Source organism: Scyliorhinus torazame, chromosome 7 (genome assembly GCF_047496885.1).
Source record: "Scyliorhinus torazame isolate Kashiwa2021f chromosome 7, sScyTor2.1, whole genome shotgun sequence".
NCBI lineage: Eukaryota > Metazoa > Chordata > Chondrichthyes > Carcharhiniformes > Scyliorhinidae > Scyliorhinus > Scyliorhinus torazame.
In genome coordinates, this window is record NC_092713.1 from 200,033,700 (window position 1) to 200,155,595 (window position 121,896).

Here is a 121,896-nt window from a genome sequence, read left to right on the forward strand (position 1 = left end):
CAATTTGTTGAAGGAGTCCTAATAATTTGTTGAGAAGCGAAATGTGTTCTCCCTCAGTGTCCGTCTGCAGTAGGAAGGCATCTACATACTGGACAAGGCAATCGGGTCGGGCAAATTTGGCTAAACCATTCGCCAGCTGTCAGTGGAAAATGGAGGGGGAGTTGTGGAAGCCTTGTGGAAGGCACGTCCACGTGTAGTGCTGTCCCTGGAAGGTGAAAGCAAATTTATATTGGCACGCTTTATCCAATGGAAAGGACCAAAAGCCATTGCTAATGTCCAACACCGAAAGAAAATTTGACTGGAGTCCCTGTTTTAGCATGGACTCGTGGCTACGTTGGGGGCTGCTTCTGGGGTTACTTTGTTTAGTTCCTGGTAATCGATGGTCAGTCACCATGACACATTGGGTTTCCTGACGGGCCAAATTGGGGCATTGTTCATTGAGGCTACTGAACGGAGTACGCCTTGGTCAAGCAGACTCTGGATAACTTTTGAGATTTCTCCCTCTGCTTCTTGGGGAGACTGTACTGCTTTTGGGGTCTGGGGTCGGGACCTGTAATGTTCACCAAGCCAGCGATCTTGCCACAGTCGTGCTTGTGCTGGGCACAAGCTGCTTTGTGTCGCTGCAAAACGTCTCTAACCCCTCTGTCCTGACTAACGGATCGAGGGTCGAACCAGAAGTCTCCTACTGCGCTAATTCTGTTTTCGGAGTCTCCAACTGTGAGCGTGGTGGAGGCTCGTGCTGTCTTTGCCATTCTCCACACACATTTGTTTACAGGGTCGAACAATAGATTGTGGGAGCTCATAAAATCTATACCTAAAATGTGTTCGGCTGACTGGAGTAGATCGACTAGAACTACGGGGTGTTTAGTTTTAATGTTCCCTATCTGAATTGCTACAGGGGCTGTGATGTATCACTGCTGCAAATGCCCTGTAAAACCGCTGAGAGTAATGGTGCCTGTGTTGGGCCATGTGTCTCGTTGAAACATTGTGGAGGAGTTGAGCGTGTTCCAAAGAAATTCTACGGGTGTCCCCGGACTGTGCCTGCCACTACCAGTCTTCCGGACTTGTCCCAAAGGGTGTCGCAGACCCAAGTTGGGGAGTCCGAACACTGTCAATTGGTGCCGTTCATATCTGCGTTATCGGAATGGGCGCTCGTACTATGAATTTGTGGGCATCACGGTAGCATTGTGGATAGCACAATTGCTTCACAGCTCCAGGGTCCCAGGTTCGATTCCCTGCTGGGTCGCTGTCTGTGCGGAGTCTGCATATCCTCCCCGTGTGTGCATGGGTTTCCTCCGGGTGCTCCGGTTTCCTCCCACAGTCCAAAGATGTGCAGGTTAGCTGGATTGGCCATGATAAATTACCCTTAGTGTCCAAAATTGCCCTTAGTGTTGGGTGGGGTTACTGGGTTATGGGGATAGGGTGGAGGTGTTGACCTTGGGTAGGGTGCTCTTTCCAAGAGCCGGTGCAGACTCGATGGGATGAATGGCCTCCTTCTGCACTGTAAATTCCATGATAATCTATGAATTGGCTTGGCCCTATTCTTATTCATGGTGCCTGCCTGCTGGTTGCCTTGCTGCTTCTGGGGCGCATTGCACTCTCGTGCGTAGTGTCCTAATTGTTGGCAATTGTAAAATTCTTGGGATTTAGGCTGCTGTGGGCTGTTTCTTCCCTCGTTTACCCATACGGGGTTCTGGTGCGTCCTAACTGGATGCATGTTAGTATCTGCCTGCTCTTCCTCTACTTTACTGTAGGCTGAGTTTCCCTGAACGGACTGTTCCCAAGCTCGGGACAATCTCTTTAGTACCCATTTCACATTGTGGGCCTCGTCTGAGGGGTCGTAATTTGCACAAGCTCTCTGTCCTGCTTCTGTCGCATGAGAGACTAGGATTCAAGTCCATTTGGCCATATTGTCTGGGGTCAAATGGGCGTGGGCTAACTCTCCAAATACCGCTGTGAAATTAATCCACAGACGTCCAGCAAACGCTGTGCGGTGCTCTGTCTTTTTCTGCCTACATTTGTTTCGGCCTTCTACGGCATCTCCTTTGTTGTAGCTGATCGCATCTAGGATCGCTGCATGCATTTCTTAGAGGGTGCCGCGTCCTACATTTTGTGGGTCGGGAAGGGCTGCCACGACTGAGGGGTCGAGGCTCAAAAATGAGAGTTTCACCTGCTCCTTTTCATCCAGGCCATACATGGTCGCCTGTTGTTTTACTCTTGCGGAATAATGGTGTGGGTCCGATGTGGGTAGGAACGGCGTTATTTTATCGCACGCGTCCCTTCATTGAGTGACGGTTAATGGGGTGTGATGTGTTGGGTACTCTGCTACACAGACGAACCAACACGGTTGTGAATGGTACAACTCAGTTTTATTACTAACATTTATATACAGTGGTTAACTGGTTACTGAGGTGCGATCATAACCCTGGAATCTGTGGACCTATTCCTAATACTATTTTGTAGTGGCACTCAGCACATGGTGGATGTCTGAGTGGCTTGTAATGAGCCCTGTGCCCTGAGCTGTCTCCTGCTGGAATGCCCAGGAAGTGTCGTGTTCCCTGTTTTGTACTGCGTATGCTCTTGCCTGTGATTGGCTGTGGTGTTGTATGTGTGTTGATTGGTCCGTTGATCTGTCCATCAATATGTATGTATGTTTGTGCTATGATGTTTACCTGAATATCATGACATCCCCCTTTTTTACAAGAACATGTGCCTATGTGGTTATAAATAGAGATGTGTACTGAATGCAGCTGAATGTGTGTGTGTGCAATATCTACAGCATGTACATGGGGCTAAACTATATACAAGGGGCGATGTCGGGTGCGACATAACAATGAGGTTGTACCATAAACAAAGAACGGGGAAATGTTGAACGACAAAAACGAACTCCTGTAACGACAAGGAAGAACAGAAACATATTAACACAGTGGTATCATGAGTTCAATGTACAAACAGGCTCATAAGTCCAGTCTAGTAGGTGGGCGACGAATTCGGGTTGACCGTTAGGGTGGCACACCATTCATCACCCGGATTGACAGTGTTCACTTGCAACGGCTGGTGGATCCTGGCTGGAGACATCCGGTTCCCATCAATGACCGCAACACGGAAGGCGTCCCGGTCGTCTGTGTCACTGGTCTGGATATCGTCTGGGCATGACTCGTAGTAAGGAGGCTGAATGGTCCGCACGTCCCTGCGAGGTCGTTGGAATTGGGGAACATTGGCAGGTTGAGCTGCTCGACAGCAGGCAGCGTAGTGGCCCATCTTGCCACAGCGGAGGCATTGTCGGTTTCTTGCGGGACATTGTCGCTTTAAATGTGCGGCTCCGCAGTTGCCGCACGTCGTGACATCATGACGTTCGTTGTGCCACTGTGCATGCGCAGTTCGGGCTTGCATCGAGTGCGCCTTCGCATCACGTCCCTCTGTGTCGACGTCGTTTTTGGCGCGCACAAACGCGGGAGGCCTCAAAAAGCGCGCAAAATGGCCGCCCTCGTCCGGGCCACGGGCCTGGAGGAACTCAATCGCCTGGACCCGTTCGGCCTCGTAGGACGACTGCCTCGCCGATCCGGCCGCGTAGGACCCCTGCCGCGCCGATTCGGCCGCCTGAATTTGTGAGTAGCGGCTAGTCACGTTTTCATGCAGGACACAGGCTTCGATTGCAGAGGCTAGGGTGAGGCCTTTAATTTTTAAGAGCTGCTGGCGTAGGGTGCCCGAGGTGACCCCAAAAATGATCTGGTCCCGAATCATGGAATCGGAGGTGGTGTCGTAACCGTAGGACTGTGCGAGGATACGGAGATGCGTAAGGAAGGATTGAAAGGGCTTATCCTTACCCTGCAGGCGCTGCTGGAAGAGATACCTCTCGAAACTCTCGGAGACCTCGACGTTGACGTGTTGGTCGAGTTTGAGAAGGACCGTCTTGTACTTGGTCTTGTCCTCACCTTCCGCGAATACCAGGGAGTTGCAGACATGGATTGTGTGTTGACCTGCCGTGGAGAGGAGGATGGCGATCTTTCTGGTGTCCGAAGCGCTCTCCTTTTCGTTGGCTTCCAGGAAGAGCTGGAAGTGCTGTTTGAACAGCTTCCAATTGACGCCGAGGTTTCCAGCGACTTGTAGCGGCTGTGGCGTGCTGACGGTGTCCATGGCACAGGATGGCAGATTCCGGAGGATTCGTAGGTAGGTCCCACAGTTACTCCTGGTACTATGATGTGTTGGGTACTCTGCTACACAGACGAATCAACACGGTTGCGAATGGTACAACTCAGTTTTATTACTAACATTTAAATACAGTGGTAAACTGGTTACTGAGGTTCGATCATAACCCGGGAATCTGTGGACCTATTCCGAATACTATTTTGTAGTGGCACTCAGCACATGGTGGATGTCTGAGTGGCTTGCTATGAGCACTGTGCCCTGAGCTGTCTCCTGCTGGAATGCCCAGGAAGTGTCGTGTTCCCTGTTTTATACTGTGTATGCTCTTGCTTGTGATTGGCTGTGGTATTGTGTGTGTGTTGATTGGTCCGTTGATCTGTCCATCAGTATGTATGCATGTTTGTGCTATGATAATATCATGACAGGGTGGTGTGGTGTGCAGAAAATCTGGGTCTCCATCTGTTGTGGCCATGCGCTGTGTGGTGACAGGGTTCATAGGGTTGTGTTCTGCCTGTGCAGTCAGGGGTTGGGGTGTTTTCCTTTTCTGTGGTTTGTTCTGTGTACATGTTCCATGTACATATCTATGGGCAGTCTCATTTAACTCCTGCCAATCGGGGCAATTTCCTTGGTCTAATTAGGATCCAAACGTGTTCTGGAATCCATTTTGTACAGAAAGCAGAGATTGCAGGTCTACAATTTGCTTTCGGCATTTGGCGTGATCTACCGAGCTCTGCCTTTGTTCCGTCGTGGAACTGTGACGTGCTCGTAGGGTTGCTTTTAAATCGTTACATTGTTTCTGTAACTGCTCGACTTGGTGTTCTGCTTCTTCTCTTACCAACACCGCGTGTTGCGTGTCTTGGTAGGCCTCAACATATTGCCACTGAAAGCTGCTTAAATGGGCGAGACAAGATTGGTGTGCCTGTTTGACATCAGCCATCTCCTTGTCGTTCGCCGCTAACTGCTCTCTCAGTTCCCTGTTAACTTTCTCATACTCACTCACGTCTCCCTCACTATTCTTATCTCTCTCTTCAATCTCTCTGCGGAGCGTCCTCACGACCTCCTCTGTGTCTCGCAATTATGCCAAGCAGGACACGATTGCCATTGGCTTACGAGCTTTCCCTAAGCTCTGCTTATGGATATCTGTCAGGTTCTCCCACCAAGTATACCCGAAATGTCCGGGACCTGTTTCATCATTTGCACAAAATTCACTCCCTTTCCCTTTGAGATATTTTCTGATTTCCTCTTTCCATACGGGACACTGTCCTTATCTACTGGTTGCTGAGACCTCGAATTCCTGGGGGTTCATAAGGCGTTCCCTTGCCTTCATTGCCATTTCTATCGCTATCTCTGGGGTTTCTACCGAATTTCGAACAGGTGGGAATAAAGTGGTGATGTAAACACGGGTACAGCTTACGCTATTTTCCGGTCTACAAAACTCCCGACAGTTTTACGCAACATAATCTTTCAGGTTTACCTTATATCCCTTGTAAGTACGCATGCAAATAACACACTTCCGAATCTTGGAGGTTTGATCGTTATTGGTCTTACGCTTGTGGTTTGTCTTTTTCCAATTGGATTCTAATTCAAATTTGTGTTGTCTCGGAGTGACAAAGTCACTTCTAAGTTGAGTCCCGTCAGATGTCGCCAGTAATGTTGCTCTGTTTATCTGGTTATAAATATGCCGGTCACGTGGTCGCCTTTCTTAATCCTAATTATGTTTTTCAGAGTTGCCAGGTATCTCGATACCGCCACAAGGCTCAACCCGAATACCGATCAAAGTGCCAATATACCAGTCAATACTATGTATTTACACACACAGTAAGATCTACTCATGCACAACAGTACTACAAACTAAACTATCTCTAACGCTAACGCCTATGCTTAACTTCGGGTGCCCACTTAGTCAGTGGAACAATGGCCGTTGTTCAGATCTGAGGCTGTTGGTTCGAAGAGAAACAGGAGAACAGCTAAGGTCGTCCGTCTGGTAGCGAGCGTTGACCTTGAACTTACTTGCTTCTGGTGATGCTGGTGGATGGGTCTCTCCGCCTGAGAGCCAAATCCAAGGGAGCGAATCTCTCGTGGGGGTTCCTTCTTATACTTGGAGGGGCTTCGCGCGCTTTAAGCCGGGCCTTAAACTTGGTCCCAATTAATTGGGCAGCTTCTCGATCATTGTTATCGATCTTGACCAATAAAGGGGTGGGTGCCCTGATGGCTGGGTGTGTCTTAGGTGGCCGTTGGCCTTGCTTTGTTTGTGTCTTTCTGGCGCCGGGATATCTGTAACAGTATCAACTACCTGAGTGTTAGTCCTTTGTTCCTCAGAGATGGGCCATCAATATGCTAATCGACGCAGAGTTTCGATTCCGTCTGGTAACTGCTTCCCAAATATACATTCAGGCACTGTGCCTGCTTGTTGTCTAGCATTGTCCATTGATGCACGATCAATTACACAAAGACGAGAGTTGAATGCAACTGAGGCTTTATTACACTAAGATGTGTGGCCTCCTACAGCAGCTGCCGAAATGCTGCTGTATGGGGAGCACACATATTTATAGTCTGCCTACTGGGCGGAGCCAGCAGGCAGGGAACGATCCCCTTGCCTGTAGTACAGGGCTTTACCACAAATCACCTAATCTATACATCAGTGGTGACTACCACATTAACCGCCTGTTAAAATTGAGTCCGGCGGGTGTGGTGCGAAACTATAGACAAGTACATGTTTTAACTACAGAGAAAAATGGAGTCCCGATCAAGTTACATTTTCAGTCGGTCCGGAGCCTTGATCTGCCGTTGGGAGCGCCGCAGTGGTGGTGGCGACTTCGGTGTCGGTCTGGCCCTCGGTGACTCCGGGAGCGTGCCGAAATCCTCGTCATCCTCGGGCGTGGGCAGGGGGAGGACGGATTGTCCTGGGGTGGGGGCTGCGGTGGGGTGCGCCGGGGACGGGGAGGGTTTGTGCTGGGCCGGAGGGGTGTGTGTGTGTGGAACCAGCTGGCGCCAGGTCCCTGAAGGAGACAGTATCTCGGCGGCCGTCGGGGTATGCTACGCAGGCGTACTGCGGGTTGGCGTGGAGTAGCTGTACCCTTTCAACCAACGGGTCCGCCTTGTGCTTATGGAGGAGTATGCTCCTGGAACTGCAAGCCAAGTTGGGAGCGACACCCCGGAGGTGGACTTCCTGGGGAAGGCAAAGAGACGTTCATGGGGTGTGCCATTAGTCGCAGTGCATCGGAGCGACCGAATGGAGTGCAGTGCGTCAGGGAGGACCTCCTGCCAGCGGGAGGCCGGGAGATTTCTGACCGTAGGGCCAGCTGGACAGCCCTCCAGACCGTCCCATTCTCCCTCTCCACCTGCCCGTTTCCCCGGGGGGTTTTGCTGGACATCCTGCTCGAGGCGATACCTTTGTTGAGCAGGAACTGACACAGCTCATCGCTCATGAATGAGGATCCCGGCGGGGAAGCCGAACACAGCAAAGATGGTGTTGAGGGCTTTGATGACGGTGGCAGACGTCATATCAGGGCATGGGATGGCGAAGGGGAATCTGGAGTACTCATCGACCACACTGAGGAAATACGTGTTACGGTCGGTGGAGGGGAGGGGCCCTTTGAAGTCCACGCTGAGGCGTTCAAAGGGGCGGGAGGCCTTCACCAGGCGCACACGGTCTGGCCGGTAGAAATGCAGTTTGCACTCTGCACAGACCTGGCAGTCCCTGGTGATTGCCCTGACTTCCTCAACGGAGTAGGGCAGATTGCGGGCCTTGATGAAGTTGTACAAACGTGTGATTCCCGGGTGACAAAGGTTGTCGTGCAGAGTCCAGATTATCTACACATCCTTCCCCAGACACATCATCCACCAGGTCCTTCTCTTTGGTGAATACTCATTCAGTACCTCGCCCATTTCCTCTGGTTCCCCACATAGATTACCCCCCCCCCCCCTCCCTGTCCTTCAGTGGCCCAATCCTTTCTCTGGCTACCCTCTTTATACACATGTAAAAAGCCTTGGGATTTTCCTTAATCCTGTTTGCCAATGACATTTTGTGACCCGTTTTAGCCCTCCTGACTCCTTGCTTAAGTTCCTTCCTACTTTCCTTATATGTCTCATGGACTTTGTCTGGTCCCAGCCTTCTAGCCCTTCCACATGCTTCCTTTTTCTTTTGGACTAGCCTCACAATATCCCTCATTATCCAATGTTCCCGAAACTTGCTATACTTACTCTTCATCCTCACAGGAACATGCCGTTCCTGAATTCCTATCAACTGACATTTGAAAGCCTCTAACATGCCAGATGTACCCTCTAACACCTGTCCCCAATCTAGATCGTTCAGTTCCTGCCCCATATTGTTAGAATTAGTGTTCCCCCAATGTAGAACCTCCACCCGACGATGACTCTTATCTTTATCCAACAGTACCTTAAAACGTACTGAATAATGGTCACTATTTCCGAACTGCTCCCCGACTGAAACTCCGACCAGCTGGCCGGGCTCATTTCCCAATAACAGATCCAGTACGGCCACTTCCCTAATTGGACTATCGACATATTGTTTCAAGAAGCCCTCCTGAATGCTCCTCACAAACTCTGGCCACCCAAGCCTCTAGTACTAAGTGAGTCCCAGTCAATTTAGGTGAAGTTAAAATCACCCACCACAACAATCCTGTTACTTTTACACCTTTCAAAAACCTGCCCACATATCTGCTCCTCTATCTCCTGCTGGCTGTTGGGAGGCCTGTAGTAAACCTCCAACATTGTGACTGCACCCTTCCTATTCCTGAGCTTTACCCATATTGCCTCAATGTATGAGCCCTCTGAGGTGTACTCCCGCAGTACAGCTGTGACATTCTCCTTAACCAGTCGTGCATCTCCCCCACCCCTTTCACATCCCCCTCTATCCCACCTGAAACTACTAAATCCTGGAATGTTTGGCTGCCAATCCTGTCCCTCCCTTCACTATTTTTTTTTTAACAGTCAATAAATGGAAATGTTTTATTTTTGACAAGTTATGATTAAAATGTTTGGGTAAATTGGTCCAATTCTTTCTCAAAAGCTATTCCGCTTAGTACATTTCATTCCGATAACCATCTGATTGATATTTCAACTATCTTATCCTCGTTACTTTCTTTTTTTTTTAAACGCATTTTATTCAAACTTGTATCAAAGTAGGTTACAGCAAATAAACACCCCGGGAAACATTCTTCCCAACAGTCAACCATTCAGTTTGTACAGATTTTTCTCCTTTTCACCAACCTGGGGTTACCCCATCTCTGGATCTGTAAAGATTTAATCACCTGCTAATGCTCGTATTCCAAGCATTGTCTGGCATCTTTGAATCTGTCTATATATATGTTTCTGGAACATACCTCTTCATTCACCTGAGGAAGGAGCAGCGCTCCGAAAGCTAGTGACATCGAAACAAACCTGTTGGACTTTAACCTGGTGTTGTAAGACTGCTTACTGTACTCACCCCAGTCCAACGCCGGCATCTCCATATCCTGGCTAAGACCGCGAACACTCCCGCCCAGAATCTTCTCAATTTTTCACAACCCCAAAACATGTACGCATGTTTCGCTGGCCCCCGCCCACACCTCTCACACTCATCTGCTACCCCCTGAAAGAACCCACTCATTCTCACCCGAGTCATATGCACCCTGTGCACCACCTTAAACTGTATCAGGTTCATTCTTGCACAAGAGGAGGTCCCATTTACCCTTCGCAGTGCCTCACTCCATACTCCCCAATTGATCTCCATTCCCAATGTTGTGTTATGTACTCTGGGATAACACAGGCTGCATCTTTGACCAAAAGATCTCCAGACTTTGAAGTAAGTTCAATGTGATTTATTGAACCATTAGCACAGTTTCTCTCTGAGTTTGACTCTCCTGCTAATCTTGCTATAGTAACTCAGTCTAACTAACCAGTCTGCTCTAAGCCACGTGGTGGGTGTGATGCTTCTGATCTGCCCCTGTCCTACTCTCTAAGTGTCGCCTGTGGAAAGAGACAGAGCATGTGTGCCCTGTCCTTATATATGGGTTGTGTAATGCCCCCTTGTGGTAGTGTCATCTCTGGGTGTCTGTAGAAGGCTGGTATTTCTAATACAACTAGTATAGGTAAAAGATAGCTGTTTAGCATAAATATTAAGCCCCAGTTTTAAATACCCATTTAAAATGAGAATTTCAGCACCTTTTAAATGACTTTCGAGCTGCCTGCCTAAGCAAGAAGATAATGTCTTTGATTCTCTGAAAGCTTCAAATTGTCTACGAATTGCCTTTTAAATGACTATCAAATTGTAATCAATAGAAGACAAATAAAACAATTCTTATTGGCACCTGAGAAGTTTTAACTGTAAATTTCTACTGAGTTCCAGTAATCGCAAGGTGCTGCTGGTAACCGACTAGTAGGAATACTATAAATTCCTTCAACTTGGCGCAGTCGAATATTAGGAATCTAACAACTTGGCGTGGTCATGCAGGAGGGGAGCAGTGCTGATACGACCTTCGGAGGAGGCCCAGGTGACGACGGAAAGCTTCGAAGATAATCAGAGGAGGTCCGGAACCTTCGGGAAACTTCAGAGATAATCGGGGGAGGCCCAGAAGACAGCCGGAACCCACGGCTAGACTAGGGTAAGAAATATATTTTTCACCCATTAAAAGTCTTAAAGCCGCACCAATCAGTGCTTCGACCCCTGAAAAGAACATTTTTATAGACTGTGTTAAATCAATCAGGTGCCAGTCGTTGAGACTAACATAGACGTGGGTGGAAGATTAGTCACTGCAGTCAGCGATCAAGGAAAATTTATGGCTGATCCAAATCAAAGTGTAGATTCAGAGTCTTTAGCAGGCAGAAAATTACTCCCCTCTACATCCAAGGGGGGTGCTGGAATACCAGATGTTTCTGTTGAAGATATGTTGGGGGATTGTAGATCTTTCATTCGTAGACAATTTGACCTATGTGAAACCTCAAAAAAAATTGAATCAAAGTATGATATTCCCAAAGTACAGTGGTCCTTCGATAATATCAAGAGAGCATGGGGAAAATGCACACAATTACACGGTGCAGAACGTGTAAAGTGGTCCCTGGTAATTACGGGACAGATACGCAGTCAGCAAGAGATCATTATTAAAAATAAAAGTGATAATGAGTATAGGTCCACTAAAGACCAACTAATTGCAGTTGTTGAAGAATTGCAAGATGCAAAATCCAAACTTGAGCATTATGATGAAATTAAAACAGAATTGCGAGATGCAAAATCCAAACTTGAGCATTATGATGAAATTAGAACAGATTTGCAAAACAAAACCTCTGAACTCCAGCAGTTATCTTTTCAAATAGCAGAATTCCAAATTCAAGTTTTTAAAGTGGAGTCAGAATACCAACAGTTGCAATTAAAAACTGAGCGAATTGAACTTGAAAATTGCAAGTTAATCGAAGAAAGATGTGTTTTAGAAAGAGATATAAACAACGCCACTGAACCCTGCAAACTTTCTGTGCAGAAATTTGAACAGACAGCACAAACTCAGAAAGCAGCCCAAGCACCCCACCTAATGGCACAATCGGCAATTGCACAGCCGAGATCAAGTGTCAAGAATAAATCAGTTCCTTTGTCCGATGAATCAGACGAAGATTTTGGGCGAGATTCTCCACTCCAGTGCCGGTTGGGAGAATCGCCTGGGCCGTCAAAATTTCCCGGGACGCCGGTCCGACGCCATCCCGCGATTCTCCCAAGTGGCGGGAACGGCCTGGTTGAGTTTCGCGGGCTGCAGGCCGGAGAATCGCCGGAGACACCCAAAATGGCGATTCTCCGGCACCCCCGCTATTCTCAGGCCCGGATGGGCCAAGCGGCCAGGCCAAAACGGCGGGTTCCCCCCGGCGCCGTCCACACCTGGTCGCTGCCGTCGTGAATGGTGCGTGAATGCTGGGGGGGGGGGGGCGACCTGCGGGGGGAGCGAGGGGGGATCCTGCACCGGGGGTACCTCAAATGTGGGGTGGCCCGCGATCGGTGCCCACCAATCGTCTGGCCGTCCTCTCTGAAGGTGGACCTCCTTCCTTCCGTAACCCCGCAAGATTCGTCAGACATCTTCTTGCGGGGCGGACTTAGAGAGGACGGCAACCACGCATGCGCGGGTTGGCGCCGGCCAACCCGCGCATGCGCGGATGACGCCCATTATGCGGTGCTGGCCGCATCATCTATGCGGCGCCGCCTTTATGCGGGCGACAGGGCCTGGCGCGTGTAGATGACGCGGCCCCGATCCTGGCCCATTGTCAGGGCCTGAATCGGTCGGGATTGGGGCCGTTTCGCGCCGTCGTGAACCTCGGCGGCGTTCACGACGGCGCGGCCACTTCGGCGTGGGAGTGGAGAATCCCGCCCAGTGTTCCTACAATGCAAAATACTAAATTAATTCGACTAGCCCCTTTAATACACAAACGGGTTAGAGTTGGAAGCAAAAAAATAGAAGAAGACGGTGAAACTATCACTAGAAACATATTTGACCACCAATGGATTCATGAACCATCAGATCCCTCAAAAATTGACGAATGGCCAAAAGATCTTCCACACCCTAAAAAAGGTGGTATGACCACATGGGATGGAATTCACAGATTACAAGCCATTTACAGTCTCCACCCATTTGATGGAGTACAAATTCTGACTATCATACTAGGTACTCATGTAATTTCAACCCTTAGAAATGAAGTAGAAGTTGCCCTTGGAGACAATTTGCAATATTTAGAAGCTGGTTGGCGAGCAGTCAAGAATTGGCTATTAAAATTTTGTCTCCCAAGGACCAATTGGTCTAAGATCACATCTTGCATTCCAAAAAATAATGAAGATATTCAGGATTTTGAGGAAAGATTTTTACGTACATAGATGGAATATTCAGGGCTGACACTCGACCAGGAAAATGACACATGGGATGCAAGCACTTTAAGTCCATTAAAAACGGCTTTTATAGTCGGTGTTAAACCTGAAGTTTCTGCTACCTTGAATTTGGTTTTACCAGCTTGGGCCACAGCTGGCACATACCAAGACATAGTTGACCGATGCATTCAGATAGATCGTGGTTTGCACAATCAGGCAACTTTTAACACTGCAGCTGTTCAAATGCAGCCTATTGCTCAAATCCAGCCCATGTTACCTGCTGCTCCAGCGGCGGCTGTTGCAGCACCTGCAGGAATATCAGCAGTAACTACAATTTCACCACCAGTGCCAGGGCAAACATGTACCCTTGCTCCATTAAAATCATGTGAGAAAATAGCACAATGTCTTTTCTGTGGTAGAGTAGGACACTGGGTGGCAAAATGCTATCATAAACAACGGATGGATTCGAGAGATGATAATGAAGTAGACAATGTTCACTACAATACATTTCCGCCTCGTGGTCAACCATGTAATGCGTACCAACAAAGCACACGCAGTACGGCTTCTGGTCAGTACCATTGGCTAAGCAACTACAACCATGGTTTGCTTTTACAGTTAATCAGCAACACTATCACAATAGCCCAACTGTTTAACACATGGCTCTACAGAATCATCTCAGGCAACTGCCTGTTCGGCCTTCCATCATTATCCAGTATGAAGATGATATTCTGATAACCTCCATCAATAAAGATGATCATGACAAAGACTTATGGGTGGTCTTGAACCACCTCAGTACTAATAGTCAGAAAGCTAGCTTTGCCAAAGCACAAATTGCCCAGAAAGAAGCTGTTTACTTGGGACAGAAAATTTCCAAAGGCGAAAGGGAACTTACTCAGAACAGAACGGCTGCCATCAAAGCAGCTAAAGAAACCTCAACGTATCGCTAAAAAGTTGCCAAGAACTGTCAACTTAAGAAAACTGTCATTATTCTGAATGTTGCTTTATTAATGTTAAGAAATTAGCATATCTTGTTAGCTTTGTTTCCTTTAACAGAATCGACAAATTCAATTACAGAAAACCAAGATACAACGCAAGATTGGTTCAGTTATATATTTAATAAGTTATTGTGTTTGATATTTTAAAATAAATGTTTAAAATTAGCCTGGAAATTAAAACTTCAAACAATGTGGAAGCTGGTTTTAAAAAAACAACAACTCTGATTAAAAGCAAATCTATATTCCAAAAGAACAGATCGTTCAAAGACATTTGATAACGGGAATTTGGCAGCAATCCAACTTTTACTCCCAGCCCATTTGAGTGACAAATATTTTTTTAAAGTTTAGAGATGCAAATGGCATCATTCCAAGCTATAGTCCCCATTTTGTCTCTGCAAGAAAATTAACCCTTTCAACAAGCTTTTGTGTATAATCCAGAAGATGTCAAAGACTTTACAATTCACATCCAATACAAAGTTTCATTGTTATTCATTTATTGGTGAATTATTATTAATAATTTATTAATAAATTACATAATCAATTTTGATAATCATTTTACCATTTATTACTAGATCATATGTTCAACTTTTTATTGTATAATCATTTTATTTGTATACATGAAGTTATTATTAATTGTTTATTGCTGAATTATGTAATCAAGATATCAATTTTCAATCAGTATATCAATGTTAAGATCTGTAAAATGTTAACCGTAGTTTTACAAAATCGAATGGCACTTGACTATGTGCTAGCTGAAAAAGGTGGCACCTGCGCCCTGATTGGTGCAGAATGTTGCACTTTCATTCCCGATAACTCTAAAGAAGTTAAAGATTTGGCATTACATATCCAAAAAGAAATCAAAAAACTTGATCAAAAAATTTATCTCTCTCTGGGATAAAATTTGCGGGTGGCTTGGACACACTGGAATGTCCACAATAAGAATAATCCTATTCTCCTGTGTGGCTGTATTCATCATTTACATAACATACCAATGTGCTAAGTGCATAAAAAAACTGTTCGCTAAATGCAGGGGACCAACTATCAGAACGATTCAATCTAACCCAACTGTACCCCCAATTGATGAATTTGAGCTGAAATACTATTATTGAAATGTTACTGATCAATCAACTATCTGACTGTATTATTAACATATTGTATAATTTATTAATACTGAATCAGTAGGATCAAATTTGATTAATTTATTAATTATAATAATTATTTTGAAATGCCTGTTGCTATGCTAAGTGTCCATTCTATTGTCTAAAACTGCAATGACAATATGAATGAGTCATTCTTTGCGATTTTACCTATCCTATCGCATTAATGATGTCTTTTATCTTATTCTGATATATCTCACTTAATCTTTCGATTTATCAAAGGGCCGACTGTAGAAGCCAGGTATTTCTAATACAACTAGTATAGGTAAAAGACAGCTGTTTAAGCATAAATATTAAGCCCCAGTTTTAAATACCCATTTAAAATGAGCACCCATAACCTCAGGTCATGACAAAACACATAGCTTCAACAGAGGCACAAAAAGGCCTGACACATGCATAAACTAATTGGAGATAAAGACAACATTTTCACTAAGATATTTTGAAAGACAGTTTGACATTAAGAAATGAGCTGTACCAGTAATCAGATCAAGGACGAAGCAGGCACCATAGCAACATGAAGGCACCATTCTTCACAATGCAGATAACAACTAAGTCAGCAGCAGAATATCGCATTTCATAACATGCACAAGTATTCAAACATGAAACAATTAAAATTAATGTTGCTCATTGAAGATGGACGGCTTGCCGTCAAATCAAATGTGTTTGAGTCTAACCCAAACCAATTAGGATTATATTGGGGTGTGATTAGATCACTTAAAACAGATATGAAAGGGTACAACTGAAAACGTTTCGCCCCACCATTTTGTAGTGTTTAGTGTGTTTCTGTAGGAGTGTTTAGTGTTTTTGGAGTGTTTTGGGAGTGCTTTGGAGTGTTTTGTTTTAGTGTTTTGTGTTAGGGAGTGTGTTTTAGTATTGTGTTTTCAGTGTTCTGAGTTGGAGTTTAGTTTTAGATTAGCTCTCTCTCTCTTTTTCATAATTCATTTCCAGATTTTGACCTTTTAAATGACTTTCGAGCTGCCTGCCTAAGCAAGAAGATAATGTCTTTGATTCTTCTGAAAGCTTCAAATTGTCTACAAATTGCCTTTTAAATGACTTTCAAATTGTAATCAATAGAAGACAAATAAAACAATTCTTATTGGCACCTGAGAAGATTTAACTGCAAATTTCTACTGAGTCCCAGTAATCGCAAGGTGCTGCTGGTAACCGAATAGTAGGAATACTATAAATGTCTTCAACTCGGATCAGTCGAATACTAGAGATCTAACTTGGCGTAGTGTAATATTAGGAATCTTTCAGTGTCTTGACTGCCCATTGGCCGTGTCCTATTCAAATTAGCTGTATGTCTGCATGTCATGATGTCTCTAGTGTTTACCTAGTTCTGGTGTAATTCCATTAACCCCTTGTGTATTCACAGTGATGCTTATCACCACATGTCCCCATTTTTCGTGTTACATATTTTCTGTACAGTGTTGAAGAAAAATTGAACAAAAACAGGTAAATAAGTAATGACATGTACAAGTTATGATGACTGTGATGACGATACAAGATCAAAGAATAGTTATGATGACATTGAGGATTATGCAATACCAAATAATAGTTATGATAACGTTGAGGATTATACAACACCAAATAATAGTTATGAGTCCAAAGTTCATTAATTTACACGGTCGAGTGGCTTTCTTGTGCTGTTTTGGAAGTGTCGATGTTGATGTTGTAATTCCCTTGTGAACGCCGTCAGTGTCCTGGTGTTTACGTAATCAAGAAGTTATCAGGAGGTATTCAAATGGTCAAATCACTTCAGTGTCTGAGATGGACTCTTTCTTTTTTTATGCTTGTGGTAGCAATTCTTGATGACATCTTTCCTGAAAGCTGGTTTGCTTGTCCGTAATGTAGGAAACGTGAATTGGTAAGATGTGTTGACATGCCATGGTACGTTTGCACTCTCGACATTGTTCTGAGCTGAGCAGTAACATTGTCCTTCATGGGCAGAGTTGTACCATGTCGTACCAGTTGTTGTTCTATTGTTGTTGTGTTTGTTGCCTCTGGTACGCTTCTTGTTGTTGTCTTTGTTGTTGTTTTTGTAGGTTTTGTTGTTGTGTTCGTTGCGCTCAATGACCACACCAAGTGGAGAATTCGAGTCCTTCACAAAGTTACTTGTGTCAGTGTCCTTTGTGGCATCTGCTGTTTCATTGAGCGTGCCGTCTCTGATTCCTCGGTGTTCCCCGTCTGGAGCCATGTCCGGTTCACTAGAATCATCTTTGGCTTGTCGATGCTCCCCGTCTGGAGCCCTTTCTGGTTCACCTGAATCACCTTTGGTTTCTTGTGCTCCCCGTCTATAGTCATTTCAGGTTCTTGTGGAGAGGCTCGAGTAGATGAGGTTTGAATTAACGTGGTGTCACTGGAGTCACTAGTAGCCTCACTTTGATTGTCGAGTGCCTCAGTATATATTAGCTGAGATCTGTCAGTCTCGCTGAGATGTCGCACATCTTGTATGGAAATTGTGAAGTCTTTGTCACTTGTCGCACATACAGTGGGTAGACCTTCAGTGTCTTCTTGTCGGTTAGATGAGCTGGGTAGATTGTCAGAGTCTTCTTCTGGTGGTTCAAATAATCTGGGTAGATTGCCATAGTCTTTTTGTTGTTCACGTGAGCGTGGTTGACTGTCATAGTCGGCTTGCTGTGCACTTGTGCGTGGCAGACTTGCATTGTCTGCTGCTGGTTGCTCAGATAAAGTTGCTGGACCTTCATGGTCTTGTTCATGCAAGGACTGCACTCTGGAGTCTTGCGTTGCTTCCATCATGGAGTCTGTCAACGAGCTCGCTGTGGAGGCTTGTACCGCTCTCGATCTCTTGGCGTCAGGACGCAGCAGAATCCTGTACTCATGGGTTGGAATGTCGTCTATGCTGGGCTGATGATCCTCAAATCCGAAGAACTCGTCCATGACTGTGTCGGATGCTTCAATGTACAACACATCTCATTGCAGTTCGGATTTGGTACTGAGGTCGCCATGTCCAATGATGAAATCATCGTCTGAGTCGTAGTCTTCGAGGACTAAATCATCTCTTAGGGTGGTGCGAACTGCTTGTTGCAGGGTTCTGCGGAGGTTACTTTCAGCTATTGGTCGAAGTTCAGGCATTGTGCTGTCGTTCCAGGTGAAAGAATTGTGTTTTCTGGCTTTAAAATTTTTTTCCACTATTTTCGGACATTTCCCCTTTAAGGGGCGTCTGACGTCATGACGCTTGTGACGTAGAGCGTAGGAATGGATTGCGCATGCGCAGATCACTTTTCCTTCACTGTGCACTCTTTTCGCAACACTGTTTCGCCGGTTCGAGTCTTCTCAGGAACTGCGCATGTGCGGCTCCTTGCGCAAGATAGCTGCCAATCAAAATTGCAGTTTGTTTCTGTTGCAAGCCTACCTTTGCCTCGTGGTGAGTATAGGTGCCAGTTTTACCGATTTCTGTTGTTTCACCTCGCAGTAGTTTTCAAACTTGTCCAAGACTGTCTGGAAGTCTCTCTTGTCCTGTCCTTTGGAGTACTTGAAGGAGCTGAAGATTTCTGTTGCACTTTCACCCGCAATGGTGAGTAGAAGATCTTTCTTCTCAGCATCGGCCACGCCATCTAGGTCGGATGCTACCATGTAAATCTCAAATCTCTGTTTGAATGCACGCCAGTTGGCACTGAGATTACCGTGATACCTGAGCTGCTGAGGAACCGGAATCTCGACCATCTTGCCTGGGTGCTGTTGCTGGTAGTCACGGATCTTAAGAACAAAGAAAATTACAGTACAGGAGCAGGCCCTTCGGCCCTCCCAGCCTGCGCCGAGTTGCTGAGTTGAACTATATAGATTCAACAGGCACTACTGGTACCATGTTGTGTTATTTATTCTGGGATAACACATGCTGCAACTCGATGCAACTTTGACCAAAAGATCTCCAGACTTTGAAGTAAGTTCAATGTGATTTATTGAACCATTAGCACAGTTCTCTACGAGTTTGACTCTCCTGCTAATCTTGCAATAGTAAGTCAGTCTAACTAACCAGTCTGCTCTAAACCAAGTGGTGGGTGTGATGCTTCTGATCAGCCCCTGTCCTACTCTCTAAGTGTTGCCTGTGGAAAGAGACAGAGCATGTGTGCCTTGTCCTTATATATGGGTCGTGTAATGCCCCCTTGTGGTAGTGTCACCTCTGGCTGTCTTGACTGCCCATTGGCCGTGTCCTATTCTATAAATTCATTAGCTGTATGTCTGCATGTCATGACATCTCTGGTGCTCCCTCTAGTGTTTACTTAGTCATAGTGTATTTACATGAACCCCTTGTGTATTTACAGTGATGCATATCCCCACACCCAACTCCGTTTCCCATTTCTCCTTGATCTTCACCACCCGCTCGCCTCCCTGCTCCCCAAGCCATTTATATATATCCCCAATTCTTCCCTCCCCTTCCACATCCGGAAGCAGCAGTCGCTCCAGCAGGGTGTATGCCAGAAATCTAGGGAACCCCTTCCAGACATTTCGTGCAAAGTCCCCAACCTGTAGATACCTGAACTCACTACCCCTCGGCAGCTCTACACTCTCCCTTAGCTCCTCCAGACTGGCGAACCCTTCCTCCAAATACAAATCCATCACCTTGACCAGCCCCACCTCACTCCACCTCCTGTATACACTATCCGTCCGTCCCCAGGCTAAAACCCATGATTCTCGCACAGCGGTGTGAGCACCGACATTTCTTCCACCCTAAAATGCCTCCTCAGCTGATTCCATATTTTCACCGTGGACTGCACCACTGAGCTCCCTGAATACCTACTCGGAGCCATTGGCAATGCTGCCGTCACCATAGCCCTCAAACTAGAGCCCTTACAAGATTCCTCCTCCATCCTAACCCACTCTACCCCTTCTCCTTCCCACCTCCGCCGCACCTTGTCCACATTCGCCGCCCAATAGTAATGAAGCAAATTTGGCAACGCCAACCCCCCCTGCTGCCTCTGCCTCTGTAGTAGGGTCCTCCCCACCCTCAGCACCTTCCCCGCCCATACAAAGTCAGAGATGATTGTGTCCAATTTCCGAAAAAAGGCCATTGGTATAAAGATCGGGAGAGCCTGAAAGATAAACAAGAAGCTCGGCAGAATATTCATTTTCATCACTTGGACCCTCCCCGCCAATGTTCAGTGCAGTGTATCCCACCTCTTAAGATCCTCCCTGGCCTCCTCCACCAGCTTCGTTAAGTTCCACTTATGTAGCCCTGTCCATTCCCTCGCTACCTGAATCCCCAAGTACCTAAACCTATCCCTCGCTATCGTAAATGGCATCCCCCCAAATTAGCCCGCTGTGCCAGCTCATTCACCGGGAATAGCTTGCTTTTCTCTACATTCAGCTTGTATCCCGAGAACCCTCCAAACTTCCCCAACAGGCCCATAATCCTTCCCATACTCTCCAACGGATCAGAAACATACAGCAAGAGGTCATCGGCATAGAGAGTCACCCGATGCTCCCTCTGTCCCCTCATTATCCCCTGCCATTCTGCCGACCCCCTGAGAGCCAATGCCAATGGCTCTATGGCCAGCGCAAACAGCAGCGGTGACAGCGGGCACCCCTGCCTCGTACCCCTGTGTAAGTCAAAGCATTGTGAGCTCATATCATTCGTCCTCACCCTCGCTCTTGGCGCCACATACAGCAACCGCACCCATGCCACAAATCTCAGCCCAAACCCAAACCGTCCCAAAACTTCAAACAAGTACCGCCACTCCACCCAATCAAATGCTTTCTCCGCGTCCATGGACACTGTTTTGTTATGCTCTTGTCGTAGCATAAGCTGCTTCCTTGATGTGCACTCTGACAAAGGAATGTTCAGACTTGGAGATAGCTTCAACACATTTATTACTGTTAACAATTCTCCTACTTGGATTCAACAGTACTGTTAATCCTGCTATTAGCTACTCAGACTGACTAACCAGTCTGCTACAATCCATGTGGTGGGAGTGATGTGTTTCAATCAACCCTGTGTCTGTACTCACTGAGAGTCTCCACTGGAAAGAGGAAGATCATGTGTGCAGTGTCCTTATTTATGGGTTGGTGTACTGCCCCCTTGTGGTAGTGTCACCTCTGTGTGTATCGTGAATTCCCATTTGTCGTGTCCTATCTTACTGACCTATTGGTTGACTGTCTGTGTGTCATGTCTCTGGTGTTCCCTCTAGTGTCTAGCTATGTGTAGTGTATGTACATTAACCCTTTGTGTACTTGCAGTGATGCATATCACCACATCCCCCCTTTTTTCATGTTACATATTTTCTGTACAGTGTTAAAGAAAATTGAACAAACTAGGTAGATGAGTGATACTCTGTACAAGTTATGATAACAGTGATCATTAAACAGTAAGTCCAAATCATATGCATAAGTCCAAAGTTCATGAATTATTATGGTCGAGTCGCTTTCTTGTTTGGTTGGTGAGTTGGTGATGTTGATGGTGGCATTGCATTGTAAATGTCATCAGTGTCCCTGTGCTGAAGGAACCAAGAAGTGGTCACATCACTTTGTTGTCGGATTTGGACTCTTTTTTTTCCCCCAATGCTTGTGGCGGTAATTCTTGATGGCATCTGTCCTGAAAGCCAGGTTGCCTGTTGGTAGTGCAGCAAACGTGAATTGGTAAGATGCATCGTCCTGCCATGGTATGTCATTGTACTGAGCTGAGCAGTAACAGTGTCCCTCATTTGCAGAGTGGTACCATGTCATACCAGTCGTAATTCCATTGGTGTTGTTGTTGTCGTGCTTGTTGTCGACCTTGTTGCCTCTGGTACGCTTCTGGATGTTGTCTTTGATGTTATTGTTGTGGTGGTTGGTTTTGTTGCCGTGTTTGCTGCGTTCAAGGACCACACTCTGTGGATAATATGAGTCCGTCACACAGTTACTCGTGTTAGCGTGCTTTGTGGCATCTACTGTCTCCTTGAGCGTGCCGTCACTGCGTTCGTGGTGCTCCCCATCTGGAGTCATGTCCGGCTTACTTGAATCAGCTTTGGCTTGTGGATGCTCCCCGTCTGGAGTCTGGTCTGTTTCACCTGAGTCAGTTTTGGTTTGTCGATGCTCCCCGTCTGGAGCCCTTTCTGGTTCACCTGAATCAGCTTTGGTTTCTTGATGCTCCCCGCTCGGAGTCACTGCAGGATCACTTGAGTCAGCTGAGATTTCTTGATGCTCCCCGTCCGGAGTCATTTCAGGTTCACTTGCATCTTCTGGGTTTTCGAGATGCTCCACGTCCGGAGTCAAAACATTCAGGAATGCATTTACTTGTGGAAAGGCTCGAGCGAATGAGGGTTGAAGTAACGTGGTGTCACCGGAGTCATCAGTACTCTCACTGTGATTGTCGAGTGCCTCGGTACATTCTAGCTGAGGTCTGTCACGTTGCACATCTGGTATGGGAAGTGGGATGCCGTCGTCACTTGTCGCACATACAGTGGATAGCGCCTCAGTGTCTTCTTGTCATTCACTTGAGCTGGGTAGACTGTCAGAGTCTTCTTTCTGGTGGCTCAAATAATCTGGGTGGACTGTCATAGTCTGCTTGCTGTACACTTGAGCATGGTAGACTGTCAGAGTCTTCTTGTTCACTGGAGCGTGGTAGACTGTCATAGTCTTTCTGTTGTTCACTTGAGCGTGTCAGACTTGCATTGTCTGCAGCTGGTTGCTCAGAGGAGGTTGCTAGACCCTCATGGTCTTGTTCATGCAAGGACTGCGCTTTGGAGTCTTGCATTGCTTCTATCGTGGAGGCTGTCCACGAGCTCGCTGTGGAGGCTTGTATCACTCCCTCTGTGGAGTCTTGCAGTGTTCCTTGTGTGGAATCGTGAATTGGTCTCTCTGTGGAAACTGTCATCACTTCTTGGCCATGCAAGGACTGCGCTCTGGAGTCTTGCGTTGCTTCTATCGTGGAGTCTGTCCACGAGCTCGCTGTGGAGTCTTTCATCGCTTTCTGTGTGGAAGCTGGGACCCTTTGTGGTGCGTGGGCCACGCTCTGTGTGGTGCCGGGGACCCTTTGCGGTGCATGGACCACTCTCTGTGTGGCAGCAGGCCGCTCTCTGTGGGCTTGTACCGCTCTCTGTCTCTTGGTGTCAGGCCGCAGCATAATCCTGCACTCACGAGTCGGGATGTCATATATGCTGGGCTGAAGATCCTCAAATCCGAAGAACCCGTCGTCGGGGTCGTCACTGTGCAACACGTCTAGTTGCAGTTCGGATTTGGTACTGGGGTAGCCTCCCAAGGTGAAAGCTTTGTCTGAGTCGTTGTCTTCCAAGACCATATCATCACGATTTGTGTCGGAGCTGGCATTGGGCTCGCAATGTCCAAAGAAGAATTCAAGGTCTGAGTTACAGTCTTTAAGGACTGTATCATCTCTTTGGGTGGTGCTAACTTCTTGTTGCAAGGTTCTGCGGAGGTTACTTTCAGCTACTGGTCGAATTTCAGGCATTGTGCTGTCATTCCAGGTGAAAGAAACTGTTTTTGAGGCGTAAAATGTTTTTTTCCGTGTTTTGGGACATTTCCCATTTAAGTGGGAGTGGTCCGGGGCCTCTGACGTCATGGTGCTTGTGACGTAGAGCGTAGGAAGCTATTGCGCGTGCGCAGTTTGCTGGTCCTGTACTTGGGGCGTTTTTCGCAATTGCGCGTGCGCGACTTCTCGCGCATGCGCACACGGACCTTCCCGTTCTTCACGCAACTGCGCATGTGCAGCACCTTTTCCAAGATGGCTGCAATTCAAAACTGCCATTCGTTGCTGCAAGCCTACCTCGCGGTGAGTTTTGGCGCCTCTTTTACCTTTGTTCCTTGTATTTTCCTCACAGAATTCTTGGAATTTGTCCAGGACTGCCTGGAAGTCGCTCTTGTTTTGCCCCTTCGAGTATTTGTAGGTCGGGAAGATTTCAGCTGCTTCTGGACCTGCGATGGTAAGTAGAAGCTTTATTTTCTCTGCATCCGCCACGCCATCTAGGTCGCACGCTACCAGGTAGATCTCGAAACTCTGCCGGAACCAACGCCAGTTTTCACTGAGATTGCCTTGGTACGTGAGCTGCTGTGGAACCGGAATCCCGAACATCTTGCCTGGCTGTTGTTGCTGGTTGTCACTGTTCGCTGAGTTGAAACTATATGGATTTAACAGTCCACTTCTGGAACCATGTTTTGTTACGCTCTTGTCGTAGCATAAGCTGCTTCCTTGATGTGCACTCTGACAAAGGAAGGTTCAGACTTGGAGATAGCTTCAACACATTTATTACTGTTAACAATTCTCCTACTTGGATTCAACTCTACTGTTAATCCTGCTGTAGCTACTCAGACTGACTAACCAGTCTGCTACAATCCATGTGGTGGGAGTGATGTGTTTCAATCAACCCTGTGTCTGTACTCACTGAGAGTCTCCACTGGAAAGAGGAAGATCATGTGTGCAGTGTCCTCATATATGGGTTGGTGTACTGCCCCCCTGTGGTTGTGTCACCTCTGTGTGTATCGTGAATTCCCATTTGTCGTGTCCTATCTTACTGACCTCTCTGTGTGTCATGTCTCTGGTGTTCCCTCTAGTGTCTAGCTAGGTGTAGTGTATGTACATTAACCCTTTGTGTACTTGCAGTGATGTATATCACCATAGACACCACCACCTCTGGTACCAGAGCTCTCGACGGATTAATCACCTCATTCAACAGCTGTCTTCTATTACTCGCGAGCTGCCTGCCCTTCACGAAGCCTGTTTGATCTTCTGCAACCACCCCCGGGACACAATCCTCCATCCTCCCCGCCAACAACTTAGCCAATACTTTCACATCCTTGTTCAATAGTCATATGGGACTATACGGCCCATATTCCACCGGATCCTTCCCTTTTTGGGGAAATAGTGTGATGACTGCCTGCTTCATCATCTCCGGCAACTCCCCCTTCTCCAGTGCTTCATTAAACGCCCCCAAAAGGTGTGGTGCCAGGTCCGCCGCAAATTCCTTATAAAATTCTGCCGGGTACCCATCCGGCCAAGGGACCTTCCCCGACTTCATACCCCTGATACTATCCAGCACCTCCCTCAGCCCCAGGGGCTCCTCCAACGCCTGCCTCTTTGCTTCCTCCATCTGGGGAAATTCCAGCTCGTCCAGAAACCACCCCATGTCCCCCTCCCCTCCTCCTGGGTCTGCCTCATAAAGTCCCTGGTAATACTCTCTAAATGCCTCATTTATCTTCCCTGGTTCTGACACCACAGCCCCAGCCCCAGTCCGTATCTTCAATATTTCCCTGGACGCAGCCTGCCTCTGCAGCTGGTGTGCCAGCATGCGGCTCGCCTTCTCCCAATACTCGTATTGCACCCCTCTTCCCCTACGCAGTTGCCCTACCGCCCTCCCTGTTGTCAGCCTGTCAAATTGCCCCTGCAACTTTTTCCTCCTCGCCAATCCTTCCACGGTGGGCATCCTCGAATATTCCCTGTCCACCTCCACTATCTCGCTCACAAGACGGTCATGTTCCTCCCTCCTTTCCTTATTCGCACGAAGCGTAAACGAGATAATTTCTCCCCGGACCACTGCCTTCAGTGCTTCCCAAAAAATGCCCGCTGACACCTCCCCATTCTGCTTGAACTCCACAATCCCTAATCACCAACCGCACCTTATCACAAAAACCTCCATCCGCCAACAACCCCGACTCAAACCTCCACCCCGGCCTCTGCTCTCGTCCGGTACTGAACTGAATATCCAGCCAGTGGGGTGCATGGTCCGAGATAACTATCCCCGCAGACACTGCCCCCTCCACTCCAACCAAAATCTCCTGACTCACTACAAAGTAATCAATCCTCGAATACACCTTATACGCGTGTGAAAAGAAGGTATACTCCTTCTATACCCCTGGATTCTGAAAGCGCCATGGATCCACCATACCCATCCTCTTCATAAACCCCCCAGCTCCCTTACCATTCGTACCCTACCCATCGACCTGGGGCTCGTTCTATCCACCCTCGGCTCCAGGACACAGTTAAATTCTCCTCCCATGATCAACTGGTACGTGGCCAAATCCGGGATTGCTGCCAGCAACCCCCTCATAAAACCCACATCATCCCAATTTGGGGCATACACATTTACCAACACTACCGGTGCCCCTTCCAATACCCCACTCACAATCACACACCTTCCACCTGGATCCCTCACCTTCTTCGCACTCACGAAACCCATTTTTTTGCTCATTAAAATCGCCACACCCCTCGATTTCAAATCAAACCCCGAATGAAAAACCTGCCCGACCCACCCCTTCCTTAACCTAACCTGGTCCTTCACACGGAAGTGTGTGTCCTGCAAAAAGACAAACCCCGCTTTCAAGCTCCTGAGGTGCGCGAACACCCGCGACCTTTGAACCGGCCCATTCAGCACCCGGACGTTCCACGTTACCAACCTTACCGGAGGCTTGCGCCTCCAATCCCCTCTACCGTCCGTCATCTTCCCCACTTAACTCCTGCCCCTTTAATTCCACTCTGTACCTAGCCCTTCCCAGATGGCCCCTTTCTTCGCCCTTGACCATGTCATCTCTCACCCCCTGCAATGTCGCAGAACCACGGTGCAGTGGTGCAGTCCACGGTGATGATATGGAATCAGTTGAGGCATTTTAGGATGGAAGGGATGTCGGTGCTAACGCCGCTGTGCGAGGATCATGGGTTTGAGCCGGGGAGATGGATAGTGTATACAGGAGGTGGAGGGAAGTGGGGCTGGTCAGGGTGCGGGATTTGTATTTGGAGGAAGGGTTCGCCAGTCTGGAGGAGCTAAGGGAGAGGGTAGAGCTGCCAAGGGGGAGTGAGGTCAGGTATCTGCAGGTTAGGGACTTTGCCTGAAAGGCCTGGAGGAGGTTCCCTAGGTTGCCGGATACACCCTGGTGGAGTGACTGCTGCTTCCGGATGTGGAAGGGGAGGGAAGAATTGGGGATATATACAAGTGGCTGAGTAGCAGGGGGGCGAGCGGGTGGTGAAGATCAAGGAGAAATGGGAAGCGGAGTTGGGAGGGGCGATCAATTGGGGAGTATGGAGTGAGGCACTGCGAAGGGTAAACGGGACCTCCTCTTGTGCAAGGATGAGCCTGATACAGTTTAAGGTGGTGCACAGGGTGATATGACTCGGGCAAGAATGAGTGGGTTCTTTCAGATGAGTGTGAGGGATGTGGGCGGGGACCAGAGAATCACGCGCACATGTTTTGGGGTTGTGAAAAATTGGGAAGATTCTGGGTGGGAGTGTTCAATGTCTTAGCCAGGATAGTGGAGGAGGGAGTGGACCCGGACCCTTTGGTGGCGATGTTTGGGGTTTCAGAGAAGCCGGAGCTCATGGAGAGGAGGAAGGCTGATGCCGTGGCCTTCGCCTCTCTGATTCAACGGCGGCGAATTTTACTGACGTGGCAGTCGGCATCGCCACCAGGGGTAGCGGCATGGTTGGGCGACCTGTACAACTTCCTGCGGTTGGAGAAGATAAAGTATGAGTTGAGGGGCTCTGCAGGGGGGGTTTGGAGAAAAGGTGGGGGATGTTTGTGACTGTGTTTGAGGAGCTGTTCATCACGCGTTGGGGGGGGGGTAAAATCTGTACAGGCTGTATTGTTGGGAAGTATGTTTCCCGGGGTGTTTATTTGCTGTAACCTGTTTTGATCCATGCTTGTAATAAAATATGTTTTTAAAAGAAGAAAAATGACCCCCAATATTTTTCCAAATTCGAGCAGGACTGTAACAAGAACATGATTCCCACACCGCTTGCAACTGTCCTTCACCCCTTCAAACAATTGGCTCACCCTTGCTTCCGATAAGTGTGCCCTATTTTACCACGTTTAACTGAATCAAATCCAGCTTCGCACACAAGGTCGAGGCATTGACCCTTCACAACATTTTGCACCATAATCCTTCTTCCAGCCCCATCCCGAACTCTTCCTCCAATCCCCTCCATGGACTCCTTGTCCTCCCCCATAATCCTCCTGTAGATCGCTGAAACGACCCCACTCTCCAGTCCCCCCACCGACAGCACCTCCTCCAAAAACAAGGATGACAGTGCCACCGGATAGCTCTGGTCGCCTTTCTTGTGAAATTCGGCACCTGCATATACCTGAAGCCCTCCTCATGTTGGAGCCCATATGTCACCACCAGCTTCTGCAAATTTGCGAATTTCCCCTCCTGAACAAATCCTTCATCACTTTTACCCCTTTCTCCTATCATCCCGGAACCTCACATCCATTCCCCATGGCTCAAACCCATGATTCCCTCTTATCGGCATCACCCTCAACCTATCCTCAACTTGAAGTGCTGTCGGAATTGCCCCAGACCTTCAGCGTGGTTACCACTCCTGAATTCCCCGAAAATTTCCCCGGGGCAAACAGTAGCGGCACTGTTGTCAGCGGCAGCAGCCTTGACCCTTTACAGGAACCCGTCTTTATCTGCACCACAGACCATCTGCTTACCCCAGCCTCGCACCTTCTCCACATGCGCCGCCCAGTAATAATGCAACAAGTTCAGAAGAAAAAGCGGGTGGTCAAGAGCAATGTAGGCCCGCTAAAAGCTGAAAATGGAGATATTGTCAGTGATAATGGGGAAGTGTACGGTATGTTGAACAATTACTCTGCCTCAGTATTTACAGCTGAAAAGGGGGATAACTTGCCAGAAGTTCTGAAAAAATTAATAGTTGATAGAGGACAGGGATTTATACAATTAACGTAAATACAGCAACAATAATTAGGAAATTAATGGAACTGAAGAGTGACAAATCTCCAGGACCTGATGGTTGCCATCCGAGGGTGTTAAAGGAAGTAGGGGAGCATATCGTAGATGCTCTAATTGTAATCTTTCAGAGTTATCTCGATTTAGGAGTAATCCCTGATTGGAAATTTGCTCGTCACACCACTTTTTAAAAAGGGTGAAACCAGGGAATTACAGACCAGTTAGCCTAACATTTATGATGGGGAAATTGCTGGAATCCATAATCAGGTGATCAGAGAGAGCCAGCATAGTTCCTTGAAGGGAAGGTTATTCCTGACAAATCTCATTGAATTGTTTGAAGGGGTGACAAAGGTTGTGGACAGTGGAATGTCTATGTATGTCATTTACATGGACTTCCAGAGGCATTTGATAAAGTCCCACACAAGTGACTGTTAACTAAGGTGGAAGCCCACGGAGTTGTGAGAAAATTATTGACATGGTTAGGAAATTGGTTAAGTGGCAGGTGAGAAAGTGGGGATAATGGGTAAATACTCTAGTTGGCAGGAGATGACTAGTGGTGTACCACAGGGATCAGTGTTGAGGTGTAAATCATTCATACTATCCATTAATACTTGGATGATGGCATAGAAAGTCATATATCCATATATGTGGATGGTACAAAGTTAGGTGGCATTGTAGACGGCCGCGATGATAACATAAAATTGCAAAGAGACATTGACAGACTAGGTGAATGGTCAAAATTGTGGCAGATGGAACTTAATGTAAGCAAGTGTGAGGTTATCCATTTTGGACCAAAAAAAGATAGAGCAGAGTACTTTCTAAATGGAAAGAGGTTTGGTGCAGTGGATGTCCAAAGAGGCTTGGGGGCTCAGGGGCATAGGTCCTTAAAATGCCAGGAACAAGTAGAGAAAATAATCAAAAAGACTGATGGAATGTTAGCCTTTATATCTAGGGGTTTGGAATATTGTCATGTGAGGGTACCTTTAAGACATGGATGTTTAAGCAATGTACCTTTAAGAAAACAGTGATGTCAGAGAGTGGGTAGGGCTGAGCTCAGGTCAGCCACTTTGAGGTTTCAGTTTAGTTTTGCAGTTTAGTTTTGCAGTTTGAAAAGTGCCTGGCTGGTTTTGTTCAGAGCAGTTTAAAAGTGCCTGGCTGTTTTGCTGTGAGCTGATTAAAAGGAGAAAGCCAGTTTGAGACAGCAGCTTGAGAAGTTCTGGTTTGCTGTGAGTTGCTTGAAGGGAGAAAGCCAGTTGGAAAAAGCAGTTGGTGTGTGTCTGTGTGTTTCCAGAGAGGTGCAAGTTTGAAAAGAGCTTGGGAGTGTCTGTGTTTGCAGGGAGCTGGATCTCTGACATAAAAGACTATCTCTGGATCATTTGGGTGATTTCAACTTATAATAGTGAAGCCTTTAACCTGATGTGATTTTGTTTAAAGGTGTTAAGTCTCTTGAAACTTTGAAGGAACATTTTAAGGAATTATTTACTGTTGCAATATTTTCTGAGTTATCTTTGAAGTAAGGGGTGTTAAGAGATCCAATGTTTATTTAAGATGTTAAGTTGAGTTCATGGAATAAACAGTGTTTTGTGTTTAAAAACCCATGTGTCCATAATTGTAATCCCACACCTAGGGAAAAAGCCATGTGCTCGGAAAAGCAACAAATCCATTAAAGGGAGAGGTTGGTTGAACTCCATGATACATTTTGGGGTTCTGAAAACGCCTCGCACATAACAATATAAAGACACAGGGGTTATGCTGTAGTTATAAAAAACCCTGGTTAGATCCCATTTGGAGTACTGTGAGCAGGTTTGGACACACTTTAGGAAGGGTATTTTGGCCTTGGAGGGAGTGCAATGTAGGTTTAGAAAAATGATACCTGGATTACAGGGATTGAGTTATGAGGAGAGATTACACAAATTAGACCTGTTACCTCTATAATTTAGAAGACAAGGAGTGATCTGATCAAAATTCAAGATATTACCAGGGAAAGGCATGGTAGATAAAGATAACAGGCGGGATTCTCCGAGCGTCCTTGCCCGAGTCCCCCGCCAATCGGACGCTCATGGCCGACTCGGCGCCGGTCGGGGGAATTGAAAGGGGCCCCCGCGCCGATTCTCCAAGTGCAGCTGGTCGAGTTCCCGCCGGCGTGGTTCTCTCATGGTTTCACCCGGCAGGCACTCGGCGTGGCGGCTGCGGACTCAGTCCGCGGCCGCCCTGGTGGGGGGTGGGATGATCATTCACTGGGAGGGGGGGGCCTCCAGGATGGCTATGCTATCGATTGGGGGCCACCGATTCGTGGGCGTGCGCGATCTGGGGGGGGGGGCCCAATCTTCTTGGTGCTGGTGCGTGGTGTGGGTCAGCCATGTCTTGCGAGGTGGCCGACACAGGCCGCCGCCGTGCGCATGTGCGGACCCCCGACCGGAAGTGCCCCGTATCATCAGCCGGAGCTGCGCGGAGCACTCTGGGGCCCTGCTAGCCACCTGCAAATCGGAGAATCACCCTGGGCTTTCTCCAGGTAAGTCCAGAGTGATTAGTGCAAGTTTTTCGCGGGCGTGGGTACATAGCCCTATTATTGGAGAATCCTGCCCAACCTATTTCCACTGGTTGGAGATTCTAAAACTAGGGCATAGCCATTCAGGAGAGATGTTAGGAAGAACTTTTTCACTCAAAGGGCGTTAGAGGTTTGGAACTTTCTCCCGCAAACAGCAGTTGAAGCTTGATCAGTTGTTAATTTGAAACCTGTGTTTTGTTAAGCAAAAACATTAAGGGATATGGGCAAAAGGCAGGTATATGGGGCGGGATTCTCCATTGGCAGGGTCCTCCTCTTCGCCAGCCGCACATTCACGTCTGTGGATTTCCCGACGACATGGGGGTGGCCACAATGGGAAAGCCCATTGACCGGCTGCCGTGACAGAGTATCCTGCTGCTAGCGGGGGTTCACCGCGCCAGAAAACGGGTCTGAGAGGACGGAGAAACGTGCCCATGGGGTTAGGTCACTGATCAGCCATGATCTCACTGAACGGCAGGCCATCCTCGTGAGGCTGAATGGAATACTGCTGTACCTATTCTCCAGACCAGCCCCACTACACCCACTGACATTTGTATTCCCTTTGGAATATTCCCACATCTGCTCGACAAAAATTCTAATTTTACAATAGACGTTTGAAATTCTACATTGAAAGGGTTGGATGAAGTCAGGAGAGGAAGTGTGTGGAGGCTAAACACTATTGCAGAGATTTTGGGACAAATGGCCAGTTTCTGTAAAATTGAATCTAAATATTCAAGGAATTGTAAAGACTTTAAAAATTAATTTAAGGGATGTGAGCATCACTGGCTAGGCCAGCATTTATTGCCCTAGTTGCCTGGAGAAGGGGGTGGTGAGTTGCCTTCTTGAACCATTGCAGTTTATTTGGTGCAAGTATACCCACAGTGGTGCTGGGGAGTTCAGGATTTTGATCCCTGAGTGAAGGAACGGTGATATGTTTCCTAGTAACTTGGAGGGGAACCTCCAGGTGGTGTCTGCTGCCCTTGTCCTTCTCCTAGATGGTGTGGGTAGAGGGTTTGGAAGGTGTTGTCTAAGAAGCCTTGGCGAGTTCCTGTAGTGCATCGTGTAGATGGTACATTCAGCTGCCACTGTTCGGTGGTGGTGGAGGGAATGTTTGTGAATGGAGTGCCAATCAAACAGGCTGCTTTGTCCTATATGTCGAGCTCGACTGTTGGAGCTGCACTTATCCAGGTAAGGGGAAGAGTATTCCACCACCCTCCTTACTTCTGCCATGTAGGTGATGGACAGGCTGTGAGGAGGCAGATGAGTTACTCACCGCAAGATTATTAGCCTTTGACCTGCTCTTGTAGCCAGTTTTTATATGGCTAGTCCAGTTGCTGCTTTTGAACCAAATACTTTTGTGTTGGTGCAGCTGACAGACTGACTAACCATCTCCCAGAATTCTAATACTGTTGCTCTGATAGCAGCTACTGGAAAGCATTTCACAAACTGAGAAAATGCACTCTCATACCCCATGGTCTCTACCACCATGTTAATCATAGGGGCTGGTTCAGAGCACACATCTAAAACATTACACTGTTAAAATGCACCTATTTACATGACACCTCTTTCGACCACAGCCTTTGCATAAACACACAATGAGCAACAATGCAATGAGCCCGTTTGTAAATCAATCCAGCACTTAGTGCTTTTTCTTTTGACCTTCCAGGGTCCGCAAAAATTCAATATATAATTTGCTGTGTCAGCATCGACCATATCAATATTAGCAGAGTAACGGTCTCACTCTTGGCACAATTTTATTAACCGTTTGACCACCACAAAAATTAGCAGGACTCCATTCGGACTCCGGACTTGGTCACTCAAAGATGTTTTCTCTGTTCAAGCAACACATTCTACCCTCAACCAAACTCACCAAGAAACAGATGAACTGGTTGCTGCTGCTTCAGAGGAGCTTCTGAGTATTTCCAGCAATGTTGTGTTTATTTCTGATCTCCAGCATTTTGCATTTATATTACTGGTTTTGGTGTTTATGTAGGGGCTACAGTGGCTAGCACTGCTGCTCGAGTACCTGGGTTCGAGCCCGGCCCTATCTGTGCGGAGTTTGCACATTCTCCGTCTGCGTGGGTTTCACCCCCACAACCAAAAGATGTGCAGATTAGGTGGAGTGGCTATGCTAAATTGTCCCTTAATTGGAAACAAAAAATAATTGGGTACTCTAAATCGATTTTATAAAATTGCTGTTTGTAGCTCCAACAATGATCCACATAAAGCAAATTTATGCACTTCAAAACGATTCATTCTCTATGATTTACTTTAGGATACTGATAAACAATGAGGATCAATATCAATGCAAGTTTGATTTTTCACATGATTTAAAAGATAATCCACTCCAGAGGCAAAGTTTCTTAACACTGAGCTAGTCCAAGACACGACTGGTTATTGTGTCTGGATCTAGTTTCATCCCACATTGTTCAGTGACTGGCGCAGTTGGCTTAGTATGCAAATTTTGGACCCACTCCTTTTTAAATATGCTATTGAACATTCAGTTCAGAGATGATTTATTACATTTTTGATGAACTATTTCAGATTAGAGATTCCATTATCGTCTGCTCACGTTAGCTGACACACCATTCTCATTTGAAAATATAGGACTAACTGTTCTCCAGTGTTTTCTAGCATTATTTCCTTTTTCAAAAAGTTTTTAAATGTACAATCTCTCAGCTTTTAGAACAGATGCAAACCATTGGGAGATGGGATTTTATCCTTCCCAGTTTATTACCTCCTTCACTTTTCTATCTTCAATGTTGTGCAACACCTGAAGTGAAAAATTGCACAATGTAACTGCAAATTAAGAGAACGCTCAAAACGTATTTTCAAAAGCAATCTTAGAAAACAGTCAATCAGTCTAGGTTGACCGCAGTCAATTAGCTCTTTCTTGTTCCCTAAGGGAGAGTGTTGATACAGGTTCACGACCTCGGTCTTGTTCCCTAAGGGGGAAAGTGTTATTACAGGTTCTTGGCCTTGCTTCTATCCTTTCTTAAAAAATTTAGAATACCCAATTTATTTTTCCAATTAAGGGGCAATTTAGCATGGTCAATCTACCTACACTGCACATCATTTGGGTTGTCGGGGCAAAACCCACGCAAACACGGGGAGAATGTGTAAACTCCACACGGAGTGACCCAGGGACCTCGGTGCTGTGAGACAGCAGTGTTAACCACTGTGCCACCGTGCTGCCCCCCCCCCTCACTTCTATCCTTTGACTGTATAGCAACTGTCCGTCCTGGTAGTGTTGCCTCCGCATGCCTTGATTGATTTCTGGGGTATATATATCAGTCTTTGTGATTGGTCCAAAATATCTTGCAGTCTTTTCTCCCACTAGTCATTGTTTCCCAGTATGTTTAACCGTACAATGTCTGATTCAATCGTCTTTTGTTTCTCGCAAAGTTCAACTGTCTCACAGGTGATGAACCCACTCAAGCTAAGATTGGTTGAGAAAACGTAACAGTGGAAACGTTTTTATTTTTTGGCAAATTAGAACATTTAACACATTCCTAGGATTGTCAGTAATAATTTTTAAGTACATTCTGGGATATTTAAAAAATATTATCTTACATGACAAGTCTCCCTGGTAAATACCAAGAAAAGTAATGATTCAATATTGCTAAGTGTTCAAAACCTTTGACGAAATGCGACAGTAGAAACAAACTGTTCCAGTGATTGAGGACTAGAACTAGGCGACGGTAGGAAAATGGTGGATCAATTAGTGATTTGTAATATTTTGGAACTTTAGACATCTCAGCCAGAAATATTTTTACAGGCATTTGCATTGCATTTCTTGTGCTCTTAAGTAGCACCAAAATATATTTTCTAGTGTAAGTCACTTCTTAAACCAGGTTTATAAAATAACTTAATTGGTCAGTTCCTCCCACTCATTATACAAGGCAGGGAATTTTAAAAATACGATTGCTGGTTTTTGTTTCATCCTCTACCAATTGAAAGAATGCCATTTGTTCAAATTTAGTTGAATTGTTATTTGATTACAAGTGCTGATTTCAGCCAGATGCCAATTTCAGTCCAATGGAATTATAATATATTTTGAAATGGCACAACAAACATGCACAAAAAACTTTTCCAGCACCTTCCATCTACAAATGATGGGCATGCAGCAAGCAGCTGGTTTCAGATGGTATGTTTTCATATGGGTGCAGATTTGTTGGTGGTTGAAGAGGTCAATCCTTGAGGGGCAGATTTTGTCACAAGTGCCACACATGAAGATACTGAGTGTCATTGTACATTGTTGCTTTCAAGTTGACATCTGTTGCCACCGGCATGATAGCCCACAGGAGGTGTTGCCATTTCCTTCCATCATAGTGACTCCTAGGTGTGATACGCAAGCATACGTGAGCACAATTTGGTGATCTACTGGTCTACCAAATGCAATTGAAGGTAGCTAGATTTTGAGACAGGGAAATTAATGACTAATATAATATAAATTAGTAAACCATCTCCATTTCAACCACAAAATCAAGAAACCCAAGTTTAAATCAGAACAAATACAAAAAAAGGTCATAAAAGACTGGTCGGACATTTCACCTTTTAAGTTTTATTCAAAAAAGAAAATCACACGGCTGAGACCGCTGTGGGAAATTTAGTTTAAATTTCACAACTCCATTAACTGGAGCAGGACAGCCAGAGGAGTGATCCTCTCCCCTCCAGACTCAACATCATTTATATGAATCAGAATGAAAATGAAGTAAATTCCAAGAATATTGTACTGCAGAATGCATCAAGAACTTAAAAGATATATGCAGCTTACTGATGGGATCCACAAACTCAAAACTACTTGAATAAGTTTTCACCTTCACCACTTGAGTGCAGCAATTAGATAGCTATCCGTCACAGCTTGCTGAGACTGCAGCTCAAGATTTAAACATCCATTAAATCAGTGCTGACTCCCACCAGCATCCTCCAGTTAATCTGATAACCAGTAATGAACAGAAAAAGGTGCTGCCATATTGTGATATTTTCAGGTGCTGACTACATTTGCAGTTTCATTGCTTTTCAGACATTTACAGCCATTCTTTTCATCTTTTCTGTACAAGTCCCTGCCAAAATCTGTCTAGCTATATATTTAGTGGCAAGTAAATGCTGCCAGCCATTTTGCAGTTGGAATTGTAAGTCACCAAAAAGTCTGCTCTACACAGGAATTCACCCACTCCAGAAAGGCCAGAATTCTTGGATGTTTCCAAAACTTTTTTTCCATCTGCATTTGTGTGAAGACATAGCCAGAGATAAATTAAATGAATTAATATACTTCAATGTGATCTCAAACGGAAAAGTAACTCATCATATATTGAAAATTACAATCAAAATTGGCTGCAAACCTTAAGTTTATTTCTTCTACCATAAAGTCTAGCTCTTATCAGCAATTACACATGGTGAATTACATTACATGAATGGCAACAAATCTGACAAGACTTGTTAAAACATAGACTCAATGCTGATACTTGGAATTTATAAAGAGAAACTATGTATAGGATACTGCAAAAATACAGTACGAGAATGACTGTCGTGCAAATTCGCTCAGGAGAATAATTCTCTTGACTCGGCCACTCCCAAGCTGGTTAGCTTTCTGCCAGTTCATTAAAACAATTACTTTGAGGCATTTTATTGCTTCTCCTCCTTTTTGTCTCCACTTTCGCTATTATCCGTGCTGCCTGAACTCTCCCGCTCAGATGCCATCTGAAAATCAACAAAAAGCACTTTATCATCATGCATTCTCCAAGTTTCATTTCAAATTTATGGTTAAGATGGAAGTTGGTCGACCTCCGGTGGCAGCTATGAAGGAGTAAATCGCACATTTGGTGGCTCCTGCTCTGGTCAGACTTTTGGACCTTTTCCACCGATTTTTTAACGGACTTGAATTGTAAAACAATTAGTGGCAATTCTCCACTGAATTCCCAGTTCGGTGCACTGAATTCCCAGTTCGGTGCAAGGAGAAAAGGACTAGAAGTGTTTGCAAGGGCAGAAACAAAAAGACAGAGAAGATTTGGGCTGTAGTTGCAACAGGAGACAGCATGGCAGAGGGGCGAATCTCTGGCTTGTCCACCCAGCAGTCTATGGAGCAGCTGATGTAAGTCACCCAGGAGTATTTTACTATGCAGAAACGGGACTGCTTGGACCCGATAAAAGCGTCGATCGAGCGGTTGGAGCTCAGATTGAATGCCCAGGATCGGGCGATCCAGAAGGCGGAGAAGGCACTGGCTGAGCAGGAGCATCAGACTGCGATGGAGCTGGAAGTGGGGATGCTGAGGGACCAGCAAAAGAAGCTCCTGAAGAAGGTGGAGGACCTAGAGAATAGGTCCTGCCGGCAGAATCTAAGAATTGTCAGGCTCCCGGAGGGGTCCGAAGGAACGGATGTTGGGGCATACGTCGCAGGAGTGTTTGAGAAGCTGCTGGGGGATGGGGCATTCTGCCGGCCCTTGGAGGTGGATAGGGCTCACAGAGCACTTGCGAAGAAGCCGCGAATAGCACCACCACCATAGCCCCCCGAGGGCTATGGTGGTGAGATTCCACAGGTTCTCGGATAAGGACTTTTACTTCGAGTTGCCTGAGGACGCGTTGGACTTTGCAAGAAAGAAAGGGCCGGTGAAAGACTGAGAACTTTTGAACTTGGCTGCAACGTTCATGTTTTTGTTTTTTCTGTTTTGTTTCTCGTTTTGCGTTTTATGGAAGATGTTTGGGGTGCCGTTTGTATGGAGTTGGAACCAGCAGTAGAGCTGGGCGAGTTTAGGTTTTCATTTGCACTGTTGGGGGATGGTGTGCTAGTTTTGATCTTGGTGATTTTCTGTTGGACAATTGTGTGGGGATTGTTTGATGTTGGAATTTGTTTGCATGAACGAGGGGGAGGGTGGGGGAGTAGAACAATAGGTGGGTGACTATCTGGTGCCGGAGATGGGGACCACCAAGCTAGCTGGGTGAGCTAGCTCTCGGAAGCGCAGTGGGGGTGTGTGCATATGTTTGGTTTAGGAAAGTGATTGGGTTACAAGGTGTTGTTGCTGGCGGGAGGGGGGGGGGGGGCGAATGTTCTGCTGACGATGGAGGGACTTGGGCGGAGGGGCAGAGGTCAGGGGCTGCCTTGGGATGGACCGGTGGAGGCGGGGACCACGGGCTGGTGGCGGGCCTAAAAATAGGGATGACTGATCAGCTGGGGGGGGGGGGGAAAGAGAAGAGCTGAGCCCCCCAACTAGGCTGATCACCTGGAATGTTCGAGGGTTAGATGGGCCGGTCAAAAGGACACGTGTGTTCGCGCATTTTAGGGGATTAAAGGCGGACTTGGTAATGTTGCAGGAGACGCACCTTAAGGTGACGGACCAGGTTAGACTGAGGAAAGGCTGGGTCAGCCAGGTGTTTCACTCGGGACTAGATTCAAAGACTAGAAGGGTCGCGATCCTGATCAATAAGCAGGTGGTGTTTGAGGCGGGTAGAATAGTCTCGGACGTGGGAGGTCGGTACATTATGGTCAGTGGGAAACTGGAGGGAGTGCAGGTGATATTAGTAAATGTGTATGCGCCAAATTGGGATGATTATAAAGAGGATGCTGGGAAAGATACCGGACCTGGACCCGCACAGTTTGGTCATGGGAGGGGACTTCAATACAGTTATGGACCCGGGCTTAGACCGGTCAAGCTCGAAAATGGGCAGTGTGCCAGCAATGGCAAAGGAATTAAGAGGGTTCATGGAGCTGATGTGGGGGGGGGGGGGGGGGGGGGGGGGGGGAGATCCATGGAGGTTTCGGCAGCCGAGGGTGAAGGAGTTCTCCTTCTACTCACACGTGCATAAAGTGTACTCCCGGATTGGTTTCTTTATTTTGAGCAGGGCCTTTCTGGCTGGGGCAGTGGACACGGGATATTCGACGATTACAATCTCAGACCATGCTTCACACTGGGTTGACCTGCTGGTTAGTAAAGACAGTAACCAGCACCTGCACTGGAGGTTGGATGTGGGACTCATTGGCAGATGGAGAAAGGCGAGGGGGACGATTTATGAACATGGAGCAAAGGCCAGCAGAATGTTTGCACAGCAGCTTCGTAAGAGGGAGGCAGCTAGGGAGATTGGCAAAGTAAAGGACGGAGATGGGAACCTGGTTGGTGATTCGGTAGGGGTGAATAAGGCGTTTAGGGATTTCTACAGCAGGCTGTACAGGTCGGAACGCCGAAGGGGATGAGGTGCTACTTGGAGGGGCTGAATTTCCCAACGGTGGACGGGGAGCGGGTAGAAGGGCTGGGGGCCCCAATTAGACTGGAAAAGATCGTGGAGGGCTTGAAGGCCATGCAGGCGGGCAAGGCCCTGGGTCCGGATGGGTACCCAATGGAGTTTTATAAAACGTTCTCGGGGATACTGGGGACAGTCTTGTTAAGGATGTTCAATGAGGCAAGGGAAAGAGGGAGGCTGCCCCCGACGATGTCACAGGCAATGATTTCGCTGATTCTTAAGCGGGACAAGAACCCGGAGTTGTGTGGGCCCTACAGGCGATCTCCCTGCTGAATGTGGATGCCAAGTTGCTGGCCAAAATCTTGTCCTCCAGGATTGTGTTCCGGACGTTATTGGGGAGGACCAGACGGGGTTTGTTAAGGATAGGCAGTTGGTGGCCAATGTAAGAAGGCTGTTAAATGTGATCATGATGCCCCCAGAAGGTAGGGAGGTTGAGGTAGTGATCGCAATGGATGCAGAAAAGGCCTTTGATCGGGTAGAATGGGATTATCTGTGGGAGGTACTGGGACGGCTCGGATTCGGACGGGGCTTTATTGACTGGGTCAGGTTACTGTGGCAATTGTACGGACGAACAGGACAACTTCGGACTATATTAGACTGTACCGGGGGACAAGACAGGGATGCCCCCTCTCCCCACTGTTGTTTGCTCTGGCTATAGAGCCGTTGGCAATTGCTCTGAGAGATTCAAGGGGCTGGGGGGGGGGGGGGGGGGGGGGAGCACAGGGTTTCGCTCTATGCGGATGATCTGCTTCTGTACGTTTCGGACCCAGTAGAGGGGACGGAAGAAATCATGAAGATTTTAGGAGAATTCGGCTGGTTTTCGGGGTATAAGTTAAATATGGAAAGAGTGAGATGTTTGTGGTTCAGGCGAGGGGACAGGAGAGGCGACTGGGAAAGCTGCCGTTTAGGTCAGTAGGGGGTAGTTTTAGGTACCTGGGCATCCAAATGGCGCAGGAATGGGACTGGCTGGATAAATTGAATCTGGCCCAGCTAGTGGACAAAATGAAGGACAATTTTCGGAGGCAGATCGCGCTCCCGTTGTCTCTGGCCGGGAGGGTGCAAAACGGTGATAATGACAGTCCTCCCAAGGTTCTAATTTGTATTTCAATGTCCCCCATTTTTATTCAGCGGTCCTTTTTTAAGCGGGTCAACAGGGTGATCACGGGCTTCGTCTGGGCGGGCAAGACCCCACGGGTAAGGAAGGTAATGCTTGAGCGGAGTTGGGGTGAGGGTGGGCTGGCGCTGCCAAATTTTAGCAACTATTATTGGGCGGCTAATATAGCCATGATCAGGAAGTGGGTGGTGGGGAGGGGTCGGCGTGGGTGCGTATGGAGGCGGCATCTTGTAAGGGCACCAGTCTGGGGGCGTTGGTAACAGCGCCTCTGCGCTCCCACCGGCACGGGACTCCACCAGCCCCGTGGTGGTGGCGGCCCTGAGAGTTTGGGGCCAGTGGAGGCGGCATGTGGGAGCATCGGTCTGGGCCCCAATTTGTGATAATCATCGGTTTGCCCCGGGAGAGTATGGATGGGGGGGTTCCGGTTTTGGCAGAGAGCGGGGATTGAGAGGATGGGGGATGTGTTCATAGAGGGGAGATTTCCGGGTATGAGGGCTTTGGAGGAAAAGTTGGGGCTGGCAAGGGGAAACAAATTCAGGTATCTGCAGGTACGAGATTTCCTTCGTAAACAGGTGTCAACCTCCCGCTCCTACTGCTGAGGGGGATTCAGGACAGGGTAATTTCCAGAGGGTGGGTAGGGGAGGGGAGAATCTCGGACATCTATAAAAGGAGCTTATGGGGTTGGAGGAGACGCAGACCGAGGAGCTGAAGCTCAAGTGGGAGGAGGAGCTGGGAGGTGAGATAGAGGATGGTCTATGGGCAGACGCGTTGAGTAGAGTCAAAAACGTCCACAACATGTGCCAGGCTCAGCCTGATACAGTTCATGATCGTTCACCGGGCTCACATGACAGTGGCCCGAGTGAGCAGATTCTTTGGGGTGGAGGACAGGTGCGCAAAATGTGCGGGAGGACCAGCGAACCATGTTCACAGGTTTTGGACATGTCCAAAGCTTAGGGGATTTTGGCAGGGATTTGCGGTCGTCATGTCCAAGGTTTTAAAAACTAGGGTGACGCTGAGTCCGGAGGTGGCGATTTTCGGAGTGTCGGAGGATCCGGGAATCCAGGAGAAAGAGGCAGACGTGCTGGCCTTTGCTTCCCTGGTAGCCCTGATACGATTGGCATGGAGGGACTCAAAGCCCCCGAAGTCGGAGATCTGGCTATCGGACATGGCTAGCTTTGTCTGTATGGAGAAAATGAAGTTCGCCTTGAGAGGTTCACTGTTAGGGTTCAGAGATGGCAACCGTTCGTCGACTTCTTTGCGGAAAATTAATCGCCAGCAGACACCGGGGGGGGGGGGGAGAATAGTAGTTTAGGTTAGAGTAGGGGGTAATATGACCTGTATGAAAGGTCAACGGCTTTTGCACTATGTTTATGGTGTCATGTATATTGTCTATTTTGTTGTTACTGTACCAAAAATACCTCAATAAAATGTTTATTGAAAAAAAAATGGAAGTTGGTCAGCTGCATATAATGGACCATAACTTGCCACCTCACCAAGGTCACATTTGGGGGTATATGATGCATGGGGGAAATCACTCTGAGGTTTCCAGGTAAGGGTTTACCTGACAATTATCCAGAAAGGATAACTACCCCTGGACAACTGTGCTGCGTTGGGAACCGTCCCAACAAAGCGATTTAAATCGCTAACTTTGGATGGTTCTGCAAGTTTTACCCTCAGTTACTATGAAAGGGCTAGAACGAAAGAAAAGGCACTTAAGTGAATAACTATTTTTAAAAGACCCAGAAATGGCCCCGCATGGAGCACCCCCTCCTCCCTACCCCAGGTCTGACTACAGCAGTAAAAAGGGGCCGAGTGTTTCCTCACTTCATTCCATTCACACCATGCTGATGCAGCCAGTGGGTGTGCTTCCCTCTTCCTGTCTCACCCAGCCTGAGTGAGGAAGGTCCGTGAGACAGGGGCTTTGGAATTCCAGTGAAGGCAAGTGTCCGCCCAGAGTGGTAATTCACCTGTGTTTGCCACTCTGAGAAAGTTATGGGCCAACACCTTTTAAAAAATGGAATGTATGTGCAAGAATTACTAGACTACAGCTGGCTAGTAAACATTCTACTTTTTTTTGCTAAAGATTCTTTTAACCTGATAACTACTAATACTTCACCTTTTTGTAAGCCATCTCAAAGAGCTTCAGTGAGGCCTGCTGTAGGTTGGATGCTGCTGCTTTGATGGTTTCGCCAGTCTCAGATTCCTTTCGAGCCAACAGCTCCTTTAGTTTTGTAATCTCCTCTCTCAATTTGTCACACTGGTTTAAACAAAACCAAGCAAAAGGAAAATGACATTCACATCAAAGTATCAGTTTTGAACACAATACTGATTTTTGTTCTGGGATTTAATTCACTTCACAGTCTGCAATCCCAAACTCGTACCTCCTCTTTTGGAAGCTGATCCTTGAACTCTTCCATTTTGGACTCCGTGTCATGAATAATTCCTTCAGCAGTGTTTACAGCTTCAACAGTTTCCTGTGGGGAGACGACAGAATTTATCAATCTGTTTGTACAGAACACCTGCTCTAGCCTCCAATTAACTAACTGGTTACAATTTTGATGCAAGGTACAGTAAGTAGGGTGCTTTAACCACTCATTTCTTTAGTTACCAAAAGTATTCACAATTAATATAAACTTTAATTACAGGACAGATAACTGCACAATCGCTTCTCCAAATTTAAGTAATGTAGAGCTGTTGCTAAGATTCTGCAATTTAGTGATCTTAAGAATATAAATTAAATAGTCACTTTATACAAAATGTCGGCCTCAAATTGTTCATGACCTTCTTCGAATCTCTTTCTTTCCACACACCCACTAATAATACTGATGTTATACCTTCTTCCTCCGGTCTGCTTCAGCATATTTTTCTGCATTTTTGATCATGTTCTCAATATCATCCTTGCTCAGCCCACCAGATGATTGGATGACAACTGGAATTGAAAATAAGTTTCAAAACTTAAGTGCAAACAATCATTTATCCAACGAAAATTCACTTAAGACAATAGAGTGCGCCACGGTCGCTTCTCAATTTTCTTATATTCTATACATGACAAGACTCCACACTACAAAAATTAATAAGTTTCATATCAACATTCCTTTGCTGAAGAGAAATCCTTTCTTTTGTAAACTATCAATATCAAATGAGCATGAGCTTAAGTGTGGCTTACTAAAAGTGCTGGGAACCATGACAATCCGAGTCAATACTTACTCTGCTGCTCACGACCTGTGCCTTTGTCCCTTGCAGAAACATGAACAATACCGTTGGCATCAATATCAAATGTAACTTCAATCTGTGGAACTCCACGGGGAGCTGGTGGCATCCCAACCTACCAAAAGGACCAATAAAGTCAGTCCACTTAACTGTAAATCAAGCAGGTTAAAATGAATGTGTTGCCGCGATTTCAGTTTATTTTTCAATGCCTATCGATTTTCCTGCCAAAGGCTTTTTTCAGAGAGATTGAGGGAAGGATTACCTCGTTCATATGGGGAGGGAAGGTGGCCAGAGTGAGAAAGGTGCTGCTACAGAGGCGAAGGCAGGCAGGGGGTTTGGGTCTTCCGAACCTGATGTACTACTACTGGGCGGCAAATGTGGACACGGTGCGGAGCTGGGTCAGAGGGGTTGATTCCCAGTGGGTCAGAATGGAGGAGTTTGTGCAGGGGTTCGGGACTGAAAGTACTAGCCGCTCCCGATAGCTCCGGGGAAATACTCAGAGAGTCTGGTAATAATAGCTTCATTGAGAATTTGGAGGCAGTTTCACCAACACTTCGGGTTGGGGCAGGGTCAAGGGAAATGCCGAAACGGGGGAACCACAGGATTTTAGCCAGGGAGGTGGGATGGAAATTTTCAGAAATGGGAGAAGGGGATTAAGACACTAAAAGATTTGTTTCTTAGGGGTCGGTTTGCAGGAAGAAGGAGCTGGAAGCCAAGTATGGGCTGGAGCAGGGGGAAATGTTTAGATACATGCAGGTTTGAGATTTTGCCAGAAAGGAGATACAGAGCTTCCCGGAGGAACCGGCCTCCACATTGCTGGAGGAGGTTCTGACGACAGGGGGACTGGAGAAGGGGGTAGTGTCAGCAGTGTACGGAGCTATTTTGGAAGAGGAAAAGGCATCACTGGAAGGGATTAAAGCAAAGTGGGAGGAAGAATTGGGAGAGGTTATAGAGGAGGGATTCTGCTGTGAGGTGCTCCGGAGAGTAAACACCTCCACCTCGTGTGCGAGGTTGGGGCTGATACAGCTGAAGGTGGTATGCAGAGCACACCTCACGAGGGTGAGGATGCCGATTCTTTGAAGGAGTAGAAGATGTGTGTGAGCGTTGTGTGTGTGTGTGTTGGGGGGGGGGGGGGGGGGGGGGGTGCGCTAATCACGTTCATATGTTTTGGTCCTGTCCAAAGCTAGAGGATTACTGGAAGGAGGTTTTTAGGGTAATTTCTAAGGTGGTGCATGTGAAACTGGACCTGGGTCCCGGGAGGCCATATTCGGGGTGTAATTTCTAAGGTGGTGCACGTGAAACTGGACCTGGGTCCCGGGAGGCAATATTCGGGGTGTCGGACCAGCCAGGGTTGGAAACGGAGGCAGATATCGTAGATTTTGCCTCGTTGATCGCCCGAAGGCGGATCCTGTTGGGATGGAGAGCAGCCTCTCCACCCTGTGCCCTGGCGTGGCGGGGGGACGACCTGTTGGAATTCTGGACTCTTGAGAAGGTTAAGTTTGAACTGAGGGGAAGGACGGAGGGGTTCTACAATTCATGGGCATTATTCATTATGCACTTTCAAGAACTGGATAACATCGAACATTTTTGGGGGGGCTGTGTGTGCAAGGGTGACTATGGGTGATCCCCGATTCCTTTTTGTCATTTGTTTATGTAAACGTGCGGGCTAATGTTTGGGGTTTGGTGGGAGGATGGGATCGTTGTTATTGTTATGGGGATTGACATATTTGGTGCTGATTATTGTTTATTGTTGGTGGGTGTACATTTGGGAGAAAATGTGAAAAAGGAGAATAAAAATAGTTTTTTAAAAAACCTGTAAATCAAGCAAACATGGGGTGACTAATCCCAACACCCCAAAACCTTTTCTCATTCAACAGCACCTTCCAAAGCCGTAACCTCCACGACTTAGAAAGACAAGGGTGGCAGATGCATGGGAACATCACCTGCCTGCAAGGTCCCCTCCAAACCACACCCTATACTGACATGGCAATATACTGCCGTTCCTTCAGTCAGAGACCCTGGGCGAAATTCTCCGGAAACGGCGCGATGTCCGCCGACTGGCGCCCAAAGCGGCGCCAATCAGACAGGCATCGCGCCGCCCCAAAGGTGCGGAATGCTCCGCATCTTTGGGGGCCGAGGGGCTAGGCTAACGCCGGAGGAATTTCCGCCCCGCCAGCTGGCGGAAACGGCCTTTGCTGCCCCGCCAGCTGCCGCGGAAATGACATCTTGGGGCGGAGCATGCGCGGGAGCGTCAGCGGCCGCTGACAGTTTCCCACGCATGCGCAGTGGAGGGAGTCTCTTCCGCCTCCGCCATGGTGGAGACCGTGGCGGAGGCGGAAGGGAAAGAGTGCCCCCACGGCACAGGCCCGCCCGCGGATCGGTGGGCCCCGATCACGGGCCAGGCCACCGTGGGGGCACCCCCCGGGGCCAGATCGCCCCCCCCAGGACCCCGGAGCCCGCCCACGCCGCCTTGTCCCGCCGTTCAAAAGGTGGTTTAATCCACGTCGGCGGGACAGGCAATTTATCGGCGGGACTTCGGCCCGGAGAATCGCGGGGGGTGGCCCGCCAAATGGCGCGCCGCGATTCCCGCCCCCGTAGAATAAGAATATCCGGTGCCGGAGACTTCGGCAACCGGCGGGGGCGGGATTCACGCCAGTCCCCGGCGATTCTCCGACCCGGCGGGGGGTCGGAGAATGACGCCCCCTAACAGCACTAGTGTGTATACCACATGGACTGCAGCGGTTCAAGAGGGTGGCTGACCATTATTTTCTCAAGGACAATTACAAATAGGCAACAAATGCTGACCCAGCCAGTGACACCCACATCTCGTGAAATAATTTAAAAAGCTGCTGTTACCCCATATCTCTTAATATCTTAGAAGAAAAGTTTGGCTGGCCTTAAAATATTCAACTGAAATGTAGGAATATCTCATTTTCTTCATTTTGTGCATTTCTGTACAAAGAAATTGTCAGTATAGGAAGTTGTAGTATACATGGCTGATTCTCAGGCATTCAAACCTCTGGTAATGCTGCAATTGTAACTAACGTCTGAGAATTATACTGCATTTTTGGAACAAACCCATCCAAATGTTTGCATAGAAGTAAATCTGGATTCAGCTGTAAATCTGTCGCGTGATTACTGGGTATTTCAACAATTTTCAATACGCTGTGCAAAGTGGAGTGAAACCACGTGTTCTGGTTGGTATTTTAAACTATTTAGCCTCATTTGCAGTTTTCAGAACCAAGGTGTTGAAATATGGATCAAATTCCCGACTTCAAAAAGCTACTGTGCAGTCAAGGCAGGTTTGATGGATCTCAACAGAACTCACCAATGTAAACTGTCCAAGTAGCTTGTTGTCAGCTGCCATTTCCCGCTCTCCCTGGAACACTTTGATCTCAACCTGCGTCTGTCCGTCAGCGGCCGTAGAAAAGACCTGTCATTCACACAAGCAGCCAACATATCAGGCATATGCATAACTGGGTGTTCGACATATTAAAGCCAGAGTTTTAAAACATATTTGGCACCAAAGTTGGTATAATTATCAAGAATGTCAACTTCAAAATATTATTATTGATTAGAGAACACAATCTATGTGATAACCCTATTAAAATTGCTTAACATTTATACCTGGCCTTTCTTTGTTGGAATTGTAGTATTCCTGCCAATGAGTTTGGTGAAAACTCCACCCAGGGTCTCAATACCTAGTGACAGGGGTGTAACATCAAGCAGCAGGACATCTGTGACATCACCAGCAAGCACACCACCTTGAATAGCAGCACCAACAGCAACAGCTTCATCTGGGTTCACTGACTTACTTGGGGAACGACCAAAGAGTTCTTGAACAGTTGCCTGGACCTGGAGAAATTAAGGCATGGAACAGGATTTTAAAAAGCAATTTATTATTAAAAAAAAAATAAAAAAAAAAAAAAAAAAAAAAAAAAAAAAAAAAAAAATCACAAAATAAAATTCTTTACTGTTTGCATGAGTATGTGATCTACGGTCAAGCCAAAATATTTATACAAATTAAGGCAGCGAATTCCAGTCCTGACACTATTGTAATACCTAGTGAGATGAATTTAAACAAAGTACAGCTTAAAGTTCTATGCTTGACTTGCTTTCACCCCAATTTTCATCACTTGAAGATCAACGTTCTTGCTAAACTATGCATGAACTCTCCTAAACTGTCCCAAATATCTTTAAGTCACTTACCTTTGGCATTCTGGTCATTCCACCCACTAGGATCACCTCACCAATGTCACTTTTGCTGACCTCTGCATCCTGCATGGCTTTCTGGCAGGGATTAATGGTCCTTTTAATGAGATCGGCAACAATGTTCTCAAACTGAGCACGAGAAATTTTGATATTCAGATGTTTTGGTCCAGAAGCATCCATTGTCAAATAAGGAAGGTTAATGTCGGTCTGATAAAATACAAGAGAAACATTCAGCACTAAGAACAGAACACATGCTCTCACAGACGCACGACTGGAATAATCGACTTTAGGAGAACCTTCATGCAGGCGTTAAGTGATAAATTAATAATGACAAATGAGATACATGAACTTAAGATATTATTGCTGAAATAGCAACCAACACTTTTATCATCTATTCTGTCTCTACCCAAAACCTGAAGAGCCATCCCCATTTAATTGACATTTTACATTTCTCATACCTATCACACTGCAAATTCCCCAAGTAAGAGTGGCAATTAATAATAAAATTAACAGTTTTGTGCTACGTACTCGTATCCAGAATAAATTAGTTTTGGAGACTGCCCACAACTTACTTTAACACAGGAAACACACTCAACAATGAAACAAATATTCCCCAGCATTCAAGGTCAGATTTGTCATTCAGGCCTGGGGAATGAAGGGGGACTGAAGCATTGAAGGTATGCATCAAATTGTACCCAGTAAATACTTTAAATATGCATAGAAAAGACCAGTAAAAAAAACAGAACCACAAAAAGAATACAAATATGTAGATATAGATTTCTATTTCCAAGGTAATTCATCCTTTAACTGGAGAAGGACAGGGGCACCATTTTAGCATCCAAGTTTCCAATAACCTCCAGTTTAAAAATATTTACCTCTTTCCTTTGCATTTAAAACCCTGCAAACGAGTTCCCAAAATTATCATTTCACATAAACAGAAAAATGGTTCAGTAACTTATACATCGGAGAAGCTGAATAATTATCAGCCACCCTTTTACAAATAACGCATCCTTTATATAGTTCTTTGCAAAACGAGGAAAAGGAGATGAAAAAATTAGTTTCCATAATGAACGTCAATGCAATTATTACCATGGAAAATGTATTCTGACCTGAAGGGATGAAGACAGCTCACACTTGGCTTTCTCTGATGCTTCTCTCACTCGCTGTAGTGCCATGTTGTCCTTGGTGAGGTCCACACCTGACTAAAAATTAAATAAGACCCTTAAGAATGAACTACGGTAAAGTCGCCATAGTCCCAAATGACCATAGGCTGCTTTCCACTTTGAGGGGGAGAGCTGACTAGTGGTGGTTTAACCTGACGATCATAACTCAGGCGAGGGGCAAGGTTGAGAAGGCAGGGCTTCATGATTAAATTATGGTGGGTAATAAGCTCAAGCAGTTAAATGTAGTGCTAAACTAGCTTTCAAATACTTGCCCAGGTCCATGAAGAGATAGGTTATTCAACAATAAGTACTACATTCTGCTGAGGTTTCTATTTTTGTTCCAATGCCTTCCTATTTTTCTTGCTATATCGTTCTTTGCTACAGCGAACAAGTTAGTGAATTCCTTTATATGGGCGGGTAGGGGTCTGAGAATTTGCAGTGTGTACCTCCAGAGGGGCCGGCAGTTTGAAGGGGGGAGGCGTCTAGCACTACCCCACGGAGAAGGTGTTGAGGTGGTGCAGAGAATCGGACACCATTTGGGGGCGGATGGAGGCCAGTTTGTGTAGAGGGTCAAGCATTTGGGCACCACTCCCACTCGCTCCAATGAGATACATCTCAAACCTAGTGGTGATCTCCACCTTGAAGGTATGGAGGCAGTTCAGGCATTACAAGCCGAGTGCCATATCACTATTGGTTCCTATAAATGGCAAGTTTGTTTCTGCCATCGGGTTTGAATTCAACTTTTAATGCGTGGGAAAGGAAGGAGCTAACAGTGCTTCAGAGACCTGTTTATAGAGGGACGGATTGCCAGTTGGGAGGAGGTCTCAGGAAATCCCTACCATCAGGGTGACACTTATTTCAATATTTTCAAATGCGCAACTTAAGTCTGCGGGGCTTGCTCGGAGTTTCTCTCAGCGCCACAGCCTTCCCTGTTGGAGAAAATCTTACGGTTTGCAAGAACTGGGCTGGGGGAAGGATTTCAAACATCTATGAGCGGACCACCTCACTGGAATTTTTGCCCGCTTGATCGGGTAAAGGCGGAATGGGAGGAGGAGTTGGGACCCATCTTACACGAGGGTGTGTGCAATGAGGCCTTCTGTAGGGCAAATTCCACCTCATCCTGCGCGTGGCTCAGTCTTATGCAACTCAAGGTGGTTCATAGAGCTCTTCTAACCAAAAGTAGGATTAGTGGGTTCTTTGATGGTGTGGAGTTCAGGTGGGAACAGTGTTCTTGTGGGCCGGCCATACCCACATGTTCTGGTTTTGTCCAAAGATGTTGAGCTTTTGACCATGTCAGCGGTTCTTAAAATTAATCTGGAACCTTGTCCATTGGGGACCATTTTTGGGGTGTGGGACTCACTGGAGCTGCGGACTGGGGTGAGGGCGGATGCGCTCACCTTTGCCTCACTGAAGGTGGGTTCTGCGGGGATGAGGAGCATCCACCTAGTGCCTTGGACTGGTTGGGTGGCCTTATGGACTTTTTATACCTGGAGGTCACGTACACCGTCAGGGGATCGGAGAAGGGATTCTACCCGAGGTGGCAGCCATTTATCTCATGCTTCAAAGAGTTAATTATCATTCTGAGTTAATTGGGGGGGGTGGGGGGGGGGGGAAAGAGGCAGAGATTTGGATTTAGATGATCTCTTGTTGGGTATTTTTCTATCTCGCTAATTTCTCGTGTTAATGCGACAAGTGTACCATGTTCGAATATTTTTCGCAGTTGTGTTGTAGTTCAGTTTAATATTTGTTAAATATGAAACCGTCAATAAAATATATTTTAAAAAGACATGCAATACCATTAAACTTTCTTTTACAGGGAGGGATGGGAAAAGTTCTGGGGAGTAGATGCCTGGGGCACTTTTCAAGCAAATTAAACTGCGCATAGGCAAAAAGATGGCCAACTTGTCTCAGGATTATCAGGCCTCATGCTTCACTTAGACAAGGGACTGTTAAAATAATTATAGTACAAGTTACATTATCTCTTGGTGAAATTATAAAAAGAAAACCTAACTCAATGCAAAACATAATCCCTTTCCCAATAAGTTTTAAAATACTAAGCTTTTGTTAATACTGACCTCTCTCTTGAATTCCTTGATTATGTGTTTGAGTAAGGCCTGGTCGAAGTCCTCACCTCCCAAGAAGGTATCCCCATTTGTGGACTTTACTTCAAAGACTCCTTTCTGAATCTCGAGCACAGATATGTCAAAGGTACCACCACCCAGATCATAGACAGCAATGCTGCAGAAGCAAGAAACCAAACAAGCCCAATGAAAGCTTCTCATTACCAGTTATTTGTTTACAATTTTACTATATACAATTCAACTGGAACTTTGTGAGCACCAGTTAAAACTTGGGTGAAGGATAGTTAGCATGGGAAATGTAGCTATTCTGCTTTTTAAAACAGGTTCTTCTCTTCAAATTACAACTATTGTGAACAGATTAGGCCATGTTATTAAGATTTTGGCTGATGGGTACCTCAACTCCATTTACCCAACTCCCTATCCTTGCTACTCTCATCTAATAAAATTTTATACATTCCAGTCTTGAAAACGTGACTGATCTGACATCCACAGCTATTTGGAGGATCTAGCCCTAGATTTTCAATCATTTTGGGGGGATAAAAGTGCATCCCAATTTAATTTCTAAAAGTTCAGCTCCAATTGTGTTATACCCTCACTTGCACAGAAAGAGCGAGTTGGCTTAATAGGTCAATGTCCCTGCTGAGGTACCACATGAACCACCTCATATGCCAATCAACAGATTCTGCTAGTCGTTTCTCTTTCACGTACATATCTAGTTTGCCTATAAATGCACTGATGCTATTTGCCTCAACCGATGTTCCTCCTAAGCTGCACAGATGTGCAATCGAGGCCGTGCAGATGACAAGTAGAGGAACGGGATTCTCATATTTGTGCGTGTGCCATGCTAACAAATTTACAGGCATTCAAATAAACACTCTGTACACAAAGGAAATTTAGAATATTCACTGGTCTAAATTCTATCTGCCAATAACTGAATAAAGAAGTTTTGTCTAATTTCTTTTACTGGATTAATCAGAAACCAACTGATATTTATGGTCCCTAGTTTTGGACTGCTCCAAAAGTGAGGTCAACATTTTTGACATCTACCTTATCAAGCTCATCATAATTTTGATAAAGACCTCCATCAATTCACCACTCGCCCTGCTCTTTTGTCAAGAAAAGTACCCCAACCTGGCAGTTCTGGTTAAGTTCCTTGTTCTGGAGTCCTGCACCACAGGGAACAGTTTCTCTGTATTTGCTCTACTCGTTTTAAGTGCCTCAAAACAATCTCTCAACCTTCTAAACTCAAGGGAATGTCCCCCTAATTTAACACTTTCAAGCCCTGGTATCATTCTGGTTAATCTACACTGCCCCCACTTCCAAGACCATTCCACCCTTCCTGAGACTCGGTGCCTAAAACTGACAAAGGATCCAAGCGGATTTGTGAAGTTGAAACCAAGACACAAAGCTTTCCTTTGTCATGAGACTTTAATTTGTCTCAATAGTCCTCTCTACTCACATGACCCCTATTATTATGTGCTCAAAACACTTAATTAAACAATGCCATTCACCTAGGTAGCATAACAATATAATTAACATACTATTAGAATATGTGCTGTACAAACTGAAATATAAACCCAGATTTTCCAGTCAGCAGAGAGGAAGCATCCAATGCCGACTTCAATTTAATCTGCCCATTTATCAATTTATGCGAGTCTTTGCATCTTTCGATGCTGGCTACAGCAGTGATCCAGGGACGAATAGAGTCAGGTGGTCAAGTGGTGAACATAATTGCAGCACAGACACCTCCCATTTCTCATCGTGACCTGAAGGCACACATCCCTTAAGGTCTGTCTTCAGTTCATTGACTTGCACTGTTTTCAACCTTGGAATCTCACTGTTATCAACATTCCCACCTCACTGACAGTGCTAGGGCCTAAATCCTCTTGTTCCTCCACAGTTATTAGACACTCAGCAGTAACTAAGTATTTAGATTTGCCCTTCTCATCTAAAGTGAACCTTTATTCTCGGTGAACTCCATCTGTTTCCCACCCAGGCTATGTTCTTTTGCAACTTTCAGCTTAATGCAAGCTTGAGATTTACAACCTTCTATTCCTTCATTTAAATCATTGATCTGTGTTTTAAAAAGATGAGGCCCACACAAATCAGGGAACACACCCATAATCACTACCCTACATCGCAACCAATTACTAGCGTTTTCCACCAGATTATCTCTAATTCAATTTGCTGTCAATACTTTGGGCATTTTGTGGAGTCGATAAAAACAACATACATCTAGCCATCACAAATCTGAAGACTATTTTCCACAATTTATATTAAATCTAACAGGTCATTAGCCACTTGGCTCAAAATTCAAGGTACAATTTGAAAAAGAATTATGCATATCTTTCCCATTTGTAAATTGAGAGGATCACAAAGATTGGAGCACCTCATCTAACCATAAATATTCGAACATTTTGCCTACTTTTTAAACTCACTGCATCAGCTCTGATCAACAGGATGACCCTCCAGATGTGCAGTTATCAGTTCACAAAGCCATTCAGAAATTTCCTCTTTAGTGTTCCAGAAATCACTGGTCTGAATCCAAATTCTACCACTTGACATACAATGGACAAACGTTTTGCGCTAGTCTACAGTTAAAAGATCTAGAGTCTCTTCTCTACTAACCACGTTATATCATATTGTAGGCAGCGGCTATACAAGAGCAACACTACAAGTTTATCCACCACTTTGAAAGTGATAGCAAAGGACGAAAAGCATGCCATTTTATTGATGGTAAAGTATGTAGCAGTAACTGCAGCAGCTTTTATTAAACAGCTGATACATGCATTTTGAAAGTTTGCAATAAGGACTGGTATTGAGCAAGAACCTAAAAAATGTTCATGAATTTGAAGTTTTACTCTTTACATACACTTTGTCTTCAGACTTGTCTAATCCATATGCTAAAGCAGCTGCTGTGGGCTCATTGATGACACGTAGAACATTCAACCCAGCAATCTGTCCAGCATCTTTTGTAGCCTAGATGGACATAGCATCACAGTTAGTTTTGAAATGTAAACAACATCATATTTTTGTTTTAGTGCAGTTTTACGGTCGGAAGTAATAAAGCAATATAGTGTAAACGTGGAATGAGCTGAACATGGTACAACCAGCACTTTCATGCAGAATTGTAGCCAACTTCTTCCATCGGGCAGGAGGTACAAAAGTCTGAGAACACGCACAAACAGATTCAAAAGCAGCTTTTTCCCTGCTGTTACCAGGTTCCTAAACGACCCTCTTATGGACTGACCTGATTAATACTACACTCCTGTATGCTTCACCCGATGACAGTGAAAACAGCGCGAGAGGCGAGTGAGCCGGGACATTGAAAACAGCGCGGGAGCTGAGTGAGCCAGGAAATTGAAAACAGCGCGAGAGGTGAGTGAGCCGGGACAGTGAAAACAGCGCGGGAGCTGAGTGAGCCGGGACAGTGAAAACAGCGCGGGAGGTGAGTGAGCCGGGACATTGAAAACAGCGTGGGAGGAGAGGGAGCCGGGACAGTGACAACAGCGCGGGAGGAGAGACAGCCGGGACAGTGAAAACAGCGCGAGAGGAGAGAGAGCCGGGACATTGAAAACAGCGCGAGAGGAGAGAGAGCCGGGACAGTGAAAACAGCGCGGGAGGAGAGAGAGCCGGGACAGTGGAAACAGCGCGGGAGGAGAGAGAGCCGGGACAGTGAATACAGCGCGGGAGGAGAGAGAGCTGGGACAGTGAAAACAGCGCGAGAGGAGAGTGAGCCGGGACATTGAAAACAGCGCGAGAGGAGAGTGAGCCGGGACTTTGAAAACAGCGCGAGAGGCGAGTGAGCCGGGACAGTGAAAACAGCGCGAGAGGAGAGAGAGCCGGGAGATTTAAAAAGCACAGGAGCTGCGAGTCAGAGCGGAGATTTTAAAAGATCGCGGCCTAGTTTCGGGAGCCGTTCGGAGGAGGAGGAGCAGTCTCTGTCAGGGAGAGAACCTGAGAACATCTAAGACACTCAGAAGGTAAGGTAAGAAGGTAAGAAAGTGATTTTTACTTTTATACCTTTTTCAATGTGTGTGTCGGGGGGGAAACTGAACTGACATCACAGAAAAGCTGTGACCTGAGTGGCTGGTTGGGAATCTACACTAAATTTAAAAAATTAAGCATTGGTAACTAATTAAACATAATTACTTAATTATAATTTAGAGGGGTATCTAAGCCAGAAATCGGAGAGTACTATATTTAGCTTTCGCATTTATAGTGCTAGGAAACAGATAGTTAACAGTAACTTTTAAAAAAATTTAAAAAAAAACTTTGAATTGACGCTATGTCAGTTAGAGGGGTGCAGTGCTCTGACTGTGAGATGTGGCAGGTCCGGGAGGCTTCCAGCGTCCCGGGAGGCTTCCAGCGCCCCGGATGGCTTCATCTGCAGAAAGTGCACCCAACTGGAGCTCCTCACAGACCGCATGGTTCGGTTGGAGCAGCAATTGGATGCCCTTAGGAGCATGCAGGTGGCGGAAAGCGTCATAGATCGCAGTTATATAAATGTGGTCACACCCAAGGTGCAGGCAGAGAAATGGGTGACCACTAGAAAGGGCAGGCAGTCAATGCAGGAATCACCTGTGGTTGTCCCCCTCTCGAACAGGTATACCCCTTTAGAAACTGTCGGGGGGGATAGCCTATCAGGGGAAAACAGCAGCAGCCAGAGCAGTGGCACCACGGCTGGCTCTGATGTTCAGAAGGGAGGGTCAAAGCGCAGAAGAGCAATAGTAATAGGGGACTCTATAGTCAGGGGCACAGATAGGCGCTTCTGTGGACGTGAAAGAGACTCCAGAATGGTATGTTGCCTCCCTGGTCCCAGGATGTCTCCGAAGGGGTAGAGGGCATCCTGAAGGGGGAGGGCAAACAGGCAGAGGTCGTTGTACATATTGGTACTAACGACATAGGCAGGAAGGGGCATGAGGTCCTGCAGCAGGAGTTCAGGGAGCTAGGCAGAAAGTTAAAAGACAGAACCTCTAGGGTTGTAATCTCGGGATTACTCCCTGTGCCACGTGCCAGTGAGGCTAGAAATAGGAAGATAGAGCAGCTAAACACGTGGCTAAACAGCTGGTATAGGAGGGAGGGTTTCCGTTATCTGGACCACTGGGAGCTCTTCCGGGGCAGGTGTGACCTATATAAGGACGGGTTGCATCTAAACCGGAGAGGCATAAATATCCTGGCCGCGAGGTTTGCTAGTGTCACACGGGAGGGTTTAAACTAGTATGGCAGGGGGGTGGGCACGGGAGCAATAGGTCAGAAGGTGAGAGCATTGAGGGAGAACTAGGGAATAGGGACAGTGGGGCTCTGAGGCAGAGCAGACAGGGAGAAGTTGCTGAACACAGCGAGTCTGGTGGTCTGAAGTGCATATGTTTTAATGCAAGAAGTATTACGGGTAAGGCAGATGAACTTAGAGCTTGGATTAGTACTTGGAACTATGATGTTGTTGCCATTACAGAGACCTGGTTGAGGGAAGGGCAGGATTGGCAGCTAAACGTTCCAGGATTTAGATGTTTCAGGCGGGATAGAGGGGGATGTAAAAGGGGAGGCGGAGTTGCGGTACTGGTTTGGGAGAATATCACAGCTGTATTGCGAGAGGACACCTCAGAGGGCAGTGAGGCTATATGGGTAGATATCAGGAATAAGAAGGGTGCAGTCACAATGTTGGGGGGTTTACTATAGGCCTCCCAACAGCCAGCGGGAGATAGAGGAGCAAATAGGTAGACAGATTTTGGAAAAGAGTAAAAACAACAGGGTTGTGGTGATGGAAGACTTCAACTTCCCCAATATTGACTGGGACTCACTTAGTGCCAGGGACTTAGACGGGGCGGAGTTTGTAAGGAGCATCCAGGAGGGCTTCTTAAAACAATATGTAGACAGTCCAACTAGGGAAGGGGCGGTACTGGACCTGGTATTGGGGAATGAGCCCGGCCAGGTGGTAGATGTTTCAGTAGGGGAGCATTTCGGTAACAGTGACCACAATTCAGTAAGTTTTAAAGTACTGGTGGACAAGGATAAGAGTGGTCCTAGGGTGAATGTGCTAAATTGGGGGAAGGCTAATTATAACAATATTAGGCGGGAACTGAAGAACATAGATTGGGGGCGGATGTTTGAGGGCAAATCAACATCTGACATGTGGGAGGCTTTCAAGTGTCAGTTGAAAGGAATTCAGGACCGGCATGTTCCTGTGAGGAAGAAGGATACATACGGCAATTTTCGGGAACCTTGGATAACGAGAGATATTGTAGGCCTCGTCAAAAAGAAAAAGGAGGCATTTGTCAGGGCTAAAAGGCTGGGCTACGAAGCCTGCGTGGAATATAAGGAAAGTAGGAAGGAACTTAAGCAAGGAGTCAGGAGGGCTAGAAGGGGTCACAAAAAGTCATTGGCAAATAGGGTTAAGGAAAATCCCAAGGCTTTCTACACTTACATAAAAAGCAAGAGGGTAGCCAGGGAAAGGGTTGGCCCACTGAAGGATAGGCAAGGGAATCTATGTGTGGATCCAGAGGAAATGGGCGAGGTACTAAATGAATACTTTGCATCAGTATTCACCAAAGAGAAGAAATTGGTAGATGTTGAGTCTGGAGAAGGGTGTGTAGATAGCCTGGGTCACACTGAGATCCAAAAAGACGAGGTGTTGGGTGTCTTAAAAAAATATTAAGGTAGATAAGTTCCCAGGGCCTGATGGGATATACCCCAGAATACTGAAGGAGGATGGAGAGGAAATTGCTGAGGCCTTGACAGAAATCTTTGGATCCTCACTGTCTTCAGGGGATGTCCCGGAGGACTGGAGAATAGCCAATGTTGTTCCTCTGTTTAAGAAGGGTAGCAAGAATAATCCAGGGAACTACAGGCCGGTGAGCCTTACTTCAGTGGTAGGGAAATTACTGGAGAGAATTCTTCGAGACAGGATCTACTACCATTTGGAAGCAAATGGACGTATTAGAGAGAGGCAGCATGGTTTTGTGAAGGGGAGGTCGTGTCTCACTAACTTGATAAGAGTTTTTCGAGGAGGTCACGAAGATGATTGATGCAGGTAACCATGATGTGGAGATGCCGGCGTTGAGTCTGGAGAAGGGTGTGTAGATAGCCTGGGTCCTCTGCAGGTAGGGCAGTGGATGTTGTCTATATGGACTTCAGTAAGGCCTTTGACAAGGTCCCTCATGGTAGACTAGTACAAAAGGTGAAGTCACACGGGATCAGGGGGTGAGCTGGCAAGGTGGACACAGAACTGGCTAGGTCATAGAAGGCAGAGAGTAGCAATAGAAGGATGCTTTTCTAATTGGAGGGCTGTGACCAGTGGTGTTCCACAGGGATCAGTGCTGGGACCTTTGCTGTTTGTAGTATATATATATATATATAAAAATGATTTGGAGGAAAATGTAACTGGTCTGATTAGTAAGTTTGTGGATGACACAAAGGTTGGTGGAATTGCGGATAGCGATGAGGGCTGTCAGAGGATACAGCAGGATTTAGATTGTTTGGAGACTTGGGCGGAGAGATGGCAGATGGAGTTTAATCCGGACAAATGTGAGGTAATGCATTTTGGAAGGTCTAATGCAGGTAGGGAATATACAGTGAATGGTAGAACCCTCAAGAGTATTGAAAGTCAAAGAGATCTAGGTGTACAGGTCCACAGGTCACTGAAAGGGGCAACACAGGTGGAGAAGGTAGTCAAGAAGGCATACGGCATGCTTGACTTCATTGGCCGGGGCACTGAGTATAAGAATTAGCAAGTCATGTTGCAGCTGTATAGAACCTTAGTTAGGCCACACTTGGAGTATAGTGTTGAATTCTGGTCGCCACACTACCAGAAGGACGCGGAGGCTTTAGAGAGGGTGCAGAAGAGATTTACCAGAATGCTGCCTGGTATGGAGGGCATTAGCTATGGGGAGCGGTTGAATAAACTCGGTTTGTTCTCACTGGAATGAAGGAGGTTGAGGGGCGACCTGATAGAGGTCTACAAAATTATGAGGGGCATAGACAGAGTGGATAGTCAGAGGCTTTTCCCCGGGGTATAGGGGTCAATTACTAGGGGGCATAGGTTTAAGGTGAGAGGGGCAAGGTTTAGAGTAGATGTACGAGGCAAGTTTTTTTACGCAGAGGGTAGTGGGTGCCTGGAACTCGCTACCGGAGGAGGTGGTGGAAGCAGGGACGATAGTGACATTTATGGGGCACCTCGACAAATACATGAATAGGATGGGAATAGAGGGATACGGACCCAGGAAGTGTAGATGATTGTAGTTTAGTCGGGCAGCATGGTCGGCACGGGCTTGGAGGGCCGAAGGGCCTGTTCCTGTGCTGTACATTTCTTTGTTCTTTGTATTTGCATTGTGAACCTTATGTTGCCCTATTACGTGTTTTCTTTTATTTTCATGTACTAAATGATCTGTTTGCGCTGCTCGCAAAAAAACACTTTTCACTGTACCTCGGTACACGTGACATTAAACAAATCCAATAGGTCATTGTTGCCACTGTAATATTGTAATTTTAGTTTCCTTTCACACTGGCATTAAGAGCCACCAATATTTAAGGTCTCAATTTACAGTAGTTGTTCCAATACTGTAGCTATGTAACAATTGAAAGACAACATTAAGGATGTATTCACACTAATGAAGCATAGCAAAGACTCCCTGCCAGAAACACAGGTTCTTATTACTTCCCTCTGATGTCAGTTCAGGCCACAACAGAACTTAGCCAAAGCTGATTTCTTAAAAATTGCAGACTATAAATGCATCAGGTAAAAAACAACCAAATTAACAAAAGTACTTGTACAACTTTTGATTTTACCTGTCTCTGGGAGTCATTGAAATATGCAGGAACTGTAACAACAGCATTCTTTGCCGTCTGTCCCAAGTAACTTTCTACAAACAGAAAATTGATGTCAGAATCATTAAATGCAAAATAATTGAATCCATATCCACTTTAGTAATATTGCACGTACAAACCAGGCCTCCGAACAGATTTCACGACCCTAAAAACTTTGACTGAGAATGTATGATTAAATTGATTCCTGATGGAGGCAGCATGGACCAATGGTATTATTAGTCATGTAGTTAACACAGATTAATCATACCCACTGATGGCACTAATGTCTGGAAAAATGTAACCAATTTGAATAAAAACTTCAAAATCTTTAACTTGAATTTGTAAACACCTAGAAAGCTCTTAACTTGAAAAAGTTCAAAGCTGTCCTGTGCCATTATTGTTCCTACCTGCTGTTTCCTTCATCTTCATCAGGACAAATGCCCCAACTTGGCTTGGAGAGTACATTTTCCCATGAGCTTCCACCCAAGCATCACCATTAGAGGCACGCACAATTTTATATGGCACATTTTTCCTGCACATTATAAAAAGAAAAATGAATTTTCACCGTAGGAGAATCAAACATTAATCTTGGAAGTTTTATTTTAAATAATAATTTGTTTAAATGTTAAACTTGCATATCTTCCTGTACTTCAGTGTCATCAAAACGTCGCCCAATTAAGCGCTTTGTGGCATATAAAGTGTTCTTTGGGTTGGTTACAGATTGTCTTTTCGCTGGCATCCCAACCAAACGTTCACCATCTGCCGTAAAAGCAACTACAGAAGGAGTTGTTCTGGTACCTTCTGAATTTTCAAGTACCTGGAACACAATGCAACAGTTATGAAAAATATCTAAGCAACAGGAACACACATGCATGATACCCAGCCACTACAAATTCATTTAGTGGTCAGGATCTTAAAAACAGAAATGTCAGCAAGACAAACAGTTCAACAAAGCAAGCAAATGTTTATCATAGCAGACACTAGGTTGCGTAGATTATTTTTTTCCATTTAGAGGGTGGCACAGTGGTTAGCACTGTTGCATCATGGTGCCGAGGAGCCTGGTTCAATCCCGCCCCACTGCCACGGCGCCTAGGACCTGGGTTTGATCGTGTCCCCAGGTCACTGTCCGTGTGGAGTTTGCAAATTCTCCCCTCGTCTGCATGGGTCTCACCCCCACAACCCAAAGATGTGCAGGGTAGGTGGATTGACCACACTAAATTGCTCCTTAATTGGAAAATGTTTTAAAATGTTCTATTCTGTTTAAGAACCAACTATAATTCATAAACTGACAAACAATGTACAGACATAGTCTGAATGCAAGTTTTGCCTAGCTCTGAAACATTAAGGATTGCTCTGAGCATTAACATTTTCAACCAATGCTTAAATTTATGGAGTGAAACAGCTTTTGTCTGCAAACAATGATACATCCATCGTTAAAACACCATTTGCATAGAGAACCAAAATGTGGCATCACCAAAACATGCCAACAACTGAGGTCCTTGTACAACAAGAAATGTTAAACAAACCATTTACTGATATTCCAGGAATTGAACAGAGAGAAAAGAAATGCATGTCTATGCCTTGTACAAGTCTTACTCACTGGAATTCCAGCTTCCATCTTTGCATTTTTTAATAGTACTTTTCTTGGTCTCTCTTTCTTCATGTCAGACTAATTTCTGACAGACCTCTCCAACTCATTCATTTATATATTTCCCACATCAAAACTCCTATACTGACACCCTCACCAACACAATGTATCCAATTCTCTAGCCCTCCATCTGCAAAGATACCAATGTTTTGGTTGATTTCCTGCCTGAATGCCTTGCATCCACATTCAATTACCAAACATTTAAAGTCTCTTATGCCTGCCACTTCCCACTAAACAACCAGCATCTTCTGCAGCCTCAAGTCTGCACAATGCAAGCTTCAATGTACATTGTATGGCAATTCTAAAGAGCAGGACCAATTTTAAACTTATTTTCTCCATTGGCAACCAACTCCGCTACCATCCACCTTCCACTCCATAAATCCATAATTCAAGACAAAATGAGCACGCATTTAGAAATGTATATGCTAATCAATAAGCGGCAGAACAGGTTTGAAGCTAATCATAGGTCACCTACTTAACATATTTTTTGATAAAAGGAAGGAAGTGATTGCTCTAGAGACGATGCAGAGGAGAGTCACCAGGATGGCTGGAGTGTTTCAGCTATCAAAAGAGACTGGATAACCTGGGTTGTTTTCCTTGGAGCAGAGGGCGAACCTGATGGAGGTGTATAAAATTATGAGGGGCAAAGGTAAGGTGGACAGGAAGAACATTTTCCCCTTGGTGGAGGGGTCAATAACTAGGGAACATAGATTTATGGTAAGGTCAGGAGGTTTAGCGGGGATTGGAGGGTGGTTGGAATCTGGAACTCACTGCCTGAAAGGGTGGTAGAGGTAAGAATCCTCACAACATTTAAGAAGTATTTAGATGAGCACGTGAAATGCCATAGCATCCAAGGGCTGGAACATGGGATCAGAATAAATAGATGGTCAGCGTGGACACAATGGGCCTCCTTCCGTGCTGTAAAAACTTTGAGACTCTATGGTTGGATAGATAACATGACAGTACAATATTGGGGGGGGGGGGGGGGGAAACGACATTTACATTACGGGGGGAACATTTGATCAATATGGTTCTCGCAGGAGGCTCAATACAAAACTATGCATCATAGTATGAAAGCTAGATGAGTGGCAGGAAAACAAGCGTTGGCATTAATAGGTATTATTCATATTAGAGATGAGCTGGAGGTCACATTACAATGGCCAGTGCTTATATGCTTTTGATACCGACACAAATAGATTATTTGGACTTTGGCGTGGCAAGTAAAAAAAGCTGAAACTTGGTGACATTAATGGGGCACTATAATCTGGGGGCTGATTGTAGTTATTGGAAATTAATTGGAAACTCACCTGTGAAAATAAGAATCGGCTCAAAGTACAGTCGTTGGTTAGACGTGCAAAGTGAATAAAGACTAGACCCCAGTGTTCTATTCTGTGGGACGTTATGCTATATCTGCAACAAACCTTGGCAAGATCATATAAGAATGCTAAGCAGCTCTGGACGCAATACTGCAAAAATAATAGAGGCACTGGAGAGGGTAGAGAAGATTTACAACGATAATACGGTGTGGATATACACATCAGGAAGGAATCAACAGATGGCGGGATCTCTTTTCTCTTTAAGATTTGAGGAGTGGCCTAATAGGTGTTGAAAATGTATTAATGGGATTGATACGAATAAAGTAGATGCAAGGGAGAATATTTTCTCTTGTTGAAAGTTGCACAACTCATCAATACATAATAGTCAAGTCCAGAGATAAATTCAATAGCAATTTTTTTTACCCAAAGCAGGGGTTCCCAGACAGTGGGTTATAAGCTCGGAGGTAGAAACGGCAGACGTGCAGCTTAAACAATTTTGACAGCTCGGTGGCACAGCGATTAGCACGGTTGCTTAACAGCGCCAGGGTCCCAGGATCGATTCTCGACTTGGGTCACTATCTGTGCGGAGTCTGCACGTTCTCAGTGTCTGCGCGGGTTTCCTCCGGGTGCTCCGGTTTCGTTCCAGTCCAAAGATGTGCAGGTTAGGTGGCTAGGCCATGCTAAATTGCCCTCAGTGTCCAAAAAAGGTTACGTGGGGTTACTGGGATAGGGTGGAGGTGTGGGGTTCCTCCCAAGAGCCCGTGCAAACTTGATGGGCCGAATGGCCTCCTTCTGCACTGTAAATCCTATGCCTATGTCAAAAGCTGAGGTCCCTTTCAACGTTTTCTTTTGTTGGTGTACCTAGCTTTACCCTCTCTTCTCGGAGGTCTGTTGCTGCTGCAAACAGTCCGTAAAATGGTAGGTCTTTGCTTTTTTCAACACTGGGTTTTGCACGGAGTGCTGAATTTGGTGCATTTGAGTGCAAGAGTGAGTTTGGGGACTGAGGGAGTTTAAGGGTTCATTTTTATCTAAAGTCTAGTCTTTCTTTTATTTAGTTAATTAACTTAAAAGTTGCTGTTTGGTTTAGACCTTTTATATGGTCTTACTACTCTAATTTAACAAATAGGGAAATATTTTTCTATGTGTTTATGCCTTTTTAAATTTTTTGGTTTTTCTGTGTATTTTGAGAATTTATGACCTGCACGTTTATCTACACGTGCAGGATTAGGCCAGCATCCGCCACTGACACTGGCGTGATGCTGGGTGTGAAAACCAAGGAAAAGAACATAAAGGAACTGATGGATGAAACAAAAGTGGGGAGTGCCCCAAAACAACGAGTGGAGCACAGTCCAAAAAGAACGAGAAAGGAAACAAAAACTTATCACAAACCCGTCAAATTAAAGCGTGAGAATTGGGGTTGATAAGGCAATCCAACCCCTGCGGTGCCCACCGAGCACGGAAGGCCTCTAGTGTGCCCGTGGACACCGTATGCTCCTGCTCCAGGGACACCCGGCCACGAACGAGGCCGCGGAAGATGGGCAGACAGTCAGGCTGGACAACCCCCTCGGTCGCCCGCTGCCTGGACCAATAAATGGCAAGTTTGGCCAGGCCCAAGAGCAAGTTCACGAGGAGGTCCTCCGCCTTTCCTGCCCCCCTCCGCACCGGATGCCCGTAGATCAGGAGCGTGGGGCTGAAGTGCAAAGAAAACCTCAACAACAACGTTGTCAAGAAACCAAAAAGGGAGTGCAGCTTAGGACAGACAACATAAACGTGCTCCACGGTCTCCACCAGGCCGCAAAGGTGGCAGGTCTCTGGCAGAGCCGTGAAGTGATTTAAGCGATAATTGCATGCCACTACCATGCACAACACCCTCCACCCCAGGTCCCCTAGTTTTATGGGGAGGACACCTCCGTAGAGGGACCTCCAGTGGGGACCACTGCCGCCGGACAGCAACGATGCACGCCAAGGCATGTCCGGGCGACGGCAAAGAGGTGGAAAGTGTGCAGCCTCCAGCTCGGGGCCAAACACAGGCTCCCCACCACTCCCTGGAGCCCGTGTGGTGGTCTCTCCGGGCCCCTCATGTTGTTGTGAGGCGGCGGTAACACAAGGTGAGGCTGTGGCCTTGGAATTGATTGAAACGGGCAAGGGGTCAGTACCCGTGATTGGGCCAAGGAGTGAATGGGTCCTTTCCGACCACCGTGCAGTCTTCTTTTTTGCCTTTTTTGGGCTGCCTCTGGTCTAGCGGAGGCTCCCTCTCCCCCCTGCCAGCAGCCGTGGTGTAATCGGGGGCCGGCTGCTGGGCAGATGATGAGGTGGTAGAGAGGGGGGCAGTGCCAGCCGCAGCCACCGTGGAGATGGTGTTGGCGGCGGCCGTTAGGGTGGGGCAGTTCCGGCGAATATGCCCCAGCCCTCTACAGGCATGGCACCGCATGCCGTCCGCCGACCAAAATACCTTGTGGCCCTCCCCTTGGTGCGTGACCACAAAACCTCCCTCGGTGACCTCCTCCCGGGTTAGGCGGATAAAAACCTGTCGCCCGGAAGTAGAATACATGGCGGAGGGAGGGGTCCCGAAGGCCGAGCGTCAGCGGTGCCACCCCGGACCTGACCTTCCCCAGTAGGTTGAGATGGGGGAGGAGCAGCTCAGTGGGAAGGTAGGGTGGAACGTTTGAAAGAACGACACCCTCGGCGGTGGCCTCCAGCGGGTCCACCGCCACATGTGTCCCGCCCACCGTGAGCCCCCTTTCCAGGGCCCGGTGGACCGCCTGCTCGGCCCGCAGGAAAACACGGCCTTGCCGTACATCCGGGAGGGGGCTACGATGGCCGAAGGGCCGACAACCCCTGCCATCGCACGGGTGCGCGGCTCGATGATCATGGTGCGATGGGCATAGCACTTCACCCCCAGTAAGTGCTTGGCCGCCCTGCCCCTGGCAGAGTGGAGGATGCCCCAGAGGTGCTGGCCATGCCCATCCCTGGTACGGCCTGGCCGTGCGTAAAACAATGAAAGGGGAAAGGAGGTAGGGACGTGACACCTTAAGCACAGGTGCCACAAGGGAAGGCGCTGCAGAGCAGTGGGGCAGCGTTCTTCAGCCCTGGAGGGGCCCAAGGTAATGTTCAAAGCTGCCCCACTCTCGCCACAGGTGGTAGAAAGACAGGCTCTTCAGCCCTGCAGGGGCCCGAAATAAAGTATTTTGCCGCAGCCCCAGGTGGTCCCACTCCCACCTCAGGCAGTGGGTGGGAGGACAGAAGGCTGGCAGCAGGGCCTTCACCCCAGGATGGGGCCTGCAGCAAAAGGCCCCTGTATGTTCCCACTCGCACCTCAGGCAGAGGGGTGGAAGTGTAGCAACCTGGGTTGGCCACTTCCCGACGTAAAATGGAGATCCGCTAAGAATGCAGGGAAATTCAGTCAAACGCAGGAAAAACAAGCAGGTGCAAAGATTCCTGTATGTCAGAACTTGCAGGAACCCAGACAGCACTGAAACTAACAACCATCTACATATTGATGAGCGATCACCGGGAACAATTGGTTAACGGTAGGGTTCTTGGCAATGTGGAGGAGCAGAGAGATCTTGGGGTCTATGTTCATACATCTTTGAAAGTTGCCACTCAAGTGGATAGAGCTGTGAAGGCGGCCTATGGTGTGCTAGCGTTCATTAACAGAGGGATTGAATTTAAGAGCCGTGAGGTGATGATGCAGCTGTACAAAACCTTGGTACGGCTACATTTGGGAGTACTGTGTACAGTTCTGGTCGCCTCATTTTAGGAAGGATGTGGAAGCTTTGGAAAAGGTGCAAAGGAGGTTTACCAGGATGTTGCCTGGAATGGAGAGTAGGTCTTACGAGGAAAGGTTGAGGGTGCTAGGCCTTTTCTCATTAGAACGGAGAAGGATGAGGAGCGACTTGATAGAGGTTTATAAGATGATCAGGGAATAGATAGAGTAGACAGTCAGAGACTTTTTCCCCGTGTGGAACAAACTATTACAAGGGGATAAGGTGAATGGTGGAAAATATAGGGGGGATGTCAGAGGTAGATTCTTTACCCAGAGAGTAGCGGGGGCATGGAATGCACTGCCTGTGGAAGTAGTTGAGTCAGAAACATTAGGGACCTTCAAGCAGCTATTGGATAGGTACATGGATTACGGTAGAATGATTATAGTGTAGATTAATTTGTTCTTTAAGGGCAGCACGGTAGCATTGTGGATAGCACAATTGCTTCACAGCTCCAGGGTCCCAGGTTCGATTCCGGCTTGGGTCACTGTCTGTGCGGTGTCTGCACATCCTCCCCGTGTGTGCGTGGGTTTCTCTGGGTGCTCCGGTTTCCTCCCACAGTCCAAAAATGTGGTTAGGTGGATTGGCCATGATAAATTGCCCTCAAGTGTCCAAAATTGCCCTTAGTGTTGGGTGGGGTTACTGGGTTGTGGGGATAGGGTGGAGGTGTTGACCTTGGGTAGGGTGCTCTTTCCAAGAGCCAGTGCGGACTCGATCGGCCGAACGGCCTCCTTCTGCACTGTAAGTTCTATGATAATCTATGATTAATCTAGGACAAAGGTTCAGCACAACACCGTGGGCCAACGGGCCTGTTCTGTGCTGTATTTTTCTATGTTCTAACAGTTTTTAACCCCATCCTCAATTTCACTCTGGGAGCAGACAACATCGGAGGTAAAGTGGGGCCACATGAGGCGAAGGTTTGGGGAACACAAAGTGTTGACAGAATAAAGAAATTACTACTTCAAGGAGTGGTTTAACTGAATAGTATAGACACATTTAAGGGAAAGCTAGACAAACATCGGAGGGAAAAGAAATAGAATTACAATGGTATATTTAGATGCGAAAAGATGGGAGGCTTAAGTGGAGCATAAACATTAAACTGGACTGGCTGGACCGTTTCTCTCCTTTATTTACTATTTAACCGCCTGGTTATCTGTAATAGGCTAGGGGAATTGGGAAAAGTGTCGGAGCTGGTAAACATCAAGATGCCCTACAAAAGATTTCAAAGAGATAACAATAGGTTAGCTTACCAGAAGAAAAGTTGATACAACTTAACATGGGGAAAGGAGGAATGGGCAAATGCATGAACCCAATGGCAGGGTTGAACAGAGATCTAGGAGTTTGAATTCCCTGAAATCTCAAAGAGATCACAAACTTAAAACCAATAGCATTTGAGTTTAGAAATAAGGACTCAAGACTATCAGAATAAGAGGTAATGTCAGATCTATAGATGGTGATAGTTAGGCTACTATTAGAGTACTTGGTGCTGATTTAGGCACCTTTGAAAGTGGGTATTCAAATTGTAAAGTAAAATAAAATTCACCAGGATGATGACGACAGAGTGTGCAACCACAATCATGAAACACAAGATACTGGGACTATTTTCACAAGAAGAAAACTGAAATGAGATCTAATAGCTTAAACTTATGGAGAATTGTAAATAGGTGAAGGAAAATGCCTCTGGTGGTTACAAGAAATTATTGATTTAAAGCTATTAATTAGGAATGGCTATTTATGCAGAGAATTGAGGTAAATGCAATGCTTTGCTGCAGCAGGGAGTGGCAAAGGCCATTCTCTGGTTTGAGAAAAGGTAGTCACCTACTCAACAAATTTCTGGCATTTCTGCTACATCCTCCACTCTAGATTCAAACCCTTGTTTCTTCCATCTTTTTTCAATTCATAGCTCTCCCCATGTTTCATTCTAGATTTCCTCAACTTCCCCCCATGGCCTTATCAACCCTTCGTCCACAAAACCTATGGCATGCTCGATTAGAAAAACAGAACATTCTAGAAATACTCAGCAAATCTGGCAGAATCTGTTGAGAAAGAACCAGAGGTAACATTTCAGACCGATGATCTTTCATTGTAACTAGTGCCGTCTGCTGAGTATATCCAGTGCTTCACTTCCGAGGGTGTAGATTAGCTAGAACAACCCACCTTTGCTTGCTTGCCTTCCATCACTGCAACACAGGAATTGGTGGTGCCCAGATCAATTCCAATAACAGCACCCTTAATAGCTTCAGACCTGAGAAATACAAAAGCACAAATATTGACCTGAACTTGCATTGAATTATTTAATGGTTATAACACAAGATTCATTCTAAACCATAACTTGAAGTAGTTAGTAAACTGATGTCCAGTTATGAATGAGAATTGACCATACGCAATTACAGTTGAAGATCATCTTCCAGACACTTAATAACACAGGTGGCGTCAAATTAAGATACACTACTGCAGATAGTATCATGATCATACTGATACATTACAGGACTAATAATCCAAATAACGTAAATTCAAATTACATGGCAATTTTGAGAACTTTATTTGTTTTTTCAAAATAAGTATAGAGATAAAATGTTGATCGTCATTGAATGTGACCATGGAGCAAGTCAGATTTCTGTAAAACTTCCTTTTGTATTCAGAAATTCTATACGGAAGAAAACCTGCTGTCCTTACCCAGCCTGGCCTACATATGAATCTAGTCATTCACCAAGGTGATTGGTTCTTGCATGTCCCTTTGAGTGGTCTAAGATATTTAGAAAAAAAAGTGCCAGCGGCTCAATATGGTGGTTCATTACCCTGTCAGGGCACCTACGGATGGGCTACAAGTGCCGACTTTGCAAACATACACATTAAAAGATCCAATCATTTGGAGTTTGAGTAAAATCTAAAGCATTAAAAAATAACATATGGCTGAAAAAGCTGAATAATGACACCCCAATGTGCACACAAAGGCAGACTACAAAGTTACAAACAGGCATGACCAACATTGACACAAAATGAGAGAGCCCTGATCATCTTCCTTCGCCCTCCTCACCCAACGTACAAAATCTTGGAAGCTTCAGCTCTTTCAAGTTTGGATGATTTACAAATCTGGAGTGGATTTTAAGCACCGTTTTGGAGTCATCCAGACCCACAAACATTTAAATTTCAAAATTACTCAGAATGTCTATACTTAAAGAGGACATCACTTTCTTGATATCACCAAACAGGCTACAAGTTGGTGACCAAAGATTAGTGGCTGAAGCACAAGGATACTATTGCGCACGCTCACTCATAACCAAGAAATAAACATTCACCACCACGGCCAAAATCTGTTCAACACTGTTTTAAATTTATGAGAATAAATGTAACATTAAACTAGAATTACAAAATGTCACTAAGCTTCTAAAAGCACTAGTCACGAGAAGGCAGTAGCAAGATAATTGCAATAAAACTCACGCATAATTGCGTCTTGCCAACGATCGAAGTACATCCTGGCTCAGTCCGTTCCAATGACCCTGCAAAATAAATATCTTGGTGTTAACACTTTTCCATCATTTGCACTTTTTCTTTTTATTGCAGACTAATTAAGCCTTTCTAGTAAGGGTGGTGGATTAAACCACAAATTTCACCATTCATTTTGTGCCCGATGATACTGCTGTAACCAGGTTGCAAAGGAGCAACTAATGAATTACAGACATTCCCAGACTTACAAAACTTGATTCTTCAAAAAACTTCATCTTAAGTCAAAGCGGCACAAATCGGAACGAATTTTCCCATAATAATGTTATAAATCTGGGATTAGTTCCTGATCCAAGATCTGACACCCTATTTTCACCAAAATAACCCAGAATTTTGTACTTAATCAAGCATTAAAATGTAATAGAGCAATAAGTCAATTTTAAGAAACAGTTTGAAAACACAAAGATTCACCAAGTAAAAATGCACTGGAACAGCAACTGTGTGTTTTGAGTCAAGATAGGTGACGCAGAACACTGATGCGCACATATGAATGTTTGAACGTGCTCACTGACGCAGGTTTGTAAAGTCAAAACAGGGTGTCAATTTCTAAACGTTGCGAGTACCATTCGTTATAAAGTCGAGGACTGCCTGTCTTCAAAAAGCGACCCCAAAATACTTGGGAGAACAGTTATTCTGCAGTCTATGACATGAACGATAAATGTAGTATAACATTGCCAGGCTATACATTGCCAGACCACCTCCCTCACCAATATGGCTTCATACTAGTTACAGCATAACTGCAATTAATGCAAATTAAGATCATCAATTTAACTACCATTTGGACTCCAGAAAATGTTATTTTGCCAGGCAACAATATGAAGCCACCAGTATAGCAGCTTTGCTAACTCCATTCCACTTTAGCTCGGCCCCATCATTAAGCAGACACATTATCCACATCCTAATTGCATAGAGGATGGAGAGAGTATTTTAAGTTATAGTACCCGATTAGTGAGCTAGAAAAAGCAGACATCTTGGAGCATCTCAAAAAAGCATGGAGCTTCTTCATCTTTAAAATTCAATATCACAACTCCAGAATTGTAGGCAATATATCCTGGAGACAGAAATCATTCTCAGGCATATCCAGGCTAGCTCTCCGAAAGAGCTATTCATGCATTTGCATTTCCTCACTCTTCCCAATTTTTATTTTACCAAAATGTTTATCTACTTCCTTTCTCAAATCTGCTTCCAGCAGTTTTGGGTCATCTCAATCGTAACAACTGCCTCCAAAACAAACAAAAAAAAACTTACTTCTTCCATTGCTTATTGAATGTTTAAAATTTACATACTCTAGTCATTGATTAACCACTAGTTGAAGTAGCTTTCCTTAGAGATGCTGGGGGCAGGGAGATGGATTCGTGGAAATTGATGCAGGATGTAAAGTGTAATCAGGAGACTATTGGAATATTCAGGTCAGGGCTAGGGTTTGGTGACGTGGACCAAGGAGGAGGTAGCTACAGGAGATAGAGAAGAAGGCAAATGATTTTTTATGATGAAATCAGAAGCTCAGCCTGGATAAATAATTGGAATCTGGAGCGAAGCAGTGGACTTTGTAGGGTTCAAAGGCTGATATGTTTTGGGGGCTTAAGAGTTCTGTGGCCTAGGACAAGAGAAATTATTAGTGGAGAAATGTGTTACAGCAGAATTTTGGGAGGAAGAGATGCGACATCAACCAAATCATTCCATTTTAAAAGGGAGCCTCGAGAGGGACCAGAGGGTTGACATGAATTTGCAGGTGGAAGGACAAGATGGTTAAAAATGGGACACTTGGCTTTATACAAATGGGACACTTGACCAATTCTGGCCATCACATTTTAAGGAGGATGTCAGAACTCTGGGAGTGCAGATCAGATCAATCAAAGTGATGTCAATACTGAGAGACCTCAGTTCAATGGAGAAATTCAAGAAGTTGGAATTTTATCCTTAGAGCATAAGTTAAGGGGAGATTTAATAAAGGTGCTTAAAATGATTAGGATTGAGAGAAAATGGTTTCACCAGTGATCATAAGACGGAGTTTTATGTTAATTGGCAAAAGAACCAGAGTGTAGGTGAGTTTTTTTTTTAATGCAGTGAGTTATGAGGATTAGTAATGCACTATCTGAAAGGGTCAGGAAAGCAGTTTGATTCATAACCTCTGAAAAAAACTGGATATTTACAAACTACAAAAATGTGAGGGGCTGTGGGAAAATAGGAGTAAGACTAATTGAACAGCTCATCCATAGATCTGGCAATATAGCCCATCTGGCTTCAACATGCACAATAAACTTTTACGAGGATACCCTAGCTACGATTGAACAGATAGGAGTGAAAGCAAATGAGGGCAGACCCACTCAGCTAAAGAAGAGCGAGGTGGCAGAAGGCAGCGAGGTGGCTGTCTTTAAGGCTGAGAATGACATAGGAGAGCGCATCCATAAGACATAGGAGCGGAAGGCCATTCGGCCCATCGAGTCCACGCCACCATTCAATCATGGCTGATTTCAACTCCATTTGCCCGCTCTCTCTCCATAGCCCTTAATTACTCGAGAAATCAAGAATTTATCAACTTCTGTCTTAAAGACACTCAACGTCCCGGCCTCCACCGCCCTCTGTGGCAATGAATTCCACAGACCCACCACTCTCTGGCTGAAGAAATGTCTCCTCATCTCTGTTCTAAAGTGACTCACTTTTATTCTAAGACTGTGCCCCCGGGTCCTAGTCTCCCCTGCTAATGGAAACAACTTCCCTATGTCCACCCTATCTAAGCCATTCATTATCTTGTAAGTTTCTATTAGATCTCCTCTCAACCTCCTAAACTCCAATGAATATAATCCCAGGATCCTCAGACGTTCATCGTATGTTAGGCCTACCATTCCTGGGATCATCTGTGTGAATCTCCGCTGGACCCGCTCCAGTGCCAGTATGTCCTTCCTGAGGTGCGGGGCCCAAAATTGCTCACAGTATTCTAAATGGGGCCTAACTAATGCTTTATAAAGCTTCAGAAGTACATCCCTGCTTTTATATTCCAAGCCTCTTGAGATAAATGACAACATTGCATTTGCTTTCTTAATTACGGACTCAACCTGCAAGTTTACCTTTAGAGAATCCTGGACTAGGACTCCCCAAGTCCCTTTGCACTTCAGCATTATGAATTTTGTCACCGTTTAGAAAATAGTCCATGCCTCTATTCTTTTTTCCTCGCACTTGTCCAAGTTGAATTTCATCAGCCATTTCTTGGACCACTCTCCTAAACTGTCTAAATCTTTCTGCAGCCTCCCCACCTCCTCAATACTACCTGCCCCTCCACCTATCTTTGTATCATCGGCAAACTTAGCCAGAATGCCCCCAGTCCCATCATCTAGATTGTTAATATATAAAGAGAACAGCTGTGGCCCCAACACTGAACCCTGCGGGACACCACTCGTCACCGGTTGCCATTCCGAAAAATAACCTTTTGTCCCAACTCTCTGCCTTCTGCCTGACAGCCAATCGTCAATCCATGTTAGTGCCTTGCATCAATCAAGGTCATGGGGAAAAGATGATGGCATAGCGGTCATGTCTCTGGACTAGTAATCCAGAGATCTAGGCTAATGCTCGGGGACATGGGTTTAAAAATAAAACCACCATGGCAGCTGGTGGAATTTAAATTGACTTACTAAAAATCTGAGATTGAAAAGTTAGTCTCTGCCATGATGACGAAGCTGTCAGGGATTGTTGTAAAAGCCCATGTGGTGCACTAATGCCCTTTAGGATATCTGTCATCCTCACCCTGTCTGCCCTACATATGAATGCAGACCCACAGCAATGTAGTTGACATGAAACTGCCCCCTGAAATGACCTAGCAAGCCACTCAGTTCAAGGGCAATTAGGGGTGGACAACAAATGCTGGCCTTGCCAATAATGCATACGTCCCTATAAATTTTAAAAACTGCAAATTTTGAACATGTGCACCTGAGACTCAAGTCCACAACAATGTAAATAGCTGCCTTCGCCTGTGCAATTGTCAATTTAGTCGCAGCGATTGCCTAATTGTGTTTTTTTTTATAAACTGTGCCAACAAGGATCAAAAGATGGATCTACTCAAATTCACTTCAGTTTGGACCTAAACAATTAAGCAATAGACGTAACACTTTAGTGTGGGCCACGTTTGAACCCAACTTCCGGGAGGTAAAGAGGTGCCATACTAATACATGAGGAATTTATGAATGAGAGTAGATCTTCGAGCCCTCAAGTCTGTTACATCAGATTCCCAACTTTTGTTGCACGTTGCTCGGTATCCTGACTTAACAATGACCTCAGTCAACTGACGGCCAGAATGCTCAGCTTCTGGGGGGCAGGGGATTGCGAGTTCCAGATTTACACACCCCTGGATAACGAAATGCTTCCTGATTTCAGACAAAATCGTCTGGCTATAAATGTTAAAACTATTGTTCCTTGACCTGGATTCTCCCACCAGAAAAAATAGTTTTGTATTTATTTTTAAGTACCTCTTGTAAATCGCTATTCAATCTCCTATTCTCCCATTGGATGGCATGGTGGCACAGTGGAGTGGTTGGCACTGCTGCTTGTGCCAGGGTTCAATTCTAGCCTTGGGTGACAGTCTGTGAGGCGTTTGCACATTCTCCCAGTGTCTTTGTGGGTTTCCAAGGGTGCTCCAGTTTCCTCCAACAGTCCAAAGATGTGCAGGTTAGGTGGATTGGCTATGCTAAATCAGCACTATGTGTCCAAAGGTTGGATGGGGTTACTGGGATAGGGTGGGGATTGGGTCTGCGTAGGATGCTCTTTCAAATGAAAAGAGAAACTGCTGTAAAATCTCAGCAGATCTGGCAGTATCTGTAAGGAGAGAAAAGAGCTAAAGTTCTGAGTCCAGATGACCCTTTGTCAAAGTTGGGTCATCTGGACTCCAAACGTTAACTCTTTTCTCTCTTTACAGATACTGCCAGACCTGCTAAGACTTTTCAGCATTTTCTCTTTTGGTTTCAGATTCCAGCATCAGCAGTAATTTGCTTTTATCCGGCGGTCTTTCAAATAGTCGGTGCAGGCTCGATGGGCCAAATGGCCTCCATCTCCACTGTACGGATTCTATGAAATCAGGTTTATACAAACCGACCTCATAATTTAACTTTTCGGATCCCACTATTGGGAGGGGGGGTTCTGTACCACCGGGAGGAATGAGGCCGGAATCTTGCCGTTCCATATGGAATTTCACCGGATTGAAGACAGCAGCGAAACAGGTGTGGGGCCAGGAGCTGTGAGCCCCGCCCGCACCCCGGAGTCTCCCATCCGAGGAACATGCTGAAGGTCAGCGAGGCTCTGGGGCCCGGGATCCACCGCCTCCATCGAGAGGATACCAGGCCGGAACAACAGGCAGGCCTGGCCTCCAGCCCGGGGGTTTCGGTGTTCACACTCTCTAACATCACCCTCAAGCCACTCCCCTCCCCAGGCGGCAGCAATCCCCCGTCTCTCTCCTCACTTACCCTACCGGCGGCGGCCAGGCGCCGAGAGGCCGAGCACACCAGGTAGAACATGGCGATGGCGGGTTGCTAGGTGGTCCGTGCGCAATGAGGTCCGTGCGGCTCCGGGGCCGGGCAGAGGCGGTCCGCTCGGGATTCGGCTCCGGGTGGGTACTCTGAGTCGGCGCAGTCTCTCGGATAGGGACTCTGGGCCGGCGCTGCCGCTCGCGGCTCCGGGTGGGGACTCTGGGCCGGCGCTGCCGCTCGCGGCTCCGGGTGGGGACTCTGGGCCGGCGCTGCCGCTCGTGGCTCCGGGTGGGGACTCTGGGCCGGCCTGCCTCTCGCGCTGCTTCTGGAAATTTCGGCCAGCTGCACGTGCTTCGCCGTCGGAGGCGGTCGTCAAGGAAGGACCCCGAACGCTCTCATCTACACCGTGCCTGAGGAGAAGGGTTTTTATTTAATCACCTCCTCGAAGCCGAATCGGCCAGGAGCAACAATTAAATAAATCAGTTCGGTATTCAAGGAAAGTGATGAGGAATAGAATGCGATATGTGCTCGTTTTTGCCCAAGCGATGATGGCCCTCAATGGACATCCTCAGCTTTGGGTCCTGATGCGTGAAGGTTACAAGAGATCAATGCGTTGCAGTGACTTACATCAGACAGCAGCTAAGGTCAGAGGTCAGCACGTTTGTCAATGCACACAAATGCATTGATGTAAGTAATGGATGAACACACACACGAGGTGGATCTGTCTGGTGTTGACATTTTTATTGCAGGTTGACAGCCTTTCAGTGCCTCCTCCCTCCCCTTTCCAAATGCCAAAATATATAATTGAGTCACTTAAAATGTCTCTTCCTACAGTGCGCCAGCTGTGGTTCAGCCGATTCCTTTGCGCAGTCTTCATTTTTGTGAGAACGGAAAATCCAACCTCGTGCAATAGGAACAAAATGCTTGTTTTACTCAGTCAATGCTCTTTGGAGACAATGCTCTAGAATGCCGACAACCTCATGGACTTTTGATGTGTTTTTAATGTGCTGTCACAGGTCAGATGGAGCATCCCCTCATTTGGAGTCAGCGGTAAATTAATAACTGACTCTAGTGACTCACATGCAAAGGGATTTTTCACCCAATGCTTCCCTTTCAACATCTGAAATGTTTCCTCTGGAAAGAAGTGACACACACTTGGTCAACAAAGCCAGATGTGACTGAATAAGGCTTGTCAGTGTATTGCCAGTTCCCTCACTAACACTTTTCTTTGATGTGCCCTAGCAGTGTGGGACATGTAATAGTTTTGGTTTTGTAATTTTGGAAAACATCTATTCAAAGTGCTGAAAGCAAATATTTGTTCCTTGAAACTAGAGGATCAGTTAATTTAGAATTGAAAAGATGTCTGCAAGGTAGAGCTAATTAGCATCCAACTTTTATCACCAAACAAATCAGTCAGAGAGGATGATTTCTCAACCAGGAATGTGTGGATTTCATACTTCAGTTCCTAAACTCTGCCAAGCATCCGATCCCTTGACAACCAACATACCTCCGTTGGAACAATAAACACGTGCGTGCTCGGTCCCCATATCAGAACAGAGCCTCAAAATGCCTGGTTTCGAGTGCACTCACAATTCCTTTCAACACCTCTTCAAGATTGGATGGAATTATTTTCAATGCCAATACCTCACAGTGAATAAAGCAATGATTCCAAACAATGCCAAACATACCTAACGTAGACTAGTAGGGTTGCACAGTCTGAAACATCTGTAATTCCATCCAGTTGTATTGAGAACTCCTGTGCTGACTTCAAATGCGAAATAATCTGTACTTCTAAATTCAAAGCACTATCTCAAATTTGGTGAGATGCTGTGTTATCACTTAAGTGGGATGCATTTCAGTTTTTCAACTGACTTCTCATCTAGGACTGTGCGAGCCATGTCTAATGCAGGGAAAATCAATCTCGCTGTTACACTGAGGGGCATTTTTCCTTTCGCCTCTTATATGGTAGCTTACTGCATACCTAATCTGTTACATTTCTGCTGAGGTCTTCAGCTGATGATTTCAGTTCTCACTATCCTTTGAAAAAAATCAAGGTTTGTTCTCCAGCTCCCCATGTTTAGTCTTCAGATGCCTTTGCAGTTTTGTGTGTTTTAAACTTTCATTCACTAATATTTCCCCACTTATAACACAAGTGGGCTTTGTATCCTGATTTGCATTGGCATTCTTACACCACTTTGTTCACGATTTAAGTTTCTTCTTTGTAGACTGTTCACTGGAGATTCTGGAGCTCTGTACAGACCTAACACTAGCACAGCTCTATCCTGCCGTGGACTCTCCAGAGCAGCTCTCTCCATTCCAGATTCCAATGGGAGATCCTGACCAGTAGGTACATTGCCTATTTGTGTCTCTGGGCTTTTCTTTCTTGTAGCAAAATGAGTCGTTCACAGTCCTCTTGGTTGCGTTACTGGAAAACGGAAAACGCTCGCCTCTTGTGATTTCACGCCTAAAGCACGTACACTTGCAGGACACGCTGACCTGCTCACTGTTGCCTCTAAATGGTTGGAGACTGTACAGCTGATTATGCAGTGGCTCTCATTTTAAATACGGTTTGCGGCTGATGGGCGCAGAGTGAATAAATTCTTCTTTTGCAACACCACGACCCTTAGCTTTGCGATCCTTCCACCACCTGCCCACAACTACCCTGTTTTAGCCAGCACCAAGCAGAAAGCTCTTCCGTTCAAATCTCAGCCTCAGCAGCAAGAATGTATTTGATTGCAGAACGCTTGAGCAAACATAGTTTAATTTATTTTGGGCACAGAAAATTTGAAACGTACCTTAAACATTTCCTCTACTAATCAAGATAATCATTGTGGAATTTCAGTAGACGGGCTTTTTAAAAAATAAATGCTTGTGGAAACTGAAAATATGTTTAAACAATAGTAACATTCTTCTATTAACAATGGAGAAGTATTAACAAACTTCAGTAAAACAATTCTCAAATCACTATTTTCCAGGTACCAGTTACATGTAACTCATGAGCATGAATTATTTTAAAGTTGTCACTAGTTAGCATTTAATTGCTCCCTCTGCTCCAACTTGGGAGCAATCTCTACTGAACAGTGACAGAGAGAGATCCAGAGCAAGTCTTCTGCTCAGATCTGAGACCCATGACTGGCATGTCTGGCACTGATTACATTTGCTGACTCCATGAAAAATAAATGTGATCTTCATGGTTTGAGAAGCCAAATGTACAAAGGGAAGAGAAGCTTCAGAAGGCAGTTAAGACCAAGCTGGGATGTCCAATACAGAATTTACTCTGCATTTCAGACAAAATAAATAATATGCACAAGTGTACCAGCTTCTCGGAAAAGTCAGTGGTGTTGAGAGAAACTTGGACAACAAAGGGCTTTACTAACCCAACCGTGTCATTTTTCACAAGGCAGTGCAATACATTCCAAAGAGAAGGGAACATGTGAAGTTCATTTTGGCTTCAATTTACTCTGGAGAGTAAAATTTTCGCAATGTTGTATTGTCACACAATCTCAAGTTTTTTTAAAAAAAGATTCCAAGTTGAAACCAGTTCCGGGTGGTTTTTGACACCAATCATTCCAGTTTCTTAATGATGTCATTGGCAGAGTGCAAGAGTCCCAGGAAGTAACCATCTTGCTCTCCCTCTCTCTGCTCCTCAGCAGCCAGTTCCTCATACTCTGATCGGAGCATGTTCAGCAAGGAACTCAGGCCCTGCATAGCCTGGTACTCACTCCTGCAGGATGAAATCATAAGGTTCATAGTCCTCAAAACTTTCTCTCTCGTGTCGTGTTCAGTAGACATCAAGAGCTGTGGAACCAGCATGCACCAGTCTTGCTCCAGCATTGAAGGCAGCAAGTTAACTTGATCATATTGATGGCATTTCTCCTGGTGTTGAGTACTCCAGTCATGTGCCTCTTGGATAAGTTTCTGAAAAAGAATAATCAAACTATACTGAATATTCACTCAGCTATTTGACTTAATTTTCAGACCAGAGTATACTGCCTGCCTTGTATTTCAGTTTGAAATTTCGACTCCCCATTTGAAAATGAGAGATTAGAGTTTAGATCTGGAAGAGGATGATGAGTTTAAAAGTGAACAATTGCCCTCAACTAGCCATTTTCATCAGGCCTTGGACACCTGACTGAGCAAAGCTCAAAGCAGAAAATTGACCAATTTGCTTGGCGGGTATTTGACAGGTTTTTGTAATTTAAAACAAAGTTAAAAAAAATGTTTCTGCACAAAAAGCATTTCCTTTTGAAAAAAAAAGTATGCAGGTCACAGTCCTGACACAAAAGGGAGGAAGAGAAATTGTGCAGAGATACTTCCATGACTGCTACAGCAAGGGAGTCTATAGAAAATGTTATACATTTCAGTTGTACTCCCAATACTATCCCAGGGCCAGTGTTGTTAGTGTCTCATGTAAAGTGTTGTTAGTGTCTCATGTAAGCAGGTCCTCTGCCTGATACGATCAGGAGTTTACCTCACCGACCAACAGCTGGCCATATGATAGCATGACCGGTGGGCATAACAAATGGACATCCCTGCGTTGTCAACTGGTTACTGTAAGCTCACATGCACAGCACTGAAAGCTGTGATTGGTGAAACACTGGCAAGACCAGGCAGTTGAAAGAAACATAATGAAACTGTAGACGGAGAGAAATCCAGAGTAACAAGTCCTGAATTTTAACTAACTACTCCATTGACCCTTCCCAATGTGTATCACAATATTGAGTGCATTAATGGAGCCTTCCACTGTTGGTCTCTTCACTCAGTTCCACCTGAAATATGAGAATTTATGCCTCCCTCATCAGCCTCCCACAATTAACCCAATGAGAATTTATGCCTCTCAGCCTCCCACAATTAATCCAAACCATTTTCTGTTTGTTACCTGCTCAGATTTTGATAGTTTGATCCCTGGCCCACTGTGTGCCCTGGTGTTTCCGAGAAAGACAGATTTAAACTAACCCCAACTTTGGGAAGGACCCCTGCAAACAGCAGGGGATCAAGGGTGGAAAATCACTTGCCTCAAGAAATCTGAAAAGACATTTTGTGGAGCTAGGCCACAGAACAATACCTGGATCGAACACCGTTTAAAATCACTAATTCAGCTGATTGATGCAAAAAATATTGTAAAGACACAGCCACACATCAGCTATTAAAATTGATGTGGTAAATTGAAAAGACAGACATGCTTTATTTGAACTACATTATGGAACAGGTGACCTGAATAGATGAGCTGAAAACAATGAAAGGTAAAAGATTGTGATAGCAATGAGGATAGTTGCTAAAGGAAGACAACATGGTGTAAATGCCAGTTCTGTTTCCGTACCTTCTCCATGACCATGTCGTAGAGCAAAGTCATGACTCTAATACGCAAGGACTCCATTCTCTTTGCCTGAAAGAGCTGCCCTAATACTTGCAAGCCTCCGAGTTTCAGGAACTGCTGCTGGGCAAATGGAAAGTGGCGTAACATTGATGAGAATGCAAAGAGAGCCTGAAAAAAGATGCACAAATTAGGAAGGCATTTGGTCTAACACATGATTTTGTAAGGTCCACAATTTGCTCTCCTCACCCTACTCTTCCCCAAATACAGCCTCCAACTGCCTTGGGCTTTAGCTCCATTACTTTAGCAGGCTGACCACTTGTGATGAAGAAAGGCTTTGTAACAGTCACAAACTTGCCTCTGTACAAGTTTGAAACAATCGTCCTGCAGAATTTTCATAAGTTTTTAAAATAAACATGTTTTCCACTGTTAAAAAGGGACCTTACAGTGGACTATAGGATACAACTGAGCGGGTAAAACTGCTACCATTGATGGGTGTTCAATGGTCAGAAATTGCAAGGCCATCCGTGTTGGGTCAAAGACAAATCTGCATATTTTCTTCGGTCAAGAAACCCAGCAATTATGGAGGAGCAAAATGACTCAGGAGTCCATGTGCACAGATTATAATAATAATAATAATCTTTGTCACAAGAAGGCTTACATTAATTCCGGCACCTGTTCGGGTACTCAGAGGGAGAACTCAGAATGTCCAAATTACCTAACAGCACGTCTTTTGGAACTTGTGGGAGGAAACCCACGCAGACACTGGGAGAATGTGCAGACTCCGCACAGACAGTGACCCAGCCGGAAATCGAACCTGGGACCCTGGCGCTCTGAAGCTAGTGTCACGAAAAAAAAAAAAATAATCAAGGACAAACAGATCATTAGACAGGCGTACAAAAGCAGAGAAAGTTATTCTTCAGTTCTGCAGATCTGGTATGGAGTAATCTTGTTTTGGGCACCATATACAAAGGCTTTTCTGGTCTTAAAGTTCATGAAGTATACCAGGGTTTAAAAATGTTAAGCTGCAAGGAAAAGCTGCATAAACGTAGCTTGTATTCCCTCATGTTTGGAAGGCCGAGAGGTTGTCTCATTGAGGTGCTAAAAATTATAAAAAAAGATTCATATCAGGCAGATACCGGAAAACTATTTCCTCTAGTTCGGAAACCCAGAACAAGGAGCAACAGTCTTGAAAATCAGCCAGGCCAAATCAGGAAACCTACTTTCACACAGACATGGAGAAAATCTAGAATCCTTTTGTGAAACTTAACCAATCTGGGTTTTTTTTTTTTAAAAACAGTTTGGGTGCCAAGGGATGTAGAGCAAAGGCAGCTAAATGGAGTTATAGTACAGACTTACCAAGATCTAACCGAATAGCACAAAAGGCACAAGGGCTAAATGACCCTTTACCTTCTATACTATCATTCACCTGTCAAGACTGAAGAGTAGTTTTCCCAACCCAGTTTTTTTCACATTGGGCATCAGCCTCATGGTCCTTCACCCTGCTTACAAGCCCACAAAGCATTAGAGCCCTGAGGCCACATGCAGCCCATGAGACATTTTGTAGACTGTTGTCCATGTGTAGGGTTGCCGCATTCCCACATTCCGCTGATTTCTGTCCTCTTAATTCTTTTCTTACCAGTATGACTGAAGCGATCCGCACGTAAAACAAGGGCAAGTGAAGTGAGGTGTGCTGATTATACAGAACATGGAGAGACACGTGCTCTCTCTGCATTCAATCAAGTGTAAACTGTTTGTGCTTTTGCCACTTGGAAGTTTATGACAGTTCGTTAATAAATGTACGATCACGCATTTTCTAAAATGTAAGAAATATCCAGTGTGTATTAAATGTATTTGATCTTACTCAAGGATCATAGTTAGTGAACATGCCCGATTACAATCTTGTGGCCCAACGAGATAAAGGAGGACCACTCATTGTGGTCCACTCACTAGCCTAGGTTGCCCATTAGTGTGTACAACTTCAAAATGACTGGTATCAAGAATTACATTACTTTAGAAAGCACACCTAGCTTCCAATGTTCCTTCTTCCCTCCCTGCAATGTAATGAAAACTTACACTCGAACAGGTTGTGTGCACGTTTCCATGAAGTTGTGTTCTTTTTATAATTTGCTTTACTGGCATTTTACTTTAATCAAGTAGCCAAAATGCACAAACAGCGTTCATGACAAACAAGCCACGACCATGGCTCTGATTACTAGAGAACTGCCTTCGCCTGCACCCTCTGGTCTACATGAGAGATTTTTTTGCCCATACCTTTTTCTTTATAGACACTGGCTGGTCAGTTGCCAACAATATCAATAGTTTCTGCAAAGCCCCAGCTTCCATCGCCTCAATCTGAACTTTTGGGTTGCTAAAGGATAGAATTTTAAAAAAGACAGACAGTTTAACAAAGAGGTGGATTTCCAAATCCAGCTGCAACCCAGAAGGTTGAGATATTTGTGTGGTCTACTTTTCAAGACAGAGATCATAAATTAATTTATATCAGTTACTTGGAGATTTTGGGCAGCAGCACAGAATTAATAGCCCGAGAAATGTACTGCTGCCAAACAACACTATGTGTGAAAATAAGTCTAGTAAGAAATCCAGGATCAAAATCAATAGAGAGGGGAAAGAACTCATCTATAATAGACACATACACATAGCCTTCATGACCTCGGCATCTCTCAAAAGGATTTGCAGCCAATGAAATACATTTGAAATGTAGTCACTGCTGCAATGTAGGAGATGTGGCAGCTGCAAGGTTCCACAAACTGCAATAAGAATAATGACCAAATCATCCATTTTATGAGATATTGTTAAAGGGATAAATAAGAGCCAGGACACCTGGGAGAATTCGTCTGCTTTTGGTCAAGTAATGCCACAGGATCTTTTACATCCACCAGAGGTCAGGCAGGGTCTCAGTTTAATATCTATCCTAAATGCAGCAATACAGCACTGCCCCAGTATTGAATTGAGAGTCATAATTATCAGCCATAAAGTGCTTCAGGGGTTATTAAAACGGGCAGAGTGCTTCTTTGAAACCTCATTGAGACAGAAATCTCACCCTCTGGAGCTTCTGGCCAATCAGAATAGGCAGCAGCTTCAGCAGTCCCCTCAGCGCCAGGAAGGAGTCAGTAGCTATTGCTGGGACTGCAGGTGAAGACAGAACCCCAAAGATATGGATCCCCAGAGTAGGCATATCCAGGGTCTTGGGCAGGTTAGGGAGAGGGGAACGAGTGTGCTTAAAAGGGGAAGACTTGTTAGGGATAGGATGTGTAGGTTCAGAGTCATGAGGGCCGTCTCTCAATTGGCAAAGGACAACCCTTGAAGAGTGATCCGCTTCCTCCACCCCTTCCTTCCTTCCTGCCCTTCAAACATTTCAATTTAAAAATCACCCCAAAGAGCTCACACTGCCGGATGTCTAGTCCAACAAATGCTTGGGTGGTGAAAAGTCGCCGAGTAGAAATGTTAACTCCATTTCTCTCCACATATGCGGCCAGATCTGTGAGTATTTCCAGAACTTTGCTTTTATTTCAGATTTCCAGTATCCACAATATTTAGCTTTTTTGTTAAGCTAGGAGATCTGACTGTAGTACGTGACAAGTTAATTTTTTTTAAATACCAAATTTGCTGCAGTTTCATTCCACACTCAGAGCTCTACCACGAGTTCAACAAGCAAGTCATTACCCAGAGAGTGCAGATCCCAGCACAAAAGCAGCGTTCTCCTGAATGTGGGGCTCTGTGGCATTTAGTGCATTGATCACAAGTTGCAGCCCTCCAATTGCCGTCAGATGCTGGGCATTGTCCACCTAGGAGTAACCAAGTAGAGCAGTTAAGTCTTGCTCCCAATCCCCAACAGTCCTGCAGCGCACTGAAAGCTCTGCCAGTACCTGATGGACATAGTATTCCAGGTTGTATAGAGCCGCAACCTTGTTCTCCAGTGTTGCACTCGTGTTGTTGAATTTGCTGACAAGTTTATTGATTATTTCCATATCAGTCTCCATGACCACATTCATCGCTTCAAAATCTTCCATCAGTTCTTTGATTGGGCGGAATGTCTTCTGCACTTTCTCCTGATGGCTCTAGATGTGAAGAAAACAGAAATCTGCAGTTCTAAACTCTGGAATTGCTCCCTCACTAATTCCATCTCATTTAAGAGGCTCCTTCAAGCCCAACTGTTTAACTGAGCATTTGGTCACCTGTTTCAAGGGCTCCCTTTTGTCTGCAGCAAATTGTCTGATTACTCAAAAGATTCCAAGACACAATAACAAATGTTAAAGATGCTATATAAATAAGAGTTGGAATATATTCAATGTTCACCATGCATACTTGCTTTAAAAATAAGAGTGCTGGCCTACTACTGAACAGTGCTGGAGTGTGCATCGCATCCAAGAAAATTCAAACATTTTCTAGAAGGGATCACTGAATTGAGTGAGATTCATTGCTGTTCTTCCCCCACTTCCTTGTTGCACTCTTAACGTTGATTCAGAACAAAGCAGGAAACTTACTGAGCGTTTGAGAAGTTAACCTGCTCAGACTTCTGGTGGAGGTGAATATGGTGTACAATGACCTCTCCTACCGAGATTGAGAAATAGGACCAAATTTTAAGAGTTCTATGGTGATAGACTGGGTTGTTTGGTAATGGGGTAGGGGAAGGGGTCGGAAGAAGAGCCTGATGTCTTCCCGCAGACGTGGCACATTGCAAAACAGCGGGAACGTCAGTGGTGTATCTGCCCATCGAGAGGTCAATTTAACCACTTAAGTGCCCCAATTAAGGGTTACTTCCCACACTAGGCATTTTGCCCACACGGAGAGGACCCACTCCAGATGGGGAGATCCACAGATAACCCCTGGTGATCTCCACGCCGGTGTCCAGGCTGCGTTGGGGCTGGGAGTTTCCTTTATGGCCACTCAGTTGTCCATGGAGGACCACCGTCATTGTCACAGGGATGGGGCAATGGCCACGTCCTTGGGTTAATGTGCCACCACTGGAACATGCCCTTTTCCCCCATTGTCCTGTACCACAATCATTGCTCAATTCAGCTTTCCTCATTTCCAAAGGCTTCTCAGCATTGCAATGCCCTCTCCTACATGCTACAGCTTCCGCAGTGGCCACATCTAATGGTGGCACTGCAGAGTTACCAGCCCCATGATTGGGCTGGCAGCTTGGGTGGCAGTCTACTGTCCTATATTGGATAGCAGTGCTGGTGGCAACCTCTTGTAGACCAGCAAGTAAAAATGCTGTCCAACCTGCCCAATCCCAACAGCAGCAGTCTACTGTCCTATATTGGATAGCAGTGCTGGTGGCAACCTCTTGTAGACCAGCAAGTAAAAATGCTGTCCAACCTGCCCAATCCCAACAGCAGGGGTCCTCAACAAATAATTCTGCCCATAGTTTCTTCTGCGATTGGGAGTTTGTTGAAGGGGGGGGGGGGGGGGGGGGGGGAAGAGAACGGCGTTAGGTCTCGGGGTTAATTAAATGTGTTTCTGGTCTACTAAAACTGACAAGTGCTTGGACAGATTTCTGCCTATTTTGCATAGCTGGTCAGTTAAGAGAAAAAAGTCTGGTACAAAATACTCCTTTGTACGGAATGGAACTTGCAGAACAATACCTAGCAACCGGAACTGGGTGTAAGAGGGTGGCACAGTGGTTAGCATGCTGCCTTACAGCACCAGGGACTCGGGTTCAATTTTCCTTTGGGTGATCATCTGTGTGGAATTTGCACTTTTTCCCTGTGTGCGTGTTTCCTCCAGGTGCTCCGGTTTCATCCCACAGTCCAAAGATGTGCAGATTAGGTGGATTGGTCATGTTAAAATTGCTCCTTAGTGACCAAAAGGTTAGGTGGGGCTACTGGGTTACGATGACAGTGTGGGGGCGTGGACCTAGACAGGGTGCTCCCTTGGAGAGTCGGTGCAGATTCGATGGGCCAACTGTAGGAATTCTATGATTCTAAGTGGTATGTAGAAAGTGCAGTGAACGATTCAGTCCCTCAAGCCTAATTGATTGATAAGAGTAGGTCATGGCTGATCTGTATCTCAGCACCATTTATCCACAATGGTTCCACACACCTTTGTAACCTTATCTAACAAAATTAGTGGTTGGACTTATTCAAAGCAAAGACAAAAGTATAGAACTAAATCAGAGATTTTTCAGATATGAAAAGATTGGAAATTCTCAGTAGTTTGATATTTAAAATTCAATTCAAGAAGGAAAACAAATTCAATTCAAGAAGGAAAACAGATTCTGTTGCGGTAGTTACTTAATTCAGCACTGCAACTTAACTCCGAAGCAAATAATTTTTTGTTGCAGATCAACAGCTTCCATTGAAAGGGCAATGTTCTCCAGCTGCTGAAACTAACCCAGTGTAATTTTTATCTACATGCTAATCATTTTTATACTCTTCCATTTTCCCCTAATGTCAACATAGATCCATTCTGAAAATTCTGTAGGATTACCATGCAGTACTATAAAAAAGGAAGATTGACAGACTCAACAGCTTTCAGGTCCTCTCACTATTGGATTGCCAGGGGATGGTGGCGGTAGTTCTCCGCCTGAGCAGGACAACAGAACATAAAAGCAGAGTGGGTAGAATTCCAGCTTGCTGGGGGGGCGGGGCAAACTATCACGCCGGTTGTGAGCTTAACACTAACATCTGCCTTTTGCAGGCAGTTTAAAAGGACAAAAAATAATAAAACACTTGGTCAAAGGGAGAGATCGCAGAATTACATAGTTCATAGAACACTTATGCCACCCTTTTAAGTGCGCGGTCAATTCCAGCCCCACGTGCCCTGGAGTTAAGGGTCGTAGTGTTTGCGTGTCGAGTCTCAGCGCCACAAAGGTGGAACCCGGCCGTCAATCTCCCGACTCTACTTAGGCGTTCTGTGGACCAGGGCTTGCTTCTGCAAGATGTCCAACATGCATTGTCCTTCAATTGCCAACCGAGCCAGTCTCTGGTTTTAGTCGAGACGGGACTCGTTCAAAGTTTCTTACATCTACACCATGAGTAGCTAACAGAGTGTCTCTCCTGCTGTTTCCCTACAACTGTGTCTGTACTTTTCAGTCTCTTGTGTAATGCAGTCAGTCTTTACAATTTGTCCAATGAATGTTTAACCAAATTTCAAAGATCCCCTGCAACTAAACTGCAAATAGTATTTACAATACTGAGAGAAGTATTGGGTTCATGTTTAATCAATAAACACTTTCCAACCCCTCCAGCTTTACATTCTCTGTTTTTCCTTCACATGGTTACCCTCAGCAACAACTGGAGCTGAGGGTTCAATCATCTCAGTTAGTTGACTTTATATGCACCATTCCTTGTGAGACAACTTTTACCACTCATCTGAGCTTTCGTAATCACTTCCCTTATCCCCAATTAATAATACGGACCAAAACAATTTGTGCTTTCCAGATTTCAATTGTTCGTCTTTACTTTCAAAATCAAAGGATAACATTATTGGCACCATGAACTTTGTTGTTAACAGATATGGTGGCAGCATCACCACCATGGTTCTCCATCTACCTTCCTCTTCATTTTGAAAAGGAATTGATTACTGACCATCTCATCTCCTTTGCTCGTGGCTTCTTTTACCTCCAAGAGGCATTGGGGATCTTTAAAAGGATGTGGGTTAACCAGCTCCGCTTGGTTTCACTTCACAATCCGCACTGTCCTCGTTCTGACTAACTGATGCCATGCTATCATGTATCGTTTCCTTCAAAGCAGGCTTGCTCTGGGAAATTTTGCAACTAAATTGAATGGCAATAGGTTTACTGCAAGAGGCTGCAACAAATTAATTAAAAAGACCACGTCACTTTCTGCTTTTGGAACATTTACTTGCCATTTGTTTCCGATCAGTTAGTACAGATCTATTTGATAATAGCTGTTTATTATTTCATAATCAGAACCTAGATTGAATTTAAAACTCTCATCTGACTCTTCATCACTGGCATTACTATTAAATTCAAACTCCTCTTTCTTATGGTCACCTTCAGTCTTGGAATTCTCAGAATTGGTTTCTCTACTAGAGTTTATCTTGACAGCTGAGGAATCAGTGTCAGCTGAATCAGATTCACTACCATTGTCACTTGATATGGGTCAACATCTTTCAACATTTCTTTGAGTCACTCACTGCCCAATGATTTTTCCTAACGCTCGCATGCCCTACCGTTGGCATCTCATGTGCTAACGGTATCACTTCCCTCGGACTGTACTCATGGGTGAAGCTACAGCCTTCACCCCTGCCAAATCATTTTCCAAAGGTCAGTCTACTCTTTCCACTGGGAATTCCTTAACCACTCTGACTTTCCAGCCGTCCCATTCACTAATACCTCAACTTTCAGTGAGCTCTGAGGGAAAACCAAATCCTTCTCCAGTACAAGAGTTTGAGTAGCACTTGTATCCCTTAAGATTGTTATTGGGGTGACCTTCCTCAGACAAACCCTGCATATCTCTCTACCTCATTCCGCACACCTGCCTCCATAGAAGTGTTTACCTCAGGTCTCCCAAATCCAGTTAAAGCTACAGTCTGCCCTGTAGTATTCTCCACTTTTGTTCCCTTTTCAGAATCCTCCTCATGAACTCCCACAAGTCCCATGGGTTTTCCTTACAACTTCCAATATGCTGGACAAACATGTCCCACCCACCTAGGCTTCCAAGTCTCACTTCCACTCTCAGTACCTTCCTTCCTGGTCGGAGGAGATGATCGCAGAGCATTCCCAGATATCCATTCTTTATCTTGGCTACCTGCCTTCCTTTCACTCCCCCCCACTTCCCATCCTTTTCAAAATTATGGGGGTGATGGCACAACTGGTTTTAATTTATGGATTAGCTCAATCATCAGGCATTCTCTCTCTTCACTTCCAATTGTTTTTCTTCAAACCTCAACTCACTTTCGCTACATCACCATTTCTACTCTTTTTAATTCCCTTTCATGCTCTTAACAGCAACCAAATTCTCCCACGCTGAACTTCCTCACCAGAAAAGGTCCCTGATGCTACACTACTCATGGGCTCACCAGTGTTTTTAGCCTCTATCAAATTTAATTTAAATGTTGATGTTGAGCAATCACTTCAATTATCTCCATCTTACTAGTTCTAGCAGATACACCTCTTATTTTTAATTCACCCATCAGCTCGACTAGCTTGTCTTTATGAAGCTCTTTTAAGTAAACCAGAGTTATCTCTTCCACTTTAAGAAAATGCTTAGCAGCTTCCAGAGCCATCCTGTTATATCTCTACAAACCTGGTGTCTCTTTTAAATTTACACTGTAACCCACCAGACCAGCCCCCAATTTATGTTACATCACCCTGGGCAAGTGCACGGACAATTCCAACCCCACATATCCTGGAGTCACAACATAAGTGAATTAACCAATAATTATTTGAAGAATACCCCAAATTCTTGGCTGTCCAATAATTGCAGTCACCAGGTTTGCAAGTTTAAACACAATCACTGTTTATAAAGATGCAGTAAACATAGTTGCTTATCAAGCTAAAACCCAACTTCCCCCTTTAACTGCCCCAACCTCTACCCGCACACAAAAAACCAAGGGGTGGAAAGGGGTAAAAATAAGGATTAAGGTCAAAAGAGAAAGAGTACTTTCTTCAGATGATGAGTTCTTCAATGCACTTTCTTCACAGTAAAAGTATGGTTTAAAGTCTCTGGCCTACAGCCCGTAATGATTGTCCTTTTAGCTAGCAATACTTTACTCGCAGCTTTTCCAGGAGAGCTTCAGACCAGCCTGTTTTCTAGAGAAGGTTACCAGATTCTGGTCTCTGCTTGCATCAGCCGTTTCTGCAGAAAGAGTTGGTTCCCACAGGGACCTTTTGGCGAGAATTCACTGTTTTCTCAAAGTGGGAAGAGAGTTTTTCTCCCTTCCCTGCCAAAAGCAAAACTGAAACCGCTGTAGGACTCAAGAAACATTCCAGTGAGGTAATATCCAATCGCCACCTCTTACCGAGCAGAGCACAGCCTGCTGGGCATATTCAGGCCACCAGCCAATCAATCGGAATCATCACCGATGTCAGTCTAGACCAGCACAGCCTTCTGGATCTCCCTCTTTGAATTACAGGCGCAAGCTGCTTTGCTTAAAATCACAGGTCCATTAAACAGCCATGGAGAGCAGAAATAAAAGGGGAAAATAAAGGACTCTTACAACAAACTCCATATGAAGTTCTGGTTCAGTTATGCTATTCAAGCAAATTCTAATATTTCTAAACAGCAAACTCTGGTTGCTTACTTCCCAAAACTCTTCCTTACCTCATCAATGTCAATGAGGCCGTCTTGTTTAATTAACTTCAAGGCCCTTTTCAATTCCTCAGCCGTGAAGGATTTAGAGTCCGTATTCACCATTCCATGTCTGAAAGGCCAAAACAAGATGAATGATCAGGAGTCCAAATGTTCTGTCACACTTGCTTAAAAAATATAAAATGGCATGCGCAATTCCTGTGACCAAGCTTCCTGTTTAAAAATCACTGGGTGTGGCCAAGAGTTCTGGCAAACTCAAACAAGGCCCAGGAGTTAAAGTGTCCTGGGCTTCACACTCAACTGGGGTCGCTGAAACGGAGTTCCTTCTTTCTCTCTGTACCCATCTGTTCCAGTTGCACCCAGAGAGAAAATCAGGCTTTTGGATGCAATTTCCCATGGGACAGATTGCAAAAAGTTACAAATCCCTAAAGTTGTTCACAGCAGAAGCAAAACCTTTGAACATGTGCAACATTCCCAAAGTACCTGTTTCCTTGCTTCCAGTACTTTAATCCATTCTTCCCATTCCCATCATTTGGGAATTTTGCCTCATTTTTTCCAGTCTCCAAGTTTAGCCGAACGTGTAGCCCTGCAGGAATTGCCTGGCCTGCACAGAAAGAGTAGAAGCATGGATGAATGAGTCAGGTTGGGTGGGGGAAGAAAGAGAGCGAGAGGATAGCAATCATAAAAGCATTATCTCTACACCCAACATTGGTGTCAGTACTCTACCAGAATGATGATGTTGTACAGCTGAGAATTAGAATCATTCAGCCAATTATAACTGCATCAACTCTTCACAAGCCACCAAATTAGTCCCACTCCCCTGCTCATTTCCCAGATATTCACATTTTCCCTTTTCAAGTACATATGCACTTCCTTTTTGCAAGTTAAAAAAAATTATTCCACCACTTTATTTCAGTTCCTTCCATAGTGTATACTACTGCCACTGTCAAAATATGGTATACCACCCTTGGAAATTCCGAGCTATGTAATAATACAATGCATCATTCCGGGATAAAGGAACGTATAAACTTTTGAGACCACCGCATGAGGGAAGATCACAGGCAGCATGTTTGTGTATCCAGTATACGGTATACATGGATCGCAGAGAAAATCCCACTGATGAGATCAATTACCTTGTAGACTTGGAATTATACCAAAAGATTTTCATTTCTACCTCAGGAGCTTTGTCAGGCAAATACAAAAAGTAGATCTTATCTGACAAGATTTGATGGGTCTCATTGGCACTTCACTAGTTTGATGTTTAATTCAATTTGGGATGCTGCCCCAATTTGAGGGGGTACTGCTGCAATTGCCTGTTAGCGACCTTGGGCAACCCGGTCTTCTCTGCAAACTCCATAGTTAAATAATAAAAAGTGAATGGCATCATCAAAATGGCAATCAGTCAATTAGCTGCCTAATATTGAACAGTCACAAGCTGCCCAAAGTAGTCAAATACGGCAAACATTCACAACAGCCACCAAGATAAACAAAAACAATAGGAAATTGGACTCCGTTGGTGTGTGAAGACAGGAATGAGAGGGGAAGAGAAGCAGATCGAGAAGTTACCTGGTTTAATGATTTGCCATTCATTAGTTGGGTAAAAGACCTCCATGTCCTCAGGGTCCAGATCATCTTCCACCGTTGCTTCCTCTTTCCTCTTTCCAATATTTTCTTCAGGCTGTTCCAGCACAGTAAGAGCAGACACTCTCTAGAGACAGACAGAATGGGTTTGAGGAATTACATAAAAGTAAATCTTCCTTCAACTCTTCGCGAATATGTCTGCAAGCACCAAATTTCCATGACTCAAAATTAAGGTAACAACCACTGGGTTTCACCACAAATTGGAACTGTCTCAGTTGCACCCTTGCAATCAAGAGATAATTGTGATTAGATAAAATACTTGTGGAATAGGAGGCTCTTCACTAGGTGAAACTTGTATCTTTGCCTTATGTTCTGACCCTACAGAAAATCTCTCTCCAAGAACTGAATTTGCATGCCAATTCCCAAGCTCCATCTTGTCCCTGGGCCAACTGAGCCAGTTAAAGACCTATCAAGGCCTGCCCACCGTCAGCGAGGCCCGCCCACTGTCAGCAGCATCAAGGCCCGCCCACCGTCTGCGGCATCAAGGCCCGCCCACCGCCTGCGGCATCAAGGCACCCATGTAAGGTTCCTCCTCAGCAATGGTGGTTTGGCCAAAGTGTTCCTTTTTTCATTATTTTGGCTCCCTCTGTCTCATGAATGTGAAACGGCATCCTGCTCCTTCAACGCTGGAAAGCCTCCTATTAACCCGCCAGTTTAGAGTCTGCCATACGTATTTGGATAACGAGCCCAATCCCTGACCACTAATTGGCTGACGGACCTGCAATACCACAGGAACAAACGTGACTGGTTGATTGTTGCGTAGATTCCGTAAACACACTAGAGTCGAATATCACCAAGAGCTACCAGTGCAAAGCTTCAGCAGCAAAATTTGGAAGATGATTACCCACACTTTGACAACACACACCTGATGTGTTGGGTGCTCTGGATCCGTGGAACACATACAGGCCACCAACACTTAAAATAGTACAACACTATTTTATTAAGTTAGAAACTGTTGAACATACTTTCACTGTGGGTTAACACGATGTTAGATTAAACTAAAGACCTATGCCTGTCCGAACCAGTCTATGCACTCAGCACATGGTGAAGATCTGTGCTGTAAGCAAGCTCTGTCCTGAGAGGCTGCATCCCGAATGAGCGGGAACTCTGATGCCCTCTGTCTATATAGTGAGTGCGCTCTAACTGGTGATTGGCTGCGGTGTTGTGTGTGTTGGTTGGTCTTGCTGTGTGTCCATCAGTGTGTGTCTGCACCATGATATACTGGTGTATATTATGACAACACCATTTAACTGAAACTCCACACCAATGATCCCATCCATCTTTGCCACAAACAGTGACAACATCTCAAACATATTTCATAATAAAAGTTAAATAGCTTGTGATGTGCTGGGAAGTATATGTTTTACCCTTTCTTCACATTGTAGTTTATTGATAACCCTCTCACTCCTAACTAGAAGGTTGCAAGTTCAACCTGCATATTAGGACTGGAGTATGTAATCTAACCTGGACAGTCTGGAAGATGTTGGCCTTATCATAGATCATAGAATTTACAGTGCAGAAGGAGGCCATTCGGCCCATCGAGTCTGCACCGGCTCTTAGAAAGAGCACCCTACCCAAGGTCCACACCTCCACCCTATCCCCATAACCCCGTAACCCCACCCAACACTAAGGGCAATTTAGTATGGCTAATCCACCTAACCCGCACATCTTTGGACTGTGGGAGTAAACTGGAGCACCCGGAGGAAACCCACGCACACACGGGGAGGATGTGCAGACTCCGCACAGACTGTGACCCAAGCCGGAATCAAACCTGGGACCCTGGAGCTGTGAAGCAATTGTGCTATCCACAATGCTACCGTGCTGCCCACTTATGCTTATGACAAGGCTTCAAACTGTTTGTCTGTTCCAGTAGCTACTAAGTAATCCTATTGCACTATTTGAAGAGGAGGTGGGTGTCCTGGTCAAACCATGACTATTACACTATCACCAAATTAACCACTCATTCCTCAAGTGTGAACTTGCAGTATCCATGTTTCCCTGTGCAATTCACCGCACACCAAAGTAATCTTTTGTATGTGAACACTTGAGTATGAAACACAGGCACTACAAATATAACATGTTTAAATACGCATACTATGTATTGCAGGGTAGATTAGCTCAATTGGCTAGATGGGTCAGCATAAACACAATAGCCCTGGTTGAGGTAGACATGGGACCAACCCCTGACAGTGGGAGGCAACGGCAAATCAGAGACAAAAAAAGGCAAGATAAATTAAGCATCTGAAGGCAATGAACCCACTGCCTTCAGACAGAGTGTTCATGAATAATAATTGCACATATTATACATATAAATAAGAAACATTGTAATCTTTTTTGAAAAACTTAAGGTTATGTAAGTGGAGAATTTCATTCAGATAAAGCTCCACTACCATTACTCCAATCTCATTTATCCCCCCCACAACAAACCCCTGCTAATGCCCTCAAACTCACTTACTTGCTGCTGGTTGTCCTCACTCCAGGAGTAATTCAAACAGTGCACAGATATCAGTAGCAAGATCAGGTTCAGCCAACCAAGCTTCATTGTGAGAATCTATGATGCAAACAGTAGTGTTGTGAACACATACAAATACAGTCAACGCCAACCCAGCTATCTAACCATTTATTCATCAGAGTTTTCTCTCTCTCCACCCCGCAACCTCCCTCAAGCATTCGTTCCTATAACTGAGTGACTCACTAAGACACTTAACAGGGTATTTAAGAATCAACCACATTGGTGTGTGTTGGAGTCACATACATGCCACATGAACTTTAAAATAATAATAATCTTTATTGTCACAAGTAGGCTTACATTAACACTATGAAAATCATCTAGTCGCCACATTTCGGCACCTGTTCGGGTACACTGAGGGAGAATTCAGAATGTCCAAACTACCTAGCAGCACATCTTTAGGGACTTGTGGGAGGAAACCAGAGTACCCGGAGGAAACCCATGCAGACCCAGGGAGAACATGTAGACTCCGCACAGCCAATGACCCAAGCCGGGAATCGAACCTGGGACCCTGGCGCTGTGAAGCAACAGTGCTAACCACTGAGCTGCCATGCCGCCCAGAGAGATATCAACGAACCATAAAAGTTTTATAGCATTCCAATAGTTTCCTTGTCGCCTTTAATAGACATGAAAGGCCAGGAAGAGTAAATTATTCGCAGAAACACGTTTAAAATAATGTCCAATGGATCAGCCGCCCAGCTCGATCTCGGGATTGCTGGCCCTGTAAACACCACTGTGCCCCTTGAGAAGCGCAAGTGATCTTACAGGCGGCGCGTGTGGAAAGCTAGAGTACAATCATCAGCCAACATTTCACATGGCCACCACATTAATACTTCACTAAAATCCCACCTGCAATGCTGCTGGACTCCAGGCTACTCAAGCATGAACAGCTTTGTTTTTAGTACAATGCTCCCACTCACCAAAGTCCTAGAGGCAAACGAGATGACTCGTAAGCAATCCCCCTCAAAAAAAACCTATCAAACCTCACTGAAGCTCTCTGCCGAGCTGCGACAACCCTGCTGTGTGCACTCACCTCCCGATCTATCCCCCCCTCCAGTTACTCCTGTCCCTTCTCACCCTGTATCACCACGACTTCCTCTTGCTGACTTGCTTTCCTCTGGAACAGCCACGTCCTTTCGACGTAATGATCAGGGAGCCAATCACAGCCTTTGCATGCTCACTGATGCAATAATTTAAAGGGACCGCCCCACCCCCCCCCCCCCCCCCAAAGTCTGTATCAAAGGGACCCTGCCCCAGCCTGCAAACACCATTTCACGGGAGCAGAAAGCTGCCGCAAAGCAGCGCCTCTCTCCAAGAGTTTTTCTCTATTCCCATTACGTTTTTGTCAGACCGACATTACTTCAGAAAGTTTCAAGGAATAAATTATCAAAATAAACCGGGAAACGTGGCTCAAAGATAGCACTGGGATCCTCTGCAACGAAAAAGAATTGGTTTCAAGTCACCTGAAATACTATGGCCCTGCTTTCACCCGGTTCTGGCCTGGAAGATTTGCTTGCCATCAAAAAGCCTCGACCTCTAATTTCCTCAGTAATGTACAGGTTTTTAGATTATCATAAAATGTCTCTATTACATAATAAAAAATATTAAAGTGAGTTAATCATAGAATTTACAGTGCAGAAGGAGGCCATTCGGCCCATCGAGTCTGCACCAGTTCTTGGAAAGAGCATCCCACCCAAGGTCAACACCTCCACCCTATCCCCATAACCCAGCAACCCCACCCAACACTAAGGGCAATTTTGGACACTAAGGGCAATTTATCATGGCCAATCCACCTAACTTGCACATCTTTGGACTGTGGGAGGAAACCGGCGCACCCGGAGGAAACCCACGCAGACACGGGGAGAATGTGCAGAGAGTGACCCAAGCTGGGAATCGAACCTGGGACCCAGGCGCTGTGAAGCAAAATGCTAACCCCTGTGCTACCGTGCAGCCCACTTTTAGCACTTTTAATATACTGAAATGTCCTAAGGTGCTTCGCAGGAGCATTATGAAACAAAGTGTGATACCAAGTCCCAAGCAGATATTAAATCAGATGACAAAAATCTTGGTTTAAGATGTAGGTTTTAAGGAGAAAAGTGAAGTTGGGAATGGAGAGGTTTACGGAGCAAATTCCAGAGCTCAGGGACTAAGTGACTGAAGGTACAGACGTCAACGGTGGAGTGATTAGAATCAGCGATGCTCAAAACAGGTCTGAAATACAGGAGTACAATTTCTAAGAATGTTGTGGGGCTGAAAGAGATTGCAGAAATGGGAGAGGTAAAGTCACGGGAGGGGGAGTGGAGAGAGGAGGGGGCTGTAAATGATCCTAATACAGTCAGTAGGTCCTCATGAGTACACAGAAGGGGATCTTATGCCTATTTCCAGATGTCTGAATACTGGATCAACCCAATTTCAGGTTAGTGATTTTCTGGCGTCCTTTTGGGTTACATTGCTGTGACCCAAAGGGATACCAGAAAATCACTAACCTGAACCTGTAACCTGGCTATAATGAAGACCAATTTCTGCCACTTTGACAAGAACTAGATGCAGCACTTAATGAGATACACGAGAGATGTTCAAGTTCTGAGAAGAAGAAGAGCTGTAAGGCTGGCTGGAGGAAATTGGGGATTTTTTCATTTTGGAATGATAATTCTGAAAAAGAAAAGGTAACGGTAGGATAGGAAGCACTGGCTCAAATTATTAGGCAAATATAGGGATAATGTTTGCACCAAGAGTGATGGAATGAGGTTCTGGATAAAGTAGTGAGCGCAAAATTTCTGGAATCATGGATATGGTACTAGAAGTGGAGAAGGGACTTTAATGTGCGGATTAATTGCCCGCTTAAGGGTATTCATTTTATCTAGCTGCGTGGCTATATTTTAGAAGAAAGGCACTTGCGAAAGCATGCTGGGAATGCTTGACTATAGTTTAACACTGCTTTTGAACGAAAATAAGTAGGTCAGGTAACGTAAACAAAATAATGCTTAGCATTTAGGACTCGGCCTTATATTTTATTTATAGACATTTTATTGAGGTATTTTTGATTTTATAACATAAAGAGAAGAAACAGTGTACATACAAATATAAACATAGTGCAAAGGCCGTCTTCCTCCCTCACAGTCCCACCTTTCTTGCACACTAATCTAAACTAAACTAAACTCCCCCCCCCCCCGCTGACGGTTAATTTTCCCCAAAGAAGTTGACGAACGGCTGCCACCTCCGGACGAACCCTGATATTGACCCTCTCAGGGTGAACTTGATTTTCTCCAAACAGAGAAAGCTAGCCATGTCAGTGAGCCAGGTCTCTGACTTTGGGTGCTTTAAGTCCCTCCAAGCTAATAGTATCCATCCGAGCTACCAGGGAACCCGGCCTTATTATGATAAGTTGTTCTTCCGAAGGACAACAAAATGCATACTCAAATTGTTTTTAAACCAAGGGCAAAACATTTATATTTCCTCTTGTGTATGTTCCCATGGTTTATCTCTTAAAAGTTGTTCATTTCACACTATAAATATAATGGTTTTCAAGTGTATAACCCAGAATGCTGTGAAATGGCTATGCAGCCAGACCACTCCCCTCTACGCAAATATTTTTGTCAAATAAATTTCCTTAATCGAGCTCTCAAAGAATTTGACTTTATTATAATTTCCACGACAAGAAGCAAATGCGACATCAAGGGAGAATTCAGTTAGCAATAGCACTTTAAGAGCCTTAAGACACTGCATCCAATGGAGGTCAAAGGGAAAACCATCCAGTGCTTGGAGTCCTAGCTGGCAAAAAGATTGTTATCTACATGTTGTCCCTCAGCAAAATCATCTGAAAACAAAACATCAGGGGCATCATTCTCCGACCCCCCGCCGGGTCGGAGAATGGCCGTTGGCCGCCGTGAATCCCGCCCCCGCCGAAGTCTCCGAAGGGAGAAAAGTCGGCGGGGCGTTAATGTCGCCGCTGCCGTTGGAGAATGTCACGGGTCTGCGCAAGGCAGCCGATTTTCGGCCTGCCGATATTCTCCCTTCCGGATGGGCCAAAGTCCCGTCGACGTGATGACCGTTCACGTCGACGTCAATCAAACCTCCTTTTCATCGGCGTGACCCGGTGCTCCAGGCTCACGCCGACCAGCGAGGAGGTGAGTGACGGCCTGGGGGGTTGGCTCTGGGCAGGAAATGGCGTGGCCGCAGACTGATTGCGTGAGGAGAGGTGTGTCTCGGCTTGTGTGTGTGTGTGTGCGGCGGGGGGGGGGGGGGGGGGGTGGTTAGAGTAGGCTGGGCTCCGGGGGAGTGCCGGGAGGGGGTCCGTGCCGGGGTGGAGGTTGTGGGTTGGGAGGGGTCCGTGCCGGGGTGGAGGTTGGGGGTTGGGGGGGGGTCCGTGCTGGGGTGGAGGTTGGGGAGGGGGTCCGTGCCGGGGTGGAGGTTGGGGGGGGGGGGTCCGTGCCGGGGTGGAGGTTGGGGGTTGGGGAGGGGGTCCGTGCCGGGGTGGAGGTTGGGGAGGGCGTCCGTGCCGGGGTGGAGGTTGGGGGGTCCGTGCCGGGGTGGAGGTTGGGGGGGGGGGTCCGTGCCGGGGTGGAGGTTGGGGGTTGGGTCCGTGCCGGGGTGGAGGTTGGGGAGGGGGTCCGTGCCAGGGTGGAGGTTGGGGGGGGGGGTCCGTGCCGGGGTGGAGGTTGGGGGGGGGGTCCGTGCCGGGGTGGAGGTTGGGGGTTGGGGGGGGGTCCGTGCCGGGGTGGAGGTTGGGGGTTGGGGAGGGGGTCCGTGCCGGGGTGGAGGTTGGGGAGGGGGTCCGTGCCGGGGTGGAGGTTGGGGGTCCGTGCCGAGGTGGAGGTTGGGGAGGGGGTCCGTGCCGGGGTGGAGGTTGGGGGGGGGGGTCCGTGCCGGGGTGGAGGTTGGGGGGGGGGTCCGTGTTGGGGTGGAGGTTGGGGAGGGGGTCCGTGCCGGGGTGGGTGACGGGAGGGCAAATGAGTTGGTCCACCTGGCCAGGTGCCAGCCTCCAACAGTTGGACCCATGCGGTCCATGCCACCTGGCTGGGGGGAGGAGGGGATATGGGCAATGATGACATGTCGTCGTTACCCTCCCCCCCACCAGGCCGTCATGTTTTCAGACCATCCAGCGATGTTGGCCGCCGTGGTGGCAGCCGCTCATGCCTATGTTGCCCTGGATGAGGAGGAGGAGGAGGAGCGTGCCAGAGAGGCGGCGCAGGCTGCCGCAGAGGGGCAGGCGGCAGCCGCCCAGGCTGGAGGGACACCTGACCGACAGGACGAGGAGGGGGAGGAGGACGTCGCGGCCCCACGGCAACGGAGGCACCCGAGGGCGCCCCGTGTGTACCGGCCCCAGCAGTCATACCAGGACCTCACGGACCGGGAATGCAGGAGGAGACTCCGGATGAGCCGGGAAACCGTGGCACACATCTGCCACCTGCTGGCACACCTGTCACCGCGTGGCACTGGCGGGGGACACCCTCTCCCCGTGTCCGTCAAGGTTACGGTGGCCCTGAACGTTTATGCAACGGGGTCATTCCAGGCACTGAGTGGGGACCTGTCCGGCATATCGCAGACATCGGTGCATCGGTGCATCCGGGCAGTGACAGATGCCCTTTATGCCATGGCGCACCGCTACATCCGCTTCCCCGTGGACCGGGCCAGCCAAGATGCCCGGGCCGTGGGCTTCTCTGCCGTTGCCGGGTTCCCCATGGTCCAGGGCGCGATCGATGGGATGCACGTCGCCGTGCGGCCACCTGCAGAGAACAGGGCCGTGTTCACTAATAGGAAGGGGACCTATTCAATGAACGTACAGGTGGTCTGCGACCGCCGCATGATGATCCTGCACGTCTGCGCCCGTCACCCAGGCAGTGTACACGACTCATTCGTGTTGTCGCGGTCATCCATCCCCGGCATGTACGAGGGACGCCATCCCCGGCTGAGGGGCTGGTTGCTGGGCGACAGGGGCTACCCATTGCGATCGTGGCTGATGACGCCTATACGGAGGCCACGCAATGAGGCGGAGAACCGCTACAATGATGCCAATGTAGCGACAAGGGGAGTGATCGAGAGGTGCTTTGGCGTGCTGAAGATGCGTTTCAGGTGCCTGGACCTCTCTGGGGGCGCCCTCCAGTATCGGTCAGATAGGGTCGGCCGCATCATTGTGGTGTGCTGCGTCCTGCACAACATAGCCCAGCAGAGGGGCGATGTGCCGCAGGCAGAGGAGGGCGGAGTGGAGGAGCAGCAGGAAGAGGCCCAGTCCTCCCCAGATGAGGGGGATGGGGGCAATGGTCAGGGCAGACGGGGTAGACACAGGCGGGTGGCTGTCCACCGTTACCGGCTGGCCCAGCGGGCACGGGACAGACTGATAGACGCCCGCTTCACTGACTAGATGGGCGTGGGAATCGGGTAGTATGGCCACAGACCGCACACCATGACAACAGCCGACCACCCACACCCCCCACCCATCCACCCACCCAGCACCCTCACCCCCCTCCCCAACCCCACACACCCCACCCGCATGCACACCACCCCCCCACCCCCAATTGCCGATCCACCGGCGGCACAACGGGCCGGGCTCACCCGGTTGCGGGTGGACGCGTGTCTATCGCAGGCCATGGAGAATGATGACAACCCGCCTCCGATGAGCTCCTGGCTCTACATCGTTGGACTATGTCTGACCCATGGCCACAGTACCACCATCCACCCGGACCATCCCTGCATGCGGCTGTGACACTGCAGCGCACGGTCCCGTCCTCTGCCCGGGGGATGTTGATGGCGGCCCAGGGGGAAGGGGGCAGACTCACCTGGGGCTGAGGTAAGACCACCCGTCACACACACACTTGCGCTCAACGTACATGACACCCCCGCACACTTTGGACAGAGCACAAAGGCAGCTTCGGTAGGTGTAACATTGACTTTAATAACCAAAGGAGTTCATGCACGTGCCCTAGCCCCTAAAACTCATCTGTGCCCTGCACCCGTGCCAACTTACTCAGTGTCTAATTGTTTGGCCTTACGGGCCCTTTGACTACGTCTACGTGGTTCCCCAGACGGTACAGCAGAACTGGAGGTGGACTCCTGTGATTCCTGCCCTCTGACACTGGATCCCTTTGGCGGCCGTTTCCTGGGGCGTCCTGGCCTAGATGGGCCAGGCTGCGGCCCGGGCGACTGGGATGGCGAGCTGCCAGCCTGTCCTGCCCGTTGCCCACCCGATGCACCTGGGACGGAAGGGGGGGAGTCCGAGGTGTCGCGGTGTACCGGGACCTCCCCTACAGAGGGAGCCGGGATGGACCACACCACCTCCTCCTCCCTCGGGGTGCCCGATGGCCCCCAGGCCTCTACATGGGTGGGGGATGCGAACGGACTGGCCATCCGACGCGCCCCCGACATCTGGCGCTGCCAGTCCTGGAGGCCCGTGCTGGTATCGACAGGGGTCTGCAGGTTTGCAGCCATGGAGCCCAGGGGGTTGTCGAACCCTGTCTGCGACAGTGCGACGCCAGCTCGCACATGGCCACTGGCGCCGATGCCCTCAGCGATGGCCTGCTGAGACTGGGCCATGGCCTGCAGAGACTGGGCCATGGCCTGCAGAGACTGGGCTATGGCCTGCTGAGACTGGGCCATGGCCTGCTGAGACTGGGCTATGGCGTTGAGCGCCTCTGCCATCTGGCGCTGGCACTGGCTCATGGCCTCCTGTGAGAGGGCAGCCATTTCCTGGGCCACAGACGCCGCCTGCACGGAAGGCCCCAAGCCTCGCAAACCGTTCCCCATGTCTGACACCGTCGCACCCATTGCCTCCACCGCGGACGCCACCCGTGCGGTGTCAGCCTGGGTGGCACGCATGACCGGGACCACTCCCAGCTCCTGGACGCGGGTGGACTCCTCCACCTGCGGCCGCAAGCCACCCGTCACCCTATTCGCTCGTCTCCGTGTCGGTGGTTGCATCGGATCTATGTGTGGGTGTGGTAACTGCAGGAACCCGGGATCCATCTGGGCGGCAGATGTTCGCTTGGCCTGGGCTGCCCTCCGACCGCCCGGTCCCTCTGCTGCTCCTACCTCCACCTGCTGTACCGGGACGGCTGTGTTGTGCGCACCAGTGAGTGTACCAGACGCCTCATCACTAAAGTGCCCAACCGTGGTGAGTGTTTCTGCGATGGTGGAGGGTGTTGGTGACAGCAGTGGCGTTGTGTCGTGCTCTTCGTCCCACTCTGAGTCCATGGCACTTTGGGGTGGGGGTTCGTCTCCACCCATCCACTCTGAGTCACTGTCCGGTATTTCGTCTTCCCGGGTAGGGGTGTCCTGGGTAGTGCTGTCCCGGGTAGTGGTGTCCCGGGTAGGGGTGTCCCGGGTAGGGGTGTCCTGGGTAGTGGTGTCCCGGGTAGGGGTGTCCTGGATAGTGGTGTCCTGGGTAGTGGTGTCCTGGCTCGGATGTGACGGGGGCCTGTGGCTGCCCCCCTCATCACTGGGTGGTCGCTCCCGCACGTGACGGGGGTGTCGTCTCCCTGTTGCTCCAGGTCTCTCCGTCTCCCGTGGTGTGCGAGGGGCATCCTGCGGGCGTCGCATGCAGGAGGGTGCGGGTCTCTCCGTCTCCCGTGGTCTCCGAGGGGCATCCTGCGGGCGTCGCATGCTGGAGGGTTCGGGTCTCTCCGTCTTCCGTGGTCTCCGAGGGGCATCCTGCGGGCGTCGCATGCTGGAGGGTGCGGGTCTCTCCGTCTCCCGTGGTCTCCGAGGGGCATCCTGCGGGCGTCGCATGCTGGAGGGTGCGGGTCTCTCCGTCTCCTGTGGTCTCCGAGGGGCATCCTGCGGGCGTCGCATGCTGGAGGGTGCGGGTCTCTCCGTCTCCTGTGGTCTCCGAGGGGCATCCTGCGGGCGTCGCATGCTGGAGGGTGCGGGTCTCTCCGTCTCCTGTGGTCTCCGAGGGGCATCCTGCGGGCGTCGCATGCTGGAGGGTGCGGGTCTCTCCGTCTCCTGTGGTCTCCGAGGGGCATCCTGCGGGCGTCGCATGCTGGAGGGTGCGGGTCTCTCCGTCTCCTGTGGTCTCCGAGGGGCATCCTGCGGGCGGTCTGCATCTGCGGGGATGGGTGCCTGGACGTTTGGTCCTGCGATACACAATGAAGCATGCATGGTTAGACATCAGGCAGTGATCAGGTGATACGGGGGAGGGGGATATAGGGGAGGGGGGATATGGGGACGGGCTGTTGGTGGCTCACTTGCTCGTGGGGCCCCGACCTCTGCATCAGCAACCTCCCGGTCCTCAGGTCCGCCAGCCAGTTCCAGGGCCCTTTCCTCGTGTACGGTCAGTGGCCTCTCATCAGCGGGCCCTCCTCCAGTCCTCACATGCTCCCTATTGTTGTGTGCGCGCTTCTCCTGTGGGGGGGGGGGGGGGGTGGTGGCAGGTAAAAGGCAACAGTGTTAGGCAGGTATATGAATGCACGCCATCGGTTGCGCGTGCATTGCAGAGGTTAAGGTTAGGGCTGGATTCACTTGGGGATATGGGGGATATGGGGGAGGGGTGGATATGGGGGAGGGGGGATATGGGGAGGGGGATATGGGGGAGGGGGGATATGGGGGAGGGGGGATATGGGGGAGGGGGATATGGGGGAGGGGGGATATGGGGAGGGGGGAATATGGGGGATATGGGGGATATGGGGGAGGGGGGATATGGGGGAGGGGGGATATGGGGAGGGGGGAATATGGGGGAGGGGGGGATATGGGGGAGGGGGGATATGGGGGAGGGGGGAATATGGGGGATATGGGGAGGGGGGATATGGGGGAGGGGGGATATGGGGGAGGGGGATATGGGGGAGGGGGGATATGGGGGAGGGGGGATATGGGGGAGGGGGGATATGGGGGAGGGGGGATATGGGGGAGGGGGGATATGGGGGATATGGGGGAGGGGGGATATGGGGGAGGGGGGGATATGGGGGAGGGGGGATATGGGGGAGGGGGGGATTTGGGGGAGGGGGGATATGGGGGATATGGGGGAGGCTCACCCTGCCTGCTCTGACGAGGTCGTTCACCTTCTTGTGGCACTGGGTGCCTGTCCGTGGTGTTAGGGCCACAGCGGTGACGGCCTCTGCCACCTCCCTCCACAGACGCCGGCTGTGGCATGGGGCAACTCTGCGGCCGTGCCCGGGATACAGGGCGTCCCTCCTCTGCTCCACCGCGTCCAGGAGCGCCTCCACATCGCATGACTCGAACCTCGGGGCTGAGCGACGGCCAGCCATCAAGTCGGGTGTTGCGGTCGGCTGTTCCGGTCGGGTGTAGGGGAGCTGCGCGGCCTTATGAGCCGTCACGCCGTGCAGCGCGTATGACGCTGCACGGCGTGAACCACTGCGCAAGCGCGGATCCCGTTACGTCGCTGCTAGCCCATTTCGGGCCGCAGACTATCGGCCCATTTTTATGACGTGACGCAAGTGGGATTTGCGCCGTTTTTTGCGCCGATCGGCGGACTTTCCGCCGATAATGGAGAATTTCGCCCCAGGTTCCACATGTATGCTGACATCGCCGAACTCTTGCAACCTCACTTGCCCAACTCCCATCACTTCCTCCACTACCTGTGTTGACAAATTGCTTCGAGTCATAGAGGTTTACTGCATGGAAACTGGCCTTCGGCCCAACTTTATTTTTTAAATAATCTTTATTGTCACGAGTAGGCTTACATCAACACTGCAATGAGGCCACTGTGAAAAGTCCCTCGTCGCCACATTCTGGCGCCTGTTCAGGCACATAGAGGGAGAATTCAGAATATCCAATTCGCCTTACAGCACGTCTTTGGGGAGTTGTGGGAGGAAACCGGAGCACCCGGAGGAAACCCACGCATACACAGGGAGAACATGCAGACTCAACCCAGACAGTGAGACAAGCCGGGAATCAAACCTATGACCCTGGAGTTGTGAAGCAAAAGTGCTACCCACTGTGCTTCCGTGCTGTCCATGCCACCCAGCTTTTACCACTAAGTTAGTCCCAATTGCCCACATTTGGTCCATATCCCTCTATACCCATATAACTGTCTAAATGCTTTTTAAAAGCCAAAATTGTACCCGCCTCTACTACTGCCTCTGGCAGCTCGTTCCAGCACTCACCACCCGCTGTGTGAAAATAGTGCCCCTCTGGATCCTTTTGTATCTCTCCCCTCTCACCTTAAACCTTTGCCCTCTAGTTTTCGACTCCCCTACCTTTGGGACAAGATGTTACCTATCTACCTTATCTATGCCCTTCATTATTTTATAGATTTCCATAAGATCACCCCTAAGCCTCCTACACTCCAAGGAAAATAGTTCCAGTCTATCCAGTCACTCCTTATAACTCAAACCATCAAGTACCGGTATCATCCCAGTAAATCTTTTCTGCACTCTTTCTAGTATAATACAATCTGTTCTATAATAAGATGACCAGAACTGTACACAGTACCCCAAGTGTGGCCTTACTAATGTCTTGTACAACTTCAACAAGACATCCCAACTCCTGTATTCACTGTTCTGACCAATGAAACCAAGCATGCTTTCTTCACCACCCTGTTCACCTGTGACTCCACTTTCAAGGAGCTATGAACCTGTACTCCTAGATCTCTTTGTTCTATAACTCTCCCCAACATCCTACCATTAACTGAGTAGGTCCTGCCCCGATTCGATCTACCAAAATGCATCACCGCACATTTATTTAAATTAAACTCCATCTGCCATTCATCGGTACACTGGCCCAATTGATCAAGATCCCACTGCAATCCTAGATAACCTTCTTCACTCCACTATGCTTCTTCACTCCTCCTAAATTCTCATCCAAATCATTGATATAAATAACAAATAACAGTGAACCCAGCGCTGATCCCTGGGGCACATCGCTGGTCATAGGTTTCCAGTTGAAAATCATCCCTCTACATCCGTCCTTTGTCTTCTGTCGTCAAGCCAATTTTGTATCCAATTGGCTACCTCACTCTGGATCCCATGAGATTTAACGTTATGCAACAACTCATGCAGTACCTTGTCAAAGGTCTTGCTAAAGTCCATGTAGACAACATCGACTACACTGCCCTCATCTAGCTTCTTGGTTACCCCTTCAAAAAACTCAAATCAAATTCGTGAGACATGATTTTCCACTCACAAAGCCATGCTGACTGCCTCTAATCAGTCCTCGCCTCTCTAAATGGCTGTAGATCCTGACGGGATTCTCCACTCCCGCGCCGAAGTGGCCGTGCCGTCGTGAACGCCGTCGAGATTCACGACGGCGCGAAACGGCCCCGTTCCGACCGATTCAGGCCCTGACAATGGGCTAGGATCGGGGCCGCGTCATCTACACGCGCCAGGCCTTGTCGCTCGCGTAAAGGCGGCGCCGCATAGATGACGCTGCCGGCGTCGCATAACAGGTGTCATCCGCGCATGCGCGGGTTGGCCAGTGCCAACCCGCGCATGCGTGGTTGCCATCCTCTCTAAGTCCGCCCCGCAAGAAGATGGCGGACGGATCTTGCGGGGCCGCGGAAGGAAGGTGGTCCTCCTTCAGAGAGGACGCTTATTTAAGGTACCCCCCGGTGCAGGATCCCCCCTCGTCTCCCCCGCAGGCCGCCCACCCAGCGTTTACGCACCGTTCACGATGGCAGTGACCAGGTGTGGACGGTGCCGGGGGGAACCCGCCATTTTGGCTTGGCTGCTCGGCCCATCCGTGCCTGAGAATAGCGGGGGTGCCTGAGAATCGCCCTTTTGGGTGTCTCCGGTGATTCTCCGGCCTTCGGAACTCGACCGGGCCGTTCACGCCGCTTTGGAGAATCGCGGGAGGGCGTCGGACCGGCGTCCCGGGAAATTTTGGCGGCTCAGGCGATTCTCCCAACCGGCGCGGGAGTGGAGAATCTCGCCCCCTGTCTCTCAGAATACCTTCTAACAATTTACCCACCACAGATGTTAGGCTCACCGGTCTGTAGTTCCCAGGCTTTTCCCTGCGGCTCTTCTTAAACAAAGGCACAACATTTGCTACACTCCAATCTGGAGGCTGTCGACAATTCAAATATCTCTGCTACGGGACCCGCAATTTCCTTCCTAACCTCCCACAATGTCCTGGGATACATTTCATCAGGTTCCGAGGATTTATCTACCTTGATGCGCTTTAAGACTTCCAGCACCTCCTTCTCTGTAATATATGCACTCTTCAAGACATCACTGTTTATTTCCCCAAGTTCCCTAACATTCATGCCTTTCTCAACAGTAAATACTGATGAGAAATATTAATTTAGGATCTCACCCATCTCTTGTGGATCCGCACCTATGTCTTTGTAGAAGCTCTTTGGATTCTCCTTTGTCTTATCTGCCAAAGCAATCTCATGTCCCCTTTTTGCCCTCCTGATTTCTCTCTTAACTCTATTCCGACAACCTCTATACTATTCAAGGGATCCTTTGATCCCAGCTACCTATGTCATATGCCTCCTTCTTTCTTTTGACTAGGGCCTCAATATCCCGAGTCACCCAGTGTGCCCTACTCCAAGCCTCCCACTTACCAGCCATCCCTTTGCCTACTAACATACTCCCCCAATCAACTTTTGAAAGTTCCTATTTAATACCATCGAAATTGGCCTTGCCATAATTTAGAATTTTGGGCCAGACCTATCATTCTCCATAACTATCTTAAAACTAATGGAATTATGGTCACTGGTCCCAAAGTGATCCCTCACTAACATTTCTGTCACCTGCTCTTCCTTAATACCCAAGAGCGGGTCAAGTTTTGTCCCCTCTCTAGTCGGGCCATCCACATACTGAATGAGACCTTCCTCCTGAGTATACTCCATAAATCTCTCTTGTTGCTAACTTTTGCCATAGTTTAATTGCTCTGTTTTATCACCTTTGCTCTTGAGTCGCCAGGTATCTTTATGATACCGCCACGTAGTTCAAGTCCGAGTACTGATCAATAATCCAATACACCACTTAGTAAGATTTAAATCAAAGCACCTTTATTATACACAGTAATCACTACTCATGTACAAATTCTACGTCTAAGCTACTTCTACAGCTAACAGGCCAATACTTAATTTGGAACTGGCCCACCAGGTCAGGGAAACGAATGGCCTTTTGTTCGGGTTCTGAGCCTGCGGGATTCGAAGTTGGTACAGATTGGTAGCTAGGAGCGCCTATCTCGTAGCGAGAGTTGAAGTAAGACTTACAGTTTTGAACGGCTGTTGAAGAGTTGGAGCTGAGGAAGAGCTGGAAGTGGTTGAAGAGAGAGCGCCTTGAACTTGGGGCTCAATTCTTATAGTCCCCAGGGGCTTCCCGCCTTTCGGGGCGGACCCTGTACCTGGTCCCAAGTGATTGAACTTTGTCCCAATCACTTGGTTCAATTTTCTCCAATGCTGGAGTGGTTCCCTGATCAATGGGCGGTCTTGAGGTGGTCGTTCACCTCCTTTTGTGTAGGCTTCTGCTGGCGCCGAAGAGTCTGGTTTTGCTTTATGTGTCTAAATGATGCTCATTGTTTCTGGGGATTGCTCATTAGTATGCAGATGGCTGGTATTTTGTTCTGCTGATGGTTGCTGGTATCAATCTTGTCTGGCCTTTCCAGAGGTAAATACACAGCCAACCTGCAGCTGCTCGTTTTTTGTCGTTGGTTGACTTTCCCATCAGCCTTTGCCGTTCGCCATTTTAAATTGGGAGTTGGCCATTTTAAGTGGCTACACTCTCCATCCAAGCCCCTCGTGCTATGGCTGTCCCAGTCAATGTTGGGAAAGTTAAAGTCCCCAACTATTACCACCCTATTTTTCTTCCAGCTATCTGCCATCTCCTTACATATTTGCTGCTCAATTTCCTGCTGTTTGGGGGTCTGTAGTAGAATCCTATCAAAGTGATCTCTCCCATTTTATTTTTCAGTTATACCCATATAGATGAAGTGGGCGAACCTTCGGATATATCCTTCTAAGTACTGCTGAGATATTCTCCCTAATCAAAAATCTCATACCTCCTGTTCTATCTTTCATATAGCATCAGTACCTGAAACATTGAGCTGCCACTCCTGCCCTTCCCTTAGCCATGTTTCAGTAATAGCTATAATATCCCAGTCCCATGTACCCATCCATACCCTGAATTAATTTGCCATGCCCGTCAAGCCTCTTTGAAATAAATGCAGTTTAATCCAGAATTCCTTTGCTCTCTGCCCTGCTCTCTCAGACCATCTGTCCGGTCATGTTTCGTACACTTTCCCTGTGTTTTATTTCTCTTATTTCTGCTTGCTGACATCCAGTCCTGGATGAGGAACTATTTCCTCCAACTATATTACGGGAAGATCAAAGTCATTTTCTTCTGTACTGGCCCTCGTTGTGGTCTTACAAGCTGAACCAAAATATTCACTGCCTAGGCATCTTATTTGACTTGATTCTTCTGACCCAAAATTCTCTCCATGGAAAAATGCAATTTGCTTCGGCATGATTGGGATTCACAATTTTCACCCCCCTCTCTGGTCGACTAGTGCGAATCACGCCACAGGAGCCCGGGATCCTCATTTTAATACATTAGCATGTCATTAGCGAGCATTCTCTCCAGACCTTCCCCCTCACGGAATATTTATCAGGCGGGGGTGGTCACCTTGCTGCTGGGGTGTGGGTACAGGTTGTCGCGTCTCTGCTAGGCTCCATCCAGAGGTCTGGCCAGGACTCCCTCGGAAAACCTTGAGTCAGGCTTCCTGGCTGCCATCTCACCTCCAAAGGATTTGGAACATGTGCTGGGGAAACGTTTATCTGGAGCTCCTCAGTGACTACAGTGGTTAGGTTTCCCCTGTCGTGTTAGGTACTTTGGTATAATACTGGCTGCAATTGGATGCAGCATAGATCAAAAAGATACTCCAGACCTTGAAGTTAGTTCAATCAGGTTTATTGAACTAATAGCACGGTTAGCACAGTTCTCTGTGAGTTCGACTCTCTGCTAACTGAAGTGTGGTTACTCGGTCTGACTGAACCAGACTAGCTCTCAGCCACGTGGTGGGGGTGTGAGATTGTAACAACACCCTTGACTTACTCGCTAGATGTTCATCAGTGGAAAGAGGCGGAGTGTGAGTGCCTCGTGTCTTTTATAGTCAGATCCCACCCCTGAGTGTCCTGCCTGCTTATTGGTCATGTCCTGGTCTCTGTGTCCATTAGCTGCTTGTCTGTATATCATTATGCGTGTGTCCACATATCATGACATTGTCGTGTTGGGTGCTCTGCTACATAGACGAACCAACACGGATGCGGATGGTACAACTCAGTTTTATTACTAACAATAACAACATCTGTAAACTGGTTACTGTGGTTCGTTCATTACCCTAACCTGTGGACCTAGCCCTAACACTATCTTGGAGAAGCACTCAGCACATGGAGAATGTCTGAGTGGCTTGCTGTGAGCTCTGTGCCCTGAGCTGTCTCCTGCTGGAATGAGCGGGAAGTGTTGTGTTCCCCGTTTTATAGTGTGTATGCTCTTGCCTGTGATTGGCTGTGATGTTGTGTGTGTATTGATTGGTCCGTTGATCTGTCCATCAGTGTGTATGTATGTTTGCACCATGATGTTTATCTGAATATCATGACAGACATCTCCCCTTTTTTTATGTTTGGATGACATATGTGAAGGTATTTACAAGAATAGGCCAATATTAACATATATGCATGCAGTGGTGTGAACATATGTACATGTGAAAACAGCTGTCTAATGCGAGAACACAGAACATAGTAAACAGAACAAATATTATTCATAAGTCCAGTCTCTGTGGCTTGCGTCTGATCCTGGTCGACCGCTGGAGAGGTGGTGGTGGGGACGACAGCGCCTTGATGGGCGGGATTGAAGCCTGACTGGTGGCCTCGTGAGTCGAGGTATCAGGAGGTGGCAAAACATCGGAAGGAAATGGAGAAGAATGTGGTTGCGGGCAGGCAATTTTGCGCAGTGCCTGTCTGTTTCGTCGCACAACAGAACCATCAGCCAGACGCACAACATACGAGCGGGGGGGCAGCCTGTCGAACAACAACAGCTGGAGCTGACCAGCCTCCATCAGGGATCTTGACCCGAACAGTGTCTGACAGGGATAACACGGGCAAATCAGTGGCATGAGCATCATAGCCTGTTTTGCCGGTCTCAGAGTTGCTGCACCTTCTGCAGCACCGGGAGGTGATCCAGGTTGGACACATGTATGGCTGGAAGTGTCGTTCGCAGGTCCCTGTTCATCAGGAGTTGAGCCGGCGACATGCCAGTGGACAGTGGGGTCGCCCTGTACGCAAGCAGCGCAAGATGAATGTCAGACGCAGAATCCGCGGCCTTGCGATGAGCTGCTTCACTATGTGCACCCCTTTCTCAACTTTTCCATTTTACTGTGGATAGTGTGGGCTGGAAGTGACGTGTTTGAACTGATACGACTGGGCAAACAGAGACCATTCATGGCTGCTGAAGCACGGGCCATTGTCACTCATGACAGTGAGTGGGATACCATGTCTGGAGAACGTCTCCTTACAGGCCTTGATGACAGTCCGAGATGTGAGGTCTGAGAGCTTCACGACTTCAGGGTAATTGGAAAAGTAATCAATGATTAACACGTAATCACGACCATTTGCAAGAAAGAGGTCGATGCCAACCTTGGACCATGGAGAGGTTTCGATTTCATGCTGCTGAAGTGTCTCCTTACTCTGCGCTGGCTGGAAGCGTTGACAGGTCGCACAATTAAGGACCATGTTCGCAATGTCCTGGCTGATCCTGGGCCAGTAGACAGCCTGCCTCTCTCTGCGTCTGCACTTTTCCACACCCAGGTGGCCCTCATGGATTTGACGGAGCACCAAGCTCTGGAGACTGTGTGGAATTACAATCTGGTCCAGTTTGAGGAGGATGCCATCAACCACCATCAGGTCGTCCTTTACATTGAAAAATTGAGGGCACTGCCCTTTTTGCCAGCCATTGGCTAGGTGTTGCATTACACTCTGCAAGAGGGGGTCCTTGGCTGTCTCCTCACGGATACAAATCACCTTCTCATCAGATGCTGGGAGGGTGCTTGCACTCAGCTGCACCTGTGACTCAATTTGCCGGATGACGTTCAGTGGTTCACTAGGCACGGTGATGGAGCGGGACAGTGTATTGGCAATGATGAGCTCCTTGCCAGGCGTGTAGACCAGGTCAAAGTCGGACCTTCTGAGTTTGAGGAGGATGCGCTGCAACCGAGGCGTCATGTCATTCAGGTCCTTGTGGATAATGTCGACCAGGGACCTGTGATCCGTCTAGACTGTGAATGTTGGCAGGCCGTAGACATAGTCGTCAAACTTGAGAATGCCAGTGAGAAGGCCCAGGCATTCCTTCTCGATTTGTGCATACCTTTGTTCGGTGGGTGTCATTGCCCTTGATGCATAGGCAACCTGTGCCCAGGATGAGGTGTCATCGCGTTGCAGCAGGACCGCACCGATGCCATCCTGGCTCGCATCTGTCGAGATTTTCGTTTCCCTGTTTGGGTCGAAAAATGCCAATACGGGTGCAGTGGTGAGCTTGGCTTTCAGCTCCAACCACTCTGCCTGATGGGCTGCCTTCCACTCGATGGCTGTGGACTTCTTCACTAGGTTTCGTAGGGCCGTGGTGTGTGAGGCCATGTTTGGGATGAACTTGCCCAGAAAATTAACCATGCCCAGAAGCGCAATACCGCCTTCTTGTCTTCCGGGACCTTCATGGCTGCAATGGCCTTGACCTTGTCTGTGTCGGGGCACACACCCTGCTGAGAGATCTGGTCTCCGAGGAATTTGAGTGTTGACATGCCAAAGCAACATTTGGCCCTGTTCAGCTTCAGGCCATTGACGTAGACACGGCGGAATACCTGCTGGAGACGGGAAACATGCTCCCCAGGGGTCGTGGACTATATGATGACGTCGTCCACATACACACGAACCCCTTCGATGCCCTCCATCATCTGTTCCATGATGCGATGAAATATCTTCGATGCCGAGACAATGCCGAATGGCATACGGTTATAGCAGTACCTGCCAAACGGTGTGTTGAAGATGCAGCGCCTTCTGCTGGGCTCATCCAGCAGGATTTGCCAGAATCCATGTGACGCATCTAACTTCGTGAAAAACCTTGCATGTGCCATCTCACTGGTCAGTTCCTCCCGCTTTGGGATGGGGTAGTATTCACGCATTATATTCTGGTTGAGATCCTTGCAGATGCGCAGGTCTCCAGAGGGTTTTTTAACCACCACCATTGAGCTGACCCAGTCAGTCGGTTCGGTTAGCCTGGAAATGATCCCTGCTGTTGCAGCTCCTTGAGCTATTCCTTCAGGCGCTCCTTCAGCGGAGCCGGGACCCGGGGTGGTGCATGGACCACTGGCTTGGCATCAGGTCGCAGTAGTATCTTGTACCGTTATGGCAAAGTGCCCATCCCGTCAAACACATGAAATGAAATGAAAATCGCTTATTGTCACAAGTAGGCTTCAAATGAAATTACTGTGAAAAGCCCCTAGTCGCCACATTACGGCACCTGTTCGGGGAGGCTGGTACGGGAATTGAACCATGCTGCTGGCCTGCCTTGGTCTGCTTTAAAAGCCAGTTCTTTAGCCCTGTGCTAATCTGGATACTGAGCGAGGATGTCGTCAATGCCAGCTTGAAGATCCACGTTGGAGGATGACGTTGAATAAACCCGCTGCACCAGGTTTAGCTTTTTGCAGGCATGCGCGCCCAGTAGGGATGCCCTGTCCGGCTTGACAATTTCAAACCTTAGCCGTGCATGGGTGCTCCGGTTGGAGACGAGTAGATGGTAGGACCCCAATGCCGTGATGGCATTACCGTTATAGTCCAGGAGCTGGCAGGCTGCTGGAAGGACCTTGGGGGCTTCTTGATGCGTTTGACGTCTGCCTGTGAGAACAGGTTGGCAGAAGCACCTGTGTCCAGCTTGAACTGGATGGAGCAATGGTTGACCTGCATCACCGCACGCCATTCGTCCTCCGAATCCACAGCGAGGATGGACTGAATGCGCGATGAGTTAGGTGTGGCATGTTCACGTGTAGTAATGATGCCCACTTGGTAGGCGTACTCCAGGCACTCATCCTCTGGATCCGTTATACTGCCAGGTTCAGAATCCTGTAATCGACGTTGCACATTCTGGACGCGCCGTCGTCGGAATTGTGAGCACTGGCCTCTGACTGGTGGTGCAGACCTGCACAAGGCTGCACAGTGTCTAGGCTTCCCGCAGTTTAAACATCGCCTGCCTCTTGCAGGGCAGTGTCCCTTTAAGTGGGCATTGCCGCGGTTCAGGCACGTCATAACATCGGCGTCGTGATGCGGTGTACGTCGTCGCACATGCGCAGTGCGGTTGGCAGACGTCTGCACCTGCGCAGTGTGGGTGGCAGCTGCTTCGTTATCTCGTTCGCATCGCGCATGCGTGGGGCTCCAGGAAAAGCACGCGAGATGGCCGCTGTCTTCAATGCTGAGGCGCTGCATCCGGGAGATGGCCTGCACACTCTCTGCCTCGTGGGAGGCAAGTTTCTAATTTTCAGCCGATTTGTATTGGGAATACCGATTTTTTGTGTGCTCATGCACTGTACATGTTTCAATCGCGACTGGCAGGGTCATATGCTTGATTTTTAAGAGCTGCTCTCTGAGAGGATCAGAGTGAACTTCAAACACGATTTGGTCTCTAATTATGGAGTCAGCAATATCACCAAAGTTGCAGGACAGCGCTGGCAGGCGGAGGCTAGTTAAGAAGGCATTGAAAGATTCATCTTTACCTTGAAGACGTTGTTTGAATATGTAGCGCTCAAAGCTTTCATTGGTGTCCAATTCACAGTGACTATCGAACTTGTCCAGGATGGTCTGAAACTTTGTCTTGTCCTGGCCTTCGGTGAAGTTAAACGCGTTGAAGGGTTCGATGGCTTGATCACCTGCTGTCGAGAGGAGAAGCGTGATCTTTCTTGCATCAGATGCACCCTCGAGGCCTGAGGCTTCGATGCACAGCAGAAACGTTTGCTTGAATATCCGCCAGTTGGCACTGAGATTGCCAGAGGTCCTGAGCTGGTGAGGAGCCTGAATCTTCTCCATGGTGCCCGGATACATTTGCTGGTCGTAATGGAACGGACTGAGGGAAGTCACCTTAAATTAGTAGTCTCCTGGTTTCATGTTGTGTTAGGTACACTGGTATAACACTGGCTGCAACTGGATGCAGCATAGATCAAAAAGATACTCCAGGCCTTGAAGTTAGTTTAATCAGATTTATTGAACTAATAGCACAGTTCTCTATGAGTTCGACTCTCTGCTAACTTAAGTGTGGTTACTTGGTCTGACTGAACCAGACTAGCTCTTAACCGCGAGGTGGGGGTGTGAGATTGTAACAACACCCTTGACTGACTCTCTAGATGTTCATCAGTGGAAAGAGGCGGAGTGTGAGTGCCTCGTGTCTTTTATGGTCAGATCCCACCCCCGAGTGTCCTGCCTGCTTATTGGTCATGTCCTGTTCCCTGTGTCCATTAGCTGCTTTGCTGTATATCATTACGTGTGTGTCCGCATATCATGACATCCCCGATGTGAGCGAATCAGCGGGAGACTGCCAAGAGTATGGTGTGATTCACATGGTGAAAAAACTTTTGGTTAAGAGGCTGAAAATATCATGAGTAATCCTGCCGATTCGCACCATTTTTCTCACTAAAACTGACACTTTGCCAATTTCTGGTAAGATTCCACCCACAGTTACCATGCCAAGAGCTGGGCTTTTCAGCAAATTACTTTTACACTTTAGAGACTCAGATTCTCTAATCCTGTACACTTATCTAAACATAACTAACTAAACATAAACATGTATTTTAAATAGTTACACATTGTTGTAAGGTCAGTGCGGACGTATTGTTAAAAAGGATAATGTAATATGCCTTTAAAGAATAACAGCTTGCTATCACTTTAAGAGAAGTGTGTCATGTGATCCAGCCTCAATTTCACTTCAGCTGGGAGCAGAACACAGCACACACAGTTCTGATGTCTTCAAGCTTTCTACCCATGTATATCTGTTCACATATGCCTAGAATTAGAAAACAATTTAGAGTACCGAATTAATTTTTTTTGCAATTAAGGGGAATTTAGCGTGGCCAATCCACCTACCCTGCACATCTTTGGGTTGTGGGGGTCGAAACCCACGCAAACACGGGAAGAATGTGCAAACGCCACACGGACAGTGACCCAGAGCCGGGATCAGACCTGGGACCTCGGCGCCGTGAGGCAGCAGTACTAACCACTGCGCCACCGTGCTGCCCTACATATGTCTAGAATTAATAAATGAACACACAACTGGTTTACACAATCCCTTATGAGTGATTGGTACCTTTGTATCATTGTCAAAACACAACGTGGAGGGTTGGGCCGTTGTCCAATAGTGCCTCAGCACCTGCAGTCCTCTGGTGTTGCCAGTGGTCTCTCGAAGGTGGTGGAGCCAAACATTGCCCAGCCAGGTCAATACAAGATGAAAAGATGATGGTTACGGAAGATAATGACGTGTTTGGGTTGGAACTGCCCCAACTCACGTTTCCCGAAACCAAGACAAAAATCCAGCCTAAGGGATGTTGGAACCGGGCAGGAGAGTATCTGTCTGCATCTAACTCCTCTCCCCCTTTCTCTGTGTACTTCTGTTTCCTCTCCCCCTTTTTCTGTGTGCACCTGTTTCCTCTCCCCCTTTCTCTGTGTGCACCTGTTTCCTCTCCCCTTTTCTGTGTATGTCTGCTTCCTCTCTCCTTTCTCTGTCTGTTTGTTGCCTCTTCCCCTTTCTCTGTGTCTGTTTGTACCTCTCCCCCTTTCTCTCTGTTTGTTTCTTCTTCCCCTTTCTCTGTGTGCACCTGTTTCCTTTCCCTTTTCTCTGTGTGATTTTGTTTCCTCTTTCCCTTTCTCTGTGTGCACCTGTTTCCTCTTCCCCTTTCTCTGTGTGCACCTGTTTCCTCTCCCCCTTTCTGTTTGTGTCTTTTTCTCTTCCCCCTTTCTCTCTGTCTGTTTCCTCTTCCCCTTTGTGTGTGTCTGTTTCCTCTCCCCCTCTTCTCTCTGTGTCTGTTTCCTCTTCACCCTTTGTGTGTGTATTTGTTTCCTCTTCCCCCTTCTCTGTGTGTGTCTTTTTCCTCTTCCCCCTTTGTGTGTGTCTGTTTCCTCTTCCCCCTTTCTGTGTGTCTGTTTCCTCTTCCCCCTTTCTGTGTGTGTGTTTGTTTCCTCTTCCCCCTTTCTGTGTGCGTGTCTCTTTCCTCTTCCCCTTTCTGTGTGTGTGTCTGTTTCCTCTTCCCCCTTTGTGTGCGTGTCTGTTTCCTCTTCCCCCTTTCTGTGTGTGTGTGTTTGTTTCCTCTTTCCCCCTTTCTGTGTGTGTGTCTGTTTCCTCTTCCCCTTTCTGTATGTGTGTGTCTGTTTCCTCTTCCCCTTTCTGTATGTGTGTGTCTGTTTCCTCTTTCCCCCTTTCTGTGTGTGTGTCTGTTTCCTCTTCCCCTTTCTGTATGTGTGTGTCTGTTTCCTCTTCCCCTTTCTGTATGTGTGTGTCTGTTTCCTCTTTCCCCCTTTCTGTGTGTGTGTCTGTTTCCTCTTCCCCTTTCTGTATGTGTGTGTCTGTTTCCTCTTTCCCCCTTTCTGTGTGTGTGTGTCTGTTTCCTTTTCCCCTTTCTGTATGTGTGTGTCTGTTTCCTCTTTCCCCCTTTCTGTGTGTGTGTCTGTTTCCTCTTCCCCTTTCTGTATGTGTGTGTCTGTTTCCTCTTCCCCTGTCTGTGTGTGTCTGTTTCCTCTTCCCCTGTCTGTGTGTGTGTCTGTTTCCTCTTCCCCTGTCTGTGTGTGTGCGTGTGTCTGTTTCCTCTTCCCCTGTCTGTGTGTGTGTGTCTGTTTCCTCTTCCCCTTTCTGTATGTGTGTGTCTGTTTCCTCTTCCCCTGTCTGTGTGTGTGTGTCTGTTTCCTCTTCCCCCTTTCTGTGTGTGTGTCTGTTTCCTCTTCCCCCTTTCTGTGTGTGTGTGTCTGTTTCCTCTTCCCCCTTTCTGCGTGTGTGTGTGTGTATGTGTGTCTTTCCTCTCCCCCTTGTGAAAAAAATGAAAACAGCATATAATTTTATACCCTATGATTTATCCCTCAGGTCCTGAACATCAGTCTTTAATTCTTGGACGATCCAGTAAACATACACATAACCTTATATTTTATTCAGGGATCTTAAGCATTGAAAATAATTCAGATTCACGGCTAATTTATCACTGAAGGCGCAAGGTTATGTTCAGTTCCACCTGGTGGCTATGAATAGGGTTGCACTGAACCTCTTTGATGGTATGAAATTTGATTTCTTAAGGACTACACACTCCAGTGGTGGCAAGCAGCATTACACATTTGTTTTGCTTGAGCCTCGTCCGAAGGCTGGGAGCAGGCTGTGATTGTTCTGGCGGCAACAAATGATCAGTGTTCCAGGATAGTCTTGGACTCACCAGGAATTGATATCTTCTAGGGGACGGAAGCATCTTGGAGAGGTCTTGGGGCTCTCCATGTCTCATGCGGCAAGCATGAATCCGGAAGAATAGGATCAAAGCGAAGTGATAAAACATTGTGTGCATTTAAAAATTTTCTTTGACTGCATTAGTGTGTTAGCTCTAAACATGTTGGAGGCGAGAAGACACTGGAAGGAGGATGTTGGACCACTAGAGGCAGGAGCAGGGTTGACAATGCCCTGACTACGAGACTACTGGATTCACCACCAACCTCCTGGTGGCTACGAGGAGTCCGGAAGATTTTAAGATGATAATTCTGTGATTACACTCTGTAATTCCTGGTCCCTGGCCACAGTCCATTCATGAATTAACGTTGACGACTGTGTTCACAGAAGATTGCCAAATGTGATTGAGGCACGATCAATTTGACTGGAGACGAAGTTGAATCCAAACTGAGGCTTTATTAGTATCAGATGTGTGGCCTCCCGCAGCAGCTGATGAAATGGCTGCGAGCTGGAGGCCACGCATATTTATAACCCGGCTCCTGGGCGGAGCTAGCATGCAGGGGCCACAGGTAAACCTGTAGTGCAGGATCTACCGTACAACCCCTAATATCAGAACACAGTGGTTTACCACATTCACACCGTTAAAATTGAGTCTGGCGGGGGTGGTGGATAACTATATACAATTAGCAATCTTTAATATTTACAGAGCAGTAAAAAAAAATGTCTCTGGTCATCCGGCGGGCCGGTCAGAGGTTCAGCCGGTCCGGCGCCTTGATGGTCCTTTGGGATCGACGAAGTGGAGCCGGCGATGTTGGTTCTGTCGTGGTCGAAGTTGACTCTGGGAGCGTGCCAAAATCCTCTTCATCAACGGGGGTGGGCAGGGGGAGGACGGACGGTCCTGGGGGGGTGATGGGGCGGCGGGGGAGGGGAGGGTGGAGACGGGGGTGGTGTAGGGGTGGAACCTGCTGGTGCCAGGTCCCTGAGGGAGACGGTATCCTGGCGGCCGGTCGGGGAACGCCACGTAGGCGTACTGTGAGTTTGCGTGGAGCAGGTGCACCCTTTCCACCAACGGATCCGCCTTGTGGAGCCGCACATCTTTACGGTGAAGCACGGTTCCCGGAGCTGTGAGCCAAGTTGGGAGTGATACCCCGGATGTGGACTTCCTGGGGAAGGCAAAAAGGCGTTCATGCGGTGTACTGTTAGTAGCAGTGCAGAGTAATGAGCGAATGGAATGTAGTGCATCAGGGAGGACCTCTTGCCAGCGGGAGGCCGGGAGATTTCTGGACCGTAGGGCCAGCTGGACGGCCCTCCATACCGTCCCATTCTCCCTTTCTACCTGTCCGTTTCCCCCGGGGTTGTAGCTCGTCGTTCTGCTGGAGGCGATACCCCTGCTGAGCAGGAACTGATGTAGCTCATCACTTATGAATGAGGATCCCCTGTCACTGTCGATGTAGGCGGAGAAGCTGGGATGTCGGGGCATGGGGTGGCGAAGGGAAACCGGGAGTATTCATCAATCACACTGAGGAAATATGTGTGTCGATCGGAGGAGGGGAGGGGGCCTTTGAAATCCACGCTGAGGCGTTCGAAGGGGCAGGAGGCCTTCACCAGGTGCGCGCGGTCCGGCCGGTAGAAGTGCGGCTTGCACTCTGCACAGACCTGGCAGTCCTTGGTGATCGTCCTTACTACCTCGACGGAGTAGGGCAAATTTTGTGCCTTAATGAAGTGGTACAACCGAGTGACCCCTGGGTGACAAAGGCTGTCGTGCAGGGCCCGGAGTCGGTCTACCTGTGCACTGGCACATGTACCTCGGGATAGGGCGTCTGGGGGCTCATTGAGTTTGGCAGGGCGATACTTAATCTCGGAATTATAGGTGGAGAGCTCGATTCTCCACCGCAAGATTTTATCATTCTTGATCTTGCCCCGCTGTGTGTTGTTGAACATGAAGGCTACCGACCGTTGGTCAGTGAGGAGAGTGAATCTCTTGCCAGCCAGGTAATGCCTCCAATGTCGCACAGCCTCAATGATAGCCTGGGC

At 47.1% G+C, this 121,896-nt stretch overlaps 2 protein-coding genes and 1 long non-coding RNA gene across 9 annotated transcripts; 1 reads left to right on the forward strand and 2 right to left on the reverse strand.

Annotated features, from left to right (window-relative positions):
* Positions 1-35,855: 35,855 nt before the first annotated feature.
* Positions 35,856-76,068, reverse strand: hspa9 (heat shock protein 9). Its single transcript, XM_072511937.1, has 17 exons — positions 75,811-76,068; positions 70,298-70,356; positions 69,014-69,101; positions 60,764-60,945; positions 60,536-60,660; positions 60,111-60,184; positions 54,199-54,305; positions 51,321-51,483; positions 49,192-49,284; positions 48,080-48,289; positions 47,498-47,725; positions 47,199-47,303; positions 43,868-43,985; positions 43,495-43,589; positions 43,042-43,134; positions 42,777-42,917; positions 35,856-37,014 (listed from the first exon to the last, which is right to left on the reverse strand). The coding sequence occupies exons 1-17, from the start codon at positions 75,859-75,861 to the stop codon at positions 36,940-36,942; spliced, it is 2,007 nt and encodes a 668-aa protein (XP_072368038.1). The 5' UTR covers positions 75,862-76,068; the 3' UTR covers positions 35,856-36,939.
* Positions 76,069-76,334: 266 nt separating this feature from the next.
* On the forward strand, positions 76,335-82,958 carry LOC140426780 (uncharacterized). The gene is made up of 2 exons (XR_011948291.1): positions 76,335-76,500; positions 82,770-82,958. It is a non-coding gene; the product is annotated as an uncharacterized lncRNA (long non-coding RNA).
* sil1 (SIL1 nucleotide exchange factor) lies at positions 78,556-118,298 on the reverse strand. 7 transcript variants are annotated; one of them, XM_072511941.1, is made up of 10 exons: positions 117,754-118,298; positions 95,468-95,563; positions 92,938-93,079; positions 91,855-91,975; positions 91,384-91,483; positions 85,018-85,209; positions 84,815-84,936; positions 83,402-83,498; positions 81,134-81,298; positions 78,556-79,731 (listed from the first exon to the last, which is right to left on the reverse strand). In XM_072511941.1, exons 2-10 carry the CDS (start codon positions 95,552-95,554, stop codon positions 79,378-79,380), a joined length of 1,380 nt encoding a protein of 459 aa, XP_072368042.1. In that variant the 5' UTR covers positions 95,555-95,563; positions 117,754-118,298; the 3' UTR covers positions 78,556-79,377. The 7 variants fall into 7 exon arrangements, with proteins under 7 accessions (XP_072368042.1, XP_072368040.1, XP_072368044.1 ...); XM_072511939.1 differs by lacking the exon at positions 117,754-118,298 and adding an exon at positions 96,599-96,662; XM_072511943.1 differs by lacking the exon at positions 117,754-118,298 and adding an exon at positions 96,555-96,649 and having other exon boundaries at positions 81,134-81,247.
* Between the last annotated feature and the right edge of the window lie 3,598 nt (positions 118,299-121,896).

What these genes read in the sequence shown, in the direction of transcription:
- sil1 (XM_072511941.1), bottom strand. Translation starts at nt 95,554, where the DNA reads ATGAAGCTTGGTTGGCTGAACCTGATCTTGCTACTGATATCTGTGCAC. An exon ending in TACTGGAAGCAAGGAAACAG is followed by an intron (nt 91,484 to 91,854) that starts GTACTTTGGGAA and finishes TTGGCCTTTCAG; the next exon opens with ACATGGAATGGTGAATACGG. An exon ending in CTGGGATCTGCACTCTCTGG is followed by an intron (nt 83,499 to 84,814) that starts GTAATGACTTGC and finishes TCTATCCTTTAG; the next exon opens with CAACCCAAAAGTTCAGATTG.
- hspa9 (XM_072511937.1), bottom strand. Translation starts at nt 75,861, where the DNA reads ATGTTCTACCTGGTGTGCTCGGCCTCTCGGCGCCTGGCCGCCGCCGGT. An exon ending in GCCTGGCCGCCGCCGGTAGG is followed by an intron (nt 70,357 to 75,810) that starts GTAAGTGAGGAG and finishes TTTATTTTGCAG; the next exon opens with GGTCATTGGAACGGACTGAG. An exon ending in CACAGGTCGTGAGCAGCAGA is followed by an intron (nt 43,590 to 43,867) that starts GTAAGTATTGAC and finishes TTTCAATTCCAG; the next exon opens with TTGTCATCCAATCATCTGGT.